Source organism: Pinus tabuliformis, chromosome Q (genome assembly GCF_031772625.1).
Source record: "Pinus tabuliformis cultivar Carrire ecotype Pingquan chromosome Q, CPIR1, whole genome shotgun sequence".
NCBI classification, from domain to species: Eukaryota; Viridiplantae; Streptophyta; class Pinopsida; order Pinales; family Pinaceae; genus Pinus; species Pinus tabuliformis.
In genome coordinates this window covers 4,735,516-4,879,694 of record NC_142296.1, presented here as the reverse complement: position 1 = coordinate 4,879,694, position 144,179 = coordinate 4,735,516, and the positions used below count along the sequence as shown (strand labels likewise).

General features: G+C 38.8%; 3 protein-coding genes across 3 annotated transcripts; 1 reads left to right on the top strand and 2 right to left on the bottom strand.

Annotated features, from left to right (window-relative positions):
- Nucleotides 1-19,695: 19,695 nt before the first annotated feature.
- On the top strand, nucleotides 19,696-21,745 carry LOC149217994 (uncharacterized). The gene is made up of 4 exons (XM_089386455.1): nucleotides 19,696-19,994; nucleotides 20,280-20,388; nucleotides 21,052-21,366; nucleotides 21,677-21,745. Exons 1-4 carry the CDS (start codon nucleotides 19,696-19,698, stop codon nucleotides 21,743-21,745), a joined length of 792 nt encoding a protein of 263 aa, XP_089242581.1.
- A 14,657-nt stretch (nucleotides 21,746-36,402) lies between these two features.
- Nucleotides 36,403-36,888, bottom strand: LOC149217993 (NDR1/HIN1-like protein 1). The gene has a single exon (XM_089386454.1). The coding sequence runs from the start codon at nucleotides 36,886-36,888 to the stop codon at nucleotides 36,403-36,405; it is 486 nt and encodes a 161-aa protein (XP_089242580.1).
- Nucleotides 36,889-53,552: 16,664 nt separating this feature from the next.
- On the bottom strand, nucleotides 53,553-141,047 carry LOC149217992 (uncharacterized). The gene is made up of 9 exons (XM_089383710.1): nucleotides 140,989-141,047; nucleotides 140,561-140,772; nucleotides 97,428-97,548; nucleotides 97,143-97,246; nucleotides 96,925-97,038; nucleotides 96,661-96,831; nucleotides 96,410-96,556; nucleotides 96,111-96,256; nucleotides 53,553-53,862 (listed from the first exon to the last, which is right to left on the bottom strand). Exons 2-9 carry the CDS (start codon nucleotides 140,614-140,616, stop codon nucleotides 53,711-53,713), a joined length of 1,011 nt encoding a protein of 336 aa, XP_089239836.1. The 5' UTR covers nucleotides 140,617-140,772; nucleotides 140,989-141,047; the 3' UTR covers nucleotides 53,553-53,710.
- Nucleotides 141,048-144,179: the final 3,132 nt, after the last annotated feature.

Genomic DNA, 144,179 nt, shown 5'->3' with positions numbered 1-144,179 from the left:
GCCCATCAGATTGAGGATGATAAGATGAGCTATGAGCTAACTGAGTACCATGACAAGAAAATAATTTTGTCCAAAAGTTTCCAGTGAAAATGGGATCTCTGTCGCTTACAATAATCTTTGGGTTTCCATGTAGCTTTTGAATTGTTTCCATAAATGCAATAGAAACTGTACTAGCTTTAAATGGATGAGATAATGCACAAAAGTGTGCATACTTGGTAAGTCTGTCAACTACCACCATGATGACACTCTTTCCTTCGGACTTGGGTAAACCTATGATAAAATCCATTGAAACCTCCTCCCAATGTTGACTTGGAATGGATAAAGGTTGTAATAGACCTGGGGTCTTAATTGTTTCAACTTTATTTTGTTGGCAAACCAAAAATTCCGCCACAAACTTTTGAATATCAAATTTAAGGCCATCCCAAAAAAATTCCTTCTTAACCCTATGGTAAGTTTTTAAAAATCTTGAGTGCCCTCCTAAGGGAGAGGTGTGCAATTTCATAAGAATATTTTGTTTGAGTTGGGAATTCTTACATAGGTATAAGCGATATTTGTACCATAACGAATCATTTTTCTAGCTAAATGTATCAAATGTACTGGGATCTTGTTGTAACTTTTGAATGAGTGCCCACACTTCTTCGACATTCTTCCATTCATCCCTTGCTTCATTTATCCAATCTGGTTGGAGAATAGAAATGGCGCAAAGCAATGCTTCGACATCCTCATACTTTCTTGAGAGTGCATCTGCCACAACATTTTGCTTCCCTTTTTTGTAGATGATTTCAAAGTCATAACCCAACATCTTTGTGACCCATTTTTGCTTCTCTTCTGAAGATAATCTTTATTCTAAAAATTATTTAAGACTATCATGATCCATTTTTACCTTGAAGTGTCTTCCCATTAGGTAGGGTTGCCATTTCTTAAGTGCCTGTAGTATTGCCAACATTTCCTTCTCATAAATAGCTTTGTGTAAATACTTTCCTTTGATTAGAAGACTTTCGAAAGCAATGGGTCTTTCTTCTTGCATTAAAACAACACCAATTCCATTTCCTGAGGCATCACATTCCACAATAGATATTTTTGTGAAGTCCGACATAGCTAAGACCGATGCTTGGCACATTTCCTCTTTAAGATGTTCAAAGGCCTTCGTTGCTTCTCGAGTCCATGAAAATGCATCTTTCTTCAATAATGTTGTTAGAGGTGTTGCTATTCTCCCATAATTCTTAACCAACTTGTGATAATACCCTGTCAACTTGAGAAATCCTTGCAGATGCTTTATGGATGTGGGGATTTTCCATTCCTTAATGGCTTTAATTTTTCTAGGGTCTACCTTAACACCTTCATGAGATACAATATGACCCAGATATTCCACCTCTTGTACTCCTAAGAAACATTTGGAGCTTTTTGCATATAATTGTTTTTCCTCCAATATTTTGAGCACCCTGGAAACATGTTGAACATGATCCTTCCAAGACTCGCTGTAGATTAGTATATCATCAAAAAATACTAACACAAATTTTTTAAGGAAGGGTGTGAAAATGGAATTCATCAAACCTTCAAATGTAGAAGGCACATTGGTAAGGCCAAAAGGCATGACCAAAAATTCATAATGACCCTCATGAGTTCTAAATGCTGTTTTTGGAATGTCTTCAGTCTTCATTATGATTTGATGATATCCTAAACGAAGATCCAACTTGGTGAAGTAAATTGATCCATGCAATTCATCCAATAATTCATCAATGACAGGAATGGGAAATTTATCTTTAATAGTGAGCTTGTTGAGCTCCCTATAATCCGAACACATGCACCATGATCCATCCTTCTTGTGCACCAATACTACTAGAGTAGAGAAAGAACTTTGTCTAGGTTGAATTATACCAACCTCTAGCATTTCTGCAACCCTACATTCAATTTCACTCTTTTGGGAATAGGGATATCTGTAAGGCCTAATGTTTCGAGGAACACTTCCTGGAATCAAATGAATAGCATGATCATGATCACGAATAGGTGGGAGGCCTTTAGGAGTCTCAAATACCTTGGAATGATTGTCCAATACTTTTTTGAGATCTGGAGAAATAAATGATTTCGATGTGGGAACCTCTAGTGAAAATAACAGTGCAGTTACGATTCGTTGTTCTTTCTTTAGAAGCTTTTTCTTTTCGTCAGAGCTGATTATTCAACTTCCCTGCGATACCCCTTAATTCAACTTCCTTTCCTTTCGAAGAAAATTTCATGAAAAGTTCTTGAAAATTAAAAGTTGTCGTACCCAAAGATTGTAGCCTTTGGACTCTTAGTACAACATCAACACTACCCATTGGAATGGAAAGCGTTGGGCTATTCAATACATATTCTCCCATGGATAGCTTGATATTATGGCACTTTCGAGAGAAATTTATGGTTCCTCCACTTGCAACCATCACTTGGCACTCTGGTGCCAGATACAGGAAGCAATTCAATTCCTTGGCTATCTTACAATGAATAAAATTATGGGTACTACCCGAATCAATCAACACTATTACCTTTTTCTTTTTGATATGTCCTTCTATCTTGATAATTTGAGGAGTGGTAATTCCGACCAATGCATTACAATATATGGTCGGATTTATTTCTTCTTTATCTAGGGCTTGTTCCTGGTGTATATCCTCTTCTTTTGATGTTTCTTTTTCCTTTTCTTCCTTCTCTTCACAATCTATGTAAAATAATTTATTCTCAGCACACTTATGACCTTTAGTGTATTTTCTATCACAACTGTAACAAATCCCTTTTGCTCTTTTTTATTCCAATTGTTGTGGTGTCAATCTTGTAGGTTGTTGAAGGCTAGGGGCAACTGAGTGGTAGGCTTCCTTGTTTCCATAATTTTTCTTTCCAACCTGAATGCCTTCTCCAATGAATTAGGTTCCCAAAGGTGAACCTCATGTTGAATGTTATCCTTTAAAGTCCCTATGAACACATCAATCCTATGCTCCTCTGGAATATATTTTACCCTTATATTCAATTTTTGGAAGTCCTCAATGTGCTCCATCATTGAACCCTTTTGTTTGAGATTTATCAATTGGCTAAAAAGGTGTTTCTTTTTGTATCCTCATAATGTGCTATCATTTCTTCCGTAAAAATTTCCCAAGTGACAATTTGTTTACAGGAGAAAAGCCATCAATACCATACAAACTAATTTGGTTCCAAATATAAAGTTTCAATGCATACCTTTTGTGTGTTTTGCACATTATGGAGATCGAAATATTGCTCCATCTATAGTATCCATGTTACGGGATCCTTGCCATCAAAATTCCTCATATCGATCTTTGGAACATGGTGGCTCTTCAATCCAATGTTAGAGTCTATGAAATCATGATTAACATTTCTTTTGTTCTCATCATGAGTTTCCTTTACTACCCTTTCGCCATTAGTAAGCATTTATTGTAGCAACTTTGTCAAATCTGTCTTCAAATCTTCCATGTTGCCTTTAAGTTTTTCTTCTATACCATCCATCTTAGCTTCCACGTATTTCTTTAAACCATCCATATGAGCTTCCACGTCTTTATTTAAACCATCCATATTAGCTTCCATGCCTTTCTTTAAACCATCCATCTTAGCTTTTGTTACTTTTTGTGAGAGTGAATTTTGTTGCACTTGGTCTCATAATTTTGATATATCATGTTGCATTTCTTCCTCTTATTCATGAGTCATGCTAGAGCTTTCAGGTTGTTTACTAGGTGTTTCCATTTTCTTTCTTCGGGGCATCAATTAATGATAATTATGCTTCACTATGCCCTTTGAATTCCTTCAAACTATTTTTTCAAACCAAACTTATACAAAAAAAAAAAACTACACACCTTTTTTTCACTTTGTAGGAGATCAATATTGAATTCATATCTCTATAATTTCAGATATCAAAGGTTTGAAATTTCATCCCGCGGTAGCCCTCTAAGTCCTCTTTCCAACCCCGCAAGTCTGATCAAGTTTGGATTCTCCAAGGAAGAGTTATGTCAAATCTCCCACAATGACCGGATTATAGACTAGTTCAGTAGAGAAAACTTGTATGAAGTTACACGTGTCACTGTTTTGACCTTCGAAAGTGAAACTGATACACATAAAACTAAAGGCCATCCTCTTTTTGTAATGTTTTATGAAATTTCAATCTGATTCTCAGAGAGAAAGTTATGACGATTTTCCCTGGGTCACCTGTTTGAGATATAATTCGGGAGCCTGTAAAAACCCTAACTTCCTTGGATCATATCTCCAAAAATATAGCGAGACAAAATATTAAATTCGTATCTGAGGTTCATCAAGATTTCAGGTCAAATGAGTTTTAATTTTAGCTTCTGAAACACCGTAGAGAAAAAGTTGTAGCGAAAATGCCACGATGACCTGTTTGAAGCAACGAAACCCTAGAATCCAAAGCTCTCATACCAATTGTTATGCAACCAGCTCAAAAAATAGAAGAAACGATAGAGCAATGACTTCAAATTCAGACTCTTCAGGGGTTGGGGTAACCTCCTTTACATTACACAAATAAACAATTCTTGTATGATACAAATGACAAAACCTCATTTCTATATATAGGAGTCTAAGAGGTCACAATATAATCAAAGCCGACATAAGAATAATAATATAAAGGCACAACAATAACAATAGTGGGCTTCTATGGGGCACAATAATAACAATATGGGGAAAATAGGGGCACAACAATAACAATAAGGGCTACAATGACAATAGTAATGGGGAATAACTAGTATTATAGGGACCTAACATCCATCCAAGGGTATCCCAAAACAACATCTAGATCATCCATATCTAAAGAATACAAATCAAAATGCAACACATAATTATCCATAGAAATATTCAAATCTTTATAAATTTGAACATCACCATCATCAACTTGTGTGGGCTCAATATGTTTGACCGAGACTTGCAATTTTTTTGCCAAATTAATATTGATAAAATTATGCTTGCAACTAGGATTGATGGACATAATAATCTTCTCTTTTTGAATACATCCGTGAACCTGTAATAAGGAGATACCAATAGAAAACAATCCCTTATATTTCTCATTATCCTGTTTTCTAGCATGAGACCATTTTTCTAAAAGGAAAATTTCAAATTCTTCATCGGAAAGTGTCTGCATCTAGCCATAGTTAAGTGAGTACACCCATTTGACAACCTCATCTCTGAAATAAAGCCATGGTCCAAATCACGAAGATTTTGGGCATAGTGGCTTGTTATATTTTAGGAAATTTTCAATAGTAGGACCATCATCTTTCCATGTGAAAAAAAACACAGTAGAACCCATGAAGTAGAATGAGGGTTTTGAAAAAAATTACCTAATGTGTGCGACAAATTTAAAATTGCCACAACTTAGACACTATGGATTAGAATCCTTATTATAGTCTGTTTTCAGAAATTGAACAATCATTCTGCATCTTCCCATGTTACTGGACTCATGAGCTTGACACTATGCGAACTCAAATACGTGCTGCAAATTTCCGGGTGACATAAAAATTTCTGAAAAAAGAGCTGAGTTTAAATCAACAATATCTCCCTCATCTGAACTCCGATTTGACCGATTGTTTTTTTAAAATTGGGTTATTTTTCATGGGGATCTCAGATACTGATTTTTTTTGTTTTGAATTTGGTTATTTTTTGCAAGGAATTCAGATATGTAATTTGTTTTGAAAATTGTACACCAAAATTTTCATATCTTATCTGTAAACTTGTCGCCTAAAAAATTTCTGGAAAAAATGAAAAAGAAAAATTCCCCGCTTTGCCCAAGAAAAAGATATGATACCACTTGTAATAGATCTGCAAAAATATTAAAATTATTATCAACGAAATTCCAAGAGCGATCCAAGAATATAAAATAGAAATGTTTTTTTATTAATATCAAAACCATTGAGGTAGAGTAACACCATACAACTACTCCTTAAGGAAGAAGAACACTCCACAAGCCATATGTTTGTCAATAAAACAATCCTTGACATATCTCAATGGGGAGTCTCTAGCCTCTATATAGGCTACATACATACAATACCATAGTTAATTACCATGGGTCTCTAAATATCATACATCCAATACCATGGGCTTATCACATTATTTCCTAACTACTTGTGGTCCCTTGCATAATGCAGATTAACCACTTTATTTATTAGTTATTGATGCAGGAGGTTGATCAAAATAAGGTGGTAGTCTTAAAAATAGACTATTGGTTAATGTGTAACCAATCATATGTGTTCAAGCGACTTCTATACGTGGCTTACTTTATCCCGAGGGTTCCACTTTTCCCCTAAACACGTTGGTCCCGCATTGACTTTCCCTTTTTAAATAGGTGCTTCACTCTACACTGTTGATCTACTCTCTCCAGATCTAATGGTCATCACTCAACCCGATCACTAACTAGCCTGTTGATTTTTTACCATCGATCTGTCCGTCCAATCCAACGGTCGTCACGTGATTTCGCATGGATTTAAGCACGGTCTTTATCACTTTGGAGGCACGCGAAAAAGAGGTTTTTCTCTCTCCTTCGGTTGCGACGTGTTGAGCACTCAAGCTAATCGCGCGGACTCAGAATATTACCGCTTACCACTTGAAAGGCATGCGATATACCGCTTCCCGCTTTTCCAATACAACCCATGTGCATTAAATCAAAGTTTAATAAATCGCTTAATAAATGTTTTAGCCCTTAATTCCAAGATTACCCATTAACACTAAATGACTGCGATTAACGATAAACACATAAACGCTGAGATTTACAATTAAAGCGTGAAAATAGAGGAAATACTCAGTTAAGTTTCAGAACACAAATACATAGATGTAACCGAGATTCTGCACGAGGATGAACACACAGTTGCACACTAAATCAATTTATTCAATATAATAGAAGTTATAGAGTCTTGGCCCTCTTGGCTCAATTACAACAATTTATTTGACCTCTGTCTCAATCTCAAAACCCTATATATCACTCAAACTCTCGCCTCTCACCCAATTCTCAATCATCTCAGCTAATCCTTTTCCATTACATTTTCTTCTCTTTTATGAGTCAAATCCTATTCTAACTGCACTAACAACTCGACCTCTATTTTAATCAATCTAACAATCAAATCTCTATTGTTAAGCTCTATTACACACCCATGCTAACAACTTATCCCTTAGTTTAAAATAACAATTTTCTAATTATTACAATAATGAAGTAAAGATCATTTTCGAAAGATCCAACCCTCTCTACCAAAACTGACTTTTGACCACTCAGGTCAGTGAAATTTAACTCATTTAGCCACAACATGTGAACAAACAATCACGTTGCTGGCTAAGTCTAGATGCTCCTGCATCAGTTATGGACCATTTATTTATCATCCTTACATTATTCATTACATTATTCCCTTGGTTATGTCCCTCTGTACCCCATATTAGCCCCCTTAGGTATACTACAACGACATTGTGTGAACCTACTCAGATACTACATAATAGTCTCATTCTTCTGCATCTTGATACTTCGAAGTTTATCCTTGAGTGCCAACTTCTTGTGGTCATTATTATTCTTGAACAATTCTGTCAGTGCTTTTCACACTACGAACAAAGTTTCTTCCCCGTGGAGATTTGAGACAATGTGATCCCGTACTCCCTCAAAGATTATTCTCCTCGCCTTGGCTACATCTTTCTTCCACTGAGCAAGGTTCTAGGCATCAAATTCCATTGGTTTTGCAACATTTGTCTTGATGTATTCTAGCAATCCATTGTCATCCAATAACACCTCCATGTGATCAAATTAGAGCTGCCTTCCAAGGCATACTCTAGCCTCAGTCTAGTGAAAGCCATCTTCTCAACTCTGAAGAGATCCTGCTGCATTGAACTCCAAATTCAAACCTCCTAAGAAACAACTTTGAATTTTCTGATCTAATGTTAATCCTGCTCTGATACCATGTAGAAATTATGGTGTAGATTTGGAACTTCTCATGAAGTTTTAATCAAAATCACAAGACACAAACCTACTTTACTGCTCTACTGAAAGTAATTCACAATCTAGAAAAAAATATTTCAGACATGCAATAAGAAATAACACACATTCACACAATAATTTTCTCAGGGAAAGAAATTTGCTAAAAACCCCAATGCCTGATTTCATTAATCAGATGAATAGCGATGTATTACAATTTCTTTTCTCAACTAAGCACAACCTGCAAGTGAATAACCTATCTCTCTACTCACTGAGAAACTCTGACCTAGACTTGGTCAATTTCTGCCTCTACTTGAGCCCCTATTTCCTTACTCAATTCCTTGTGAAATTAGGCCCATATTATTTAGGAATTTCTCCAAAATCGATTGCACAATTCCCAAGGTTGATCATCAGACTGCATGCAATACCTGTACACTCAAGAATAGTCTACAACTGATGTTGCACTGCCTTGGAATCTCCACCATAGCTAGGGAACTTGAATTCTCTACATGCATTAGCTATTTTGGGCCGATTGATCAGTTAACTAGATGATCATTGAGTTTGAATGAAGTCCCACTGCACAACTAACCTTCCACTAGTTCCTTCAACACTTGGAACTAATTTAATTGAAAAAAACTTGAGACAACTGACTTTCATTGCTACTAATTAACAATCACACATGCTTAGCTGAACTCTAACTCCTCCAACTTGAATATATTGAGTAAAATGGGTGACATAAGCCATGCCACACAAGTTAAATACATCCAAGTTGTCTGCTGATGTGGAAATTCAAATTTTCTCAATTTAATCAAAGCAAAATCAAATTGAGAATTTCTTGCTGCATTTTTCAACAATTAGGAGATTATGGTTGAGAGAATATCTGAAAAATCTCTAACAACCCAATCCAAACTAATAAACCAATTCTAATAATGTAAGCATTCATTTTAACACCCTACCTTAATGCTTACATTCCAAAGTTTACATTACAAAGAACAACATTGAAGTCACATTAACATATTTCAAATTGATCTTTTTGTTTGGACTGGTCTTCATTAGCACTTCCATCCATTCACGAATCTCATAGACTTCGCTCTTTCTTTAACCACCAACTTCAAGATACCACTTGATTCATTGAAGACACAACTTCTTTTGATCATCATTGGCATAGAAATGAACTAAACTGCATCACGATTATATACAAAGCAAGGGTGCATAGGGACACTTTGTTGTTAAGGTTTCTGTTGATCACTCACTGCAAAGATTTGAGAGAGGAAACGAATTGGAGCTTGTCCAACCCAAAAAACAACAACAAATGCACTTTATCATTTCCATCGTTGAAAACAAAAACATCCTACCAAACGTTGGAAGGAGAGGCTCTTCATGTACTCCAAGCTTGACCAAACTTTGCACAATCCTCGTAATACACATTCCATAGTAATTAGTCATTCTTTTTTCTTTTTTCATAACCCCTACCTAAGCTCAACCTTATATATATATTTTACAAATAAATAAATAAATTAAAAAATTTACATCTCATAATTACATAATTACTAATTTCCCAAATTAATTTTTGAAAACATATTCAATATCATAATTATTAGTTTCTAGAAAATCATATTTTATAAATATTTTTGTAAATTTCACATATAATTTTTAATTGAATTTGAGATTGTGAATTTTTTATTTTTTATTATTATTATTATTATTATTATTATTTTTTTATTTATTTATTATTTATTTTTTTATTTATTTTTATTTATTTATTTTTTTTTCAGGGGGGGTGGGGCCCCGCTGAAGAAGCTATATATGTCATAATACAACTGTACATAGTACATATGGCCATGGCCCAAATATGCTGCTGGTGCAGCCTCCGCAGGACTCGATACCGGCCGGGGGCATGTAAACCGACCGCCCCGACCGTTCCAACATACACTCGCGTGTAAGATTGTGAATTTATATTACATGAAAGGGGATGTTTTTAAATTGTCTAGACATGCTAATAGAAATATTTTATTTTTTTAATATTAAAATTTTCCATTGATTTTAATTTAGTAATTTAACATCTATTGAAAATTGATCTCTACTGATGGATGAAGACTTTTGTGGGACATGTGATGTTAGACCAGAACAACACGAAGAATGAGAGTTTTCCAGAATCATTGACCGCCAGTGAGATGAGGGTGAGCTTACATAGGCTTCAAGATTTCATTCTTTGCGGTAGGTCCCAATCGCAGAATGCTAGCCTTTCGTTGAAAATTTCAAGGCAAGTTGCAGTCCCATTGAGGTGGACCCTTCCACCGCCACTTAGTTTCTAATTGTTGTTACGTTGGGTTGGTGTTTTTGTCTTTTGGGTTGAGTTGTCCTGGTCAGAACCTGAATTTTTTTTTGCAAGATTTTCACCCCATTTAAATAAAAGAGAAATATAACTAATAATAATATTATTAAATAAAATTTAATTAATAATAATAATGTTATTTATTATTTAATGTTATATTTTGATTATAATATTATTTATTTTTGGTTTTTTAGAATTAATTATTGCATTTCTACAATATTTATTCTGGCTTTAATTCTAGCTATCTTTTTTTGTCTTGAAGATGAATCATAATAAGTAGTTCAAAATGGGTCGACCAAAAAACTATATATAATTAATTAGGAAGAAACTCAACATACAATAATATTATTAATGAAAAAATGAAATCTCTTTTTTATAAATACTAATTTGAATAATAAATTTTTAATAGTTTTTAAAAATTTTAATATAAATTTTTTATTTTTAAAATTAAATAAATAATTTTTTATAAGAAATTGGAGCTTTAACCAAACAACATAAAACTAAAAATTATATATTATTTCCATTAAAAAGATAATATCTTTTAATTATATATAATTCTTGAATAGAGAAATCTCCACAGATTTAGGTATTATATTCAATGTTTTGGAACCTCTTGTTGAGTTCATTTTCAAGACTCCATGAAGTGTGAAAAACATGATTAATAATAAATATACGAAGAATATGTCATTAAAACCCTGAATGGACATACTAATAATATATATATTACATGTAAAGTAGATTTATAGAATTTAATAAATGATCATTTTAAAAGTGTAAATTTTGGTTATTCTAGAGTAGTTATTAATATTAATATTTTTAAAATAAAATGATGATGATGATGGTTAACGTCCGCTGAGACCAAACATTGGTCTATCGGACCTAAAGAAACAAATTATTTATTTTGATTTAAGATTTTATTCCTATGCTCAAAAAGCTTGGAGAGAAGCCTCCCGAGCTCACTATAATTTTGACATTGTAAACGGCTAGGAAGGTCAATATTGTAACAAAGATTGTGAAACTGAGATCTAATGTGGTTGTACGCGGGGCACTCTAAGAGGAAGTGGTTTTCATACTCGATGTTCCTATTCTCACATATATGGCAAATCCTTTCCATCCATGGCGTTTTAGGAACTGCCCAACAACCTATTTCACTATGGAGCTCATGAGAATTCGTTCTAATCTTTGCTATATTAATTTTCTTCTTTGAGCTAGTTAAAATAGAGAGATACTTTTGATCTTCTAGGGTGGGGTTGATGACCTTCTTATAATAACTTAATTTTCTTTTAGCTGCTAAATCTGTCTCACACCACATTTTTTATTTGAACTTAGAAGTAACAATATCTTTAATGTTATTTATGTTTTGCAATGCATCATTCTCGTTGATCTCCCAATAGTTTAACCAGGCCCTTGTGTCTTTATGCCACCCCCGATTGAGCCTTAAGTGGTTTTGGCTGGAATTTAAAGCTAGCTTAGGAAGTCTATGTTCGTCTATGTTCTTGAGTTTGTGCTTGTACAACAGAAACCTAATCATAGATAGGCTCTCAATAGGGGAAATACCTGCTTCTATAAGGAGAACATGATAGGGTGTGTTACTTTTAATTTTCAGGTTATAAGTTATAAAACGCTTCCGGATTTGCTCAATATTTCTCCATGATTCTCTGGAGATGTTGCAACCCCAAACCTCACAGCGATATAAGATAACAGGAGTGACTAAAGTTTCAAAGAGGACCTTCTTTTTATCCCACTATAAATAAGAATTTAAATTATATTAATAATCTTATAATTTAATTATATATTAAATTATAATATTATGTTTTATATATATTATATATGAGAATTTTTATATAGATTAATAATGTATTGATGATGATGATAATGATGGTTAATGTCCATTGAGACTAAACTTTGGTCTATCAGACCTAAAGAAATGAATTATTTAGTTTGATTTAAGATTTTATTCCTATGCTCAAAAAGCTTGGAGAGAAGCCTCTTGAGCTCACTGTAATTTTGACAACGTAAAAGGCTAGGAAGGTCAGTATTGCAAAAAGATTTTGAAACTGAAATCTAATGTGGTTGTACGCAAGGCACTCTAAGAGGAAGTGATTTTCATCCTCGATGTTTGTATTCTCACAGAGATGGCAGAACCTTTCCATCCATGGCGTTTTAGGAACTGCCCAACGACCCGTTTCACTAAGGAACTCATGAGAGTTCGTTCTAATCTTGGCTATATAGTACAAAAAATAACTATATATATTAATTATATTTATAATATATTAAAAATATTAATTATTATTATTATTTCTTATATTTATAATATATTAGAAAATATTATTTCTATTATTATTTCTGTTTAGGAGGCACCACTAATTTTTATTTATTCAATGCCATTGTTTCTATTAATATTATTATGATTCTTTTTAACCTCAAAATCTTCCTTTTTCTTGTGTCTGTAATAGAAGTTTTCTTTAACAAGGATTTTTGCATTCTTCATGCAGACATGATGTTTGGAATTCTTAGTATGTTCTGCAATAGATGAGTTTTTTGTCCTTTTGTGTCTTATGTCTGCATTATGCTCCTTGTTTCTTTCTTTAAAGGTACACCGAGTTTCTCTGATATAACATTTATCACATGAACATTCTATCTTGTAAACACCTTTAAATTGGAAGTGGTTAATGTCATCCTTTACAGATCTTCTCATTTATCTGATGGTGGTTTGGGGTTTAAAATATGTTTTAATCTCATTCTTCTTAAAGGTTTTGGCAATATTGTCATTGGTTCCCTTAAGGTAAGGTAGGTATGCAGTGTTCTTAGGGTTATGAAAGGTTAGATTTAGGAAGATTGTTGTCACGAGTTAGAGCTTTTTGGAAGGCTTTCTTAATATCTTTCATGATGTATCCAAGGTTGCTAAAGAATTTTATTAAATGCTTTTTTCATCAACTTTATGATCAACTTCAAAGATTTTGAAGGCTCTAGAAGCCAAGGTTTTAATGACCCCAATATTTTGTGAGGGATGATGATGAGAGTCTGTGTGAAGGTAATTTTTTGTGTGTGTTTTCTTCCGATAGACCTTGTAATCTAGTTTCCCAGAAGGTTTCCTTATGATAAGAATATCAAGGAAGGGAATGCAACCATTTTCTTCTTCCTCCGTGGCGAATTGAATGTATTTTGAGATGCTATTGAGGTGGTGTAGAAATTTAGTTAGTTCCTCTTTTCCATGTGGCCAGATGAATTGGTATCATCAACAAATCTTTTCTAAATCTTAGGTTTGAGATGATAAGTATTAAGGGCCTTTCTTTCAAAATTTTACATGTAAAGGTTGGCCAGTACTAGAGAAAGACAAGATATCATTGCCACCCATATTAGGGAAAACCCAACACCCCTCCATTTTTGACTTATTTACTTCAAATGATGGGCACCATTTCCATAAATTTTTGGCTAAATCACTTTTATTATTTTCTTTTGGTTAAGTGTCCTCCAATTTTGCCATTTTTTCACTTTTGTCAGATTTCTATTTTGATTGTTTCATTGAGTTCAAATTTTCTTTAGCTTTCCATCAGTACCCGTTTCATCTCATTTGGTTACATGGTTTGCAAATGGTGATCATCTGAAGTTCGATAATTTTTACCGCCCGAGTTAAACAATGTACAAAATGTATATTATTTTAATTTTTGTAAATAAATTAGTAATTTATTGTAAATATTAATTCCTATTCAATTTTTGCTAATTTTCATTTTTCACCAATGATCCTATAAAATCGCCCAACCAAAGTATAGAACAGTTAAAAAAATGCATTTTTGAGATCTTAGTAATTTATTCATTTCCTAATTTTAAAAGAAATTATGAGATCCGAAATCTCAAAATTACAAAGTGACGGTAGTTCATTTTGTAGAATTTTTAATTCCACTCCAAGTGGACCCCACTTCCCTTGACCTCCTCCCTTCCTATAAAAAAAGAGACCCCCGATACAATTTTTCCAAAATTTAAAAGTCATGATATAATTCTTCTGTTATTCAAAACCCTCGATTTAATTCTTCTGATATTCAAAAGTTTTGATATCGGAATATCAATGTGTCGGCGTTTTTGTTTATGCGCACATTTTTAAAAATTCTGATATTACAAGACCTCCGAACTCCGATATGGTTTTATGTGGTGACTATTTCATTTTAACCTAAGGTTTTCACTCGCCTCCTTATGACTCCTGACCTCCGCTCCTACATCATGCTTACATCCTCCCTCATCTCCTTATCACTCCACCTCACATGCCTCATCCTCCTCCTCCATACGTAAACTCACCTCCTCCTTTTTCAATACACTCCAAAGCATCCACATTTATTGTTTTTCAATGGAATTTTGGTATTTGAAATTATAATAACATATTATATTAATATTATAATATTTTATATTTTAATTATAATTTTTATATAATATAATTACAATATTAATATAATATAATTTAATGTTAATTAACTTTTAATTTATTTTAATTTTTAATTAATTAAATTTTGTTGATAATTAATTTGTAATTCATTAATTTAAATCTGTAATTGCAATTAAATTAGTACTAATTAAGAAATAATCATAATTTAATTAAAAATTCTTATTTCTGGCCTAGTCAACAAATTCTCCAGAATTCTGGTAGTTTTGACACTTCAATGTTGGAAGCTCATAAGTTGAGCTTTACTTGGCCAAATGAGGTCCATGAGAGATCGTTGGATAGATAAAATCATGGATAATGTTTCTGAAGTGACTGCATAATAAGATTTGAACATTTAATGATTATACAATTTAGCAGAAGATCACACTACAAATTTTTAAACAAAATTAATTTTCCGAGTTTAATTTTCTGCATTTTCATTTGCTCATAGCCACTGTTGAATACAAATCCATTCATCTATGTTCTCACTGACCAATTTTACAGGAATCAATGAAAAACTCAGATTTCCTTTTATTTATTTATTTAATTAAATTTTGATTGGAAGATATTTTGTATTCTCGATTTTGTATTTTGATTTTCATTTGTATTTTAACTGAATTTTGATTGGTTTTGACAGGAAAACAGTTGAAGAGATGAGAAAAAGAAGATTTCAATCAATGTGATTTCTCTAGCAATAGAAGAATATGATTTTGGACTAATGAAAATTGTTGGAGCATAATTACTCTTCAACAACTCTCCTATTTGGAATTCTTTTGTAAATTATAAATAAGGGTTTGTAGTATAAGCAAAAGGCCTATCTTCTATGCAATTATGGAATTCTTAAAAGAACTATTGTAATGGAGATTTAGAGATGTAGGTGAGAGGAGAGTAAATCTCAGATCTAGAATATTATTGAGGATTTTTCTTCTGCATTCTGAACTATGTATGGAGAGCAGAGCTTGAACTATTGCAGCCCTCGTTTTAACAACATAAATTCAAGCATTGTAAATGACTATTTGAGATCAGACCTAGAGAAAAAGTTTCAAGGAATCAGTATTTAAAATACTTTTATTTTTTATTTTTTTATATACTGATTTCATTTTATAATGGCAGAAATATGTCATTTCGTTCATATTTGTGCATTATTGTCAATATGAGTGATTTGCCTCAATAATCTATTATTATTTATCTCTACTCTTGTGAGCTAAACTTTGACTTCAGAGTAACTATTTACTCAGAAATCACTCTTTTAATTCTGATTTAACAAACAATAATATTTTGTGAACTATTTCCTTATATTATTGTTTAATCATTCGAGTTACTGATTTAATAATCATCATCATTTTGTGACCTACTTCCTAAATGTTGTTGATTAATTATTCATGTTAATAGATGATGCAGAAGCATCCAACCAGGGGTGAACAAGAGGGAGTGTTTGTCTTACAAGTTAACAGGTTCACAGGTCATTGTACCTGAGTTGTTTTTATTTATTTATTTTATTTTCTTAGTTATTAGTAATTGGGACACGACATCAAGTTCTGTTTTAGTTTTCCGTTAAGATTTTTTTTTTAAAGAAAAAAAAAACTCTTTTTTTAATTAATTCCAGAATTTAGGAAAGTAGGAAATTAACAGTGTAACCGTTGACAATTTTTAAAACTGTTCAACAAATCATACAAAAAGAGAAGAACAAAACATTGTAAAGGTTGATTTCCATCATAGCAGAAGAGTAATAGAAAATATACAAGCAACTTTCGAAATCACCTGAATCCAATTTGCAACTAGATAAATTCTTTTCTGTTCCAAGATGGATTGAGTGCATTTCCAAACAAAAACAAGTATTGGCAAATTAAAATCTTTTAGCAGGCATCAAGAATATGAAAGACAACGAGACCGAGAGCGTGGAAGTGTTGTTACAGTCAAACGGAGAGAACTACCATTGAAGAGCCAACAAACCTCACAAACAACTACCTACAGTTCTGAAGAGCATCGAGCATACAACAAAGTAAACAAGCAGAGGGTTTCATAATTAGCATCACCAGATTATCAGCACGAAGACAACATCAAAGACCAGGTACCACATGAATTAACACGCCATTCTTTTCATTGCAAATATAGGTTGAAGGATAAATTATAGAAGTCCTTGAAATTCATTTACAGTCTAAATTAAGACCAGTTCATATTACAAATAGACAGAGAAACTTGGGTTCAAAACTCTCAAAATACATTGACTTTAAAAACCCCAAGTTACAAACTAACTAAGTGACCTTCCTATATTCTACAAGACCAAAATATGGACTAAGTGACTGACAGAGAGGCCGAAGCCTGAGACTAAGACTCAGCAGTATCAACATATGACAAGCACGAGAAGCATGGAAAGACCCTACCTAGTCTAGAGAGTCGCAAGAGGAGTCAAAGCCACAGTTGCTCGCTCGCCATTCACCTGCAACCACTGCATACAGAGAATTAATAGTGGGAAGAAAGAAAATCTCAACTGAACGAAGAAAACAGGGTAAGGGTTTATCACTTACCAGAGAAAGGGTCGACAAATTGCAGGAGGAGAGGCCTCAACAGGCTGGGAATCGATAAGGAACCCCGCTCACAAGGAGCACCGACTGTCAGAACCGGCAGGAAAAGCATAGCAGACATTAAATCAACGAAAGAAAGCATACCTGAGTTAGTCACGCGCCAAATACGAGTACTGGGTCACCTCGTGGCCGCAACCTGGATGCACTGTGACCAGTGATGAGTTAAACAACGAAACCACCAAACTAGTAATCAAACAAAATACAATAACAGTGTTTCCAGATACATTCAAGGGGAAGCAACCCTTCACTGTGCCATAGAAACCTCCGAGTAGAGTTGCAAAACGCCAAGAGACAAGCCCAGAACCCTCAGGCAGACTAGCAAATAAAGCAACAAGCCATTGATAGTGACCAAACACTAGCGGAGCTCTGCCACTGATCAAATTCGTGGTCGAAGAAGCCAAGTAGAGCGCCACAGGAACAAAACCAACGAATCCGACAAGTGAAAACTAGAGAGCAGGCCCCTCAGCGCAAAATGGAATGAAATTCGAAATGACAGACCAAGTGAGAAGTTAGGGTTTCAAGCACAGCGTAAGGTGGGAGGACGAAACCTGAGGTAGAGACAGGTGTCTCCCTCACAGTTGAACAGTATCAAGACATTAACCACAACAAAATATCCAAACACTGTCGAAATCCACAAAATCATTTTATTAATAATTCTATTTAATCAAATCTTGTATCCGGACAAAGGACGAGGGCTAGTCCCATCAATTTTGGTATCAGAGCCGGTACAGTTGACTGATTTTCTTATAAAATGGAAGTTGGGAGAAGAGGTCGTGGCAGAGCTATTCGAAGAGTAGTAGATGAGGGATTGAGGGAAGAGATTAGGATCCTGAATGCCCGTTTGGAGGCAGTAGAAGCGGGAAGGAGAAGGGATCCGGAAGTAGGAGATGACAATGAGGAAGAGGCTGTAGTTACAACATATGGATCAGATGAAGAAGGACCTGAGATTAAATTGTTAAGGTCATTTTTGTTGGCTAGCAGTAAGCCAAAACTTGAAATTCCAAACTATGATGGAATTTTGTCCACAGAAGTGCTGTTGGACTGGATTAGTGAGTTGGATAAGTATTTTGAATGTGAGGAGGTCAATGAAGATAGGAGAGTTAAATTCACTGCTACTAAGCTGAAAGGACATGGAGCCTTATGGTGGGACAGTGTCTAAGAAGAGAGGAGAAGATTGAATAAGTTACCAATTAAAAAGTGGACCAAAATTGTCGCCAAGATAAAGGGAAAATTTCTGCCCAAAGATTACTAGATTGCTTTACATTGACAGGTACAGAATTTGAAGCAGAGAGGAATGACGGTGAAAGAATATACTGAAGAATTCTATAGGGTGAATTTGAGAGCTGGTTATACTGAAGACACCCTAGACAAGACAACAAGGTTTGTGAATGGCCTAAAGCTGGAGATATTGGACGAGATAAGTATTCTTTCTCCAAAAACCATAGAGGAAGCATACCAGAGTGCCTTAAAGGTAGAAGAAAAAATCACAAGGAAATAGAATGCCAGGAGGGGATGAGGAACTAGCAGAGGGAAAGGACAATCCTATGGCAGAGGAAGAACTGTCAACAACAGTGAAGAGGGCAGCAGTTCCAAAACTTCAGGGATAGCAAAAAAGGAAGGCAACACTAGGGGAGGAAGGCCATACCAGAGAGGCAGGGGAAATGGCAGAGGCAGAGGAGCTGCCTACCAGTGCTACAAGTGCCACAAGTGGGGGCACAGATCCTTTGAGTGTCTTGAAGGAGAATAGGCTGGTCAAAGAGGAGCATATGTTGCTCAGATAGAAGAAGCAGAAGCACCACCTCAGGAGGTAAAAAATGCACCAGAGACAGGAGAGGCCTTAGTCTTGAATAAGGTATTGTTGAAACTAGCGAAAGAAACAGTTGAACAAACCCAAAGAAAGGCATTATTCCGGACTGTGTGCAAGTCACATGGCAAATGCTGCAAGCTGATTATAGACAGTGGAAGCACTGATAATCTGGTTGCAACAGAGATGGTGGAGAAATTGGGTCTAAAACAACTAAAGCATCCAACCCCCTATAAGGTATCGTGGTTATATAAGGGTCACCAACTGCTAGTTGATGAGTAGTGTGAGGTGGAATTCCATATTGGCAAATATAGGGACACAGTTATTTGTGACATCATGCCCATGGATGTGTGTCATATTCTGATATGTAGACCATGGCAGTATGACCAGAAAGTTGTTCATGATGGGAAGACAAACTATTACAAGTTTTTTAAGGATGGGATTAAGCATATGCTAGTGTCCATCAAGGAGGAGGAAACAACATAAACTAGTGGAACAAAAGTACTATTGGTGGGTGGAAAACAATTTTTAAAGTAGATTGAAGATGACGAAGTGAAATATGCTGTTGTGAGGAGACCAAGAACAGTGCTGTTGCACACTGAAATTTATGATTTACCTGTAGCAATCCACAAAATGTTGCAGGAATTCAGCAACATTGTTGTGGACGATCTACTAGATAAATTTCCACCAAAGCGGAGTATCAGTCATCACATAGATTTCATCCCTGGAGCTAGTTTATCGAATAAAGATGCCTACCGGATAAGCCCCAAAGACAACGAGGACATTAGAAAACAAGTACAGGAGTTGCTGGATAAGGGACTGATTGGAGAGAGCTTAAGCCCATGTGCAGTTCCGACAGTTCTTACTCCCAAGAAAGGAGGCGAATGGCGGATGTGCACGGATTTGCGAGAAATAAACAAGATTACGATCAGGTACAGGTTTCCATTGCCACGAATGGACGATATGATGGACTGTTTGAGCGGGGTAGCATATTTTTCGAAGATATATCTGAAGAGTGGATACCACCAGATTAGAATCTGGAAAGGGGATGAATGTAAAACTGCTTTCAAGACTAATGAAGGGCTATATGAATGGCTGGTGATGCCATTTGGGTTAAGTAACGCACCTAGTACTTTTATGCGCCTGATGAACGAAATGTTGAAGGAGTTCATTGGGAAATTTGTGATTGTGTATCTTGATGATATACTGATTTTCAGCAAAACCAGGGAGGAGCATTTTCGCCATGTTCGATATGTTTCGGAGAAATTGCAGCAAAACAAGTTGCAGATAAATCTGAAGAAATGCACTTTCTTTCAAAAGGAGTTGGTATATTTTGGTTTCGTGATTGCAGAGAATGAGCTAAAAATGGACCCAGAAAAAGTTGCAGCTATACTTAGTTGGCCATCCCCTAAGAGTCTGTTCGAAGTTTGAAGTTTTCATGGGTTGGCAAGTTTTTATCGTAAGTTTATAAGGGACTTTAGTGGAATTTGCAGAACTATGTTGGATACAATCAAGAAGGCAAGTCAACCTTTTCAGTGGACTGAAGCTGCGGAAAAGAGCTTCCAAATATTGAAAAAGAAGATCATTGAGAGGCCAATTTTGAGGCTACTTGACTTCAACAAACTTTTTCAAGTTCATTGTGATGCCATTGGTACAGCCATTGGGGCCATACTTAGCCAGGAAGACAAACCTGTTGCTTATTTCAGTGAAAATTTGAATGAAAGCAGGCAGAAGTACTCGTCTTATGACAAGGAGTTCTATGCTGTCGTCCAAGCATTGAAGCATTGGAGACACTATTTGCTGGGTAATGAGTTTGTTTTATTTTCTGATAATTTTGCCTTGCAGTACGTTATGCAGCAGCACAAGCTGAACCACAAGCATGCAAAGTGGGTTGAATACTTGCAGAGTTACACATTTGTGTTGAAACATATTAGTGGACAGGCCAACAAGGTAGCAGATGCATTGAGTAGGAGGGTTTTTCTCTTGCAGGAGAGCATGATACAAGTGTTGGGTTTTGAACACCTGAAAGACTTGTATCAGACGGATGCGGATTTTAAGGAGGCTTATGAAGCCTGCCAAAACCCTTTGATGAGGAATAATAGTCCATGGTTGGACTATAACCTACAGGAGAAGCTGCTGTTTAAGGGAGGACAGCTGTGTATTCTCGATTGTTCGATGAGGGAGAACATCATCCGAGAGAAACACAATGGAGGTCTTGCCGGACATTTTGGCATTCATAAGACCTTAGATCAGCTCAGTCACTTTTATTATTGGCCGAGGATGCGAAGGGATGTGCAGCGATTTGTAACCAGGTGTAAAGTGTGTCAGTTAGCAAAAGGACACAGTCAGAATATGGGACTCTACACACCACTGCCTATTCTAGGTAGACCGTGGGACTCAGTCAGCTTGGACTTTGTCTTGGGTTTGCCAAGAACACAACATGGTCATGACTTTGTGATGGTGGTAGTGGACCGGTTCTAAAAAATGGCACATTTCATTCCTTGCAGGAAAACCAGTGATGCCACTCACGTAGCACACTTGTTTTTCACAGAGATTGTCAAGTTGCACGGCTTGCCTAAGTCCATTGTCTCTGATAGGGATGTGAAATTCACAGGACATTTCTGGATCACCCTGTGGAAGAAGCTGGACACAGTTGAACTTCAGCTCCGCTTATCACCCATAGACAGATGGACAAACAGAGGTGGTGAACAGAAGTTTAGGAAACCTGCTAAGGAGTCTAGTGGGAGAAAATTCACGTATGTGGGATCATGTGCTTGCTCAAGCAGAATTCGCTTACAACAATTCACCAAACCGAAGCACAGGAAGTAGTCCTTTTCAGATTGTGTACGGAATGCATCCCCGAGGAGTGCATGAACTGTGGGATTTGGGACAGCTAGAGAAAAGAAGTGCTAACGGGGAAGACTTTGCAAGAGCAATTAACGACCTACATGAGTAGGTAAAGATGAAATTACAGGACAATAGTCAGAGGTACAAACAGAAAGCTGATTTGAAACGACGTGAGGTACAATTTAATGTGGGGGATCAGGTCCTAGCGCATCTACACAAGGAACGATTTCCTAGGGGCGAATACAATAAGCTGAAATTCAAAAAAATTGGACCTTGTAAGATTCTGCGTAAGTTTTCTGCAAATGCCTATGAACTGCAATTGCCTCCAGGTATAGGAATATTGCCCATTTTTAATGTGGCAGATTTATTCCCATACACTGCCAATCTAGAAGAGGATAGTTTGGCATAGCCAAAGCAGGACACCCAGGAGGAGAGTAGTTCGTGGATGAGACAAATGCCTTCAGCTTAGCCGCTCGAAATCGAGGGAATCCTCGACACACAAGTGGCTAGGCGGACACGGAAGAAGGAGTACCTACAATACCTTGTCAAGTGGAAGAACTGCCCTATAGAGGACAGTTCGTGGCTTGATGCGGGGCAGATACAACGTGTAGTGTATTCTATTGAGGAGATCATGGACCGGAGCCATGACTTTTTGTTACCCTAGGAGCTTGATGCAAGAGCATCCAACCAGGGGCGAACAAGAGAGAGTGTTTGTCTCACAAGTTAACAAGTTCACAGGTCATTGTACTTGAGTTGTTTTTATTTATTTATTTTATTTTCTTAGTTATCAGCAGTTGGGACACGACAACAAGTTTTGTTTTAGTTTTGTGTTAAGATGTTTTTTTTTAAAGAAAAAAAAAACTCTTTTTTTTAATTAATTCCAGAATTTATGAAAATAGGAAATTAACAGTTACTCATGTTAACTACCTATAATCGTTGACAGTTCTTAAAACTGTTCAATAAATCATACAAAAAGAGAAGAACAAAACATTGTAAAGGTTAGATATCATTTTGGGATTCAACTGCGTTAAGTAAGTCATTCACGTATGACCATTGTAAAGGTTGATTTCCATCATAGCAGAAGAGTAATAGAAAATATACAAGCAACTTTCGAACTCATCTGAATCCAATTTGCAACTAGATAATTTCTTTTCTGTTCTAAGATGTATTGAGTGCATTTCCAAACAAAAACAAGTATTGGCAAATTAAAATCTTTTAGCAGGCATCGAGAATATCAAAGACAACGAGACCGAGAGCGTGGAAGTGTTGTTACAGTCACACGAAGAGAACTATTGTCAAAGAGCCAAAAAACCTCACAAACAACTACCTACAGTTATGAAGAGCATCGAGCGTACAACAAAGTAAACAAGCAAAGGGTTTCATAATCAGCATCACCAGATTACCTGCACGAAGACAACATCAAAGACCAGGTACCACATGAATTAACACACCATTCTTTTCATTGCAAATATAGGTTGAAGGATAAATTACAGAAGTCCTTGAAATTCATTTACAGTCTAAATTAAGACCAATTCGTATTACAAATAGACAGAGAAACTTCGGTTCAAAACCCTGAAAATACATTGACTTTAAAAACCCCAAGTTACAAGAAAACTAAGCGACCTGCCTATATTCTACAAGACCAAAATATGGACTAAGTGACTGACAGAGAGGCCAAAGCCTGAGACCAAGACTCAGCAGTATCAACAGATGACAAGCACGAGAAGCATGGAAAGACCCTACCCAGTCTAGTGAGTCGCAAGAGGAGCCGAAGCCACAATTTCTCGCTCGTCATTCACCTGCAACCACTGCATACAAAGAATTAATAGCGGGAAGAAAGAAAATCTTAGCCGAACGAAGAAAACAGGGTAAGGGTATCACTTACCAGAGAAAAGGTTGATGAATTACAAGAGGAGAGGCCTCAATAGGCCGTGAACCGACAAGGAACCCTACTCACAAGGAGCACCGACTGTCAGAACCGGCAGGAAAAGCACAATAGACATTAAATCAACGAAAGAAAGCATACCTGAGTTAGTCGCGTGTCGAAGACGAGTACTGGGTCACCTCGTGGCCGCAACCTGGATGCACCATGACCAGTGACAAGTTAAACAATGAAACCACCGAACCAGTAATCAAACAAAATACAATAACAGTGTTGCCAGATACATTCAAGGGGAACCAACCCTTCACCGTGCCATAGAAACCTCTTAGTAGAGTTGCAAAACGCCAAGAGACAAGCCCAGAACCCTCAGGCAGACCAGCAAATAAAACAACAAGCCATTGACAGTGACCAAACACTAGCAGAGCTCCGCCACTGAGCAAAGTCATGGCCGAAGAAACCAAGTAGAGTGCCACAGGAACAAAACCAACGAATCCCGCAAGTGAAAACCAGAGAGCAGACCCCTCAGCGCAAAATGGAATGAAAGTCGAAATGATAGACCAAGTGAGAAGTTAGGGTTTCAAGCGCAGCGTAAGGCGAGAGGACGGAACCCGAGGTAGAGACAGGTGTCTCCCTCATCGCTGAACCGTATCAACACATTAACCACAACAAAATATCCAAAAACCGTCGAAATCCACAAAATCATTTTATTAATAATTCTATTTAATCAAATCCTGTATCTAGACAAAGGACGAGGGCTGGTCCCATCAATAGCTCTCTGAACATGATGTGCTTCAGTATTCATAATATCAGTTAATTGAACTACTTTGTTAGCTTTATATTCATTATAATCCAGACATATTTAAATCTCATACATTTTAATACTTTGCTCTCGGTTGGGTTAGATCTACATCTTCCTAATTGAGATAGGCTTAGGATTTCTTTCTTTTTCCTTGCATTTAGATTTAATTCTACATTCCTAGAGGTCCACTTATCAAAGAGGCAAAATTTAGTTGTGGCTTGGCTGAGCCCCAGATCAACTTAAGGATCACTTTCTTACCGGATCAGCAAGAGGGCTGATCTGATGTCTCTTCTCTATTGGTAAGTGAAAGTCATACTTTAAGCTAGTGGAGATAGGGAGAAGGTAACTGGACCTAGTTTAACTAGTCGAAACTGCCATTTCAGCAGAAAAAAGCTGCTCTAATTTCCCGAATGGGTGGTCCCCTTTATAATGTTGTAGGCAGAGAATTTCGAACCTTCAACATTTTTGGGCTTGAAGACTTGTTGCCTTTTGAAGTTTTTGTATATTAAAGTTTTATTTAATCACAAGGAATCCTCTTAAACTTCCCATTTGAAGTTGTATCTTTGGACGTGCATTTGCCAATACTCCACAAGTCAAATGAAGTGGAAATGAGGTGGAAAATGCAAGTCAAAGTAAGAGGCAACCAAAGGGTAGTTTGAAGGTGATTTGGCAAACACCTCGTCACATGAGTTATTACACTCAAGGAGATCGAATTTGTGGCTTATTTTGGGGGTCAATTTGCTTCCATGATAGGTCAAATATCCTTAAGGGCATCAACTAAAGATTTATGGACAGTTAGGAGGATTTGGTTGAGATATTAGTGCAATGTGTCTCCACTAACACGTACTCCACTCTATGCTTGTACACCAAACACTTTACTTCAACCCACATGCAGGCTTAGCTGGCAGCGACACACAAAGGTAATATGCAACATTTGAGGAGCAGTCGTTGACACGTTTGCATCCCCTTTCACCCACTCTCATTCACACTTGGTAGCTCATGGGAACTCATATTGCTTGAGATAGTGATACATTATCCATTGAGGGAGTACGCATTTCCCACTTGGAGAGCACCTACCAACAGTTCGATCCACTTGGAAATTCGTTGGCCATTGAGATCTTCACCACATTTACACTTGGGATTGGTCATTCTCATTATGATATTCTCCCATTTTTTTATAAAGAGACCTAATAGGCTCTATTGTAGCTATGGTTGGAAGCTAGATGTCTTTTGTTACTCTACCAAAATTTTCATTAAAGTAATAAAAGAAGTCTTTGGGGGCACATACTTGGTCTTATGTTGTTATGCCTTTAAGCATGAGGTAATTTGTATCTTACATTGAGCTTTTTATCATATTATGATTATATCTTGTTGAATTTTCTTGCATAGCTAATGATTTTGTGTATAATTGAATGGCATTTCTGTCTAGGGAAAGAAGATTGCAATTTCTTGTAATCTCCCTTGAGCTTGTGCATATCCTGAGAAATAGTTGTGATTTGTTTGTTCTTGATTGAACAACAAATCCAACTTTGCCATCATATGGCAAGTCTCCATTTGCAGTAATATTTGGCATTGCAAGTTTTGGTTGTGTTTAAGCAAGTTACCTAGTGCTTTTGGAGATTGGGGACATCTTTGGTTGGACTAGCCATCTCCAATGATCTTAAGGAACTCATAATCCATTCAAGCTAAGGACTCTCCAAATAAATCAAAAAAGAGGATCAAAAGGGGGTTCCATAAACCCTACTTACTCCTTCCAACTCATTAAAATTAAATTATTTATTTCTTTATTGCACAAGTATTGATTAATCAAGCATAAAAGGCTAAAGTTTTGGGTTTAGTCCCAATTTTCATTCTTTAAATCAGCTGAGGCGAGTTGGTTTAGTGGATGAATTTGTTGTATTATAATTGTATTTGAATTAACATTTGATCCATACGTTTTTTTCATGACATGCACTCAAATTCTCTTGCATATTTCAGGCTTGGTTTCTCTTGTATCCTCACTTATTCTTGTTGAAAAATGTAACTAGTGTCAGTCTTCATAATTGTATTTGAGTCATGATGTAATGTATTTGTCAAAAGAGAGAAAAATAAATTGTATTATAAAATAAATTGACTTATTAAAGCATGGGTTTCATGCTTGGGTCAATGGTTAATAGGTGAAAGCCTCCATTGCAGACTTCTACGGTTTGTGTCAAGAGTCCTTGTCATTGTCATTATGTAGCAAACCCTTCTTGGGCTTTATTAGTCAAGAAATAATTTATTTTTATGTAAAATAGGTCTTCTAAGCCTCCTCCACCAAGTTGGCCTCAAAGAAAGACAAGTCGACCTCATCAAAAGAATTCGACCTCATGGAAGCAATATAAATAGAAGCAACTTAACCTCATTTGGAACATGGACACTCAAGTTCGATTTGCAATAGCCAGAAGCATAAAAAGGGTGTGAAATTCAAGAAAGGAAGAAGTAAAACTAGCAAAGGAGAAGGAAGTCTTTCTCAAGCAATAGAAGTCGAAAATTCTCTCTCTACTACCACACATGCAAAGTTTCTGGGTTGCTAGAAGGACCAAAATTGTAGCACTGTAATTGGGTTGAAATTTTGAACTAGCTGGGCCGAAATTTTGGATTGTTGTTGGGTTGTAGCTGTTGGACAAGAAGAGACTATTGAATTTTGTTGAATCATATTGGAAGGCTGACTTAGTGGAGGAGGAAGGTATTTTGGTCAAGTTTAAGGTCTTTGGTCTATCTCAATTTGATTAGTGGAAGAGTTTGATTGGGTTTTCCTCTATTTTGATTTTCTGATTGTTTGATGATAAGAAGATAAAAGAAGAATATAAATAAAGTTAATAAGACTGCAAGAATAACACAAGTAATTATCAACATAAGAAAATCTTTTTTCCTTTATGAATTTATAACAATTCTCTCACTGTTTTATTGGGACAGAAGTTGAGCACTAATTTAGGGACTGATTTTGGATATTCCTCCTCCTCATGGATTTGGGAGGGAATTGCAATAAAGACTACATGGTCTTGGAGTGGTTGATAAGCGTCCTCACATCCAATTTTTTCTCAAGACTACTACCTTCTCTTCGTTGCCCATTTTTTTCCAAAGCCTCACAAGTTTGAGCAGTTGTAACTTTCACTTTTCATTCTTCATTCAAGGCTTTCACTTCTCTCAAATAGAATTTTCTTGTAACGTTTCTCACAAGTAGAACTTGATCATTTATTATAACTCTTAGGGAAAATTATTTTTTCTTTCCAAGAAATATTATAAAACTTTTCCCAAAGTATTACCTCATTTCTATAAGAGGGCACTCACATTACTAACAATAAAGAATTTATTTTCCTTTCGGAGCTTATGGATACTCCCATGGGCATCCCATCCTTCTCTATTTTGAGGGGAGGAAATCTTGAATGTCTTTGTTGAGATTTCCTTTTTTTATTTCCTTACAATTCTTTTTGTTTCATGCTAAAGTTCATGATTTAGTTGCATGTCATCTCTCCATTCACTAATGCACATTTTATCTTGATCTAGTTGGTCATTTTATGCTTCATCTCATTTGATTATCTTTACATGTTAATTTTCACTTGATCATTTACATTTTAGTGCTCTCAACAATTTGATCTCATTTCCATGCAAGTGTCTTCTTACATGTTAATTTAGTTTCATGCAATAATATCTAATTTCCAATGACATGCTGATTTGACCAAGATTGCTTACACAACTCACTACAATTTGTCTCATTTCATTTGCAAATTTTGTTTTAAACACTTTTCACGTCTTAAGTAATTGGAATTGATCATTTTATGTTTCACTAAAATCAACCTCCAATGGTTCGGATATTGTGGGGGGAGCCAAGATCTGAGTAATTATCACAAACGAAAAGAACAAAAGTAAACCAAACTAGAAAATAAATCAGGAACTAACTTTTATTAGATCAAAAATTGACAGTTGCAACTACATTTTGTTAGACAATCTACCCTCTTACAAAAAGAGGCTTGTTATTTATAGCATTTTTTTTAGTTACATTACCATGGGTGAGAAAATACCATGGATGAGTTATTTATAGCCTTTAGTTAGATTACCATGGTTAAACACCATGGGTGAATTTCCATTCAGATAATTCCTCTCCCCTTAGGAAGCAATGTTCCCCATTGTGTGAAGTTCCCTCTGGAGAATCCTTTGTCAAAGATGAGTTGTGGATGACCAAGTGTTATTGAATACAAGGCTTTTGCATGGTTGACTCATAACTGAGGGTTTGTGGATGACTCATAACCATGATGCATGAAGATTCGAGGATAGAGATACCTTGTAATGCTTGTGAGCCAACTGTGATGTTGACAGTGTGTGGCTAAGCAAATGGAATTCGATGGCAAGGGTTTTGCATGGTTGATCCATAACCATGGTGAACGAAGAGTCAAGGATAGAGATACCCTGTAATGTTGGTGGGCCAACTATGAGGTGGACAGTGTGTGACTGAGCAAATGGACTTAGATGGAAAAGGGTTTTTTGTGGTTGACCCATAACCATGATGAATGAGGGTTCGAGGATAGAGATACCATGTAATGAACCTCGAGATCGCTTGTCGATCTATCTGATGGAGATCTGGTGGCTTATCTTTGTAGATTCTCACCATCCAATGAGATGTTGCAAAGACTTCCCCCAAGTAATCAAGTTTCACATTTTTTAGTCCCATGGTTGTGAGTTGATAGGCCCACCATGACATTGCCTTGGCATTAGGAGGGGTACTTTGTCACAACCAAAAATATGCTTCAAGATAGTAAGCAAAGATAACCTTATCACCATAAACACCCCTAGCTGCTAGAAAATCATAATAAAAAGTTTTGACATACACTATTGTTCTAGAAATAATGAGCCGTGAACCACAATTTTCTCCATCTTGTGCAAAAGCTTCTCCCTCCTCTTCAACCAATTTGCCAAGAATGCATAAGAAAATAATTTGTCGGAAAGGTGGCTCCATTTAACATGACAAAAAGCAGTTTAATGAGATGGTACCATTTAAGAAAGTCGTGATAAGGATAGAGACATCTAATTGGCAAACTTTGTAACCAATTATGCACCATATAGATTGCAATGTTGAGAAGTAGAAGCCAAAATATCGCTCTGACATATCTTTGTCTTTTTGGAGGAAATGTCGATTTATCATTTTCCAACTGAGGTATTATATCTGAATTTATTCGGTGGGGATTGGAGTTTGTTTGTTTTCGAAGCCGAGGCATCTTGTTTGACTACAAATCTTTGGGAATTCCATGTACCTAAAAGACCTACAATAATGACTTGGGTGTAAGCCAACCCTTGGTCATATAGTTCTTGTATGATAGGCTGCTCCATAGGCATGGAGTAGTTGAGCAATTTGTCACTAGTGTGGTGTGATAACTTGGTGCATTTAAAGTATGGGGACTGCATTATTATCACTTTGATGAACTCCATGCCAGTTACAATCATGTCAAGCACAATATCCCTAGTGATTCGAACAATGGCAGACTCGACCATATTCATGTCGAGCGCCTTCATGTCGGGCACCTTGTCGATCATGCCAATGCCCTTGAGCCTCTTGGCACTGGTGGTGTTGAAGGGTCCATCATCACCACAAGTGCTGACCACGACCTTAGACTCCATAACGTTGGGGTCATCATCGCCACAAGTGTTGACCATGACCTTAGACTCCATAACGTTGGGGTCCATGCACAACTATTTATCGTGGTTTAAGGACATGAAGGCCCAGTTGGTCACTATGCCAGACACCTGCCCCTCTTTTATGATGAGATCCTCAGTGACCACCATGTTGAATAGCTTTATGAAGGGCCTTGTCAACACCTTGTTTATGATGGTTGAGGCAAATAACATTGTGTGCTTGATGGCCATGTATTCCTTTGCCTTTTTGTAGGGGGCACCAATCTCGTCAAAGGAGAGGTGTGCAGGTTTCATCGACAACAAAAGATCATATTTTTCAGTTAAGTAATAGTGACTCGATCTCCATAAGCCCATGGTCCACTAGATTTGAACCCTTATCTTCGGCCTCACCTCGATCAAACTATAGTTATGATCCGTGAGCAGGCCTCTGGCAACTGTTGGTTGGAGTAGTTGATAAAGCAAGAAATAAATGAAAAACTAAATGGAAACCAAAAATAAATTTCACAAGTAAAACACAATGTTTACGTGGTAAAACCTTGACAGGGTGTCAAGGAAACATCCACGGGGCAAGGGATTGGATTTTCTATTAAATCAACAATGATTCTCCTTAATTACAATAGTTCGAGCATTCATGATTTTATAAGAGCCTCATCTGTTACATAACTGTTGTTTCAGTATAAAACCAACTTGGCAGTAAATACAATTTTTACACATATTTACACAATTAGTTGTCAAATTCCAACAAACTCCACCTTGACAACAATTTTCGTAATCCTTTGCCCATGCCCATTCATCATCTCTTCTGCAAACCAAGAGAAGCTAAACACCATTGCATCTTCTCTACTGTAACTGGCTTCGTGAATATGTCTGCACAATTCTCCCGTGTATGGACCTTCTTGAGAGCTACTTTTCCGCCATTGATCACATGTCTCATAAAAATGATACCTTACATCAATGTGCTTGGTCTTGCTATGATATGATGGATTTGTAGCCAAGTGAATAGCACTCTCATTGTCACAGAGTACATTCACTCTCTCCTGCATCCTTCCAATCTCATCAAGTAGACCCTTTAACCAGATTGCTTCTTTACTAGCATCTGAAGTAGCTATATATTATTCTTCGGTAGTGGACGACGCAATGGTTTCTTGAAGCTTTGACATCCAACTAATTGCTCCACCTGCAAGAGTAAAGACATAACCGGTAGTATATCTCCTTTTGTCCAAATCACCTGCATAATCAACATCTACATATCGCAGACTGATCCTTCATTACCATTAAAGATGATGCAATGGTCACTTATGCCTCTTAGATATCAAAGCACCCATTTCACTACTCGCCAATGTTCTTCACCTGGGTTTTCCATGAACCTTCTGACAACTCCAACTCATGTGAAATGTCAGGTCTTGTAGATACCATAACATACATTAAGTTGCCTACAACATTTGCATATGGTACATGAGACATATACTACTTTTCTTCATCAGTTCTAGGACTCAAAACTGAAGAAAGCTTAAAATGGAAAGCCAATGGAACATTAACAGGTTTCACATTGTTCATATAGAACTTTTCAAGTACTCTTTCCACATACTTCTGTTGTGATAACCAAAACTTACCATTTTTCCTGTCTCTGTGTATCTCCATGCCCAAGATATGTTTTGCTGCTCCAAGATCCTTCATATCAAACGTCCTAGAGAGTTGAGCCTTTAACTTGTTGATCTCTTCCATACTTTTGCTTGCAATAAGCATATCGTCAACATACAAAACTAAGATAATGAATATGCCACTGAAACTCTTGAAGTATACACAATTATCATACTCACTTCTAATAAAGTTTTGGCTCACCATTAAGGATTCAAACTTCTTGTACCATTGCCTGGGAGACTGCCTCAGGCCATACAATGATTTCCTGAGCTTGCAAACTAATCTTCTGTTGCGACCTTGTACAAAACCTTCGGGTTGTTCCATATATATCTCTTCATCCAAATCACCATGTAGAAAAACTATTTTAACATCTAACTGTACTAACTCAAGGTTAAGTAAAGCAGTTAGTGCCAACACAATACGAATAGAAACAAGTTTTACAACCGGTGAAAAGATCTCATGAAAGTCAATACCTTCAACCTAAGAATACCCTTTTGCTACTAGTCTCGCCTTATACCTTTCGATACTTCTATCAACTTTCCATTTCAATTTGAAGACCCATTTGCATTCAACAACACTTCTCCCTTCAGGAAGCTCTACAAGATCCCAGGTATTGTTCTTGGCTAAGGAATTCATTTCTTCTTCCATAGTCATTTTCCATTTTTCGCTATTTGTATCATCTACTGCTTCCTGATAACAAGAAGGTTCCCCATCTTCAGTAATCAAAGCAAAAGATGAAGCAGAATCTTCATACCTTTTGGGAGTTTTTATTTCCCTTGTAAACCTTCTTAGAGTGACTGGTTGCTGAACTGGTTCAGAAAATTCAACAACTTCCTTTGTATCTTTAACACCTTTTCCTCCAAAAGTCTCTCCTTCCTTTCGACTTTCAAGAAAAGGTATAGCCTCCAACTGAATTTTTTGATTTGGCGATACCTGTTCCTGTTCAATTCTTTCACCATTTGATTTTAAAAGAGAAGATTCATCAAATGTTACATCTCTACTAATGACTATCTTCTGTGATGTAGGATCCCTCAACCTGTATCCTTTCACCGCATAGTCATACCCAATAAAGACATAACATTTCAATTTTGGATCTAATTTTGAATGCTGATTTTTAGGAATAAGAGCATAGGCATCACAACCAAATATCCTTAAATGTGAATAATCACAAGACTAACCTAACCAAACTTCTTCTGGAAATTTACAATTAATTGCTACTGAAGGTGATCTGTTAACTAAATAACAAGTAGTGGATATTGCTTCTACCCACAACTCCTTTTGCAGGTTAGCATAGCTAATCATGCTTCTGGCTCTTTCCATAAGAGTTTGATTCGTACGTTCAACAACACCATTTTGCTGAGGAGTATAAACAATAGTCTTGTGTCTAACAATTCCTTCATCCTTACAGTATTGTTCAAATTCTAGAGAAGTAAATTCACCACCATTGTAAGTTCTTGAACATTTAATTGATTTGCCTGTTCTTTTTTCTACCATTGCTTTAAATTGTTTAAAGACATTGAATACATCAACTTTCTTTTTCAGCACAAAGACCCAAACTTTCTGGGAGAAATAATCAATAAACGTTAAAAAATATAAAGCACCTCCATATGATACAATAGGAGATGGTCCCCACAGATCAGAATGAAAATAGTCCAAAATTTCTTTACTATTATTACTTCCAGTTTTAAACCTCTGTTTACACTGTTTTCCATACACACAATGTTTACAGAAATCCAACTTCAAGGATTTCAAAACAGGAAGTAATTTATGTTTCATCAGTACCTAAAGACCTTTTTGAAGACCTTTCTCACTCATGTGACCCAATTGTTGATGCCATAGGTGAGTACATTCTTCTTCTTTCTCTAACACAATCGCTGCTTCACTGACCTGAGTACTTCCTTTGAGTCTGTAAATATTTCCGACCTTTTCTACTTTCATAACAACTAGGGTGCCTTTAGAGACTTTCAGCACTCCATTCTGACCTGTAAACTTATAACCATCCGAATCCAACACTCTCAAAGAAATCAAAATTTTCTTTAATTCAGGTACATGTCTAACACTAGTTAATGTTCTAACTGTGTTATCATACATTTTAATCCTGATATTTCCCATCCCAACAGTTTGGCATGATACATTATTACCCATAAACACAAAACTACCATTTACATCTTCATATGAAGTAAACCAATTTTTGTGTGGACACATGTGATGAGAAGCACCAGAGTCTAACAGCCAACTTTCAAAACCTTGAGAGACATTACATACAGGTAAAGTTTCATTTATCATACATAATTCTTCAACAGATAAAACATCGTCTATCATACCTGAATCAACCTGATTTGCTTCCTTCTTCAGGTTATCAGACTCTTTTCGTGTCCAACAGTATTTCTTAAGGTGTCCAATTTTATTGCAGTGCCAACATTTTTCCTTACACTTCTTTCCCTTTGATTTTGATCTAGAAGATCCCCTTGTTTTTTCTCCTCTTTCCTTTGACCGTCCTCTGGCTATCATGGCTTTTGGTGCAGCTGTTTCAATATTGGATTTCCTTCGTACTTCTTCAGACAAGAGAGCTCCCACAACTGATTCAAATTTCAAAGAATCAACAGTGCTCAAACTGATTGAAGTTATGAAGTGGTCCCACGACTCGGGAAGAGAACACAACAAGGTTATAGCTTTGTCTTCTTCCTGAATTTTAACTTCCATATCTGATAATTGGCATATAAGTGTATTAAAAATATTTAAATGTTCTGCAAATTTTATACCCTCCTTCATCCGTAGACTGTACAATTGTCTTTTCAAATAAATTCTATTGGTTAACGATTTTGTCATATATAGTTTTTCCAGTTTTTCCCATAAACCTACCACTGTACTCTCTTCAACAATGTTGAAGAGAACTTCATCCGCCAGGCATAACCTGATGGTACTGAGAGCTCGGGCATCCAAGTCCTCCCAGTCTGAATCTGTCATGCTAGCAGGTTTCTTATTTGCCCCATCTAATGCTTTGTGCAACCCTTGTTGCACTAGCAAATCCCTAACTTTCAATTTCCATAGAGCAAAGTTGTTCTTGCCGGTGAATTTCTCCACCTCGAACTTTGCATTCGTCATCTTGGCCATTTCTTTCCTCCTAGGGTTTCAGTCTTTCAACTAAAATATTCTAATTTTCCTTCTTCCAGCTAGGGTTTTCAAAATTTCTTTCTGATTTTGATTTTCTACACAAATCAAAATTTCTTTCTGATTTGATTTTCTACACAAAATCTAATTCTGTTGCCCTTTTTTTTTAAACTCTTAAGAAATTTCCAAAATTCTCTTAATTGATTTCCAGAATTTCTTTTCAAGCTTCCTCCATAGTTTCTTTAAACAATTGATTGAAATTGCCCCAAAAAACAAAGGAAAATTTTTCCAAAAAATTTAAACCCTATTTCCATAATTTTTTCAAGCTTCCTCCGCAGATTCTTTAAAAAATTTCTTGAAATTTCCCCAAAAACTTTAAACCCTATATATCTATATATATATATATATATATATATATATATATATATATATATATATATATATATATATATATAGATAGATAGATAGATAGATAGATAGATAGATAGATAGATAGATAATTTCTTGAAATTGCCCCAAAAACCATATATATATATATATATCTTCTCAAATTCACCAACGCTCAATAGAAATCATATTTCTGGTGAAAAAAAAGAATTACTTGGGTTTTTTTTTTTTTTTGCTGTCCAAAGGCATCTTTATGAAACAACGACTCTTTTTTCCTTCATTAAACGCAACGAGTTCCCTTCCTCTAACAACAGCGTCAGACTTCTCTTCGGCTGCGGGTTTCTCTTCCTCCAACAGCGGCGCTTTCTCTCTTGGCAAAGCGGTTCACAACGGAAATTGTCCTCCGTTACAAACTTTGAACAATGAAAGCGGCAACCTTTCAACTCACCTCCAGCAGTCAAAAAATGACGGTTCTACTGCGTTTAACTTCAAATAGAGAAAGTGAAAACCATTCAACTCACCTCCAGAAGTCAGAAAATGATGGTTCTGTTGCGTTTAACTTCAAATAGAGAAAGCGACAACCTTTCAACTCACCTCCAGCAGTCAGAAAATGACAGTTCTGCTGTGTTTAACTCCCGTAATCTTCTGCTGCTCCCTTAATTTGAACTGGTGTCTCCTTTTCCCCTTCACAACTGCGGACAAGGTAATATGATGGCTCTAATACCAATTGTTTGTTGGAGCAGTTGATAAAGTAATAAAGAAATGAAAAACTGAATGGAAACCAAAAATAAATTTCACAAGTAAAACACAATGCTTACATGGTAAAACCTTGATAGGGTGTCAAGGAAACATCCACGGGGCAAGGGATTGGATTTTCTATTAAATCAACAATGATTCTCCTTAATTACAATAGTTCATGCATTTATGATTTTATAAGAGCCTCCTCCGTTACATAAATGTTGTTTCGGTATAAAACCAACTTGGCAGTAAATGCAATTTTTACACATATTTACACAATTAGTTATCAAATTCCAACAACCACATCGGGGAATATTGGAATGAAGTTCCCACCAACCATGGGGGACAACACCACGAAGCTTCGGTGGCCCTCGTACATGTTGAGCATCAGAGTCACCAACATGATCACATCGCTCCGGTAATGCATGAAGACCATAAGCCTATCGTAGTGTAGGGTGAGTTGCTTGTTGGGATTCGTGGTAATGACGGTGAACTGCATGTTGTTGTTCACAGAGCCATTGGTGACAATGAGCTGGTAGATGACGACACCTTCTACGTATAAGTATGTCTTGTCAGGATAGTATATGAGCCTAAACACCAGCGTAACGATGCTGAGTATTATGACTAGCATAATAAAGGAACCCTGATAGGAGGCTTGTGAAGCCCGTCGATGGTACTCAGATGAATGGATTTCAACGCCCTGTTTTGGCTTGGGCATGGGCATTGCTTCCTGTATCTTTGGTGAACCCTCTCGTTGTTCTTTATCTTCCATTAAAACCACAATGTTCTCCTCCTCTACTCAGATCTAAGTATCACAACTTTCTCTGTGGATGGACATGTGAAGAAAGAGTTGTAAGAGAAGCAGTTATGGGGATGGGATTTGAACTTGGAGAAATGGGAGTAACAGACATGCCCAATGTTAGAGTGAGAGGGACATCGATCCCTGAGCACTGGGTTACAAGAGACGGAGTGGTGACATTATAGGCCATGAGAAAGGCGAAAACGTGTGTTTGGATGATAGATAAATTTGGTAGATTATGAGTGCTGAGGAACTGGCAATGGCATGTCACTACATTGTTTATGATGACGGTCGCAAAGACATTACAACAAGCTTGGGTGTCGGCATATAGTGACACATTCGTGATGGCATTTGTACATACTATGATCTTAGGCATGGATCAAAGTGGAGGCACGACTGTCAGTGGGGCCCAAGTCACACTCAGTTCTTGGGATTTGACGAACTAGGCCATGAGTGCAGCTATGACCACGCTGGCGATTAAGGAAATATTCCATTCCAATAACGCCTTCACCACCATGGTATTTATGACGGTACTATAACAAGGTCGTGTGATGAAGCCAAAACATGTGAAAGAAAGAAAGAAATTATTTTTAACGTCCACAAGGCTAAAGATAGCATATGGGATAGATTGCTTCTTCATTTGCTTGATGTATTCGACCTTTTTCTATGAAGTTTCAAAATAAATGCCCCGAGTTTCTCGACAAACTCCTCACCAAATATATTATCCCAAGAGCTAGTTGTCAGAATATCTGCATAACTTTCCCTATTGTCTTTCAAGGCCTCACATTCTACACCTAATATGGGCTATAGTTTCGCTGCCTTGAGACTATCTTGTAGGTGAAAGTCTTTAGGGAAGCCGTCTATCAAACAATTCAAGAAATGAATATTAAAATCAAGTAACGACGGTGCATTTTGAAACAACAACAAGAAACCTTAACATAATTTCCGAAGTAAGTTTTGTACTTGGGATTATTGACATCTGCTCAGAAGTAAAAGATATATACATTAATACATGTGTCTATAGAATTAAGATGACTGTCTTGAGTAGAGATTGCAATTTTTAACATATAATTCATAAAGTTGAGAATCTTCGTCCAACTCAATTGGTAATTCCTAAGCACTAAGTCCGGGCCTCTCTTGAGAAATAATGGCTATACCTTGAAGAAATCACTAAATTCCTAGAATTATAAGACTATTCTAAGCCTAGCCTCGATCCTCCATCAAAGCATAACTTATGCACAAGAAAGTGGTGACTAAATGATTGTTGAAGTGCGGATTTGTTAGGCATTAAATAAAGACAAGAGTAGAATAATCATATAGTATATCTTAAAGCAATTAGAGACCCCAAAACAATCACTTATAGGACTGTCTTACTGCAGTGATATCCATAAATGTAGCATTGATTATTCATTGATGAGAAAGTGATACAAGTATGACACAAGTACCACGATTTGAATAAGTGATATGTATATGTACAAAAGTGAATATATTTGTAAATGATTAGGGGTTTCATCATTAACTACAACATTCTTGACAAAATGGGTTTGTGATAGTATTTTTGGACAAGCAGTAATGTAACAACAATGACATTTAGGCCAACAAATGAAGTCTATCTTGAAGCAGTGTATAGGAAGTTTGACCACCTACAATTTTCAATATATGACAACAATTCTCACTGTAATATCATCATGAATCGGTGAGTAGATTTAGGAATCAAATGCACTAAGCCAATGATTGATTTAGCACCTTTTTGACAAACCTCTCATTGCAATTCTAAACCAAAGTACAATAACAAATAATCATTACGCCATAAAACTTACCTTGCAATAATACAAAATAGTGATATTGTTTATATGATGTAACAATGGTACAATAAGAGTAACTCAACAGTGCCACACAGACTTAACTCAAGTAATACATTGACCTGATATGTTGACTATGTATATCCTAAGATTGAACACCCGTTGTATAAGAAAATTGAGCGATGGATCTATGCCTTGAGAGTCGTGATAATATATTGGCTAGGTAATATGACTAGGATTGCTATGTATAATAAGATTAATACACCAGGTCGAAGTGAAATGTTAGCTGACCATACTACAATATTTCTAAGGATAGAAGTGCCTTGAATGATCATTGACATAGTGTCTCGTCATACAAACTCATATGACCTATTAGCTCGATACCTAGGCATGACTTAATGAAGAATTGACACTTAGATTGGATTGTGCGGTACATTGATGTACTTTCTATATCAGTTACATTAATTAACAACAAATATTGTATCCATTGGCATGATGGCATTTATGTAACAATATCATAGTGGGCTTGTGACAACATTAATGAACAATGATATACATGACTACAATGGTGATGATGGCTCCAGGGCAATAACTATCAAGGCAACAATGTTTACACATATGCTGGTAGCCCTCCTTGGGCCGAGTTTGAGAGCATTTGTAGCAAGTCATAGGGATGACCTGAGGTGATCCAGGTGGCTCCAGAGACACACACATGACAAAAGAGGGCTTATGGGAGCTTGAAAATCAAAATGATCAGAATGCTTTCGAACTAGGACCAGAGTGTAGATCTCGCCGTCCTGATCATGGCAGTGCAAACGGTTCGTCAATCCGAGCTCGTATGAGGGAGAACGCACCAGTCAAAGTTTTGGTTGACTTTTGCTGACTAGGCAGGCTTAATGGAGAAACAATTTGGAAGTTTTCTGGCAGACAGAATCAGGCCAACTTCGGCCAGATTCTAGAAGAATTTGTGGCTTGTTTAATTTGTCTCCTTCGATCATTTTTCGAATTTTTAAACATGACTACTAATATATATATATATATATATATATATATATATATATATATATATATATATATATATATATATATATATATAATGGTGGCGGGCCATGAGCCCCGCCACCGCCGTCGAACCCCAAAATCCCTCACGCACACAACCAACATGTATCAAACCACGCCAACAAATATTAATGCATCCCCCCATTTAATACTTAAAATAAATAACAGTGCCCATTTCAAATTTTGTTGCGGAGGTTATGGGGGCGAGCCGCCCAATGTGGACCCGACCCCCCAAAAACAACACACATGCAGAATTTTAAAAACAATAAAGGTTTTAACATGGAGGAGGTGGGGTTTGACCACCTGACCTCCTCCAACAAATTCAAAGATTTTAACCGTTACACCAAACGGTCCTTTTGTGGACAAATCCACCCATGAAGCTTTATAAACCCGTCCTTTTGTCAGTGTGCGTAGGCGGCATGGAGGAACTAGGAGCATGCATGGAAACCAAGGCAGAGTTTTTAAATTAATTTATTGCAGGTGGAACCATGAACCTGAGAAAAACACAGGCAAAACCATTATTGGGCGAAATTCTCAGGAGGGTGAAAATTTTGCAATGTCCAAATTGGATAAATTTTATGTCTATCTTACACCTTTCAGCGACCCAAACCTGGTGGCGCAGTTAGAGTTTCCATCTGAGAAGCAGATTTGCAGAGGACTCGGAGGAGGGAATCTTTGAGGAATCTAGGGGGAATCTAAAAGATTCCTTAAGCCCCAGATTTCCACTTTCTCAGAATTCAGAAATTTGACAGTTGATTTTGCACTATTCGACGCCACAAATCTAATGGTGTATTCAAATTTTCCATTTGCTCATTTCATTTTTTGGCCACTTTTCAAAGTGGAGTGCAAGTGTCAACATTCATGTGCGAGCAGCCATTCCATGAGATTCGACGCCGCGAGATTGATGGTACAGCCAACTTCAACAGTTTGACATCCTTTTCTTCAGATGGCCCCAGGATGTGAGGTATATGCAGTGTGTTCATGTACTTCTTTTGCTATGCATTGTGCTGCACAGATCCCTGTTTGATGTTTGATGTGGGATCGTGTTTCTTACTCGTTTTCATGATTCCTCCTTGAGGTGATGCGAAATCATTTGTGTGATGTACTTGTTGTCATGATTCATCATGTTTTGTTTGAGATCCCTTTGTTGTATGTTGATGGGATACTCATGTGTCGCCATGTATGTTTGCATTGAGATCCCTTTATGCCATGTTGGCGGGATGGTCATTATCATCATGCATGAGTTTAGGTCATACTGATAGGAGTCCTTTTTGACTAAGAGTTCTTGTAGTGGAACATCTCTTGGAGCCACTCCTGCGTGAGGGTATTTTCCTTGTATGATAGCGACGTCACCTCTTATGTACATCATCACTATTGACAATGCTTAATGCAGCGGCCTACACCATCTTGACAACGGGGCCCGGAGACGCAGTCCCTCCAGGACGAACTCCGTCATCAACGGCTTATGTTTTCATGTGTTGATGAATGTCATGTTCCTCTTCTTTACAACATGCAAATGTATTCATTTATGTTCCTTTAAAAATGCAATTTAAAACATCACGAAAATAAAAGGTCTTGGAAGGGTCCTTTGTCACACCCGGACCTGGATCAAGTGGTATCAGAGTGATCTTTGCATGGATGTGAATTGCAAGCATGAACAATGGAACGTGCAGCGAGAGAGGATGAAAAAGCGATGTACAAGACCATGCTCAAAATTTCCAGAAGGGTGGAAATAATGTATGAAACTCTACAAAAAGAGACAGAGGAAAAGGAGCGATTGTAGCTTCAGTTGCAGGCCATAGAAGAGGCCCAGGAAGAATTGAAGCACAACAACCAGAATCTTCAAACATATAACACTGAATTGAAGATGCGTCTACATGAAGAGAAAGAGGAGAAACATAGTTTGCTACGACAACTGCAAGCAAAGGACGAGGCCTTGGAAAAGCTGCAGCGTGACCCATGTGAGGTAAAAAGTAATTCTCTGAATTCATGTATGTGTCCTGATGATGATTTCGCTATTTTTGAAAATCAGACCATAGGAATTGGCTCCAAACTGTTGAAGAAGATGGGTTATGAAGGAAAAGGCTTGGGCATTAATTTCCAAGGCATTGTCAACCCCATCAAAGTAGAGGAATTACCCCGTCAGGCAGGACTTGGGTATGTCGGAAAGGAAGTTGGGAAATCTGCCGAGACAGTTGGTGAACCACCAACAACAGATGATGAGAAGCCCTCATCAGATCTTTACAAATCAACAGAGGAGGTAAAATATGTTGATCTCCTTTCGGTTTCATCTTCACATAGTATGATTTTTGTTGGAGATGTGGAGATCCTAATTACATGGACAAACATGAGGCTCCTTACCAGGACGAGGCACGAGGAGGGAAAAAAACTTGGTGTTAATAACCAAGGCATAACTCAACCATTGAAGGTTATGCAGAGACCTCAATTTGCAGGCTTGAGATACACCACGGGAGAATGCTCGAAGGAGTCATATGCTTCCGAGACATCGTCGAAATCATCGAGGAAAGAGAATGATGGGAACACATCCCCATCATCCCATTGCAGTTTCCATTGCAAGGAAAGAGTTGAGGCAAGCTCTCATTGCCATACTTACACCAGAGACAATAAGGAAAGGTATAACCAGTTTCGATATTCAAATGTTCATTTTGATTATAATCATGTTTTTAATGATAGACATAAATCAAGACATCGAAAAACATGTACCTTTTGTGGATTACATAACCATACATTTTCTAAGTGTTGGAAAAGAATAGTAGCACACTAAAGGAGAAGGCAGGAAAGACCCCCTCAACAACAGGTAAAGAAACATGTTAAGCAAATTTGGAGGAAGAAGATGTATTGCAGTCATTGCGATAGAACTAGCCATCGAAGAGCCACATGTTGGAGGCTCCATCTAGAACAACGCCTTAGAGACAAAGTGTCGGTGCATGAATTAGGTGAAGCAATTATTCGACAAGCAAAACCACCACATGGGAATGACCCATTCACATTGATAAGTGAAAAATGGTTTCTAGATATGTTAGCTTATCATGGTCGTGCTTTTGTAAATAATTTGTTGCATTTTAAAATGTAAAAGTGATGATGTTTTCCATCACTTGTTAAGCAACAATGATGTCTGGTCTTATTTTGAGTTGCATGATAATCTGTGAAAGTGATGTCGTGTTTCCATCACTTGTTAAAAAAACAATAGTGTTTGGCCTTATTTTTGTAAATCATGTGTTGTATTAATGATGTGTTTTCCATCACTTGTTGGAGCAACAATGATATGTGGCCTTGTTTTCGTCGCTGGGGTATTGTTTCCATCTTGATGTAAACTTGACCACTGAGTTTGTGTTATAAACTTGTGGCAAGTATGGAATGCTTGGGTCATTAATTGGTCATAAAAGTCAAGCATGTAATTTGCAAAACAATGTACTATAGGTTGCATAGGTTGCAGGTGTCAACTCATCGCTTAAGGCTCCAAAAAACAAAGGTGGAGGAGATGGAAGCGAGGCCTTTTCAAGACACTTGAGATGTAGACAAGGTACGAAGAAGTTGCAGATTATTTTTCATGCTTTTTGAGGACCAAAAGCTCCTCAGTGGGGAGGATTGATCTAGCTGGCTCCAGAGACACACATAGGACAAAGAAGGCTTATGGGAGCTCGAAAATCAAAATGATCAGAATGTTTTCGAACAAGGACCAGAGCGTAGATCTCGTCGTCCTAATCGCGGCGGTGTGAACAGTTCGTCAATCCGAGCTCGTTTGAGGGAGAACGAGCCAATCAAAGTTTTGGTTGACTTTTGCTGACTGGGCAAGCTTAATGGAGACATAATTTGGAAGTTTTTCGGCAGACGGAATCCAACCAACTCTGGCCGGATTCCGGGCAAATTTGTGGCTTGTTTAATTTGTCTCCTTCGGTCATTTTTCAAATTTTTAAAAATGACTATTAATTTAAAAATAGAAATAATAATAAAAATATATATAAAAAAATGGTGGCGGGCCATGATGCTCGCCACCGCCGTGGGACCCCAAAATTATATTAACAAAATGTTATTGGCCGACGAGCCATGACCCTCGTCGGCCCCCCAACCCTCAACCGCACGTTATATATAAACATTAATGGGCAATGGGTAGGCCACCTCCGGTGGACCCGACCCACGCCCCACCCCATTATACATTACCATAAGCCAAGGGTGGTAGGGTTTGGACGGTGCGGCCGGCCCACCTCCCGGGCACCATCACACACGCAACCAACATGTATTAAACCACGACAACAAATATTAATGCGCCCCCCCATTTAATACTTAAAATAAATAATAGCACCCATTTCAAATTTTGTTGTGGAGGTTATGGGGGCGGGTTGCCCAATGCGGACCCGACCCCCCAAAAACAACACACATGCTAAATTTTAAAAACAATAAAGGTTTTAACATGGATGAGGCGGGGTTTGACCACCCGACCTCCTCCACCAAATTCAGAGATTTTAACTGTTACACCAAATGGTCCTTTTGTGGACAAATCCGCCCATGAAGCTTTATAAACCCGTCCTTTTGTCAGTGCACCCAGGCGGCATGGAGGAACCAGGAGCACACACAAAAATCAAGGCAAAGTTTTTAAATTAATTTATTGCAAGTGGAACCATGAACCTGAGAAAAACACAGGCAGAACCATGATTAGGCGAAATTCTTAGGAGGGTGAAAATTTTGCAGTGTCCAAATCGGACAAATTTTATGTCGATCTTACACCTCTTAGCGACACGAACCCGATGGCATAGTCAGAGTTTCGATCTAAGCAGAATATTTGCAAAGGACTCAGAGGAGGGAATCTTTGAGAAATCTAGGGGGAATCTAAAAGATTCCTTAAGCCCCATATTTCCACTTTCTCAGAATTCAGAAATTTGACAGTCGATTTTTCACTATTCCACGCCACAAACCTGATGGTGTATTCAGATTTTCCATTTGCTCATTTCATTTTTCAGCCACTTTTCAAAGTGGAGTGCAGGTGTCAACATTCATGTGCGAGCAACAAGTCCATGAGATTTGACGCCACAAGATTGATGATACAACTAGCTTCAGCAGTTTGACATCCTTTTCTTCAGATGGACCCAGGATGTGAGGTATATGCAGTGTGTTCATGTACTTCTTTTTGTTATGCATTATGCTGAACAAAACCTTGTTTGATGTTTGATGTGGGATCTTGTTTCTTACTCATTTTCATGATTCCTGCTTGAGGTGATGCAGAATCCTCTGTGTGATGTACTTGTTGTCATGATTCGTCATGTTTTGTTTGAGATCCCTTTGTTGTATGTTGATGGGATACTCATGTGTCGCCATGTATGTTTGCATTGAGATCGCTTTATGCCATGTTGGCGGGATGGTCATTATCATCATGCATGAGTTTAGGTCATACTGATAGGAGTCTGTTTTGACTGAGAGTTCCTGTAGCGAAACATCTCTTGGAGCCACCCCTGCGTGAGGGAATTTTCCTTGTATGATAGTGATGTCACCTCTTATGTACATCATCACTATTGACAACACTTAATGCAGCGGCCTACACCATCTTGACATCGAGGCCCGGAGACGTAGTCCCTCCTAGACGAATTCCGTTATCAACGGCTTATGTTTTTATGTGTTGATGAATGTCATGTTCCTCTTCTTTACAGCATGCAGATATATTCATTTATGTTCTTTTAAAAATGCAATTTAACACATCACGAAAGTAAAAGGTCTTGGGAGAGTCCTTTCTCACACCCGGACCCGGATCATGAGGCACCTTGGATTATACCATCATTTGATACGAGTGCCAGATGGTTGCAACATCGTGTGCAACTTGATACAATGTGGCATCATGATATATTGAGTCTTGATGCTTATTCATTTATGAGCTACTCAGTGCAGTGGCAATGAGCAGATGTGCAGTGATCTATGTGTGTAGTGACAGTGGTTGTGCATCGATGACTATTCATTCATGACCAGTGACATGCAATAATAGCTAGCAGTTGTGCAGTGATTTGTAGTGACAATGATATATAGTGTGTAGTGACAATGATGTGCAACTAAACAATGATAACTTGATGCATAACATTGTGCAATGATTAGTTTGTGGGAACAATGATCAACACCTATCAAGATTCGACATCTATTCTACATATTTCTTACAACTATTCTACATAGTACATGGGATCCAGTCTGAAAATTATGGAACATGGTCTTCTAGCTCGTCAAGGCAGGTGATTGGAGATACCTTCAGGTTGTGGCCTCAGAACACTTCAGGGTGGCAGGGTGGTGCTAGGGCAAGTTGTGGCTACACAGGGCGTTGTGGTGTCCATTCTGTTTTGGTTGATAAACTAATAGGGCAACGAAGTATCTTTTCCTACAACAGTTGGTAAACAGAGTGTTGGGGCACTCATCAGGTTTTGGCTTGATCTACAAGGAGTTGGGGCATCCCTCTTATTGCAACAAGATATTAGGGTCTAGTAATGTCCTACAGGTCGTAGCCTGTGAATTAGAGGGTTGACACCTCCCTCAGTTGTAATCGAAATCTTGATGTAATCAATTTTCTTTTAACAGGGAGAAGACAATTACTAAAGAAGCGTTCAGTGGTTTTTGACCCGGAGGGGGTTTTCCACCTAAAAATATTTGTGTCCTTTGTTTTATCTTTCTGCATTGTTGTATGGTGTTTTCTATTGTTGATTATTGACTATGATCATTTGAAGAAGAACAATAATAATAACTGAAGATTAACTAGGCTATGAAAAAAGATTAAAAAGTCATAATTGCTAAGAAACACTGATTCACCCCCCCCAGTATTTCCAACAATTATTGGATGATGTTGTCATTGATGTCAACCCATGGAGTTGACTAGGTTTGAATTTGACCAAAAAGACCAGTGATTGATGTCAAAATGTTAATGAATGATTCTTAGTAATTGTTGGATTACATCAAGTTGGCAGCTATATTGTTGGATGGTTGAAAACCCATGTCCTATGGTTTGGGTTACCTGAACTCAGGATGTACCCGACTTTGTCAAGGGTTTTTGAAGAGTCAAAATATTGAGTTTGACTTGGAGATCCACGCCATTAGATTCTCCTCAAAAATGTGTTTCCGATGGTATGTGGCATGCCACGTAAGTCCTCCCGTTTGAGAGAAAATTGAATTTGAAGTCAAAGACCCCACTTTCTGGGCTAAAACCCCATGGGGTGGTAACTTGACACATTCTCATTGATTGTGGGCATCTAAAATTAAGTAATTGGGGTTACTTGTCCTAGTTTGCATGAGAATCACTTTAAGAAAAGGTATCACACATATTTCACACCCATGGACTCAAGTAAGGACTAATTCCTCATTATAAAGGTTAAGTGGGTTTCACTTAAAGTTCAAGATAGTAATTGAAAATTCCATCTAAAAAGAAGTTAATAATTAATAATGTTTTAAAATCCTAAATTCTCCTCCAATGTTTGCATTAGGGAGCCCTTCCTAATCTATAGAAACAATTCCTATACTCATTAAATCCTAATGCCCAATCTACTCATAATAAGGGCAATGGGTCTCTTACTTAGTTCACAAGATGCAAATTAATTAAACTTTCATATTTTAGCTCTCATGGAGCCCCTATATTCCTCAAACAGTTATCTTTTAGGAAGCCCTTACATTGGTCTATAAAAGGAGACCTTACCTTACCTCAACGTATCCAATTTCACATGAATTATTCTTATGATTACACTCTGAAATTTCCATCTACCTAAGGTAGATAGCGATTAAGCCTAAGGAAGGAACTATATATATATATATATATATATATATATATATATATATATATTGGGGTTTGGGAGGTTCGTTGGGATATATATATCTTGCATGATTCAAGTTCCTTCTTATGACTATCCGAAGCATTCAAATACATGGAGAATCTACCCCTAATATGGGCTATAGTTTCACTGTCTTGAAAATCTCTTGCAGGTGAATGTATTTTGGGAGGTCGTCTATCAGATAGTTCAAGACATGAATATTCAAATCAAGTAAAGAAGGTGCGTTTTGAAACAACAATAAGAAACCTTAACAAAGTTTTCGAAGTAAGTTTTGTACTTGGCATTATTGACATGTGTTTAGAAGTAAAATATATATACATTAATACACGTGTTTATAGAATTAATATGACTTTCTTGAGAACCGATTGCAATTTTTAGCATATAATTCATAAAGTTGAGAATCTTCGTCCAACTCAATTGGTAATTCCTGAGCACTAAGTCCGGGCCTCTCTTGAGCAATAATGGCTATACCTTGAAGAAATCACTAAATTCCTAGAATTATAAGACTATTCTAAGCCTAGCCTTGATCCTCCATCAAAGCATAACTTATGCACAAGAAAACGGTGACTAAATGATTGTTGAAGTGTGGATCTGTTAGGCATTAAATAGAGACAAGAGTAGCATAATCATATAGTATATCTTAAAGCAATTAGATACCCCAAAACAATCATTTACAGGACTGTCTTACTGCAGTGATATATATAAATGTAGCATTGATTGTTCATTGATGAGAAAGTGATACAACTATGACACAAGTACCACGATTTGAATAAGTGATATTTATATATACAAAAGTGAATATATTTGTAAGTTATCATGGTTTTCATCATTAACTACAACATTCTTGACAAAATGGGTTTGTCACAGTATTTTTGGACAAGCAATAAATGAAACAACAGTGACATTTAGGCCAACAAATGAAGTCTATCTTGAAGTAGTGTATAGGAAATTTGATCACCTACAATTGTCAATATATGACAACAATTCTCACAATAATCTCATCATGTATTGGTGAGTAACTTCAAGAATCAAATGCACTGAGCAAATGATTGATTTAACACCTTGTTGACAAATCTCTCATTGCAATTCTGAACCAAAGTACAGTAACAAATAATCATTATGCCATAAAACTTACCTTACATTAATACAAAATAGTGATATTGTTTATATGATGTAAAATGGTACATTAAGAGTAACTCAACAGTGCCACACAAACTTAACTCAAGTAATACATTGACTTGATATGTTGACTATGTATATCCTAAGATTGAACACCCGTTGTGTAAGAAAATTGAGCAATGGATCTATGTCTTGAGAGTCGTGATAATATATTGGCTAGGTAATATGACTAGGATTGCTATGTATAATAAGATTAATACACCAGGCCAAAGTGAAATGTTAACTGACCATATTACAATATTTCTAAGGATAGAAGTGTCTTGAATGATCATTGACATAATGTCTCGTCATACAAACTCATATGACCTATTAGCTCGATACCTAGGCATGACTTAATGAAGAATTGACACTTAGATTGAATTGTGCGTACATTGATGTACTTTCTATATCAGTGACATTAATTAACAACACATGTTGTATCCATTGGCATGATGGCATTTATGTAACAATATCATAGTGGGTTTGTGACAACATTATTGAACAGTGATATACATGACTACAGTGGTGATGATGGCTCTAGGGCATTAACTATCAAAGCAACAATGTTTACACATATGCTGGTAGCCCTCCTTGGGCCGAGTTTGAGAGCATTGGTAGCAGGTCATAGGGATGACCTGAGGCACCTTTGATTGTGCCATCATTTGATACCAGTGCTAGATAGTTGCATCATCGTGTGTAGCCTGATGATGACAGTGGTTGTGCATTGATGACTATTCATTCATGAGCAATGACATTGAGTGGTAGCCAACAGTTTTGTAATGTGTAGTGACAATGATGTGCAATTGATCAATGGCAACTTAATGTGTAGCTTTGTGCAATGATCAGTTTGTGGGGACAATGATCAATGTCTATCAAGATTCAACATTTATTCTACATCTTTCTTACGACTATTCTACATTGATTTAGAGTACAGGGGATCCAGTGTGAAAATTGTGAAATGTGGTCTTTTGGCTCGTCAAGGTTGTGGCCCGAGAACACTTAAGGGTGGCAAGGTGGTGCTAGGGTAAGTTGTGGCTTGCACAGGGCATTGTGGCTGATAAACTAACAGGGTAGCAAAGCATCGTTTCCCACAACAACTAGTAAACAAAGTGTTGGGGAACTCATGAAGTTGTGGCTTGATCTACAGGGAGTTGGGGCGTTCTTTTGGTCTAGTAGCGTCCTACAGGTTGTAGCCTGTGAATTAGGGGGTTGACGCCTCCCTCAGTTATAGTTAAAATCTTGATATAATTAATTTTCTTTAAACATTGAGAAGACAATTACTAAAGAAGCGTTCAATGGTTTTTGACCTGGAGGGGGTTTTCCACCTAAAAATCTGTGTACTATGTTTTATCTTTCTACATTGTTGTATGGTGTTGCCTATTGTTGATTATTGTTTATGATCATCTGAAGAAGAACAATAATAATAACTGAAGATTAACTAATGCTCTGAAAAAGATTAAAAAGTGCTAATTGCTAAGAAATATTGATTCACCCCCCTCTTAGTGTTTCCAACATTCTATTATAAGACATTCAATTATAAAATATTCTTTGATTGGAATCTGAGCATTCTATTATAACATATTCAATTTGTAAAATCTGTGTTCTTCTTAGGGAAAACCTTAAAACTTCATTTTGGACAATTTGTTTTTTGAAATTGTGTTTTCAAGAGGAATTCATATTTTAGATTAGATTCTCTAAAATTATACAAAGGATTTTTTAGAAATTGACCTAAATGTCGACATCCTATATCTTTCCATAAAAAATTAGCAAAGAGAAAACATTTCTCCCACTTTGTGCTAAATTTTTTTCTCACTTCTTATCTAAGAAAGAGCTTTGATGTCACTTTTAATATTCCTAACCCGAAAACTTTAGATCTATCACATAAAATATAGTACAAAACCCAAGAATGCAAGAGAAAATTGATAAACCCAACAAAAGATCTTTTTGATAATACAAAATAGAGGGCTATGTTCAACCCTTCAAAGAAGAAACCTCATAAAACAATATTCCAAATACAATAACAATTCTTGACAAAACATTACATAACTTTCTACTCAATATAAAAACAATTTTAACTATATATTTGCCCACATATCATAAGAACCTAGTAATTGATCTTCTGGAAACAAAGGTTGACAAGCTCTAACTTGCAATCGACGGGTTAACATCACATGTGGCAAGAGTAGCATCAACAACTCTCAGAACAACTGTGGACGTCCAGACCGTCGGGATAGAGGAGAATGTGTAGAACCTTCAAAACCCAAGAGTGCAGAATGGGATCCCCTTCACTGGGAGTACCAATTTGGACGAGCCTCCTCTACTCCAGCTGGCAAATGAATAGGAAGAAGCCCACATCAATGATGACAATGGGAATATGTAGTTTTTTTCATTAATTTCAATACTAAAGTATGTGTTGCAAGTACATAAAGATCTTAGGTGTTTTTTGGAAATGATATGAGTAGGATTTATATAGAATAGGTGTACTAGGAACAGGGTTAAGATGTAATAGTTGCCAAAATAATTTTTTGAAAATAGTGGATGAAGCATAGATAGAATATGTAACAGGTTCTAGCCTACACTCAAGAGTTTGCTTAATAGAAAATGATACCCATTCTTTAAAAAACAAAGCAAGAACCTAGTAATTAATTAGGGTCTTATTGATAAAGTTGATTTATTTTAATAATAAGTGGTTTGAATGGGTCTTATTCAATGAAGATGGCCTATACATTAATGAAGCATCTAAATAAGAGGGTTATGGTAAGACCCTAATAGAATGAGTAGCACTCTAATCCATATTTACACTAGGAAAGGAACCCCTTTATAAAATAACACAATTTCATTTCTTATGTTAATGCAATTTGTAATATGATAGTTAATTTTGATAACCTTCTTATAGATTCATTTTTTATGTGTTATATATATATATTTCATAATGTTATTTTTTTGAATCATACTTTGAATGCATTTTTTTTAGTTCATGTCATGCGTCTAATTTAATTATGCCTTGTGCTTTGTAATGCTATAATGTTGTAGCTCTTAATGTAATTGAAAGAAAAAGCTTCCATTTCCATTGTATCACTTCATGCATATTGCAACTGTCTAACAAAATCATCATATTTTTCCAAAAGAAATAATGATAGTTACTAGTTGTTTGAGTTGAGATTTTGACTTCCGAGTTACTCTTTTTATGGTCAAGGTTCTTGCTCATTTTGTACTTTATATCAAAGGATTTCTAGAATGGTGTTCATGTTGTTTTTTGCTCTCTATCCCCATTGACCACATCCTTTACTTCATCTAATTCCTAAAATTCTACAAGCCTTGAAGTTCTTCTGAATCACTATTTCCTTCTTTTTTTTTCTAGTCTACATATGGCATTTATATATATCCAACACACACACACACATTCAGTTACGGATGTTAATGTTTTTTTCATCTTGCCTTTATCTTCTTACTTACTACCACAAGGTTCTAATTTATCTAGATTTGGTAACTTAAATGACATCTATGTTGTTACTCTTTTAATTTACTTAACACCAAATGTCTACTATTCAAGCTAGGGTTGGAATCAACTAGAAGAATACATAGAAGATAAATTAATAACAAAGAGCATAAGATATGCATATTTAACTTCAATAGCATTGCATTTAAAATGATAATAATAATGTCTTAATTATGGATTTATTTATTTTTGTGTCACTGGTGTCTTCTTGCTTACCCTCCAAAGATTTTAATAAGTTTGGATTTGGTAAACCAAATAACATCCATGTTGGTACTCTCTTATACCAAATTTTTATTATTGAAACTATGGTTCAAATGAACTAGAAAAATACATGGAAGATAATCTAATAACACAGAGCATAAGATATACATAAGCAACTTCAGTAGCATTTTCAATCATGATGATGTTATAAAATTGAAGTATATGTATACATCTTTAAAGGTTGCATAGAAAAATATTTAAATTACTTGCACCCTTTCATAGGGCATAAACAAGTGTGTATAACATGAACAACAAAATACTTTAAAATATTAGAAGATTGTTACACCATTATGTCCAATAGTTTACTCCATGTTGCTATGGTTTGTTTTGTGTGTATAAGTAACCTTGCTTGCATGCAATCTCTCTTTAAACCATGTGTTAATGGGCCTAGGAGGCATTACATAAGGCTCACAAACATTCTTGAGTTCATAGACAGATGTGTAATCACTTTAACTTGAAACCATTTTATTGTTTTCCTACTTGGTTGAAACTCAGAAATTCTCTTGTTTTCTTTGTCAAATTAGACTTGTCTTTAGTAAACACATTTTTCAAGATAAATAGACTATTTTATAAATATGAACTATCTTCCAAAATATTGAACACCATACAAACTATGTCATGATCTAAAGAACATTTCCTTGTCAAATTCAAATTATAACAATATTTAGATACTTTATTCACAAGACATGAATTACATTTAAGCATAAATAACATCCTATCATGACTATGTATTTCCATTTTGCTATTTCTTAATTTCCAATATACGAAACTACAAATGAGCATAGTGATAATAACCAAACTAGTTTAAGGTATTGATCATATAAAGACTCAAACTCTCTTCTTTAAATCATCATTGACATAAAATTACTATAAACTCATACAAAATAAATTCCAAATAATATAAATGTTTGAGCATTCATATTAAAACCTACCTAATAGGCATTTATTTGAGATGGACCTTTTACGTGGAAAGATAAATAATGCATTTATAACACGTTGCACACGATATAGTGAACGAGATCTTAAGTTTACAACTCAACTATTAAAGTCAAACTAATGAATTATTAGCATATGAATTGTAAACAAACTTTACAACCTTAACGATTATTTCAAATAAATTATTCATTAGCCATGATAACCAAAGGTACAGTTCCTTATGGTGCTCTACAAGATTGAAAGCGTATTGAAGATAATATTATCCGTCATTACTAAGGATCATCATCATGCACATTATGAATAATGACAGATGATGGAAGAATTACAATAGGTTTTCCATCTAAATGGAATTCATCAAAAATACCATCTAGCTTCGCAGGGTAGGCATCGCGATTCCCTCTTAAGTCCACACATTTTATTTGACCTGCATCAGCAAACAAATCATAGAACACATGAAAGTTCTTCACAACGAGAGTATTTATGTAAGCATGTTCCATTTGTGTAACAAGTCATGGCTTACTGTAAATGCAATTTGATTCGTGAAAATGTTCATTGCTAAATCAAACGTAAACTTGATTCGTGAAAATGTTCATTGCTAAATCAAAGTTTTACATGCAATTTTATAATAATATATAATTTACCAATTTCTAAAGAAAAATATATTTTAATAAAATAATTAATATAATAAAGTTCCCAAGATCACCAAGAACATGTAAACATATGCTATTTTACATGGAAAAGCTAAAGAGAAGAAACTCAAATTATGGAAATTGTTAATACAAAGAGGTACGAAGCACGGTATTTATAGATTTTTCAAATTATAAAACATTTTCTACCATCACAACATGAATCCATGAATCGCTAAATTTTGACAAAATAAAACTTTGATATTTTAAAAACGATAGAAACAAAGGGTTATATATTATTACACTTATTGTTATTACTAGGTAGTGTACATTGCAATTGATTCATGATTGATTGCCTATTAGTAGGGGCATTGACTATAAATTTCAGCCTCCTTCCGCAGAGTTTTACATTAGTCACACCATATTCTGATTTTTTATTTTATTTTTGAAGTATTAATTTGCATTTGTTTATCTTCTCATTGACTGAGCGACTTTATCTCTTGTTCAAAAGCTAGTGGCACTATACTAATTGCTTTCCCTATTTCAATTACTCCAGTGGCTTTTTCAATGACCTTATCCGTTACTTCGATGGCTTCTTTAATGGCCTCCTATGTGAGGTAAGCATGCATGCTTTCACGTTTTCAAATTTCATTTGGCTGTTACAAGTGGCAATTCGAGTATCAACAACTCTGCATGCTGATAGACACCTCTCATGATATGTGACTGCCTTTTCTCTTGATCAATAACTCAAGATATATTATACATTCATGTTCGATCCAACCGTTTACAAAGAGGTACAATAATCAGAACCTCAAACATTAAGATACCAAATCAAATAGTGGACATAATTCCTTGTCGTTGACTGTTCGTGGTGGAAGAAGGATCATATTCTTGTTCCAACAATTTACAATCAATTTTTCAACAAAATTATTTCTCAAAATTTATTGTATTTTTTGTAAATTTCTAGTTACTGTTAAATATAAAAACCCTGAAATTTTTTATATTTCAAAACTACAATTTAAATATTATAAAAAATCCAAAAGATATATTATAGTGGATTTTTTCACTAGTGGTTTAAATGCATTTATTAACTATTTTATTGGAAAAATCATCACATAATTGCATTTCAGGGAATCCCTAAAGTCCTAAGTTGTACAACCCCTTGTATTGTGCTCTATATCATGTGATAACATTGTTTCCAAGTGTTCTAATGCTGATCACAGGTTTTGGAAATAATATACAACGATTGGAAGTGATTGGAGGCAAACCCTCGTCTTCAGATTCATGAAATCCAAGATAAATTATCTTTTATACATAATGTTGAATGGTGTTGTCATTGATGTCAACATTTGTTGTTGAACACTCTTAATATTTGCCTGGATTGCATTATTTGCAAGTTCCAATGGAAAGATGGATGGAAAACCTAATAGCCCCACATTTGTTGAGGATTTTGCAGATGAAAGTCAGCGAATTGGATCTCAAGATCATCGTCTTTGGATTCTCCTCGTCAAGCCGATTCTGGCAGTATGTGGTAAGCCGTGAAAACCCTCAAGGATTGGGAGATATCCTTTTTTGAAGATGAAACCCCAAACTTGTGGTCCAAAGCCCCAAAGTCGATGATGTGGCAGATTCTCTTTGGCTCCAAGCATGGATGATATGGCAATCTAATATTGGCCAAGTCCTTGGCTAATTCTATGATGAAGGAAATCTATTTAATAAAACCCAAATTCAATTTGGTGGAAAAGTGAAAAATTCAAATATCAAATAAAGGAAAAGATTTGTTTGAAAATAAATTACAAAGGTAAGATTGATTGTTGGAGGGGTTTGGACTCCTAAAATAAAATATGGAATTCAAATCTCCAAGTCAACTTCCATAATTTAATCAAGTCGTCCATCCTTAAGAAGCCCATTTTATATCTATATAAAGGCACCCTACTTTCATAAAATGCACAGGTTTAATGCACATCTCTTTGTCTGCGGTTATAACTATTTGAAGTAGGACGAATTACAAAAAAAGTTTTGTGATTCTTTTAATTCGTTTGCAATTATTGAGGATGTTTTTCAATGGGCCTCTGAGCATTGTAACTACTGTACGAATTTCAGAAAGGATTTGGAATATTTTTTGTTGGAAGCCAGATCAGTGTTATGCTCTGGAGATCTCAGATCAGTGGCAAAGGAAGAGACAAATTCATTATGGTTATAGGTAGCCTTGAACATTCGACCTATATTATGAACCAAGCCTGAGGACCTGCGGCCTTTGCTTTGGTGGAACAATGGCACCTCTTTCAACGTTTTGTTGTTAAACTTGGTCTCTATCCAATCTTCTGCGATAGATTTCTAGTCTCAATACTTTGACACCAGAATGAGATGAATATGGTATGTTGATGAAGCTTTGCAGGTCATTGCATTCTTGACTAATCATTCACGGGCCATACAATTGACGAATACTTCAATCTGATCTATGCTCTGTACTCAACCTTTGAGCAAAGTCCTGATGCAAGACGTGAGAAACGGACTGTTTTGACATTGATCTGGAATTTGCCTTAATAAGTGGAAGTGCAAAAGGTTTCCTAGACAACATATATATATATATATGCCTAAAGCTCAAATTAAGCCAAGATCTAACTTAGTTAGTCAGACTTTCAAAGGCTCAAGACCAGAGGCAAAACTTATTTGTTGTAGCTGTGTCCACAATAGAAAATGTAGTTGAGGGATTTGTTGGCCATTGTGGCTTAATCCCGAGGCAGAATTCATTGAACATTTGTGAGAGGCCAGCGCCAGTAAACCTAAGAAGAGCTGAGTTGAGGCAAGTTCTGACTTTAGTGGTACAAACCTAAGCATAAGTGTCAGCCCTGTAGCATCTCTGATAGAGCAGTCTACTTTGAAGAAATTTGTGAGTAGTATGACAACGTTTCATGACATCAATAATTGAATACAACGATTAATCGCATGCCTTCATCTCTAGCAACCAAGCAATGAAGAGAGGGTCCCATCTATAACAGTGAACAAGGTATTAGTGTTTAAGTAGCATAATGTATGAACGCTGATTGCAGGTCCGTTGATTTGATTGATCAGTGCAACATTGGTATGTTGTATGAACAAATTGTGTATTGGTCAAGCTGGAATGGTTGATGTTTATATAGTGCACAACCTTGGCAATTACACATGGTTTGATGCGGGTAATTTGATGAACCGAGTGTTGTTTTGGACGCTGACAAATGCACATAAAGTGAAGTCGTGGATAAAAAATTGCTGGACCTTGTGCAGACATTCACATATATTGTAGCCCTTATGCAGTGATGCTTGGATTGTGATATGGCAGTGACCATGATGTGACAACATTTGCAACAATGGTGTATGGTGACTTAACAAGTTATAACTGTGATATGTGTTAGACTTGTTGCATGACAGTGCCTTCATGACAATTGTGATGGTATGTCTGAGATGTTCCTATTGCCTTTTGACAAGTATTCATGAAAGTGCTCTTAGTATAGGACAAAGAACCTTATATGAAAATAACCCTTGATATGGCAGTTTGCTATGACAACAATACATTGTAGAGTGACAAAGATTGTTTTTATAAGGCAATGATCTTCAATGTATGGGACATTGGTGTATGGCAGTGTATCTGTGACGAACAATGTTATGACTGATTTGCAAACTAGAGTGGCTGGTTACTAGATGAATATAATTATTTTAAGCCTTTTGTTCGCCAGAAATATGTTATGAATTAAAAATTCATCAACTAAAAAAATATATATATATATATATTATTTAAATAATTAATTAATAAATTAAGTTAATAACACTTAATTAATATTGAAGAGACATCGGTTCCAAAGGACATGTCTTTTATTTTGGCATGGCCAGTCAACTCCTATATAAGGAGAACCGCCATAGCCATGTAATCATCCAATTCATTCAATTAATAAAATATTATAACTGATTATGTTTTAATGTCAATGTCTATGAGCACTGATAGCGTGAGTGACCAGGCTTATCATACCAGTGGTATCAGAGCTATTCAAGTTCCTCAGCTGGTAACCGCACAGTTCGCTGCCCGACTTCTCCTAACACCCCTGTTTTCCTGTGTTCCATTGTCCTTTGTTTTGGGTGGCCCTCCATCCTGCAGCTTTCCAACTGTGCCACTGTCCACACACACGTCTTGCAGTGGGAAAATTGTCCGACAGACCGAGACACAGTTTAACAGCACTGCCATACCTGCCGTCAAGCATCACATCTTAGTCGAAGGGTCAACGGGTGTGAGGTGGCTACCTTGCGTCATTTCATCTGTGGGTATTAGTATCGAATATATATATATATATATATATATATATAGAGAGAGAGAGATATATATGTATATGTATATGTATATGTATATGTATATATATATTAGTGTGATACACCGGGTTGCCATCGCTGGTACACCGTAGTCGTGACACATTGTGGTCGTTGACAGCGGGGTGAGATTGCACAGTCGGATCAATATATATATTACGTAGGTCAAGCAGGCAGTCAGATACATTTGAGTCGAATATTATAACTAAATAAAATTTAATTAATTAAATTATTTAAAATATATATATATATATATATATATATATATTAATTACTAATTAATTAAAAAATAAATAAATTAAAATTATTTAATTAAAAAAATCGGGTCTACTAGGAAAAAAAAAGAACAAAATGGGCAGTAATAGTGACAATGTAAAAAAAATCCAAGAAGAACTCAATAAGATAAATAAGCGTCTTGACAATATCGAGAAGATAGTTAATAAACAAGACAAAATGGTCGATGATATCATAGACTTAAAAAGCCTGATGAGCCAGTTTATGGGAAAGACCAATCCACCCTCAGTCACACAAAGTCCCAAGACTCCGGAAGACGAAAATTCTCCAGGTCATGATTCCCTGATGCACGAGAAGCCACGAATACCACAACTACACTTCGAAAGAAGCCAGTACTATACGAAATCTCCCGAAATAGACTACCTTAAAATTAAAAAAGAATTACCAAAATACGATGGTAAGCACCATAAAGGTGCCATTGTATGGGTAAATAAGATGGACGCCATTTTTGGAGCAAATACACCAATAGGTGACCAAGAGAAGATCATGACCGCATCCAACTACCTAGAAGCGGAAACGTATGATTGGTCCCTGTGGTGGTCTACTAAATGTGCAGCTTGCTCATTAAATTGGCAAAATTTTAAAAACGCCCTGCTAAAAAGGTTTCATGACGAAGAAGAGGATGATGTATACGAGAGATTTGTTCACCTCAAACAGAAAGGATCGATGAGTGAATATACCCATGAATGGGAAGTATAAGCAGTAAGGCAAAGGGGATTCTTAGATGAAGAGCTATTAAAAATGTATTGTTGTGGCCTTAAAGATTACATTCGGGAAGAATTAAAATTATATAAAACCCAAACCATTGAAGAGGCCAGACACGCAGCCATAATTATTGAACGGAAATATAAACTCCATAAAGCACCATATGCCAGTAATGAAAAATCAAACAATTACTCCAAGGCGAAGTCAAGTAAACCGTCTTTAGAGAGCACTGGTAAATAAGTTCCACCACCAATGCGCAATGGAGGAAAACAACAATCTAGTGTTGAAAGGAAAAGGGATGGCAAGTGTTGGACATGTGGAGATAAGTATTCCCCAGGGCACAAATGCACGACACAAAAACTTTACAATTGCGAAGCCGAGCAAGAAGAAGAATCTTCAGAAGATAGCTCCGACGAAGAAAACAATGAAGAAAATGACAACTCTAATCCAGATTCACAAGAAGATATGCTGCGAATTTTTTTGGCAGCCATCACACGGATAGCTCAACCACAGACACTAAAGCTTAAAGGCCATATCAAGAAACAAAACATTATCGTTATAATAGACTCAAGAAGTACGCACAACTTTGTAGATGTCAATGTTGCAAAAAGATTGAACATTTTCGCTTATCTTGTAGCAGATTTAAAAGTTATGGTGGCAGATGGGAAACAAATAGATGGAGTAGGAAAGTGCCATAAAGTCAAAATGCAACTGAATGAATACGAAATGGAGTCCATTTTTTATGTTGTCCCCCTAGGAGGAGTAGACGTCATTTTAGGAATACAATGGTTGCAAACACTAGGCACGTATTCGGCAAATCACCAAAAGCAGTTCACTAAATTCAAAATCGATGGAAGTATAAGTTGTTTGGGTTCCAAACTCCACCTACTCAAGTCATCTCTGCTCAATAGCTGAAAAAACTTATTCGCAAGGGAGCCCTAGCATTTGTTGCACACTTATTCGCAAGGGAGCCCTAGCATTTGTTGCACAATGTCAGCAGTTGGAGTTAATATTGGCAGAAGTTATTCACCAACCATCAGAAATTTCATCCTTAATACAGAAGTTGAGAAGGTTTTTCAATATTTGCCAATGAAATTACCCCCTGAAAGGAAAATTGAACAAATCATTGAAGTCAAAACAGAGTCGACACCAGTAAATGTAAAACCATATCGTTACCCCCATCATCATAAAACAAAAATAGAACGATTGATACAAGACCTGTTAAAACATGGAATCATTACGAAAAGTAGAAGTCCATATGCAACACCCGTAGTATTGGTCAGAAAGAAAGATGGATCCTTCTGATTGTGTATAGATTACAGAAGACTAACCAAAATTACTATTAAACATAAGTTTTTGATCCCATTCATTGACGAGATGCTAGACGAACTCCACGACGCAGAATATTTCTCAAAATTAGATTTGAGATCAGGTTATTACCAAATACGGGTAAGATTAGAGGACATCGAAAAGACAACATTTAGAATTCATGAGGGGCACTATGAGTTTAAAGTTATACCATTTGGATTAACAAATGTGCCAACCACCATGAATGAACTTTTCCACCCATACTTGCGGAAATTTGTATTAGTTTTTTTTCGATGATATTCTCGTTTACAGTAAGACATGGAAGGAGCACCTCAAACATCTGGAGGAAGTACTATCTGTATTAGAAAAGAATCAATTCTACGCCAAGTTATCAAAATGTACCTTTGGGCAAAAGGAAGTTGAATACCTAGGACATGTTATATCCAGAGAGGGATTCAAAGTGGACCCCAACAAAATCAAAGCAATCAAAGAATGGCCAAAACCCATGAACATATCCAAGCTAAGACGATTTCTAGGTCTAATTGGGTATTAAAAAAGATTCATAAAATACTATGCACACTTGACACCACCCTTGACCAACTTGTTAAAAAAGAACGCTTTTCAGTGGAATAACCAAGCATATGAATGCTTCGAGAATCTAAAAGAAGTAATGTCAACCACACTGGTACTAGAAACGCTAGACTTCTCCAAACCATTTGTAGTAGAATGTGATGCTTCAGGATTCGGAATTGGGGCCGTATTAATGCAAGACAACCACCCTATAGCATTAGAGAGCAAGAAACTTAACAAACAGGAGAGTTTGAAATCAACTTACCAAAAGGAGATGCTTGCCATCATACATGCCTTAACGAAATGGCAATAGTACTGCTCAAAAGTAAATTTTCAATCCGAACCGACCATAATAGTCTCCAATTCCTACTTCAACAAAAGACATTGTCAACAGAACAACAAAAGTGGATGGAGAAGCTGTCAAATTTTGACCTAGAAATATTGCACAAGAAAGCGAAGGAAAATGTTGTAGCTGATGCACTCTCACGTAACGATGATGACAACATAACATGCGCCACCATGGTAGTCATTCCCGAATGGTTAGACTAAATACGAGTTGAATATGCCAAGGATGAGGATTGTGATTCTATGATTGAAAATATCAATCAATATACCAATTTTGAATGGAAGAATGACATAATATGGTACAAGGGTAGAATTTACCTAACACCAACATCCAAATTTAAGATGTAAATTCTAAAAGAATCTCACAGTTCTCCTGCAACTGGACATGTAGGATTTTTCAAAACTTACTACAACATTCGATAATCATTCTATTGGAAGGGTATGAGCAAGGAAATCCAAAAATATGTTGCGGAACGTGATGTTTGTCAAAGGAATAAGAGTGAAAAAGTCCCAATCCTTGGTTTACTACACCCACTACACATTCCAAATTAGAAATGGGAGGATATTTCGATGGACTTCATTGAAGGAATACCTGTATTTGATGGTAAGAACAAGATATTTGTCATAGTCGACAAACTCATTAAATATGCCCATTTTAAGGCTATAAAAAAAACTGGCACAACTAAGCAAATTGCGGATATGTTTTGTAAAAACGTATACAAACTACAAGGGTTTCCCAAGGTCATAGTAATTGATAGAGACGCAAAGTTTAAAGGCAATTTTTGGAAGGATTTCTGCCACCAAGCAGGAATATCGCTCAACATGAGTTTGACCTATCACCCCCAGATAGATGGTCAAACTGAAGTCATAAATAAATGCTTGGAAACATATCTTTGTTGCTTCATCATTGACAAACAAAACAGATGGACCCAGTGGCTACACCTAGTGGAATGGTGGTATAATCATAGTTTTTAAAATCGGCCTAGCTAATCGGTTACCGATCTAACCGACCGGTCAGTAGGGCCACTGGTTGGAACCGGCTGAAAAACCCGGTTAAGGAGGCACTATGGCGAGAATTTGGCCCTAACCAGCCGGTTCCGTCCTAAACCGCCCGATTGCCTGCCATGCCCATCGAGGACCTACAATGTGGCTTTTCCAAGGTAGTTTAGGGGTTTTGGAGGGAAATTAAGGAGTCAAACTTGCAGTGGTTCAGATTGTGAGCGCAATTGGTCTGTTTTTGAGTGCATACACACGAAGAAGAGAAACTGTTTGAAACAAAAACGGTTACATGATCTTGTTTTCGTGCAATACAACCTTCGACTGAGGAGGAACCAAATGATGAACAAAGCACCTGATCTAGATCCCATTGTGTTGGATGATATTGATCCAACATCAGAATGGGTGGAGGAGACTGAAGATCCTGTGTTTGAGGTTGATTTTGATATCGACATGGCTTTAGCGGGGGATGAAGCAGATTTTGTGGCGGCATCAAAACCAAGATCAGTGGCAATATCAAGGAAAGGCAAAGAACCAATGGAAGGCACTGATCGTGCAGGTCGACAAACTCGTGCTTCCATTAGGTCCACTTCTATTGTTATTGGTGGCATTGCTACTGAGGTTGTCGATCAGGCTGAGGCATCCTTAGACTCTGAACCAGATGATGTTTATGTAGCTTCTGATGATGATCCTGTGGCTAGTAGTGGTGATGAACTTGATGATTGATCATGTGTACACTGTAGACTTGTAGTAGGCCAATGGCCTCATAGCTTGCAACATTGTTTTTGGACTTTATAGGCCATTTAGAGCCTCATTGCTTATGTATTTTGCTATTTTGTTGATGATATGTATTGCACTCGGTGCCATTTTGATATATTCACCTTTACATGGTATATAAATGAACAAACTTTGCATATTTTGTCTCTATTGGCTTGGAATCGTGGTTTAAATCTTAAAAATAGTTTTGTTTCATTAAAAATTAATTATTTAATGTATTTTTCTAAAACCGGTTCGTTTAGACCAAACCAGTCCCGGTTAGACCGGTTCCAGTCGGTAAACCAGTTCATTAGGTGGACCGGTCCGGTCACCGATTCCAGTTTTAAAAACATTGGGTATAATACCACCTTTCCAGGCCTTATATGGTTATGAGCCGCCCAGTTGGAAGGACTTTGCACTACTTGATTCTAAGGTTCCAACAGTAAAAGACCACTTAGAAGAAAGCCAAAAAGTCATTAACTTATTAAAAGAAAATCTAACCATGGCACGTAATAGAATGAAACAACAAGTCGACCAATATCGCACTGAAAGAGAGTTCGAGGAAGGAGATTGGGTCTTTGTTAGGCTCCAACCTTATAAGAAATTGTTATTAAAACAACACGGGAAAAATAAGCTATCACCTAAATATTATGGCCCATATCAAATAATCAAAAAAATAAGTAGCGTGGTATATGGACTGAAGATACCAGACAATTGTCGAATCCATAACACCTTCCATGTATCTAGTCTCAAAAAAGTACTAGGGCAAAATCAAATAGCTCAAACAGAGATACCGAAGACCGATGAAGGAGGAAGAATTGTACTAGAACCTGAAGGTATACTTGCTACTAGAGAGAAGGTATTACGGTCCAAGACAATTAAGAAGTACCTCGTCAAATGGAAGAAACTACCGAAGGAAGACTCATCTTGGGAGTCAGAACATTTTCTTCAACAACACCCAACATTACCTATGCTTTGAGGACACAACATTTTTAAGGGAGAGACAATGTTATGAATTAAAAATTCATAAACTAAATATATATATATAATTAATAAATTATTAAGTAAATTAAGATAATAACACTTAATTAATATTGAAGAGACATCGATTCCAAAGGACATGTCTTTTATTTTGGCATGGCTAGTCAACTTCTATATAAGGAAAACCGCCATAGCCATGTAATCATCCAATTCATTCAATTAATAAAATATTATAACTGATTATGTTTAATACCAATGTCTTTGAGCACTAATAGCATGAGTGACCAGGTTTATCGTACCAAAATATAAGTTGCTTTCCAGAGATATTTAACAAGCTAGGGTTTCATTTCATGGTTGTTGATGTGTTGTTGAGATCAATTCAATTTTGAAGTAGAGGCAAGATATTATGTACTTGACCTGCGAGAATAACAAAATGCCAGAAATACGAAACAATATTGCCAAAAACACAAAAATATCACATGAATTGAGACAATTTGTAAAGATATTTTATTATTCAGAAGCAGAATACAATGTTCACTTGCCTCTTCGAGGGGGAACCTCCAACAAAGCAGAGCTCAATTACAATAAAACTTGATGATTCTTCCCTTGCTATCTAAGACTATTTATAGCTTTATGACATCCAAAACCCTAACTACTAGTGGTCCCTTGCATAATACGGGTTAACCACTTTATTTATTAACTATGGCCTGTTTATAACTAATTGTGGTCCCTTTTCTATAATGCAGGTCAACCACTTACAATTATTATTAATGTGGATAACCACTTACAGGCTTTATTGACTCAACTAACTAACTAATTATGACTCTAACTAGGCCCCTTGGGCTTATTACATAAATAAAGGGGTTAGGGTTGGACCCTAACATGCCCCCCCCTCCCCATCAAAAGCAGCCTTGTCCTCAAGGCTGAAGCTGTGGAAACTACTGAATGAAGAAATTTCAACCCCCACTCCGGTTATCAGTTTTCCTTATCACTCCATGCATTTAGTTTTAAATCCAAGCATGATAAAAATTCTAAAATCTGAAAATGACAATATTTTTCTGAAAACACAAATTTAGAGATTTTACAACTGCTGAAATTGTAGAAATAAAACACAACAAAATTATGACAGCCACACACAAAAAATAACACAGTGATTTTTGGTCAATGTGACCCTGGAAAAACCCCCTACAACTCTTAGGGAAAACCAGTTTGAGAGCTCTTCTTTATTTCTGAAAATGCTTTTACAAAGAAACTGAAATACACAGTAAAAATTCCAGCAACCACAAATTACAACTTATCTCGATTTCCGTGCTTGAACTCCGCCTCGAAAATCGTGCCAATCAACAAACAACCAAAACAGAAATTTTTACAGCAATAAAACAACATTAAATGCTGTACGACCAGCCTCGAAAAATGTGCCCAAAACTTGCTATCCCTCTTCCTCGATTTTTGTGCCTTTCTCCTGTTGTACGGTTTTTCCTTGGGATGCGTGCCAATAAACGTTGCTGCCCAGATTCGCTGAAATGTCTTCTTGCTGCTCTCCTTCACTTCCTCACTGCTAAGAAATTTTCTCCTTGCTCTCTCTTCTCTTTCTCTCAAATGCTCATGAAAGAATGAACGATATTTTCCTCTTCTCTTTTCCTTTTATTGTCTAAATGACCTTTTGGGTTACCCTAAGATCTAATGGTTGAGATTCATTTAGATCTAGGGATGAGAATAAATGTGCATTTAATTCTCACTTTCTATTTTTTAACTCACCCACTTAAATAAAGACCCACTTAGCCTTTTATTTCCATAGTCACTTTTTCACTTTCTAATTCTTCATTCACTTTAATAAAGTCACCTTTAAATTAGAATGTAACTTTACCACTTATAAAGTCACTTTTAAATTAGAATGTAACTTTACCACTTATAAAGTCACTTTTAAATTAAATTGACTTTACCGCTTATAAAGTCACTTTAGGAGAAAAGTAAAAAATAAATTTGGACACTTTTCCCTAGGCTAAAGATCAAAGCCTTAGGGAACCACTTGTCCTCTGGTACCCAAATTTTAACACTCCCCCTTACCGAGGAAAGTGTTCCTCACCACTCCCATCTTGTCTCTGAAGTATACATGCTTGCCACGTGGTAAGGCTTTGGTGAAAATGTCCGTTGTCTGCTCATTTGTGGAAATGTACTCAAGCTTGACAACTCCCTTTTGGACATAGTCCCTAATGAAGTGACACTTGATCTCAATATGCTTTGACCTGTCGTGAAAAACTAGATTCTTCGTGAGTTTTATGCAACTCTGATTATCACAGTAAATTATTGAAGGTCTCAATGCCTGACCAAATAGACCAAACAACATCTTGCAAAGCCATATGGACTCACAATTAGCCAAACTAGCAGCCATATACTCTGCCTCAACTGAACTCAATGCAACTGACTGTTGTTTCCGGCTGATCCACGACACAACTGCCAAACCCAACCCAAAACAACACTCGGAAGTACTCTTCCTATCTGAAGCACAACTTACCCAATCTGAATCCGTGTACCCTGCCAGTCTCACTCCATCACCCTGTCTATAATCCAGACCAAAATCCACTGTCCCCTACAAGTAACGAAGAATGTGTTTTGCAGCTACACAGTGCACTCTCCTAGGCTCACACATGAACTGACTCATAGTGTTAACTGCAAAACATATATCTGGTCGAGTGTTGACCAAATACATCAAACAACCAATCAACTGTCTGTATAGAGTAGGATCCACCAACTCGGAATCAGAAGCATGAAGCTTCTTCCAGTTAGTGATCATAGGTGTAGACATGGGTTTGTAGTCCTCCATGTGAAATTTGCTAAGAATATCCATAATGTACTTCCCTTGTCCCAGGAAGAAATGCCCCTCCTCCTGCCACACCTCCAATCCCAAAAAATAATGCATCAAGCCGATATCCTTCATCTCAAACTCTAAAGCAAGATCTCTCTTGCAGCCCTCAATGAGTCTCTCTGCACTAGTGATAATCAAGTCATCAACATACAACACCAGAATGAGAAGCTCCTCACCCACCACAATGAAGTATAGGTTCGGATCAGCCTCACTCTTTGTGAAACCCAACTGCTGCAAGTATGTATCAATCCTCGAGTACCAAGCTCTAGGAGCTTGCTTCAAGCCATAAAGTGCCTTTTTCAATCTGCATACATGGGACTCCTTCCCATGCACCTCAAAGCCCTGCGACTGCTCAATATAAACCTCCTCTTGAATGAAGCCATTGAGAAATGCAGTGTTCACATCCATCTGGTGGATCTTCCAACACATCTCTGTTGCAATCGATATAATGGAGCGAATAGATGTATATTGAGCTATGGGAGCGAAGGTCTCCTCATAGTCAACTCCCTCTACCTGTGAGAACCCTCTTGCCACAAATCAAGCCTTGAACTTCTCAACACTGCCATCTGCAGCATGCTTTATCTTGTAGAGCCATCTGGAAGTAACAACTGATTTACCTTCAGGCCTCGGCACTACCTCCCAAACATCGTTCTTCATAATAGAAGAATACTCCTCCATCATGGCCTCTCTCTAGACCTGCTGGCTGGCTGCCTCCTCATAACTAGAAGGCTCGGAGTCAACAATGCTTGTTACCAATGCCATGTAACTACAGAACCGCTCAGGTGGTTTACTCTCTCTAACCTATCTCTTTGGCCCAGCAACTGATGTGGCCTCGCGCAAGGTATCTTGAAGCCACTTGGGCTTCCTCTTCCCTGAGCATGCTTCTCCCACCGGAGTGAAAGAATCCTCATCATCATCAGAAGCTTGAACTCCTGAAGGCCTGTCAATTGACCTCATGCCTGAACCTGTGCCTGTAGATGCTAAAGTACCGTGCAAACTGTCCATTAGTGGACTACCCTGTGAACTGCTCTGCGGACTACCCTGCATGCTGCCCGAAGAACCACCCACGTGACTCTAAGAACCACTGCTCACTGATGGCCCTGACACTGTAATCGACGTACCTCCTAATCCTTGCGACTGACTCAGCTACTCCTGAGGGTCTGGTGACTCTGGATACTCTAACTCCCGTGACCTCCTGAAAGCTCTCTCCTCCTCGAACTTCACATCCCGCTTGACAACCACTTTCCTCTGCGCAGGAATATAAATCCGATAAGCTTTCAAGGTCTCGCTATAACCCACAAAGATGCCCTTGTCTGCAGTGGGCTCTAGCTTGGTCCTGTTCTCCTTGGGGACATAGGAATATGTAAGGCACCCAAAGATACGAAAGTGCCCAACATCAGGCTTCTTCCCAGAAAAAGCCTCCTCCGGAGTCACATTCCCCAAGGCACAATGTGGACTCTTGTTCTGCAAGTACACAACAGTGTTGCAGGCCTCTGCCCACAAAAATAAAGGTAACCCCTGATCATGAAGCATGGCTTTGGCAGCCCCTGCAATGGATTTGTTCTTCCTCTCTGCAACCCCATTCTGTTGGGGGTAGTAAGGAACTGTGAACTCCCTCCTAATGCCTGCCTCAGCACAAAAATCAACAAACTCACCAAGGGTATACTCCCCTCCATTGTCCGACCTAAGGACCTTGTTCTTCCTACCTGTCTGGATCTCCACAAGAGCTTTGAATTCTTGAAACCGCTTGAAGACCTCACTCTTGGTCTTTAAGAAATAAATCTAGGTCTTCCTAGAGTGGTCATCAATGAATAAAACATAGTACTCATAGCCACTCAAGGATACATGAGACATTCGACCACTCACATCGGTATGAATCAAGTCAAGGATCCCGGTCGCTCTGCTGTCACTGCTGGGAAAAGGGGATCTGGCAAACTTCCCCATAGCACATCCTCTGCATACATCAAGGTGATCAGAACTAAAATCTGGCACACTAGTGGTGATCTCCCGCAATGTACTCAAGGCCCCATGATACATGTGCCCCATCCTGCGGTGCCAAATCTCACACAACTCTGAACTGCTAGATCTGCTATCGGTCCTGTCTGGGGTGCTGCTACTCAATGCAATTAGGGGCTGGAATGAGAACTTGTACACCTTGGCATGGCGCACACCAATCTCTCTAGCTGAAGAAGCTGGAGTTTCCCTAGGATATATAAGCACCTGCCCTCTCCTGAACAACACATCATACCCTCTATCCTCAAGTGCTAAGACAGATATTAGGTTCTTCTTCATTCCAGGCACATATAGAACATCTGACACTTTCAAGGGAGGTTTGGGTCCCTTATCAAATGTCAATGTCCCCACACCGACTGCTCCAACAATGCTGTCATCACCAAGTACTACCTCCATATCAGTATCACCCTCTGAAAGCTCTAAGAAGTACTTTTTGACTCCTGTCATATGGCGAGAAGCGCCATTGTCAACATACCAAATGCTAGAAGATGCTCTGCTAGTAGCGGGGAAGGCACACTCCCTCTGAACTTGTATGGTAGGTGATCCTGCACTAGTGGCCTCACAAGCTATGAACCCAATCTCCCGATCAAATCTCTCTGAGAAGCTCTCTATCTCTGCAAAAGCTGCCATGGGTTTGTCTTTCCCTTTCTTGTTCTTCTTCTCTGGACACACAACAGCATAGTTTCCCAACTTTTGACAATTCCAACATTTGACTTTGGAATAGTCTTTCTCCTTGTTCTGCTGCTTGCCTTTACCTTTGCTTTTGCCTCCACTGTTGGAAGCTTGCTTCTTTGCTCTGCCCTTCTTGCCTCTTGCTAACAATGCCACATTGTCATCCTCCTCCACTTGTTTGGCTGCCCCAAGATGGTTCTTTCTTATCTCATTTTGAATGCAATCATCCCACAACCTCTTCCAATCGGGAAGGTTTTCCCGTGCAACAATGCCATTCACAAAATTCTCCCAATTCTTGGGAAGACCATTCAAAGCAATTCTCACCAACTCAATGGGTGCAATGATCTCACCTACGACTACCAACTCATCTCTCACTGAAGTGATCTTTGTGAGGTATGCTGTAACACTGTCAGTCTTAGCCATTTTAATGGCCTTCAGTTTCTCCTTTAGGACCATTTTTATGTTTTCATTTGAGCTCTAGTAAAGACTGGTCAAGGCTGTCCACATCTCATGTACATAAGTCTTTCCTCTCACATGAGGAATGACATGGTCTTTGATTCCTTCCAGAATCAATCTTTTTGCCTTAGCATTATTTTTGTTAAACTCTACCAACTGTACAGGGTCAGCAGGCACTGCTACTGGGTTCTGTGTGGCATTTACCATAATGCCCCAGACTTCTGCTTCTTCAAAGATGCTTTGGATTCTCTCCTTCCATGCACTGTAGTTGTTCTGCCCATCCAACCTATCTTCAACTCTCAAACCCAAAGACATGTTTCACTGTCCTATCAAACTAAAATTTTCAAATTTGTGGTAAAGGTTTCTGTTTTCTGTGTAAAAATCAGCTTGCTGTAATTTTCACTTCGCTGTCCCAAACTGCACTTTTCAGCCAACCAAGCTCTGATACCATGAAGAAATTTCAACCCCCACTCCGGTTATCAGTTTTCCTTATCACTCCATGCATTTAGTTTTAAATCCAAACATGATAAAAATTCTAAAATCTGGAAATGATAATATTTTTCTGAAAACACAAATTTAGAGATTTTACAACTGCTGAAATTGCATAAATAAAACACAACAAAATTATGACAGCCACACAGAAAATAACACAGTGATTTTTGGTCAATGTGACTCTGGAAAACCCCCCTACAACTCTTGGAGAAAACCAGTTTGAGAGCTCTTCTTTATTTCTGAAAATGCTTTTACAAAGAAATTGAAATACATAGTTAAAATTCCAGCAACCACAAATTACAACTTATCTCGATTTCCATGCTTGAACTCCGCCTCGAAAATCGTGCCAATCAACAAACAGCCAAAACAGAAATTTTTATAGCAATAAAACAACATTAAATGTTGTACGACCAGCCTCGAAAAATGTGCCCAAAACTTGTTGTCCCTCTTCCTCGATTTCTGTGCCTTTCTCTTGCTACACGGTTTTTCCTTGGGTTGTGTGCCAATAAATGCTGCTGCCCAAATTCGCTGAAATGTCTTCTTGCTGCTCTCCTTCACTTCCTCACTATTCAGAAATTTTCTCCTTGCTCTCTTTTCTCTTTCTCTCAAATGCTCATGAAAGAATGAATGATCTTTTCCTCTTCTCTTCTCTTTTTATTCTCTAAATGACCTTTTGGGTTACCCTAAGATCTAATGGCTAAGATTCATTTAGATCAAGGGATGAGAATAAATGTGCATTTAATTCTCACTTTCTATTTTTTAACTCACCCACTTAAATAAAGACCCACTTAGCCTTTTATTTCCATAGTCACTTTTTCACTTTCTAATTCTTCATTCACTTTAATAAAGTCACTTTTAAATTAGAATGTAACTTTACCACTTATAAAGTCACTTTTAAATTAGAATGTAACTTTACCACTTATAAAGTCACTTTTAAATTAGAATGTAACTTTACCACTTATAAAGTCACTTTTAAATTAAATTGACTTTACCACTTATAAAGTCACTTTAAGAGAAAAGTAAAAAATAAATTTGGACACTTTTCCTTAGGCCAAAGATCAAAGCCTTAGGGAACCACTTGTTCTCTGGTACCCAAATTTTAACACTGAAGAATAGTGGTTGGTTCCCATGTCACATTTTCTGGAGAGGTATCTTTCCACTTGATGAGGGCTTCCTTAATTGTGCGACCGCGAAGATGTCTTTCACGAGTATCGAGGACCTGTTCAGGTCGAAGCCAAAGTGAACCTTCGTCATCCAATTATGGCCGACTTGTTTGAACCTTGCAATTGCTCCCCTTGCAATTGTGATAAACGCTGCAAAAGTTTTTTTATGTACCTTTGCTGAGATGCAAGGTAATAGTTGGCTCCAATTGCAAGAGGCATGCTCTACCTGAGAGGATATGAGAACCTCATAATCTTCCACCCATCACCTGGAAAGCTCAACCAATACAATGTAAAATATAGGAAAAGAACTAGACCAAAGTCCTATCTCTTCCTAACATGAAAATAAATCAATATGAAATGACAACTAATATAGAAAATGAAATCACTGACAGAAATGAAAATGACAAGATGAGATAAGATAAGATATTTTTATTAATGCCCATGAATGACCACAAACGTGGGTCAATGGGACTAAAGGATACAGCTAGGACAAGTACAATGTGGGAGTGCAAATGCAACTCCTAGAAAATGCCAAAGCTAAATCTATGATAAAACGAACTGAAGGAAGATACAACAAGGCAAAATAGGTAACTACACTAAAGCATGTAAATAACATCACATCAATGAAATAAAACCACATGAGCAAAATGAAAACTAAACAAAGTTTAGGAAAACGCCCTTGATAGCATCAATTTATACATTTGTAGTACAGTTTAAGGACTTGCCTGTTGACAAGCAGTGGGAGTTTCTCACCATCTAAATCATGAATGTAGAAGGAGTTCTCACTTGCAATCTCAACAATAATGTAAGGACCTAACCATAAAATTTCAAACTTACCCGGGTTACTTGGTTTTTCACCCTTTTTATTCAATAATAGTACCAAGTCATCGCTACGGAGTTCTCGTTTGCGAGGTTTTTGTCAAATTTCTTCATTGTAACTTCTTGAATCTTGATGAAATGGTCCTAGGCTTTTCGTCTATTCTTGTCCAACTTGATCAACCGTGAGATCCTTTCTTGCATAGCATCAAAATTAGTAGAAACATGTTGTAAAATATGATATATGGGAAGTTTTAGATGAGTAGGCAAGGTGACCTCAGTCTTATATACGAGCTCAAATGGGATTTTTCAAGTTGACTCTTTCTTGGTGATTCCATTGGCCCATAGAGCGTACTTGATTTGAATATCTTATCTTCTCCTGTTTTCGTCCATGGTCTTCTTTATGATATTCATTAAATTCTTATTACTAGACTCAACAAGATCGTTTCCTTGGGGATAGTAGTTCGAAGAATGAGACAGTATAATGTCATATTCAAAGAAAAAAGATGAAAATCTAGAATAATTGAATGCCTTAGCATTATCTCTTGCAATCTTTAAAGGAACAGTGAAATCAACGATAATCCTATCTTCGAGAAAATTAACAATTACCTCATCAGTTGGCTTTTTGGTAAGTATGGCCTCTACCCACAAAGTGAAATAATTAGTAGTGGTCAATATCCATTTATGATCATTACTTGAGTTTTCTTTAAATGTTAGGGTTCGACCCTAACCCCTTTATTAATGTAATAAGCCCAAGGGGCCTCGTAAGAGTCATGATTAGTTAGTCTAATAAATAAAGCCCATAAGCATTGTAAGTGGTTGACCGGCATTATAAAAAAGGGACCAGAATTAGTTATAAGTTATAACAGACCATAGTTAATAAATAAAGTGGCTAACCCACAATATGTAAGGGACCACGAGTAGTTAGGGTTTTGGGTATCAAGAAACTATATAATGTCAAAGATAGTAAGGAAAAGTTTGTCTTGTGTTGTGTAATTGAGCTCTGCTCTACTAGTGATCAGAAAATGATCCTAGATGACTTTTCGCTCAAAAATGAAAGTCAAAGGATGCTTCTAAAAATAGTCCCATTGCATAGATATTTTCAATCTGAATCTAATGCAATTTGAATGGGCTAAAATGGACTTCGGATGAAGAAGTTATCGCAAAAAGAAGATTGCCCATTATCCTTAGAAAAGGAGGCAATTTCTTATAAATGGGACTTAAGGGAAAATGTGTTTTTAAACATAAAAACCCTTAGAGTCCATCGCATCGCAATGAATTAAGGCCGAAGGACTTAAAACAGGCGCAAAGGCTTTCAGCGGACCTGATGGATTTATGAATAAAACAGGCGAACCTTTTGAGTTCCGGAAGGAGGGCAGTAAGCGGTATTTCGGGCAGGCTTCAAGCAGTAAGCGGTATTGGACGGGCTCCGCCTGATTCCATACATTGGCCGACACGTAGCACATAGGAGGAGAGAGGAAACCGCTTTTTCAGGCCGTTAATCCCAGTGCAAATTGTGCGCCCGAAATGACTGTCAGTCGTCGGATTAGAGGTCACGAATCAACGGTCAAGATGCGATCGCTGATCGCTGATCGGGGGGTGCAAAGGGAAGACCCCCCGGGCCATAGCACTACGATATGCCAATATGCGATAACGTCGATGCGAGGGGGCCGATAGCGATACGCCGATGTTTTGATGGGCCGATCGGCGATCGGCGAACCCCCGATACCAGGGCCAATGCACACTGCGACTTGCGATTGCGATATGCCGATAAAGGGCGGACCCGATGGGAATTATAAGCGCGAATGCATAAAATTTGAAATCCGGTTTATTCAGATTTTCTTTGTATTTCCCGTATATTGAGGTTTTGACCTCCCGCTTAAGCAATTACGATATGCCGATAGAAGACGGACCCGATGGGTTTATAGATGCAATTCTATATTATTTGAAGTCTGAGCTAAAGGCCCATGAAGTGTTTTGTGTGCGTTTTCCTGTGTATTTCCGTTATTTGGCTATTTCGGCCAGAGGAAGGCAAAACGATCGGGTTTCCCACGCCGACGGTTCCTTTCCATTGTAAATGGATTCTTGTGGTGAAACAGTCGGGTTTTCCATGATGGAGGGCTGTAACCGATGTGTTACAAATACACAGAGAGCACCATTGACCAATGGTTGCCGAGGGTCGCTTAAGAGAGGTCGCTGGAAGGTTGCCGAGAGTCGCTTGGAGGTCGAGCGAACTACAGAGGCACGCAGAGGCCGAGAGAAGCTCAGAGAGAGCCAGAGCCAGAGCCAACAGCGAGAGCGAGAGCCAGAGAGCTCACAACAGACTTCTAAGAGCCATGGAGCGGTAGTGAAGCTGCAGAACAGCAAAGAGATCAAATGATCACGCTGTTGCTGATGTCCAGAGTGTGCTAAAGACAGAAGAAGGCATTCTAGAGACAGTTAAGAGAATTCTGAGGGAGTCAGAGAAGCCAAAAGCTCAAGAAGCTCAGAGCACTGACTGAAGGAGTCAAGTCCAGAGAAGCCTAGATCTGTCTGCAGAGTGAGGACAGCCAGCGGGATAAGATGGTATTCTAAACCCATAGGTTCAGTGTAAACCAATGGAGATGAGCGTGGAGCTTGTAAAAGAATTTATGCCATAATCCCAGAGAGCCTAGTTGAGTTGACTAGAGATCAAGGAGCTGTAGCCCAAGAGGTTTGGGTGAACTCCATATTAATATTGATGTTATGTGTGTTTGTTTATTTGCTGCATTATTTACTGTCACATGTATTTAAATATCAACATAAGCAACATAACTTAAAGCACTTAACAATTAAAGGCAAACATAAGCATACACCCATTTCAAGCATTAGTAATTCCGCAATTAGTTAATCATAAGGTCTTGGGAATATTTAAGCTTTGGAAGTGGGAGAGGTTCTTGTAAGCTTGACAAGAAGCCTTTAGTGCCCCATTTTCAGATCAGGTGGTATCAGAGCTTAAGTTTGATTAACCCCACTTTCAAAGAAGGTGATATCAAAGCTGGTTATACCAGAGCAAGTGGTATCAGATCAGAATGCTTGATTGACAGAGCAAAGATTTCCTGTCTGAAAGGCGTTTAAATAGTCAGAGGTTGATTGTATGCTTGTTTGCGGACTGACTATTGTTTGAGTTTGCAGAGGTGAAGGGAAAGCTATCAATAGCTCAGTCCAGGAGAGGACAAAAAGGAAGAAGCGCTGAAGGCATTCTTCTTATCCCAAAGGACCTCAAAGCAATCTTTGAAGCACAAGAGGTTTGTTGCAAAAAGTTGTTGAATAAGCTCTTTATTAATCTTGTTTGAAGTTCTTTTGTTCATTTTGATAATGACAACTTCTACAAGTGAGTCCTCAAATTCTGCTTTCTTCACAAGATTCTTTGATGAAAACAAGAAGCAAGACTTGTTCACCATGATGGATATGGTGAGAGAAATGTATGAGGATGGAAGGAAGAGCAGCATACTTAGAGAGTAGTTGAATTCCGTGGAGGAAGAGAAGCAGTTGCTTTCTGACAAATTGCAGGAAATGGAGGGGCAACTTCATATTGCAAATATGAACCTGAAAATGATGCATGAGTTGGAGACAGAGCTCTTTGTTGCCAAAGAAGCCTTGGTCAAGTATCAACTTGAAGAAGAGGTAAACAATTCCTGTTTGTCTTCAAATTCTTCTAAGAGTACTTATATTGGTTCTTTTGAAAAACATACCAGAGGCATAGGTTCCAAGTTAATGTCCAAGATGGGCTATGAAGGAAAAGGCTTGGGCAAACATGCACAAGGTATTGTTGAGCCAATAATAGTTGAAGAAAGGCCTAAGTATTTGGGTCTTGGTTATGGACAGTCTTATGGAGAAAGTTCCAAAGCTGCCATGAAGACAATTGAAACAGTTCCAAGAAGGAGTTTCATTTCAGGTCTTCTACCTCAAGAGTGTGAAGATTGTATTTGTGGAGAATGCAATAGCGTGAAACATCATTTGCAAGATGCAGGTGTTCATAAGCATGCACTTGAACCAGAGAGTTGTGGAAACTCTGAAAGCCTTGAAGAGATTGATGGTGTTCCAAAGGGAGCCACTTCTTCATTCAATTCACCTCCTCACGAAGGCAATAAAGGTGAAAATGAAAGGTATAAATCTAGTTCTTATCATATTCCTTTTGATTATGTTCAGCATGATAAATTTCCATATAAGTATGGGAAAATAATTGCATGTTCCTTTTGTGATTTGGATAACCATAATGTTTCTAGATGTTGGAAGAGGATGACCACATACAGGAAACTTTTGAAGGACAGAAAGTAAGAAGCCAAAGGTCCATTGGACAAGGCAAATCATGCTGTCAAGAGGATGCACATGTGTTGCACTTACTGCCATAAGCAAGGACACATTGCTGAAAAGTGTTGGACTCTGAATCCAACAATGCTTCCACGAAACTTGAAGAAGGTGGAAAGAGAAAATGGCAGGAATGGAAAGGAAGTTTCCATGAATGATGTGTTTCAGGATGATTCACATGTTGATGCTGATGTGCAGACAAAGGTAGCACCTTTGAAATGGATTGGTAAGAAATGGTTAGAGTTCTTATCCAATTAAGATTGCATGTCTATTGATGCATCTATTTGCATTTCTTTGTTAATGGAATGCAAGTTGCAGGTTTTTACCAAGAAGGTGAATGGAAAAGTTGAGTAGGAGACTCACTTTGTTGCTGCAACATTATGTTCATTTCAGCTTCGAAAGTACAGTGTGCTTAAGCGAAAGTTGAAGGATGAAATGCATGCATGAGAATGATATGCATGAACACAGGGATGCTGATGATTGTCCTTGTATTTAAACATGTATGTGTGATTAACTTGAAGGGTTGATTGCTTTGACATGCATGTAATATTAACTTGGGAAAAGTCGATTTGGTCTCCAAGATGGAGATAATGATGAAGTGTTTCATCTTTTGAAAGGAATCCTTGAGATCTTTTCTACATGCTTGATTTCAAGGGTCATTTGTTTTAAAGTTTTGTGGGCTTGGTATCTAGTCCATCATTTGTATGCAGATGTAAGACATGGAGGTAATTCACAAGATGTGAAAACCTGTTTCTTTTGTTGAAGCAGGAGTTTAGGCCATCCAGTTGTTGTCTGTATTTCTATTGTTGTTAATAGTTGTAAAAAAAAAATAGTTGTTGTTGACAGTTTGTCAAACAGGTACAATGAAAATTTTGTGAAGCAAATGTAACTTCACATTTGTTTGAGCCACCTTGGATCAATGATCAAGGAAGAGAAGTTCAAACTACCTTCTGTAACCTTCTCAGCAGGAGTTCTGCGTGAAGTCAAGGAGGAAGACAGTTCTTCCTAGGGGGACCAGCACATCCAGGAAGGAAAGTGGTCAGAGACTTTGGTTCAGAGGCACTATGCAAGGCAAGTGTATGGAGGCTAAAAGAAGAGGGTGAGGTACTCTCATTTTTAGTTCAGATCAGTATGTCAATCTTTTGGAGACCAAAAGTTCTTTTTAGTGGAAAGGCGTGATCAAAAAATGATCCTAGATGACTTTTCACTCAAAAATGAAAGTCAAAGTATGCTTTTGAAAATAGTCCTATTGCATAGATCTTTTCAATCTGAATCTAATGCAATTTGAATGGGCTAAAATGGACTTTGAATGAAGAAGTTATCGCAAAAAAAAGATTGCCCATTATCCTTAGAAAATGAGGCAATTTCTTATAAATGGGACTTAAGGGAAAATGTGTTTTTAAACATAAAAACCCTTAGAGTCCATCGCATCGCAATGAACTAAGGCTGAAGGACTTAAAACAGGCGCAAAGGCTTTCAGCGGACCCGACGGATTTATGAATAAAACAGGCGAACCTTTTGAGTTCCAGAAGGAGGGCAATAAGCGGTATTTCGAGCAGGCTTCAAGTAGTAAGCGGTATTGGACGGGCTCCGTTCAATTCCATACATTGGCCGACACGTAGCACACAGGAGGAGAGAGGAAACCGCTTTTTCGGGCCATTAATCCTCGTGCAAATTGTGCACCCGAAATGACTGTTAGCCGTCAGATTAGAGGTCGCAAATCAACGGTCGAGATGCAATCACTGATCGCTGATCGGGGGATGCAAAGGGAAGACCCCCGGGCCGTAGCACTACGATATGACGATATGCGATCAGCGATAGCGCAAATGCGAGGGGGCCGATAGCGATACGTCAATGTTTCGATGGGCGATCGACGATCCCCCGATACCAGGGCCAATGCACAATGCGACTTGCGATTGCAATATGCCGATAAAGGGCGGACCCGATGGGAATTATAAGCGCGAATGCATAAAATTTGAAATCGGTTTATTCGAATTTTCTTTGTATTTCCCGTATATTGAGGTTTTGACCTCCCGCCTAAGCGATTGCGATATGCCGATAGAAGACGGACCCGATGGGTTTATAGATGTGATTCTATATTATTTGAAGTCCGGGCTAAAGATCCATGATGTGTTTTGTGTGCGTTTTACTGTGTATTTCCGTTATTTGGCTATTTCGGCCAGAGGAAGGCAAAACAATCGGGTTTCCCACGCCGACGGTTCCTTTCCATTGTAAACGGATTCTTGTGGTGAAACAGTCGGGTCTTCCATGATGGAGAGCTGTAATCGATGTGTTACGAATACACAAAGAGCACCATTGACCAAAGGTTGCCAAGGGTCGCTTAAGAGAGGTCGCTGGAAGGTTGCCGAGAGTCGCTTGGAGGTCGAGCGAACTACAGAGGCACGCAAAGGCCAAGAGAAGCTCAGAGAGAGCCAGAGCCAGAGAGCTCACAACAGACTTCTAAGAGCCATGGAGCCGTAGTGAAGCTGCAGAACAACAAAGAGATCAAATGATCAAGCTGTTGCTGGTGTCCAGAGTGTGCTGAAGACAGAAGAAGGCATTCCAGAGACAGTTAAGAGAATTCTGAGGGAGTCAGAGAAGCCAAAAGCTCAAGAAGCTCAGAGCACTGACTAAAGGAGTCAAGTCCAGAGAAGCCTAGATCTGTCTGCAGAGTGAGGACAGCCAGCGGGATAAGATGGTATTCTAAACCCATAGGTTCAGTGTAAACCAATGGAGTTGAGCGTGGAGCTTGTAAAAGAATTTATGCCATAATCCCAGAGAGCCTAGTTGAGTTGACTAGAGCTCAAGGAGACGTAGCCCAAGAGGTTTGGGTGAACTCCATATTAATATTGTTGTTATGTGTGTTTGTTTATTTGCTGCATTATTTACTGTCACATGTATTTAAATATCAGCGTAAGCAACAGAACTTAAAGCACTTAACAGTTAAAGGCAAACATAAGCATACACCCATTTCAAGCATTAGTAATTCCGCAATTGGTTAATCATAAGTTCTTGGGAATATTTAAGCTTTGGAAGTGGGAGAGGTTCTTGTAAGCTTGACAAGAAGCCTATAGTGCCCCATTTTCAGATCAACTAGAGGTTGCCCCCTGGAAGAGGCAAGTGAATAGTATTTTTGTAGATCTTAATAAAATATTTCTATTGTTGGCATCTCATCGTGTTATTTTTTGTGGTACATCTAGCATATTTTGCACTTTTGATATTTTTTGTAGGTCAAGCATACTACAAGTGGTATCAGAGCACTTTCTCGGGCCAGCCGCACCACCAATTTTAGCAAATTTTTTTAAGGCTAGAGACATGTTCCAACGTCTTTAAACTATAGAGATCTGTCAATACGTGAATCAACCTGCGGTTGGGGAAGTATACATGCATGAACTACACGAGGTGGTCACGTCTATTAGACTCCCTTGTAACCCCTATTGGTATCCCTTCGAGTAGTAGCGCATTAGACAACACCTGTACATAGATTGCACTCCCATGTACCTTTGGTATATCAGAAGCCCCCAAGGTTACCCTGAAACCAACCTTAGATAAGTCGTCAACCACCTTGCTGCTACAGTGCACCGAGAACAACACTTAGGGAGATTACTCACACATACCTAGGGTAATCGGGTAGTACGACTAAGGGCATGGTCGATCCTCCTTAGCGCCCTGAACGATTGGGCCAAGTACTATTGTTCGACCCCTGGTATATATTGCGATTTGTAGAACCTGACACTCCCTTACTGCCCTAGTCCCCTCTCTCCTACTGATTGGCTATCACATCTTGCAGTATCCAGAAGTTGGGGTTTTTGCAGCAACAATATAGATCCGATCTTACTATATCCGATTTTAAGGCTAGAGACGTGCTTTGATGTCTTTAAACTATAGCGATCTGTCAATACGTGAATCAACCTGCGGTTAGGGAAGTATACATGCATGAACTACAAGAGGTGGTCACGTCTATTAGACTCCCTTGTAACCCCTATTGGTATCCCTTCGAGTAGTAGCGCATCAGACAACCTCTGTACATAGACTGCACTTCCATGCACCTTTGGTATATCAGAAGCCCCCAAGGTTACCCTAAAACCGACCTTAGATAAGCCGTCGACCATCTTGCTGCTACAGTGCACCGAGAACAACACTTAGGGAGATTACTTACACATACCTGGGGTAATCGGGTAGTACGACTAAGGGCATGGTCGATCCTCCTTAGCGCCCTGAACGATTGGGCCAAGCACTATTGTTGGACCCCTGGTATATATTGCGATTTGAAGAACCTGACACTCCTTTATTGCCCTAGTTCCCTCTTTCCTATTGATTGGCTATCACAACTCGCAGTATCCAGAAGTTGGGGTTTTTGCAGCAATAATATAGATCCGATCTTACTATATCCTGCCGTTGGGGTTTCTGCTGCCACAGTTCAGATCAGATCTTGTCATATCTTGCAGTTGGGGTTTCTGCCATTGCAATTTTTACAATATCCAGAAGTTGGGGTTTCCATCGTCGCAATACAAACCAGTGGAACCGTCAAATTCCTACACATTTTGCATTATCGATATTTCTGGATTTCAACCACCATAATATTGATCAATTGGGAGTAATACTCCTACCGGAGTAAAAGAAGTCTAGTGGTCCCAAAATTCAGCTTGCAAGAGACCTAACCCTATGGATTCAGGATGACGATTTGATCACAATGATACCATTCATTGACAACCATCCATTTTTCCTGCGCTCCCATTTTTTTAAGTGCTTTCAAGTGACCTACATCAACGGACTCTGGGTCTCACACCCATCACAACCATACTAATTTTAAGTAACCCAAAATTTTAACCCGGGCTATTGTATGGTATCTACAAGGGCTCAAACTATAGACAACCTTGAGAAAAGAATACAAGATCTAGAAGACAACATCCCCACCAAAATCCAAGATGTAATGGAAAAGGCTCTAAGACCTATACGAGTCCCCATATGGGAGGGGAACCATGTTGATGGCAACCTAGAAGGGGAATGTAGCCATCATCGATATGAGGGCTATCATCCTTTCCAACAGGGTCACCAATATACTAACAATAGGACACCTAGGATTGACATGCACAAATTTCATGGTTCTAACCTGACAGTGTGGGTGGCATAAGTGGAACAATATTTTAACTTCAACCATATCTGGGATGGTGAAACCCAATTACATGTGGGAGCTCTTTATTTGGACCAAGAATGTTGGCAGTGGTGGCAATGGCATCAGAAATGTTATGCAGGGAAGACTACTTAGAATGTGTTCTCTAAAACCATTTGTGCCCGTTTTGACAGGGACTCTCACTTTCTGGGTCGCCTCACAAAGCTCAAACAAATTGGTATAGTCTGAGACTACATCATAGCATTTGAACAGATGGCCATCAGGACATTGGGCCTCAGGGACGCCTTCTTTATGGAATGCTTCAACAATGGCCTCAAGGAAGCCATCCAGGCACATGTTAGTGTTGATTTGGGGTAGCATCGGATGTGCTCTAAACACGAAAATTGGTGGAGAGGCTAAAGCACATGAGATCTCCAATACCCAGAAATAGTTTGGGCAGATTCTAAACAGTTTGGGAGATATTAAAATAATTAATATTTTTAATGGAGTCCCTAAGTCTAAACTTAGGGAAAATAAAATATTAAAGTGAATTAATATAACACTATGTTAGAAGGGTCCAAAAGTCATGGATCAAGCCAGAGTTAATCTTAGCCGTTGATTAGGGACTTAATCTTGGCCATTGAATTGTCAATGAGAAAAGTATAAGAGGAGGCTTGAGGGTCACTTGGAAAATACACCGAGTTGATCAAGAATTCGATTTTTTGGGGCAGGGCTTGCTGAGGAAATCGAAGGAGTGATCAGAGTTGCAGCTGAGGGGTAGTGAATACAGAAGCAGAGAGGCAGAGAGGGTACTGAGAGCATTAGCACAGAATTCGGTAGAGAGGGACGCAGAGCGAGCTAGAGGCCACGCAGAGCCAGTCAGGGCCCACGCAGAGGCAACCAGGAGCTGCGCAGTGCCAGAGAGAGCCAACGTGGGTGACGCAGAGGCTCTAGAGGCTGACACAGTGCCTCTAGAGGCTAACGCAAGGCGAGTTGGGGTGACGCTGAGCCAGAGAGGCTGACGCAGTCCCTAGAGGCAAACGCTGGAGATTTCATGGGGCAGATTGGAGCTGAGAGTTGTGGGATTGTTAATCCGGGGTTTTAGTCGGAATATTTGTCTCCGACTGAGAGGTACTACTGCTAAAATCATTCTTTGTTGGGTGAGCCGGTTTGGTACCCAGATTGTATTATGAAACTGCTTAATAATAAAACCCTCAGATAACTGCACTGGTTTTTCCGCATTGGGTTTTTCTGGGGCATTAGTCCTGTTGTCGCGCAGATTGTCATGACAACGCTCAGACCGGGGGCTGTCACTCTGATCCCCGATCTCTCCGTTTAAGCCTGTCTCCCGCGGCTAAGGGGGGTAGACCCTATGATATGACGAAGACCAACTGTCGACCAGTTGGTTGGGAGACACGATATGATAAGCACTAAATGGATTTAGAAGTTAAAAGACCAGTGCCTTGTGGAGTTAATGTTTAATCGATTAATTATCAGATGCTGCAGGAATATAAACCATGTAGAGCAATCATCAAAGTTTAACTTGAACGATGCAAGATATCCAATAAAACCACAATGATTACCAAAATGAGAGAAGATGCTTAAACGATGATCCAGCGATTAAAGCTTCAAAAGATAAAATTCGATTTTAAACGCTAACCAGATATCACATTTATGCAGCTAAAATTTTTTTAAATGATCATTCAAGCACATTTAACCACATGCAAATGATAAACATTAATCCCACATCAAAAAATTAGCCTCAGCAGAAAAGATATTTCGCAAACATGGCAAATCCCCGAGCCAAGACTTAAACTAGCTAAAAAGAAAAAAAAGCCTGTGGATCTAGCAAGGTAATCGAAGGCGTAGAGCGGATAAAAATAGGCTAAGAACTTTCAGCGTGAATCATTCCATCTCAAGTAAATGCCAGCCATTTGTTTTTCGATACGGGCGTGGGCATTGACGGCACGCGACTGCTGGGAGCCTCAACCTGCGGTATAATACGAGCCAGTCAACGAAAGATTCATTCATTTAGCTGATCTGAAGCTGCAGGGCATTGGCTGGGCGAATCGTTTACTCATTACGTCCAGCGTTCAAGTGATTCAGCAGTGGGTATATCACGCGGAGGCTCCAGTTTCATCAGGTAATCGTAAATCCGTCCGCCGTCCTCAGTCCCGGGCCAGGTAAATTCCCTTTGCAAACGTCTGCGTGTCGTTTCATTTTCTCCAGCGTGAGTTTCCTTCAATTTTTCTTTTGTTAGGGTCAGCATTTAATCGATTTCTTTTTTTTGATTTCCTTAGTTTTATTGACGTATGCATTTTCGTATTTATTCTTTAGGTTTAGCATAGTCTCATCTATAGTTTTAGACATAGGATTATTTCGCTTTTAGATTTAGTTTTAAAATCGTTTTGTTATTTAGGATTAAAATTTTAATATTTTGATAGTTCAGTTCTTTTAAATTTTTAAGCTTTAGTTTAAATTTCTTTTAAAAATCACAATATTAAAAAAAAAAAAATAGTTTGATTTTAGAATACGTTTTAATTTAGCTTTTAACTTAGAAATAATTTTTTTTTTTTTATATATATATATATATATGTAGTTTAAATCTTTTTTTTTAGGTTTTTTTGGTGTAGTTTAGATTTTAAGTTTCTTTTAAATTTTGTTAAAAAAAAAATTTTAATTTTTTTTTTTTTTTTAAGCGTAGAACTGGATATTTTTTTTTTTTGCCATAATTTGAAAAAGCATAAAAATATTGTGGAGGTTTCTTTTGCCAGATTCAGTTATTCTCGGGAAATTATCTCGTCATATTTTTACGCTGAGATTTAAATTTATGTGGAATGAATGTTTATCATTTTAGATAAATCTGCGCATGAATGATCATCTTAAAGATTCGCTGCATATGGTATCTGGTTAATGATTCATGATTTATAATTGCGTTGTTGTTTAAAGCTTTGATCGAAATTTCCTTAATTGCTGGATATCGTTATTGAGATTTGGTCATTACAAGAACTTTGCGGTTTAGCAGATAATCTTGCGTTGTTTCGAGTTATTTGATGACAAATGATTGTTGTTCATGGTCTATATTTCTATATCATCTAACAAGTAATCGTTTAAATATTAATCTTTTAAGGCACTGGTCTTTTAACTTCTAAATCCTTTTAGTGCTTATCATATCGTGTCTCCCAACCAACTGGTCGACAATTGGTCTTTGTCATTTCATAGGGTCTACCCCCCTTAGCCGCGGGAGACAGGGTTAAACGGAGAGATCGGGGATCAGAGTGACAGCGCTCGGTATGAGCGTTGTCGTGTCAATCTGTGGGACAACAAGTCCAAAAATAACGGTTTCACTTGTGTTCTTGTTTTTCCTTCAGTTGATGATCTGTAATGTGTTGAGCATGCACTTGTATTTATTTTCAGTATTTACATGGTAAATAACTTGTTAATTAAACATAACATGTAGGCAAAAATAAATTAGAAAGTACATGAGGGATTTCTAACAGTTAGAATTAGAAATTCCAATAGTTAGAATGCATCAACCGACTACTTGGTTGGAAGCTTGCCACAACTTTAGATGTAGAAACTGTTATTATTGCCTAGTCCAGTCGTCCTTCATTCACATCAAAGACATGTCCCACCCCTGCTAGTGGCCCCACCCAAACCCTTAAGGTGCAGGTGTTGCCTGTGGAAATGGCCGAAAGAAGAAGACAAGGATTGTGCTACTATTGTGAAGACAAATATTTACCAGGCCACAAATGCAAGGAACCAAAGTTCTTTCAAATTGACGAAATTGAAAATGGCTCAGATGATGAGGCCCAACCTAGTGAAGTGTATGGGGAGGAAGCAATGGAATCCCTAAATACTACAACACCACCTGACGAACAAACTATATCTCTACATGCATTTGCAAGTATTTCTTCTCCGCAAACGCTTAAAATCAAAGGCTTTATTAAGCATCACCTGATGGTGGTCTTGATTGATTGGCAGTGCATTGTTTTGTGAGATCAATGGCCATTTTTCAGGTCCTTATAGTAGATGGGGGGACCATGAAATGCAAAGGCCGTTGTGAGAACATAAAGCTCCAGATGGGGGACTACCACCTTAAAACACACATGTTTTCCATTAAAATGGGAGGATGTGACATTGTCCTCAGAGCTGAATGGTTGTGCATACTAGGCCCCATTACCATGGACTTCCAAGAGCTATATGAGCTTCAAACATAATGGGAACACATAAACGCTCTGTGGGCTCTAGACAGGCGCTCCCACTATCATTAGCTCACATAGAATGGAGAAGCTTCTAAAAAAGGGACACCATGGGGTAGTTGCTCAATTCAATGCAATTCAGGCCATTGAATCAAACCCTGCCAATATTCATCCAGATCTACAAAATGTGTTGAGTCACCATCAACAAGTGTTTGAAAAACCCAAGGAACTACCCCCCTCTCGAGGTGAGCATGATCATAGCATCCCTTTGATTCCGGGTAGCCAATCGCCTAATGTACAACTCCATAGGTACACATTTGCACAAAAGAATGAAATTGAAAAGATTATTAAGGAGCTACTAGAAGCAGGCGTGATTCATCCCAACACCAACCCTTATTCGTCCCCAATGGTCATGGTCTTAAAGAAGGATGGGGAATGGTGCATGTGTCCCGATTTCAGGGCCCTTAATAAGCTCACCATCAAGGACAAGTTTCCTATTCCAGTCATCAATGATCTCCTAGATGAACTCTCTGGCGCCCAATTCTTTACCAAGTTGGATCTTCATTCAGGCTATCACCAAATCAGAATGAAAGTACCAAACGTCCCCAAGATCATAGCATCCCTTTGATTTCGGGTAGCCAGCCGCCCAATGTATGACCCTATAGCTACACATTTGCACAAAAGAATGAAATTGAAAAGATAATTAAGGAGCTACTAGAGCAGGTGTGATTCGTCCCAACACCAACCCTTATTTATCCCCACTGGTCATGGTCTTAAAGAAGGATGGGTGATAGTGCATGTGTCCCAATTTCAGGGCCCTTAATAAGCTCACCATTGATCTGAAACCACCCTAATATTGCATCGGGTCCGCCTTTGGCCGCTATCGCGCTCTCCACCGTTGATCTATGGGATCTCTGATCCAACGATCACCATGCATTTTCGGGTGGCTTAGGAGTACGGGGGTTACTCGCCCGAAAAGGCGGTTTCCTTGTTCCTCCGCCAAGCCACGCGTCATTCATTGTGTGGGATCGGGCGAAGCCAACCCAAAACTATTTATCGCTTGAGGCCTTTACAGAACTCAAATTATATAGATCATACCTAAATTCCCCTTCAGGTTTGGTTTTATCGCTTTCGGGCATTTTCCTTTGTATTTGTAAGAATACATTAAAACACTAAAATACCGTCGAATGGCTTTATGGCGGACTTCAAACAATATACATTTGCATTTATAAACTCTTTCGGGTCTGGATTCATCGCTTATTGCATCACATATGTGTTTTGGGTAAAATCCCAAATACACGGGAAATACGTGAAAATCCGAATTCCCGGACCTGAAATTTTATACAATCGGGCTTTGAAAACTTATTGGGTCCGGCCTTTTTATCGGCATTGCTCATCAAATCGGCCCTATGTATCGGGGACGGCTGATCTCTCGATCTGCCAATTTCGGCGATCACAATCTTGCTTGGCCCGGAGTCCCGCCTTAAGTCCCATGCCATCGCCGATGCCGATCTGCCGATTTCGGTGATCGGCATATTGCATCGGCCTGGGGGGTCCTTACCTTATGTTATATACGCAAGCTTGCCTGTGACCCGATATGTCGGGGATCGGCAATCGGGGGTGGCTTCGCTCTCCGCTTAAGTCCGCCTTTGGCCCTCCTCCGATGCGATTTCCCTTTATAAGGGTTTTTTCTCATTTTAGAGGATTTTTCCTCTTTTTCTAAAGAACATAGGGCATCTTCTTTTGGTGATAACTTTTGCATCCTAAGTCCATTTTTGCCCATTCAAGTTGCAATAGATTCAGAATGAAAAGATCTCTGCAATGGGGCTATGTCCAGGAACTTCCTTGGACTTTCATTTTCCTCTGTGAGGAACACTTAGACTTAGGAGTCTATCCAAAATCCATTTTGGATCACGCCTTCCCACTAAAAGAACTTTTGGTCTCCAAAAGACTGATATACTGATCTGAACAGTACCTGAGAGTAACAACACCCTCTTCTTTCAGCCTCCACACACTTGCCTTGCATAGTGCCCCTAAACCAAAGTCTCTGACCACTTCCCTTCTTGGATGGGTTGGTCTTCCTGGGAAGAACTGTCTTCCTCCTTGCCTTCCTGCAAAACTTCTGCTGAAATGGTCATAGAAGGTGGTTTGAACTTCTTTGCCTTGATCATTGATCCAAGGTGGCTCAAACAAATGTGAAGTTCATCTACTCCACAAAACTTTCATTTGTATTTGTTTGAAAAGCTGTCAACAACAACTGTTAACAACCACAGAAACACAGCCAACAACTGGATGGCCTAAACTCCTGCTTCAACAAAATAAACATATTTCACATCTCGTGAACACCTCCATGTCTTACATCTGCATACAAATGATGGACTAGATAACAAACCCACAAAACATGCCTTTAAACAAATGACCCTTCAGTCAAGCATGTAGAAAACGACCATTAGGACTCTTTTTCAAAAGATGAAACACTTCATCATTATCTCCATTTGGAGACCAAGTTAACTTCTCCCAAGTCAACATGCCATCACATGCATGTCAAAACAATCAACCCTGCAAGTTAATTACACATACATGTTCAAAAACAAGGAAATATCAACATTCCTGTGTTCACGCATCTCCTGCTCATGCATGCATTTCATCCTTCAACTTTCACTTAAGCACGCTGTACTTTCGAAGCTGAAATGAAATATAATGTAGATGCATCAATAGACATGCAATCTTAATCAAATAAGAACTCTAACCATTTCTTACCAATCCTTTTCAAAGGTACTACCTTTGTCTGCACATCAGCATCATCATGTGAATCATCCTGAGACACATCATTCATGGAATCTTCCTTTCCATTTCTACCATCTTCTCTTTCCACTTTCTTCAGCTTTTGTGGAAGCATTGCTAGATTCAGAGTCCAACATTTTGCAGCAAGATGTCCTTGCTTATGGCAGTAAGTGCACTGCATGTGCATCCTCTTGACAACATGATTTGCCTTGTCCAATGGACCCTTGGCTTCTTGCTTCTTTTCCTTCTTCTGCTTCCTGTATGTGGCCATTCTCTTCCAACATCTAGAAACATTATGGTTATCCAAACCACAAAAGGAACAAGCAATTCTTTCCCCATCTCTATGTGGAAATTTATCATGCTTTGCAAAATCAAAAGGAATATGTTTAGAACCAGATTTATACCTTTCTCTTTCACCTTTATTGCCTTCATGAGGAGGTGAAGCAAATGAAGAAGTGGCTCCCTTTGGAACCCCATCAATCTCTTCAAGGTTGTTAGAGTCTCCCCAACTCTCTGGTTCAAGTGTGTGCTTCTGAACACCTGCATCCTGCAAATGATGTTTCAAGCTATTGCATTCCTCCTGAATACAACCTTCACACTCTTGAAGACCTGCAATGCAACTCCTTCTTGGAGTTGTTTTAATGGTCTTTATGGCAACTTTGGAACTTTCTCCATAAGCTTGTCCATAGCCAAGACCCAAATACTTAGGCCTTTCCTCAATTATTATTGGCTCAACAATACCTTGTGCATGTCTACCCAAGCCTTTTCCTTCATAGCCCATCTTGGACATTAGCTTGGAACCTATGCCTTTAGTATGTTTTTCAAAAGAACCAATATAAGCATTCTTAGAGGAATTTGAAGACAAACTGGAATGGTTTACCTCTTCTTCAAGCTGATACTTGACCAAGGCTTCTTTGGCAACAATGAGTTGTGACTCCAACTCGTGCACCCTCTTCAGGTTCATATTTGCAATATGAAGTTGCCTCTCCATTTCCCGTAGTCTGTCAGAAAGCAACTGCTTCTTTTCCTTCATGGAATTCAACTGCTCTCTAAGTATGCTGCTCTTCCTTCCATCCTCATACATTTCTCTCACCTTGTCCATCATGATGAGAAAGTCTTGCTTCAAGTCTCCATTATAGAGTCTTGTGATGAAGGAGGAATTTGAGGATTCACTTGTAGAAGTTGTCATTATACCAATGAACAAAAGAACTTCAAACAAGATTAATAAAGAGCTTATTTAAGCAACCTTTTGCAACAAACCTCTTGTGCTTCAAGGATTGCTTTGGGGTCCTTTGGGGTAGAAAAATGCCTTCAACCCTTCTTCCTTCTTGTCCTTCCTGGACTGAGTTATCAACAGCTTTCCCTTCACCTCTGCAAACTCAAACAATAGTCAGTCTGCAACAAGCATACAATCAACCTTTGACTGTTTAAACACCTTTTAGACAAGCAATCTTTGCTCTGTCAATCAAGCATTCTGATATAACCTTCTTTGAAGGTGGAGTTAATCAATCTCAGGCTCTGATACCACCCGATCTGAAACCACCCTAATATTGCACTGGGTCCGCCTTTGGCTGCTATCGCGCTCTCCACCGTCGATCTACGGGATCTCTGATCCAACGGTCACCATGCATTTTCGGGCGGCTTAGGAGTACGGGGTTACCCACTCGAAAAGGTGTTTTCCCTGTTCCTCCGCCAAGCCATGCGTCGTTCATTGTGTGGGATTGGGCACAGCTAGCCCAAAACCATTTACCGCTTGAGGCCCGCCTGAAATCCGCCTTTACGGAACTCAAATTATATAGATCGCGCCTAAATTCCCCTTCGGGTCCGGTTTTATCACTTTCGGACGTTTTCCTTTGTATTTGTAAGAATACATTAAAACAATAAAATACCGTTGATTGGCTTTATGGCGGACTTCAAACAATATACATTTGCATTTATAAACCCTTTCGGGTCCGGATTCATCGCTTATCGCATTGCATATGTGTTTTGGGTAAAATCCCAAATACATGGGAAATACGTGAAAATTCGAATTCCCGGACCTGAAATTTTATACAATTGGGCTTTGAAAACTTATCGGGTCTGGCTTTTTTATTGGCATCGCTCATCGCATCGGCCCTGTGTATCGGGGACGGTCGATCTCTCGATCTACCAATTTCGGCGATCGCAATGTCGCTCGCCCTAGGGTCCCGCCTTAAGTCCCATGCCATCGCCGACACCGATCTGCCGATTTCGGCGATCGGCATATCGCATCGGCCTGGGGGGTCCTTACCTTATGTTATATGTGTAGGCCTGCCTCCGACCCGATATGTCGGGGATCGGCAATCGGGGGTGGCTTTGCTCTCCGCTTAAGTCTGCCTTTGGCCCTCCTCCGATGCGATTTCCCTTTATAAGGGTTTTTGCTCATTTTAGAGGATTTTTCCTCTTTTTCTAAAGAACATAGGGCATCTTCTTTTGGTGATAACTTCTGCATCCTAAGTCCATTTTTGCCCATTCAAGTTGCAGTAGATTCAGAATGAAAAGATCTCTGCAATGGGGCTATGTCCAAGAACTTCCTTAGACTTTCATTTTCCTCTGTGAGGAACACTTAGACTTAAGAGTCTATCCAAAATCCATTTTGGATCAACCATCAAGGACAAGTTTCCTATTCCAGTCGTCGATGATCTCCTAGATGAACGCTTTGGCGCCCAATTCTTTACCAAGCTGGATCTTCGTTCAGGCTATCACCAAATCAGAATGAAAGTACCAGACATCCCCAAGACAACTTTTAATACCCATGAAGGTCACTATGAATTTTTGGCTATGCCCTTTGGTCTTTGTAATGCACCATCCACCTTTCAAAGTCTCATGAATCAATTTCTAAAGGATAATAAATTATTTGTCAAATTGTTCAAGTGTTCTTTTGGAATGAAAGAGGTGGAGTACATGGGACACATTTTAATTCGTGTAGGAGTACGAGTGGACCCAAAAAAGATTCAGACAATGCAAGATTAGCCACAACCTCAGACCTTGAAAAGTCTACAAGGATTTTTGGGTCTCACAGGATACTATCACAAATTTGTCAAAAATTATGGACGCATTGCCAAACCCTTGATGAGTCTTCTCAAGAAAAATGCATTCATTTGGACAGAAGCAGCTCAACAGAGCTTCTTGGATCTCAAATAGGCCATGTGTTCCACCTCGGTTTTGGCCCTTCTAGATTTTACAAAATCCTTTGTGATCAAATGTGATGCCTTAGGGATAGGTATTGGAGCAATCTTAACGCAAGACCAATCACCTTCACAAGCCAACAATTAAGTGGCATAAATTTGGGTCAATCCACTTATGAGAAAGAAATGATGGCCATATTACATGCAATAGACATTTGGCGAGCATACTTGCTTGGATGTCGTTTCCAAATATGAACTGACCACCATAGTCTGAAGTATTTCTTGGAGCAGTGCTTATCCTCACCGCAACAAAACAAATGGCTTACCAAAATGTTTGGCTATGACTATGACATGCCTACCTCTATTGTGTCTGATTGAGATACCACCTTCACCCGCAATTTCTAGCAGGAGCTTTTCAAGCTACACAACACACAACTCCAAATGAGTACAACTTATCATTGCCAAACAAATGGTCAAACTGAAGCGGTAAACAAATGCTTGGAAACCTACCTACAATGCTTTTCTTTGGATAGACAACATCAATGGGTGCAGTGGTTACCTTTAGCGGAATGGTGGTATAATACTAATTATCATGAAGCAACCAAGATGACATTGTATGAGGTGTTGTATGGCCAACTCCCACCTTCTTATCTTCTAGGATCTTCCAAAGTATAGGCAGTGCATAAGCTACTTCAAAACCGCGCTGCCACTCTTGCTCTTTTAAAAGATAATCTCAACCAAACACAAAATAGGATGAAGCAACAGGCTAACCAAAATCGCTCAGAAAGGTCTTTTCAAGTTGTTGACTAAGTATTCCTTTAACCCCAACCTTATAAGCAAACATCTCTCAAAGAAAAGGGCTTCCAAAAGTTAGCTCCAAAATTTTATGGGCCTTATCAAGTGGTTCAACGTATTAGCTCTGTCGCCTACAAACTAGCATTGTCAGCCACTTCCAAAATCCACCCCGTCTTCCATGTCTCTTGTCTCAAGAAAGTCGTGGGGCGCAATTGTAAGGTTCAGACCATCCTGCCTGAATTGGACGAGGAAGGATCTATTTGGCTCCAACCGGAACAGGTCTTGGATTCCAGAGAATCACATCTTCGTGGTCGCACTATCAACAAAGTCCTCATCCAGTGGAAAGACACCTTACCAGAAGATGTGACATGGGAACCAATAACTATTCTTCATAAATTTCTGCAGCTTTAGCCTTAAGGACAAGTTTGTTTTTGAAGGGGGATGTCATGTCCCCTTTTTATTTTCCTCTATAGTACAACCAGGGTGGATTTCCAGGGCACGAGACGACTAGGTCATGGGAGCAGGTTTATGTCATCATGGGTTTCGGGGAGTTTTGAGGAGTTTTTATGGGGTTCGATGGCATTCGCTTGGCATATTCATCATCATGAGTAGTTCCACACATCTTGTTTTTGGTTCTGTGGCATTCCGATAATTCCCATAAAACAGGGTTATTATTGGGCATAACTTAATTAATTATGCTTAAGGTGGCATTCCGAGAGAAATATTTAACAGAACACCTTAGTGTAATAGCTCATTGGAACCATAATGAAAAGATCTACAGGATGGGATGCTGAGAAGTGATTTCCAGTGGTTGGAGAGAGTATGGTGGGTGATTTACCATTTTCCCAACTTAAAAATGACTTTAATTAGTCATTTAATTAAAAAAGGAAAATATTAATTAATGGGAAAGGGCCAAAAGTGACTTAAATAAATTTAAAAGTCATTTAAGACAAAGTCAAGGAGGAGCTTCTAGAATAATAATAAAATAAGATACTTCTAGAAGTTTGGATCTCTATCTATGGAGTCTTTAAAAGGAGGAGGAAGAGATCATTTGGGACATCTTAAAGTTGTGTATTTGTTTCTTGTGGAGAGGTTTGGAGAACCGGGAGTTCCCAACTTTAGTTGTAGCCCAAGGACGGAAACCCTCAGGTGATTCAGTGAGAGTGAGCGAGCACCCATCTCTTCCCTTGGTGGATCCATTAAGGATTCACAGGTTGCAACTTATTGATTTTTAGTTTGTTTTGGAGGTCAGTTGCGGCATTATTGTAGATCTATTTGGGGCCAACATCTCAGCTGTATTCCTACTCTTGTACTAGCTTATTTGCATATTAATAAAATAACATTGAGATCTTCTGCATGTTTATATTGTCTATTATTTAGTTGCAGATTTTATTTCCCATTTTTGCCATAAATTTTGTGGTTCAATTTGAGCAAACTATTTATAGAGCAGATGGCTAAATTATTTTGAAGCAATTTGCTGCTAAATTTATTTTTGGAATACTACAGGGGAGGGCATGTTAGGGTTTGACCCTAACCCCTTTATTAATGTAATAAGCACAAGGGGCCTTGTAAGAGTCATGATTAGTTAGTTTAATAAATATAGCCCGTAAGCATTGTAAGTAGTTGACCTGCATTGTAAAAAAGGGACCACAATTAGTTATAGCGAGCCATAATTAATAAATAAAGTGGTTAACTTACAATATGTAAGGGACCACGAGTAGTAATGGTTTTGGGTCTCAAGAAACTATATAATGTTGAAGATAGTAAGGAAAGGTTTGTCTTGTGTTGTGTAATTGAGCTCTACTCTTCTGGAGGTTGCCCCCTCGAAGAGGCAAGTGAACAATATTTCTGCAGATCTTAATAAAATATTTCTATTGTTGACATCTCATTGTGTTATTTTCTGTGGTATATCTGGCATATTTCGCACTTCTGATATTTTCTGCAGGTCAAGCATGCTACATTAAATTCGTTGATGAAGTCAAGGCCCCATTGCTGAAATGGTCCCTGTACAACCACCAGTTGTAGAGGTAATGCAGCCAAATTTTTTCTACTGAAGAACTGACATGGCTAAGATTCTCTGACAAACTTATGGACATCAGTAAAGATGGATGGTCAATAGAAGCCACCCATAAGGATTTTGTGCATGATCGTTCTAGCTGCATGATGGCCACCACACAATCCTTGGTGAAACCCTTTGATCAAAGTTTGGGCTTCCTCAAAATTCACACATCTCAATATTAGCCCATCAGGGCTTCGCCATCCTAACCCTTCATCTATTTGTGGAGTACTATGCTTACCTCTGGACTATAGAGGCCATTTAGAGCCCCTTTGTTGATGTATTTTGGTTCAGATATCGATTGCACTTTTTGCTATTTTGGTTATATTCTTGCTATATACATGAGAAACTTTGCATATTTATGTATCATGATTTGGATTCACAGGGATGTACATAACTATATGTGTGACAATATATATATATATATATATATATATATATATATATATATTGAATATTTTATGTATTTTTTGGTTGACTGGGTTTGTTTCCAGTTTTTGTCTGGTTCCAGTTTCTGGGGTTGACTGGTTCAATGACTGTTCTGGTTCTGATAACATTGCATTGACCTACCTTTCTGGTCATTTGCCAGACATTAATATGATTATCTAATGTGTCTTATCTTATCTCTAGGTTCTGTCTCTCTTTCAAGCGTATCATGTCTGGGGCTGGACATAATATGACCCTCTAATTGATGCCTGAAAAGAGTATCTACAAGGATAGGATTGATGATCATGAGAACTGGAAATTGGTGATTAACCGAAATACTGAACCATGTAGATCAACAAGCATCAAAGATGCATTATTAAAGAGGGAAGAATATATTCAGTTCACTGATAGTTGGAGCTGATACCTTTTGATTGCTTCAAAGCAGTGGCAATTAGCTCCAGTGACTTGAGACACAATAAGTTATAACTTGCATCAATTACACTTATTTTGTTTGAATGTGAGATGAGCTTGGATAACATAGTTGCAGCAGCCAAGCCACCATGATTTTTTCTGCAGAACTCCAGCATGTGCAAACATTAGCATTGGAATTTAAACCAAAAGTTGATAATTCTTTTTCTATTATAATACCCACTGCAAAGGTGTCTAAAAGTCACCACTTCAAAAGTTAGTCACATCATAAACAAAATGTTGAAGAATAGTTACCTCATGTTCAGATAAACAAGATCTTGGCTATAGGAAATTGCTTCCTGAAGTTGGTTGTAGCCAGTAGGACCAAGTCCAATGCCTCCAATGTCAAGCCTTTCAACATGACTTCTTTTCAGAAAGTTTGCTAGAGACGTTGCTATAGAACTGCATTTGATGGTAATCTTACATATAAGTGATGGATTTTTGTGGGACATTACAATTTAATATAGTATTCTCATGTCTTGGCGACTTTATTATCATATACTTACCTGCCAAGGCCATTATGTGCAATTGCCAGTGAATACAGTGGCCTTTTAAAAGTTGATAGACTGTCAAAAAGTGAAGATGCCCCTGCAAAAGAAATGTTGCAATTCGCAATCTCGACATCTACCAATTGTTTATCCCTTTCAGAAATCTCTTGGAAATAGGGAATGAGAGTTCTGCAATGAGTTCAGTCCAAAGTTATACCATCTCTCATGTATGAAAAATCAATCCTATTTGCTGATGTTAAAATACAGATTCAAATTCCTAACCTTACACCACTGTCTCCTATAGGATTATCACTCAAGTACAGATTTTGCAACTGAGGCATACACTGCAGGAACATTTTTAATATTTCCACATCCTTGCTTTCTAGAAAGTTTCCCCTGAGATCAAACAACTAATTTTCATAAATTCCAAATGTCTCATGGACTTGTAATGAGAAAAACAATAACCCAATGTTTAATGGAAGTGTTAAGGAGGCTTAAACCTTAGATTAAGAGTAGTTAGTGATCGCAAGAAATGTAGTTCATTTGGCAGTAATGAACTGAAATGGGGAGAAATCTCACGTTGCCAGGAAAGCCAGCCAGAAAGCTGCAACTTCAACAAAGAGATCACTGATGAAATGGCAATCATGGAAAGAACTGATATATGATCTAATGTCAATACTAACCAAATAAAAAAGATTGTAATAAAAATTTGTTCATATTCAAGATTAGCTACAAGTTTGATTAAACAAATAAAGGGATCATAATACAATGTAAAGAATGCTCACCTTATTGTCACAGAGTTCGAGAACAGATAGATCAGAATCACACTGACAAAGAGCATTGAATATCAATCCACCAGTTTTGGGTTCAAAGCCATTGTCACAAAGTTTCAGTGAATGAAGATATCTGGCAAGACATATTTTCCAGTCACATAAGTGTTTTCCAGTATCATACGTTCTCTATAGAAGATTCAAGGGTCAAAATATAAAAATAGGTTGAAGACCATAAGAAAATTTACTTAATTATGCAATGTAAAAGATTATAAAGACAATGACAAAAAACATTGCATGAATATAAATAACTAGTCAGCAATGGCTTTCTCTAATGTTTTCCTAGAGACTATTTGGACTTGGACACAAAAGTTACAGAAATTGGGGAAAATGCTACGCATTTGCCAAAGGGAAGGGCAGGAATGACATAATAGAATAAAGACAAGGAATGCAATGATACACATAAAAGGTGTAACGAACAAGGTTCGTATACGCAGCGGAGTAATCTTCATGATACTTGGAACATGTAAACATCCATAGTAGGACAAGTAATTGTATATTGAATAGTATATAAAGAATTGATATGAGATGATTACAATGAGGGTGAGAGCCTGCTTATATACCCTAGGCAAATACCTCTTCACCAACGATTATGTCCTTAGGGACATACCTTTTCATTAACTAGTTACTAATTAATCATTATTTATTATTATTATTGTCTTACATTATTTGGATTATTTTATACATATTTTTATTCATAACATTGCCTTCCTTTTCAAAAAGCTTTGTCCTCAAAGCTTACTGACAAAAGGGCTTGATCTTTTTTCTCGTTTTGAATATTTTCTCGTCTCAAAACTTTCATCTTTGTCGATACAAGACGATATGATGCGAGTGATAAACAAAATTATCGAACTGAGAATGGATCAGACCATCCTAGATTAACCTTCTATGGAATCTTCCGATCACTGGAATTTTCTAATGAATTGTTATCATAGCACTGGATCTTGCAAACTTCAGTATTCCTTGGAACATAAATCTGTTGCTTCCGTTCTGAATGGTTCAAATATGTAGACTGACTTAGTTGTCTGCTCTTGTGATTTAGATGTCGATAAGGAGTTCTTGCAGTTTGATCTTGCCCTAATCTGTTTGTGGTGATTTCCCGATTTACTTCAGGTACTATTGTTGTTGAGTTGGTTACTGAATCATCACTTGGAATTTCCATTGTTTGAATTGCAATATCTGAATTGGTTTTAACTTCTATAGGTTTCTCTTCTTCTTGAGTTGTGATATTGACTGGGTCGGAGTTCGTATCTTTTTCTTCAACTTGGACTGAAGACTTCGACACTTCTTTCGTGATAAATTCTTCTAATTTGTTGTTCAATGATTTCTTATCATTTTTAAGTTTCTTAATTTGAGTGAGTAGACTCTGATTATGATTTTTGAGACGTAAGAGTTCCTCATTTTCTGAGTCAACTTTATTTTGGCATTCAAGCTTCTCATCTTTTAAACACTTGATTTGTTCTAATAATTTTTTATTAAGGTCCTTTAAGCATAAATTTTCCTCTTCTTTCTCTAATAGACTTTTGTTGAATTTCTTGTCGAAACTTTCTTTTTCTTGTTCTAACTTGTGCTTCTTAGTTTTACACTTTTTGACTTGTGCAAGTAGTTTCTGGATATGATCTTTTAAACGAGAATTTTCTTCGTTTTTATTGGATATGGCTTCCTCAAGCTCTTTTTGCTTCTCTGATATTGAGTTTTGATTCATTTGAGGTATCAATTTCATAACATCTTTAAAGTCTTCTGATGAGGACATTATCGATTTTGACTTCATTGTCATGTCTTGAAATGTGATCATCTTTCCCTTATAAGAAAACATCATTTTTTTCTCTATGTTTAACATGAACGCACCCAATTCTCTAAACCAAGGTTGACCAAGAATTATGTCAACCTCTATGTCATACATTTTTACAACACGAAATTGAGATCTGTACTCATAATGATCTACTGTTACTTGTAAATCATTAATTCATTTTTTTTTCCAAAAAAATCTGTTGTTTTGCCTACACTGGCTTCTGAAATTAATAGTCGATTCGCCAGATTAATATTTATGTAATTTTTGTCGTTGCTTGTACTAATAGCGATATTAATTTTTTTCCTTTGGATAGTCCCTCTTAATGTAATTAACTCATGATGTGTGATTAAAATACCCTTATAGGAAAATCATCCTAACTTCATTTCTAAATTAGACTCCATTTTGTGTTTGTCGTGATAAACATAGGGTTTTTAAAGTAACCCCATATTTTTATAAACCTTCAAAATTTAAATACTTTTTCTCTTTTTAATATAATTTGATCCCCTTTTTGTACTTTATACTTTATGTTGACCTTTTTCCTCAATGTATTTTTTTTTAAATACCCCTTTCCCTTTTTATTTTATAATCTCCTTAATATATATTTTAATATTGACTTTGTGATTCTTAATATGCTAACTTTGAATTAATAAGAGTAAAACCATCATGATTTATGGCGGTCGTTGTTGGGAATCACGATTGTCGTTAGACCAAAACTCGAAAGTGTTAGTCAATGATCGCATCGCCAGAGATAAGAATCCACTAGAGGCAGTTAGTCCATGTCGCGAAACACATGGGGAGCATTGGTTTATCCAATGTCCAACAATCTCCCCCCCCCCAACGTGAGTTGGGTGTGTATCGAACTCGTGACCTACGCTTTGATTCCACTTGTTGGGAATCGCGATTGCTGTTAGACTAAAACGCGCAAGTGTTAGTCAACGATCGCATCACCAACGATAAGTATCCACAAGAAGCGGTTAGTCCATGTCGCGAAACACACAGGGAGCGTTGGTTTATCCAATGTCCAACAGTCATACAATGGCAACGATTTCAAGCTACTATCAGGTAGAATTATCTGAAGATGTGGACAGATTGATGGTGGGTAAATCGTATGGACAGTTGACAAATAACTATTACAGGTTGAGGTGGGTGGCTTTGAAACAGATGGATAGACGAGTAGGGGCTTATTGTAGTGGCTACAACCACCCTCCAAAATTTTGTCTTAGCTTCGTTTTGGAGCCTCCCTGCCAACCATTCTTAGCACCATATCTTGCACTGTCCAAGTACATATGCTTCAATTGAGTTTTAGTGGCTTATCAGCTTGTGTTTGCTAGCTTAGTTGCCTTCCACCCGCAAGTTGACCTCCCAGAACTTGGTCATTTTCTAGATGTTGTGCTCACTTGGAAAATTGCGCAGAACTGGAGGGGAACCAACCTTCCTCTCCAAAATTGCATAGATCATCTAGGCAACCTACTGCTCTCCAGAAATGTGCAGAGCAGCCCATCACTGGGCTTGCTCTCAAATTTTGCGCAATTATGGCTGACAGCCAGGGCTTCAGTCCAGAAATTGCGCAGAGCTTGAGGGGCAGCCAGACCGACTCAATCCAGAACTGCACAAAGTCACTCCAGGGCTTGCAGTCCGTTGCATGCGCTCCCAAGTTGACCGGTTCCCTTCAGGACTAACCAATCTTGATTTGCATTCATGGGTTGCTTTTACTAAAAAAGCGAAAAGCATCCCTAGATTTTAGGGATCCATTTTTAGCAGCTGGAGGTTACATGCAAAAGTCGTTTTAGAAACCTCCCGCCAAGTGTCACTTTTTCCTATATTTGTGGCATGCACGTCATAAGCCTCGATCTTATCAAACTTATTTATTTGACGCTTCAGAGCTCATTCCTCACTTCGATCTTGGAGCTCTGGCATCCCACATCACATCTAGGAGCATTCGACACACTCAGCTCAGCTTTTTCTGGGTAAGTCCGCTTTTCATGTCTTTTGTTGCTTTTCTGTCGCTTTTTGTATTTCGGTTTGTGTGAGTGTTGTTTGCTTGGTTTCATTGAATGCTTGTTGTCATTTTAATGCATGTTAGCTTGTAGAAGCATTGTTTCAGTTTTTCATTTGCATCTCACTGTTGTCGCATGCATGACACTGTTTCTGCACTGACAGTCGCCGTTGCGGCGACTCGCTTCACACACTTACTTGTTTTCCTGTTTTCCGAATCTTGCACTCACTGTTTGCATGCATGATCATTCACTCTTGTTTACACTCAGCGTCGCCATGCATTCAACGCTATTATGTTTTTTGTCAGTGGGTCTGGGCTACATTGGCCCAGACCTTGCCTTGCCCGGCTTGCACTGCGCATTTCTGAGAGTGAAGGCTCTGCCTTCCTCTACGCAATTCTGAGAGGCAGTGTCCGCTGGCCCCTGGAATTGCGCTGATGCATTTGACCGGGTTGTAGTGCGCAATTTCAGTCCTCAGCAAGCCAAGTTGGACTGTGCTTTGCGCAGTTTCAACAGTCAATTAGCCCACTGACAATCCAGGTTGTGTTCTGCACAGTTTTGGCAGTCAGTCTCCCAACCTCCCAGTGAAAATTGTGCAATCTTTCTAGTCAGTCACCTAGGTGTGTTGCATGTCAGTTCTCAAGTTGTTTTTGGTTTTCAACTGACGAATTGCTTTCCATGAGTGTTGCTTTGTCTCCAAGTATCACAAGTGTTCGTCCGTCTCTCAATAGTACAAGTACAATGGCTTCCAAGAGAGAAGGGTCAAAGGATATCGTTGAGAGTGCAACTGGAGATGTAGTTGAGCAAATGTCTATGAGCTTGCCCATCTATGAAGACACTAAGTTGTTCATAGACAAGGAGATCAAGATGAAATGGCAGGACATCAATGACACCTTTTCAAGCACATTTGAGGAGAATCTGGAAGACCGCAGGGTCTATGTCAACATACACAAGTCTGGCTTGTACCGGATTGCATGCAGGTATCCCGCGTTTCCATACGCAGACATGATCCGCTGGACTCGCATATTGATCCAGAGACAATGGTGTTGAGCATTGTCAGTGGAACACAACTTGCTACCTTTAGGGCAAAGGACTTTCAGGAGATGTATCACTTGCCGCAACCAGTGATCACGATGGATACACCCTTCACCAGACCCAACAGTAGTGCAAACTCAAGGGACATCTTGAAGAGCTGGGTGAAAGAGTCGTCTAAGTTCAGGACGACACCCAACCAGGTTTACAAGACAAGGATACTGCGGAAGGCATATCAGCTCTTGGTCATCTTTGCATGTCGCTTATACGGCCAAGAGAGCATAGAGACCTTCCCACAGAGTTGGGTGATTGTGTTGGATCAGTTGGTGAGCGAAGGAAGGATTTTTAACTGGTCTGACATGTTGGCTCTCAAGTTGAAGGAATAGGTAACAGAAGCCCAACATCCGCCCAAGGGTGAGCAAGCAAATCTTTTCATGTCCGCTTACATACTTGATGCAATCTGTGCCCGTCAGCAGTTCCTAGGCTTGGGTTGGGCATGGACACCTTCGGAAACCTCCGTGCACACTTATCGTAAGTTATTCTCTAAATGTAGCTTCTGTTGAAATTTCTAAGTCTGACACGTCAGAAATTCCTACTGCATTATCTAGTTTATTTCACCTACTTGTTTATCCTTAGCAAGTTATTTATTCATATAAATACTGAAAATAAACACAAATGCAGCCTCAACTCAGATATAGATCATCAACTGAAATAGTAGACAAACACACAAGGACACCGTTATTTTTGACCAATCATCCTCGAAAAACCCAATGCGGGAAAACCGGTGCAGTAGTTCTGAGGGTTTTATTATTATGCAGATTTCTTGAGTACAACTAGGGTGTCGAACTGCCTCACCCAACAGAGATTGTTACACGACAGTAATATCTCTCCTCGGAAGCAAATATTCAGCTTCTTAGCACTAGTTTGCCCCACGAAAATTCTTCCGGCGCTTCTCCAAGGCTCTGCGTCAGCCCTGCTAACCTCTGCGTAGCTCTGGAACCCTCTGTGTCAGCTCTCCGGCCTTTTGCGTCACCCACGCAGGCCCCTCAGCCCTTGCGCAGTTTCTAGTTGCCTCGCGTGGATCCCGTTGCCTTTGGGTAGCCTCTTCAATCACTGCGCTGACCCTCTGGCACTATCTCTGCCTCTCTGCTATGTACTCACTGCCCCTCGCTACAACTCAGATCACTTGTTCGAATTTTCTCAGCAAACCCCACTCCAGAAAATTGAACTGACTGATCAATCTTGATGTATCTCCAACTGACCCTCAAGCCTCCTCTTATACTTTTCATGTTGAGTCTTCAACAACCGAGATTAAGTATCTAATCAATGGCTAAGATTAGATTTGGCTTGATCCATGTCATTTAGAACATTCTCACCCAGTTTTATGTTAATACCCATTAATATTTTAATTTTCCTAAGTTTAGACTTAGGAACTCTATTAAAAATATAAATTATTTTAATATCTCTCTAGCCGGGTGGAATTTTCCCAAACCATTTCTGGGTCTTGGAGATCTCATGTGCTTTAGCCTCTCCACCAATTTTCATGGCTAGAGCACATCTGATGCTACCACAAATCAACAGCTTCCGTGGAGTTATGATACAGCTATCAGACTACTTCGTCACCCTGGTATACAGGATGATCTTTGAGTAGGATCCACCATGCATGTCGCAGGCAATGATGGAGGCACTGATCGACATAGCAGATTCGTATGCCTCACCCCTTGGCACCTTCATATGATTGTACAGCGGGGAGAAGGCTCTGCATGTTTTACCGAAGTTTGCCATAGATAAGCTAGGCATGCAAGAAGTGTCATATCACATCTCGATAGGGTTGTCAGCTAGACTGCATAGGAAGAAGAAGGCACCTTGGGCCGCTCTTCCTTTGTGCATCGGTTTGTATGAGATCCGAAATCTCAAGCATGTTGAAGCCGAGACAAAGGAGTTCAAGAGATTCACTTTCGGTAGCAAAAGTTTCAATCTGTATGACCCGCACTGCTTAGTAAAGGACCACTATGTGAGAGTATATCATTCTTGGATCCACGGGGCGTGTCATTGCCCTGAGTAAGACCCATGGAGATACTGCTATCACTTCTCAAGGCTCAATGAACCGGTCAACATAGTTGTAGAGTGGTTAGCAAAGCAAAAGGCATCAGCATCTTAGAGAGCAGCAGCAGAGGGCAGTGAACCTACGCTTGACAAAGGCAAGAGGAACATTGCAGATAGCGCAGAGGCGGAGCAAAGATACAAGTTCAAAGCAGACCCACTTGTGTTGAGAGTAGCTTTGGAGATTGAGGCTAAGAGGCGACAGGAGGATCGCGCAAAGGCAGAGGGAGAAATAGAAGCTGCAGGAAGCAAAAAAGAAGTTGCAGGAGTTGAAGCAGCGACTCGGGGAAGAACAAGAGTTGCACAGAAGAGAGAAGGAAGCACAGCAAGAATAGGAATAGCAGGAGGCGTAGCATGCACATATTGATGAAACTGCACCCATACAGGTTATTGACTCATCCGAGCAGTTGGCACAGAGTAGATAGGGTGAGTAGTCGCAAGAGCAGGACTTTGCTCAAGAGATTGAACAGATGCTAAAGCAGATGGACATGGACATGGTGCAGCCCGAGTTAGATCAGGATATTGACCTCATGCCTCAGGACCAAGAGGTCACCCCACCGGCTTCACCAGATCTGGAAGTAGAGCAAGTCCCGAGGTATCAAGGAGACACTGAAATCCTTGAAAACAATCCGGAAGCAGAAATGCACAACATATCTTTCGACGAGTCGCAACACAGAGTTGTGCAGTCGCATAGAATGCCCACTCTGGATGTCCATGTATCTCCTGCGCAGTTTGAAGAATGAGTGATCGTGTCCGATGTGCAGTTTGGCCGATGCTACCAAAGCATATGCAGAAGCCACCAGCGCAAGTGTTAGATTCTTGATAGCTGAGAAAGAGCACATGGCTAAGGAGTTACAAGCGGCCGAGCAGGGAGGAAAGCAAGTTATAGCATCCGCCAGAGCAGAGTTGAGGAGAGCAATACTAGATGAAGTATTGTCTTTCGAGACAGTCATTCAAAAGTTGTACTTTAGATTCGTCATAGTGCATAAGTTAGTGGTCCATCTCAACAGTTGGCAGCAGCGTTGTGCTAGGAGAGCACACATCTTGTCAAATCTACACACTGTTATCGATCACATACAGGTATGGGCAATGAGGTACAAGGGAGCCCCATTGCACTTGCCAAAGATGATGAAGCCAATGTTGATTTTGGGTAGCATTGAATGTGCACTAGCTCCGAAATTTTGTGGAGGGGCAAGAATACATGAGATCTCTAGAACCGAAAAATCGTTTGGAGAAATTCCACCCAGATGAGGAGTTATTAAAAGAATTAACATTTTTTAATGAGTTCCTAAGTCTAAACTTAGGAAAATAAAAACATTAATGGGTATTAATAAGAATATGGGTGAGAAACTTCTAAGTGACGAGGATCAAGTCTCTTTTAATCTTCGCCATTGATTAGGGACTTAACCTCGGTCATTGATTCATAAACAGGAAAAGTATAAGAGGAGGCTTGAGGGTCAGTTGGAGATACACTTGAGAGATCAGTCAATTCGATTTTTCTAGGGCGAGGTTTGCTGAGAAAATCGAACAAGTGATCTGTTGCAATAGAGGGGCAGAGATAGTTGAGGTTTGAGGATCTTCTCCGGGCCCTCAAATACACAGCAGAGAGAGGCAGAGAGACGCCAGAGGACGCAGCGTAGACCCAGGGAGACTAACGCTGGGCCAGGAAGGGCCCACGCATTTACAGCACTGGGGTAGAGCCACCCTCCAGCAGAAATCTGAATTCAGGCAAGGAGTAGTAGGATCAGTCAAGAAGGCTGACGTAGAGCTCCAGGAGGCAAAGGAGGCAGCACAGTGCTGATGCAGTGTCCCAGTTTCCTCCACGCAAGCCCACGCAACTACTGCGAAGGGGCAGCGCAGTCGCAGCAGGGGACAGTCAGTCCCGTTGTCGGAACGGAGAGATTTTGCCGGGTGAAGTGAGGTAATCTCACTTAACTTTCTGCCAGTATATTTTTATCTCTGTAATTGGATCGCTGAGAGGGCATCCAGAGTTGTATTCAGAACTACTACTTAATAATAAAAAACCCTTAGAGTTGTTGCACCGGTTTTCCCACATTGGGTTTTTTTGGGGATGTTTGTCCAACAATAACAGTGTCCCTTGTGTATTTGTCTTGTTTTATTTTAGTTCATGATCTGTATGTATGTGTAGTCTGCAATATAGTGTTTTCATCGCTATTTAAATAATTAAATAACTTGTTGAAGGTAAAAACATGTAGGAGATGGTAAACTAGTGATTGCAATAGGATTTCTAATGTGTAGATTCATAAATTTTCACATGGTATCAGAGCATTGCAGATCATAAGAGACTGAAGACACTAGCCAGGAGATCCAGAGAATTTGTTGCAGAAGAGGCAGCTGTCCCGAGTGACAGCATTGTTCCAGAGCCAGAGACGCAGAGGGAGAGTGATGCAGTGCAGAAGAGGTGACACAGAGGCTCACGCAGTGCCTGCGTCAGCATTCTGAGCCAAGTGAGTGTTGGGCAATTCAATTTCTTAAATCGCTTTCATTAAATTATCAACTAGGGATACTCGTAAGCTTGTGATGATGCCAACAAAATATATAAAGGAGTAGGCAATTGTCTCTAAGCTAAACAAACTTGGTCGTAATGAAATAATATGCTTCATTGATCCATTTGGAGTGAGCTCAATTCTCCTGAGATCAAAGTGACAAACTATTCCGTAAATCCATAAAAACTTGATCTACATGCATAAATAAGCAAATAATGATTTTAACTGAATCAGAATCAACACAGAAGAGGCTCTATATCTAGAGATCTTGGTTGTCCTTCCTTTTATTTCTTTTTCAACGAAAACCAAACACACCATGAAGCATAACAACTGATTTAATAAAGCAATTGATTTGAGAAAACAAGAGGAGATGAAAAGAGATTTCAGTCCAAGTCCACAAAGAAGAGTCTCCAACTTGGAGGCCTGGTTTGTCCTTCTTTATCCAAACTTAATCACTAAAATAAGATCAAGTCCAAAATCTAAATGGTTAGAGAAATTTACATCTAAATCTATAGAATGGAAATTTATGTAAAATGAAGTTTTATTCTATTCCATCATAAGTTGGATACATGCTCCAAGAGTCCTCCTCTTGGAATGGAAGAGGCACTCCTATTTATACATAAAATTGAGATAACTAACAAAGATTTGAGATCCACAAATGTCTCATGTGGTTACAACCATGTGCTAACACTTAGCAAGTAACATCTCTAAAAATCCTCTCACAAATATCTAATATCTTTGATAAGAAATCTTATCAAAAGTTCCATGATTCTTCTCCATAAAGTATGCTTGAAGGAATCTCCCAAATCTTCATCAAATCTTCAAGGGGTTGAAGAAGAAATTCGAATTTGAGGCTTGGTGGTCAAATATGACTTTGTTGAAGTCTTCAAATACACCTACAAACATCATGAAACTTATCCCACTTCCATATATAAGTGAAAACATGTTATTTTTCCAAAATTTAATCATAAATTCACTCAAAAACACTAAAACATATGCATTGGAAAATAATAGGTCTAAACCCGATGTAATCATGAAAATAGTTTAATGTAAGGGTATGGGAAAGAGAAATATGGTTTAAAAGTGAAGTGAAAGTGAAGTGAAAGGTTGGTAAAAAGATGGTATTTGGGCAACCCAACAATGAGGGTGACACGGTAGTTGGGAGGAGCCCACGCAGTAACTATGTTAACTGTCTAGGCCAACGCAGAAGCAGAGAGGGGCAAATCAAGCTCACACAGAGCCACATCATCTTTCCAGACCAGGAAGGAGTGACGCAGTGGCCAGGAGGAGCTGATCTTGCTCACACAGTGATTGTGCAGAGCCTAAGGAGCTAAGATTCTTCAGTTGCTGGGGCTGGGGGAGCATAGCAGATTCGATCTAAGGAGCTGGTGGGACGTTGTTGTTGTTGGTGCAGAACAATGTCTGTGGAGACAGAGCCGAGGTAAAGGGAGTCACTGCCTTGATAGATTTCTAGCCAAAGAAATCTAGATCCGGGTTGCAGCAGCAAAGGAGGATTGGAGAGGAGTGATTTAACATTTGGCCGAAGGAGTCTTGTTGGATTAGCAGCAGGAGAGGGAGAAGAGAACTAGTCCTATATTTTTTGAGCAGAGATGGCGATCAGTGGACTGAGGGATCAGGGCAGATTGGATGGAGCATCCAATTTCGTCATCTGGAAGGCCATGATCCTAGCAATCCTAGACAAACATCACATCAAGGACTATGCCTTGAAAGTAGTTGTTGTTCCGGTCGACGTTGATCTGCTGCAAAAGTACGAGGAGGCTCAGGCGAAGGCTAAATGCATGATTTTAGACGGGGTCAAAGATCATGTGGTCCCACACATTGCTGAGAAGGACACAGCAAGGGAGATGTGGGAAATGCTAACCACCTTGTATCAGGGCACTTCTGTCCAACGGAAGATGCCATTAGAAAATCAACTGAGACAATACCAGATGCAGAAGAGAGAAGAGATCGATCCCTTCCTCCTCAGGTTGCAAGGAATTCGCGACCAGTTGACTTCCGTGGGGTCTACACCAAATCCTGAATTCATGGTTAGGACTGCCCTGAAAGCAGTCACCGAGGGCTGGGAGACATTTGTCCAAAGTATGTTGGGCAGAGCGACTCTCCTCAGTTGGGAGGAGATGTGGGCAACTCTTCGACAAGAAGAGATTAGGAGGTTGACCAAGGCAGGGAGTAGTGACAAAGGAGCCCGGGTCAAGGAAGAGGAGGATGCAACTCTCCCTTCATCGGGGCAACAAGGACAACAGAAGAGAAAGAAGAATGATATTTATAAGGTCAGATGCTTCAAGTGTGGGGAACTTGGACATTTCGCCACTCAGTGCCCTCGGAAGAAGGGTAAGGAGGAGGCTTTTGACTCGAAGGCTGCTCCAGCGAAAGCTGATAAGGAAGGCGAGGATGACGATTTTGCCATGAGTGCCCATGTGCCTCTGGAGAGAGGTGGGGCGACATGGAGTTGTAGTCGAGAGGACTACATGTGGGGCAGGATCCTTGAGGTGCCCAAACTCTTGGATCACATACAGCTACGGGAGCCCTTAATGATAGTAGCAAAATGACGGGTGTCGGTTGGAGCGAGGTGTGATGGAGCGACAGTGGTAGAGCTAGAGTGCCAAAGTCTGAGGCAACACAGTGGAAACAGATTAGCAGCAGAGGTAGCTTCAGCATCACGAGGCATCCAGACTAACTGACAGTCATTTTTTTGGTGTTTTTCAGTTGCTTACTTCTCAAAAACTAAGTTGCAGTGCAACAGTTAGCAGTGACAGTGCTATGGGCAGCATGAGACAACATTTTTGAGAGGGAGTTGTAGTACAGATGTCTCAGTAACAGTGGCAGAGTCATGGGTAGCAATACAGGAAGCAACAACGCAGTGGATGAAGGGCATCAGGCCAAGCATCAACAACACAGAGGACCAATGCAGTGGATCAGTGTATTACTTCTGTTGAGAATTGTTACTAGAGCACATTCCTTGCTAAGAGGGAGTGTTGATTTTGGGTAGCATTGGATGTGCTCTAGCTCCGAAATTTTGTGGAGGGGCTAGAATACATGAGATCTCCAGAACCTAGAAATCGTTTGGAGAAATTCCACCCGGATGAGGAGTTATTAAAATAATTAATATTTTTTAATGACTTCCTAAGTCTAAACTTAGGAAAATAAAAAAATTAATGGGTATTAATAAGAATATGGGTGAGAAACTTCTAAGTGACGAGGATCAAGTCTGTTTTAATCTTAGCCGTTGATTAGGGACTTAATCTTGGTCGTTGATTCATCAATAGGAAGAGTATAAGAAGAGGCTTGAGGGTCAATTGGAGATACACTTGAGAGATCAGTCAGTTTGATTTTTCTAGGGCGAAGTTTGCTGAGAAACTCGAACAAGCGATCTGTTGGAGCAGAGGGGCAGGGATAGTTGAGGTTGGAGGATTTTCTCCAGGACCTCAAATACACAACAGAGAGAGGCAGAGAGACGCCAGAGGAGGCAACGCAGACCCAAGGAGACTGACGTTGGGCCAGAAAAGGTCCACACATTTCCAGCGCTGGGGTAGAGCCACCCTCCAGTAGAAATCCGAATTTAGGCGGGGAGCAACATGATCAGTCAAGAAGGCTGACGTCAGACCTGTAGGAGGCAGAGGAGGCAGCGCAGTGCTGACGTAGTGTCCCAATGTGCTCCACGCAGCTACTATGAAGCGGCACCGCAGATGTAGCCGGGGACAGTCAGTCCAGTTGCCGGAACAAATAGATTTTTCGAGAGAAGTGAGGTAATCTCACTTAGGTTTCTGCCAGTATATTTTTATCTCTATAACTGGATTGCTAAGAGGGCATCTAGAGTTGTATTCAGAACTATTGTTTAATGATAGAAAACCCTCAAAGTTGTTGCGTCGGTTTTCTCGCATTGGGTTTTTTTGGGGACGTTTGTCCAAAACTAACGATGTCCCTTGTGTATTTGTCCCGTTCTATTTCAGTTCATGATCTATTGTGTAGTCTGCAATAGTGTTTTCATCACTATTTAAATAGTTAAATAACTTGTTGAGTGTAAAAACAAATAGGAGATGGTAAACCAATGATTGCAGTAGGATTTTTAATGTGTAGATTCAGAAATTTTCATAGCCAAAAGCAGTAGAGTTGAAGGCACGCATCTGGAGTCAGATCCGGAACTATGAGGAACTCCCGCAGCTCATCACCAGCTTGCAGAGTTCACATGCACAGGTGTTCAGGAGCATGGATGTCACTGTGCGCAAGCATTCGATCCCATCCATTGGCACACTCACCAAGGCAAAGTCAACGAACCAAGTCCAACTGGAGTTGGACATGTACTTTGATCAGTTGAAGCAGGTAGCCACCAGCGAAGACTTGTAGATGAGCATAGACACTATGCACCAGTATGTTGTTGGTCTGGCTGCACTCAAGACTATGATGCGCATGTTATTTGACGAGTTGGACAGAGGTGCCAAATCAATGTACCCAGATGCAATGGAGGCAAGAGTTCGCTTTCAGAAGGATGTCACCACAGAGTACACAAACACCATAACAAACTACCAAGCTTGGCATCAGTTCGCCACCGTCGATCATTACGAGGATGTCGAAGAGTTAGTCTTCCCACAGTCGTCCAAGTCTTAATGATGTCTTGCATGGCTTTCTCAAGCCTATTTTGTCTCACATGGGTACATGTGCAGATTGTAATGTAAACATGTTGTAAAAGTGAATGACTAAGTGTTGATAGTAGAATGTAATAGTCATGTAGTAGTTGAAGAGTCATGAGGGTAGGTGAAGAGTCAAAAAGGGGAATGTCAAGAGTCATCCCACCCTTTGCTATTTATAAAACCTCATAACTCATTGTACAGGCTTTTGGGAGCCATGCTTCCTAGTAGTTATAGCTTACAGAAAGCTTGGAGTGTGTTGTAACGAGCCTTGGCTTCTCCACAATGCAGAGCTAGTACATCTCTTTGGAGGAGCAAGCGACAGTGACTGTAATGTTCTGCTATCGGGGCTAGTGGAAGTCACGGTTGTATGTATGATTGGATCTTTCACTCTTTTAATATAACAGAGCCAACACGTTTCATGCATATGTTGTTATTGTAGTTCGGCTATCCTGGTTACTCTAATGATATATGTAGTTGTTATTTACGCATGTATGTATGGACTATTCCGTATGTGTTTGTATGAATATTATCGAAGTGTGTTGTTGGTATAACCCATCACTTTGGATTGTTGACTATCCTACTTTCCATCTCGTGATGTCTTTCTACTCATGTGTTCCCTTTCAAGCTGCGTGCTATCACAGGTTCCTAAGGGGCGCACTCTTCCCCCCCTTACATGTGTTAGAGCCTTTCACACACCTTCCTTGACTTGCTGCGAGGTCACACCCTTGCTACCAACAAGGACATCCTACTTACCTCTGCGCACAACCATAGTCAAGGTGATACCGTACCACCCACTACTGTGACTCCTACTCCAAACTGTCTGAGGTCTAGTTGGGACTTCTTACAGGGAGATCCCCTGACATGTTGGCGGGTCCAACACCGACAATATCTCTGGCACTAGAAGGAGGGCCAAATGACAACCTAATTCCTCACATCCTGTTTTGAATCTTCGCACATCTATCATGGATATCATTGTAGTCCACCCTCCGCGATGTCTGTCCAATGCACATTCCTTTGAAATCACGAAGGAGTTTTTTGATCACTTGTCTGAAATCACGTATGATGGTGAAGGCGAAGTGGCCTGGCCTGAGCACTTACATGACTTCCTTGCATTCTTGGAGGATGCGGAAGAGTTTGATGAAGTAGAGGTCAACATGCTGCTTGCAACCACACTTCGCGAATCCCCACAACGATGGTGCCGCAACCTGCCTCACAATTGTGTGCACTCATTTAAGCACTTTTGTGATCTAATTGAATCTGTTTTCCATCATTTTGATCTTGAAGCTCTTGACAAGAAAATGTTAAAACCATAGAAGGCCCTGCATGAATTGCCTATGGATTTTTGGCAGCACTTCCATTTACTCCAGTTTGAAGCTCTGAAAAGTCAAATGAAATTCCAATATCTCATGGACAAATTTGAATATTGCCTTAACAAATCACTCAGCCCCAAAATGAAGTTAAAGATCAAACCCCGCTCAGCATACTTCTGTGATAGAGCTGCGCAATCACAAGTCATACAGTCGCTGTCACAAGTGACTGTCCGCCTTCCCCTCATCAAATAGCTCCACCCCCGCAAAGTGATGTGGGAGAGCATGCACACACTTCTGTTCAACTATCACATCCTCCCACCATCACCACTCTTAATTTCTGCGCAGATTTGGTTGGGAAGCCCATGGGTTGTCACATGCACTTGTTACCTCAACCTCCGTCTTCGCGTTTTGCTGATTCTACGGATTGCACTGTCTTGTGTTCTTCCATTTCAGACTCTACACTTGTTGTGAACGAGGATCAAGCCATTGACGAAGTTGATGTTACACAACCAACCTGCACTGTCATTTACGATGAGTATGACTGGGGATCTGAACATCAACCCGCGGTGAAGGATGACCTCCTTCTATCCACGCCTCCTCCGCTTTTTCCTGACATATTTGGTGATTCTGTTATCTCTGATTTTCCTTGTGTAAATCCATCCACGGATGCATCTATTTCCGATCATTCGCAGAACACACCCGATGTCAGTACATCGTTCGACAACAGAGAAAACAAATTCTTCATTGAAAATCCACTTGATTTTTCATCTTCTTTTTCTGGAAAAGCAGAGGGTGAACATTCTTGCTTCTCATCTACCCCTCTGTTTGATTCATCAGATCATGAGGATGCCTATGAACTCATTGATTTTTATGATCGTAGCTGTCATGATCTATTTACTCCCGTATTCGATCACGATGTTGATCTTTCAAAGCCACCTATTTATGATGATCTATCTGTCGATGAATTTGAAACCACGCAGGCTATCGAGGCACTTCATCCTGAGCTGATGGTTATGTCAGGCCCTCACTGCCCTGAGGTTAGTTGTTGGAAATATTGAGAGGGGGGGTGAATCAGTATTCCTTAGCAATTAGCACTTTTAAATCTTTTCAGAGCATTAGTTAATCTTCAATTATTATTAATGTTTATGCAATAATAATAGTAAATAAAAGAACACAGTAGACACAAGAATTTTAGGTGGAAAACCCCCTCTGGGTCAAAAACCACCGAACGCTTTTCTAATAAATTCTTTAATCTTCAGCCCCAACTGAAATGAAAGCAACAACTTCCTAGAATTCTAGAAAAACATTCTTCTCCAGCTCCCACTGGAAGGACGCCCCAATGCCCTGGTTTCTTCAGTAGTCAACTGAATGGATGCCCCAACATCCTAGACCAACCTACCACCCTGAAGTGTTCACAGGCTCCAACCTATAGGCGACTTCATGCACCAGCCTAGCACCTCCCTGCCACCCTATAATGATTGAAATGAGACAAGAGTGTGGATTCCCGTACCAAGGACAACGATCCACGATACAATATGATTTACAATGATTTTGACCGAACACCTAATCACACTATGACCTGCAACCCAACCATGACATCATCCCAACAGAGACTCTTATACCTCCCAATAATGCCTTTTCGACTCTAGGCAGATTGACTCTTTTACAATAATGACTCTTCCAATGATGACACTTTTACAAATGACTCTTTTACAACTTTACAATGATGACTCTTGGCCTTGACACTTCTTCACAATATACAGATGGTTGTCATGTCTTCAAAGGATGTCCCGCTGCAATGCTTCCTTTGATTTGATACTTCTGCTCTTGAATTCTTGCTTGAAGTTGTACTTGAATCTTCTTCTACCTGCATGCAAAATTTGCCCAGTGAAACCAATCCCAAAACAAAACAAAATACCTTTCAACTTACCTCTGCCTACGAAACACATGTAAGTGCATAATAATGAATAAATACAAATTAAAATTACAATGCATACCTGAAGTATGCTTGTCACTTTTGTTGTTGACTTGTTGCAGCAATAGACAAAGACTCCCACTCTTGATATAGGCCTGGACTCTATGCAAGATTATATCCAAAACTGACCTAAAGATATATAAAATGAAAACTGATGACAAACCCTAGACTAGTGATGGACCAAGTTCTAAGTACAACAACAGAGACCATTCTATCAACTATGAAAAGACAAGTAACATGAACTTACAACATCATATAGATTTAGCAGACTTGGTGTAGCATCAAATGTGTAGTATCAAGAATAGGACATCCGAAATGTGGTATCAAAACTAACTGTGACATATAGAGACATAGAGATATAACCGAGATCCTGTATATACTTATGTTGTCCTGCAAAAACATATGTCAAAGATGATACTCATATTTCAAATGTAAACACTAATCATACATACCTTGTTGTAGGAGACTTACCCTTGACTATTGATGTCTGGTCCTTATTGCAGTGATCCTTGAATGCATGTTTTTTCTTGCCTTCTAGGAGCTCGATATTGAATCTGTTGTATCTATATAATTTCGGATCTCCAAGGTCTGAAATTTCGTCCTGTGGTAGCCCTTTGAGTCCTCTTTCCAACCCCATAGGTTTGATCAAGATTAGATTCTTCAAGAAAGAGTTATGCCCAATCTCCCACAATGACCTGATTATAGACTAGTTCAGTAGAGCGAACTTGTACGAAGTGCCACGTGTCACTATTACGACCTTCGGCCCTGAAAATGCTACTCAACAAACTACAATCCGTCCTCTTTCTGTGACTATTTACGAAATTTGAATCCAATGCTCAGAGAGAAAGTTATGACGATTTTCCCAACGTCACATGTTTGACATGGAATTCGGGAGCCTGCAAAAACCCTAACTTCCTCAGATCATATCTTCGAAAATATAGCGAACGAAGATCTGAAATTCGGTCACGACGTTCATCAAGATTTTAGCTCAAATGGGTTTTAATTTCAGCTTCTGAAGCTTCGCAGAAAAAAATTTATAGCGAAAATGCCATGATGACCTGTTTGAAGCCACAAAATCCCTACTAGAGGAGGATATGAGGGTCATTATTTATATGAATGTCTTGAGTTGAGAGGGTCCTCAACAAGTGAACGTTGGAGGGATTTTAGAAGCATTTTTTTTTTTTAAATTATTGACTATTCAATGACCAGAACCAATTATGAGGGCCATGCCACAACCCCATAGGGTTTTAGCCTACTAACTGGGGTTACTAACTTCAAACATGAATATCTCTCCAACCATGAAGAATTACTTGGCGTGCCATATATCAACGGAAACATCTCGACGAGTAGAATCCATCTAGAAGATCCTTGACTCAAAATAGAGTAAGTTGTAAAGTCAAAATGCCCATGCAAGATCAGGGTATCCCCTGGTGTTGTTTGGGTTGACATCAATGACAATCACTGATCAACATTAGTTTCACTTCCGATTAGGTAATTGTTGAACTACCCAAGGCTCTTCATCACTCATCTATATGCATTGAAAATCTATCCAACACAGATTTCGCTTCCTCCGCTCGAATCACATGATCCTATTGCTCATGCATTGGAGGAATCTTACACAGCAAGCACACTTGCACGACGAAAGTTATCTCTTTTTCTTACGTTTGCTTGCATGTCACGGTTAAGAGAGTGCATATGCTTAACATCTGCACGCAGTGTATCACGGCACCACGGTAAGTCCATAGAGTGCTTGTCGTGTGCCTTCACTTTTTTCTTTTCTATGGACGCATTTAAACTCGGAGTGTGTTTGTCTTCATTGTTATATCTTTCATGTTTGCTGGTTCGCTCGACCGTGTTGTTCGCAAACCATGCCTTCACCAACATGGGTTAACCAATGTGTCGGTGGTTGCATTGGAAATATCACTTCACATGAGCAAACCCATGCACCGTTAGCTTAGGAGTAGGAGTAGTATTTGCTTTTTGACATTTGTCTTGTTTTCTTGCATGCATGTTTGCTTTCTTGCTTTGTTTGTCTGTTTTCTTACCTACTTGCTTTGCTTTCGCATTCACTTTTGCTCTTTGCTTTGTTGTTTGTTTACGCCCGTAGGTTAGTTTTGCATGAAACCATGTATAACTCTTGAAATGGGCAAGGTAAAGTACAAGAGGACTTGTGCAGTTAAAAATACTTGGTTATCTGTTGTCGTATCTCTTTATGTAGAACTTGTTGTCTTCAGTCAATGATACGCCCATGGAAAATACGTTCTGTTCGAAGTGAATCTTGATGAAAACACAACGCTTGCACGCTCACTAGTACCACCTACTCTAGTCAATTGTTTTGGGTTAATCCTTGTCAGCTCAGTCAAGTAGAGTAAGGTGAGGGGGAAAACCTTAACAAGTATGTCAAAGGTATACATAACATACTTCTCTGAAAGAACAACCTCTTCTGCTCCAAATAAGTCGGGATCCCTCTTACGCCTCTAAAATAAATAAGTGCTATGCACAATTCATGAAAAAATGAAAAAAAAAATGTGAAAAATTTTGAAAAAATGAGTAAGGCGAAAGAAGAGAAAGGCTTCCTGCGCAGAGAGGTGATGCAAGTAACTCTGCTGGGGTACTGACCAGGCTCGCTGGCAGTAGAGCGATGCTTGTGTTCCTGCGTGACTCCACCGGGGTACTGTCCAGGCCTGCTAGCAGCGGAGCAACACCAGAGATGAAACTTAAACTTCGACAGCGATATTGTTTGTGCACCAATATACCCCTCATCCCCAATCAAAACAACTGTGTTGACTTGGCTTAGAATGTGTGATGACCGATCAAGAGAATGGCAGGTGCTACATCTTTCAATCAAGCTAGTGTGGAAACCATGATGATCAGAGAACCGAACAATACTTCCGGAGGAGTTAGACTTGCTTTTCACGAAACAAGGTCCATTTAGAGAGCTAGAGTTCTACCAGTGTGTCGCCAAGTGTTGTAACGGCTACAACCACCCTCGAAATTTTGCCTTAGCTTCGTTTTGGAGCCTCCCTACCAACCATCCTTAGCACCATGTCTTGCACTGTCCAAGTACATATGCTTCAGTTGAGTTTCAGTGGCTTATCAGCTTGCGTTTGCTAGCTTGGTTGCCTTCCACCCGCAAGCTGACATCCCAGAACTTGGTCATTTTATGGTTGTTGTGCTCACTTGGAAAATTGCGTAGAACTGGAGGGGACCCAGCCTTCCTCTCCAGAATTGCGCAAACCATCTAAGCAGCCTGCTGCTCTCCAGAACTGCGCAGAGTAGCCAGGAAGCCTTCCCTCTATAAATTGCGCAGAGCAGCCAGGCAACCTTCCCTCTATAAATTGCACAGAGCAGCCCATCACTAGGCTTGCTCTCAAATTTTGCGCAATTTTGGCTGAAAGCCAAGGCTTCAGTCCAGAAATTACGTAGAGTTTGAGGGGCAACCAGATCAGCTCAGCCCAGAAACTACGCAAAAGTCACTCCAGGGCTTGTAGTCCATTGCACGTGCTCCCAAGTTGATTGGTTTCCTCCAGGACTAACCAATCTTGATTTGCATGCATGGGTTGCTTTTCACGAAAAAGCAAAAAGCAAAAAAAATCCCTAAATTTTAGGGATCCATTTTTAGTAGCTGGAGGTTACATGCAAAAGTCGTTTTAGAAACCTCCCACCAAGTGTCGCTTTTTCCTAGATTTGTGGCATGCACGTCATAAGCCTCGATCTTATCAAACTTATTTATTCGACGCTTCAAAGCACATTCCTCACTTCAATCTTGAAGCTCTGGCATCCCACATCGCATCTAGGAGCATTCGACATACTCAACTCAACTTTTTCCAGGTAATTCTGATTTTCATGTCTTTTGCTGCTTTTCTGTCACTTTTTGTCTTTCGGTTTGTGTGAGTGTTGTTTGCTTGGTTTCATTGAACGTCTGTTGTCGTTTTAATGCATATTAGATTGTAGAAGCACTGTTTCAGTTTTCATTTGCATCTCACTGTTGTCACATGCGTGACACTGTTTTTGCACTGACGGTCGTCGTTGCGACGACTTGCTTCACACACTTGTTTTTCCGTTTTCTGAATCTTGCACTCACTGTTTGCATGCATGATCATTCACTGTTTGCACTCGCCTGTCGGCGAGTCTGGGCTACCTTGGTCTGGACCTTGCCTTACCTGGCTTGCACTGCGCATTTCTGAGAATGAAGGCTCTTCCTTCCTCCCAGAAATTGTGCAAAACTTGCCCAACACTGCCCTCCAGGCTTCCTCTGCGCAATTCTGAGAGGCAGTACCCATTGGCCCCCAGAATTGCGCAGATGCATTTGACTGGGTTGCAGCCAATGCATAGTTTCAGTCCTTGGCAGACCAAGCTGGACTGTGCTTTGTGCAGTTTCAGCAGTCAGTTAGCCCACTGACAGTCCAGGCTATGTTCTACGCAGTTTTGGCAGTCAGTCTCCTAGCCTCTCGGTGAAAATTGCGCAATCTTTCCAGTCAGTCACCCAGGTGTGTTGCATGTCAATCCTCAAGTTGCTTTTGGTTTTCAACTAACAGATTGTTTTCCATGAGTGTTGCTCTATCTCCAGGTATCACAGGTGTTCGTCCGTCTCTCAGTAGTACAGGTACAATGGCTTCCAAGAGAGCAGGGTCAAAGGACACCGTTGAGAGTGCAACTGGAGATGCAGTTGAGCAAGTGTCTATGAGCTTGCCCATCTATGAAGACACCAAGTTGTTCATAGACAAGGAGATCAAGATGAAATGGCAAGACATCAATGACACCTTTTCAAGCACATTTGAGGAGAATCTAGAAGACCGCAGGGTCTATGTCAACATACACAAGTCTAGCTTGTACTGGATTGCATGCAGGTATCCTGTGTTTCCATGCGCAGACATGATCCACTGGATTGTCTCACATACTGATCCAGAGACAATGATGTTGAGCAGTGCCAGTGGAACACAACTTGCTACCTTCGGGGCAAAGGACTTCAGGAGATCCATCACTTGCCGCAGTTGGTGATCACAATGGATACACCCTTCACCAGACCCAACAGCAGTGCAAACTAAAGGGACATCTTGAAGAGTTGGGTAAAAGAGTCGTCTAAGTTCAGGACGACACCCAACCAGGTTTACAAGACAAGAATACTGCGGAAGGCATATCAGCTCTTGGTCATCGTTGCATGTCGCTTATACGACCAAGAGAGCACAGAGACCTTCCTGCAGAGTTGGGTGATTGTGTTGGATCAGTTGGCGAGAGAATGAAGGCCTTTCAATTGGTCCAACATGTTGGCTCTCAGGTTGGAGGAACAGGTAACAGAAGTCCGCCATCCGCCCAAGGGTCAACAAGCAAAGCTTTTCATGTTCGCTTACATACTTGATGCAATCTATGCCCGTTAGCAGTTCCCAGTCTTGGGTTGGGCATGGACACCTTCGGAAACCTATGTGCACACTTATTGTAAGTTGTTCTCCGAATGCAGCTTCTGTGGAGTTATCATACAGCTATCAAACTACTTCGCCACCCTGGTATATTGGATGATCTTTGAGCAGGATCCACCTTGCATGTCGCAGGCAGTGATGGAGACACTGATTGACATAGCAGATTGGTATGCCTCACCCCTTGGCACCTTTATACGGATGTACAATGCGGAGAAGGCTCTGCATGTTTTACCGAAGTTTTCCGTAGATAAGTTGGTCACGCAATAAGTGTCATATAACATCTCGATAGGGTTGTCAGCTAGACTGCATAGGAAGAAGAAGGCACCTTGGCCCGTTGTTCCTTTGCAGAACGGATTGTATGAGATCTAGAATCTCAAGCATGCTGAGGCCGAGATAGAGCAGTTCAAGAAATTCACCTTCGACACCAAAAATTTCAATCCGTATGACCGGCACTGCATCGTAAAGGACCAGTGTGCAAGAGTGCATCATCCATGGATCCACGGGGCATGTCATTGGCCCGAGGAAGACCCATGGAGATACTACTATCACTTCTCAAGGCTCAATGAACCGGTCAGCATAGCTGTAGAGTGGTTAGCAAAGCAGAAGGTAGCAGCATCTCAAAGAACAGCCTCATCAGCAGTAGTAGAGGGCAACAAGCCTGCGCTTGACAAAGGCAAGAGTAAGGTTGGAGATAGCGCAGAGGCAGAGCAATGCCGCAAGTTCAAAGCATACCCACTTGTGTTGAGAGAAGCTTTGGAAAATGGGGCTAAGAGGCAACAACGCAACAGGAGGATCGGGCAAAGGCAGAGGGAGAAACACAAGCTAGAGGAAGCAAAAAAGGAGTTGCAGGAGTTGAAGCAACACCTCAAGGAAGAATAGGAGTTGCGCAGAAGAGAGAAGGAAGCGCAGTAGGAACAGGAACAACAGGAGGCGCAACATGCACATATTGATGAAACTGCGCCCATACAAGTTATTGACTCATCCGAGCAGCTGGCACAGAGCAGACAGGGTGAGCAGTCGCAGGAGCAGGACTTTGCTCAAGAGATTGAACAAATGCTAGAGCAGATGGACATGGACATGGTGCAGCCCGAGTTAGATCAAGATATTGACCTCATGCCTCAGGACAAAGAGGTCACCACACCAGTTTCACCAGATCCAAAAGCAGAGGAAGTCCCGAGCAATCAAGGAGACGCTGAAATCCTTGAAGACAATCCGGAAGCAGAGATGCACAACATATATTTCGACGAGTCGCAACACAAAGTTGTGTAGTCGCGCAGATTGCCCACTCCGGATGTCCATGTATCTCCTGCGCAGTTTGAAGAATGAGTGATTGTGTCTGATGTGCGCAAACATCCAGCTGCATTGGCCAATGCTACCAAAACATATGTCGAAGCCACCAGCTCGAGTGTTAGATTCTTGATAGCTAAGAATGAGTGCATGGCTAAGGAGTTACAAGCATTCGAGCAGGAATGAGAGCAAGTTATAGCATCCGCTAGAGCAAAGTTGAGGAGAGAGATACAAGATGAAGTATCGTCTCTCCAGACAGTCATGTGGAAGTTGTATTTCAGATTCGCCACCGTGCATAAGTCAGTTGTCCATCTCAACGGTTGGTAGCAGCGCTGTGCTAGGAGAGCACACATCTTGTCAAATCTACACATTGTTGTGTACACAATGACATCCATGCTTATATACCCTAGGAAAGTACCTCTTCACCAACAGTTATGTCATTAGGGACATACCTTTTCATTAACTAGTTACTAATTAATCATTATTTATTATTATTGTTGTTTTACATTATTTGTATTATTTTATATATATTTTTATTCATAACAAAATGAATGACAAACAAAGGAAATCTTATGAGATAAAAATAGCGCTTATTATTGCAGATGATATAAATCAATCTAAATCCCCTAACTATTACATATTTTATGTACCTAATTAGCACTACCTTTGTATGCGTTATTAAAACCATAGCTATATGCTAGTTATGACTCATCATTCATGAGACACTAAAGTTGCAAAATGTATAAATGTGTCAAAAAGATTTCTGAAAGTAGAAAAGATAAATGTAGATGTTAACTGTCGACAAAATGCACAATTTAAAGTTATAATAATTTATGTGCTTGCATGATGTAAAATATATTATCTTTGAGGCAGGTAAGGCAGGCAAGATAAACAAAATATTTGTTCATTTGTTTGCACTAATAAAAGTTCATTAGTTTTGACGAATAGAATGTCCATTCAATAATATCTTTTAAGTTGCGAACAGTTAAAAATATTTTCTTGAAAATTAGTAGCATGGAATAAGAACAAAATGCTTAGAAATGCCTTTGATGCAACTATTGTCAAACTATATATGCATATCAAAGACAGTTGAACAGTTCATCCATATTTATTGCCAAATACAGTTTTGAACAATTTTTCTAGAGCAAATATTTTCAAACAGTGCCTAGAAATGCGGCCTGCCCAAACAAAGATAGTCCTCACAAAAACGCAATCAAAGGAGTCAACGTTGCTAGTCAATGCATGGTCGAATTGTCCCAAAAATTCGGTCAACGCCCAAAACAAAAAATTATCCTTCTTTCCTTCGCACGTGTGGAAAGGGAATGTTGCCCAAAAATGCATACCCAATCAATGAGAGATAGAGATGTGTGAGGATGAGAGTGTCCAAATGACGCTAAGGCATCATGTATTTATAGTGAACGTTGAGGATAAATAGAAGTGACTGTTGGGCTTTTGAACCTACATAAGTTTGTTGGCCAACCTTAACAATTTGTCCATAATCAAAATAAATTGATAACCTCATTTGTACATGTCGGAATCGGATGATCTCTAGATCAATCCTACACCTCCCCGAGAGAGGAATCCAAGAAAAAATATCAGTTGTCATAAATGAGATGACCCATGTGGAGTTTGGCCCTAGTTGCCAATTTTAACAGAAACCATATCAGTCAGACCAGAAAAAAGTGACTTATATTCCAAAGTATATCGATGCCACCATAATCCATTCTTGTGATAAAATTTCATTTTAAGTTTCTAGTAGCCATAAGATTCCACAACAGATTGATTTAGGATGGTCAGATCTCTTCTCAATTTGACAATTTTGTTTATCACTCAGACGATCCTATCATCATGTATCATCAAAGTTGCCAACTTGAAGAATTCTGAAAGATGTGAATCGGTTACAAGACAAAAAAAAAAGATGACATGTCTTATTAGCACTTTTCTGAAAAGGGAGGCAATGTTATGAATATAAATAATAAATAATTAAATAATAATAATGATTAGTATACTAGAGAGGCATGTCTCTAAGGACATGACCATTCATGAAGGGGCACCTGCCTAGGTATATAAGTGGGCCCTCATTTGTAACATTCTCATCATCATATTCTCATTCATTCACATATATATATATATATACTCAATGGGTATCTTCATATCCCAAGTGTTCTAGAGTATTTAACTTGTGACTATGAACTTTGTTCATAACAGAGTTCTCTAGCAATATGGAGGGTGCATTGCCCGAAGTGAGCTTATATCTCATATATCGAAGTAAAGCATGCAAAAGGGGGACTTTGTATTCAGTTTTTAGTATTTGCTAAGTTTGACTCCCCATGCCTTCATTCCTTAGTGCCTTTCTAATTAAAAGATAGAGGAAGGCACACTTCATGTTAGACTTTAGATCTATTTCATCCATGAACAAGGATGAAGTGAACAAAGTTCCTTCTTAAGATTAATTACTCTAGAAGACTTGGAATATAAAGATATCCATGAGGATACAAATATTATATATTAAATATGTGAATAAGAATGAATGATTTACAATGAGAACGAGAGGCTTGCTTATATACCAAGCAAGTGTCTCTTCATGGAGAGTCATGTCTCATTTAGACATGCCTCTTCAACCTAATTACTAATTAACAAATAATTATTACAATTATCCTCGTTACTTATATTATATTATTATTTTATGTCAAATGGTCAACCGGTCAACCAACAAACGGTCAACCGACATCGTGACATTTTAGGTTTGTGGAGTGGATTTGTTAACATGTATATATTTACGAAAATATATAAGATTATAAAATATATAAGCAGGCATCCTTATAATAATCGAGAGGTTGTTTCATGTACGGTTATTCATTTTTTAAAGGCCAGCGTAGCAAAATTTAAGTTAATTAAGGATTTAGGAAAAGAAAAGAGACGTGCCTTCAATATATATACATATATATATGTTTTAGGTTTAATTTAAAAAAAAAAAGTGCTTTTATAAAAAAAAGGGGAAGATTATTAAGATACGAAGTGAAAATATATGTTTATAAAAAATATATAAATAATTAATCAAAATTAAGGAAGTAATTTTCAATAGTAAAAAGAGGAAATTAGTAGAGTTAAGGTTATTTGAAAAAAAAAATTGAAAAGTTATAAAAAGAGTATTTAACAAAAAAAATAAAAATAAAAATAAAAAAATTCCATACAAAGTAAAAAAAAAAATAAAAAAATATGGAATCTCTGAGTAATGAACAAAAACAATTCACAAGAGATATAGAACACTTAATCACAATACTTAAGCAACAACATGCTAAGGAGAGAAAGAGAATGGAATCCCTATTCCAAGTTGAACGCCCATCATCACTCCCACAGAATGATGTAATCCATTGTACCGAGAAAGTGCAGCTAAAAGATCAAGAGAATGGAAAAATAGCCAAAATTCAGCAAAACAAGAAGTCGTTAGAACACGAACATAAAAATCTTGTGGATATGCATTACAAAGAAATAATGGAAAAGGACGAAGAAATTTCTCGTCTCAAGGACCACGTCGAAAAATTATTGGTGCAAGTGAAGAAGACTAAGGTCACAAAGAAAGAACTCAAGAAGCATTTATCAAAACAAGAAGAGGAAACCTTGCGTTTAAAGAACCTTAATAAAAATTTATTAGAACAAATCAGAGATCTAAAAGATGAAAATCTTAAAATTCAAAACACTGAAAATAAGGTTGATAAATCAGAAATCAAAGAACTTTTACATCTGAGAAACCATAATCAAAGTCTACTCACTCAAATTAAGAAACTTAAGGATGATAAGAAAGCATTAAAAGATCAGTTGGAACAATTCACTCAAGAAGAAGTATCAAAATCTTCAGTCGTAACAGTCCAAGTTGAAAATAAGGGAACAAATACCGACCTAGTGAATATGACTACTCAAGAAGACAAGTCAGTGAAAGAAACAACACGCTTGGATGTTGCAATTCAGATGATAAACGCCCCAAGTGAAAGGTTGGTAACGAACTCAACAACATCATTCCCTGAAGTAAATCAAAAAATTTCCACACACTTAATAAGGGAAAGTCAAACCAAAAAAATTCCATATCAACATCCGAATCATGAGAATAGACAAATCAACCACGCTACGTATCGGGACCATTCAGAACCGAAACAACAAACTGATGTTCCAGATAATAGTGATGTAACCTCAATCCAGTTTTATGCTAACAAGTCGTTACAAAATCCCAGTGATCAGAATACTACACAGAAGATTAATCCATGATAGTCCGATTCCTTCTCAGTGCGACAATTTTGTTTGTCACTTAGAAGATCATATCAGCTTGTGTCGACGAAGATGATTGTTCCGAGAGAGAGTCATTTGAAGCCGAAAAAGAGATCAAGCCTTTTTCATCAACAAGCTTTGAGAACAAAGCTTTTTGAGGAAGAAGGCAATGTTACGAATAAAATATATATAAATAATAATATAATATAAGTAACGAGGATAATTGTAATAATTGTTAGTTAATTAGTAATTAGGTTGAAGAGGCATGTCTCTAATGAGACATGCCTCTTCAACCTAATTACTAATTAACTAACAATTATTACAATTATCCTCGTTACTTATATTATATTATTATTTATATATATTTTATTCGTAACAAAGGATGCACTTCAGCTGAAGCTTAAACTCATTCACCTATTCTTGTTACAATAGTTTTCTATCTATTTTGGTAGTGATAAAAATGCAAGGTAATGAATACTGCATGTGGGTTAGTGTTGACCACTGGAGTGGCACTTGATGATTAAATGAAAGACTCCATGCCCAAGGATGATCCAGAGGACACTTGTACCATCATATATCATCAGTGAACAAAGTTTTTAACTCTACTTTTGTCTTCTCATCATCTTTCTTGTACCCAGATTCCACACCCTGCGGGGAATTGTAATAAGTGATACTAGTAATAATGAGTTTTTGAGTCTGTAACAGGCTTAGGATGTTGGGATCCGATCAACACCTTGGAGTGTTTTTTTTATCTGGTCAATTATCCCTTGATTTTCAGAGGTGGATAATTTTCTGGGTTTTTTCACTCACTTTTTACTCCAAAGCTAGGGTGACGGTTTGAAAGTTGAGCCCCTAACACATCTTACTGTATAGAGTCGATGTATATTACCATACTAGATCACACAAAAAATTTCATGGAATTTGGCTAGGTCTAAATAATATTTTTTAATAATTAAAATTTCCCGCAAAACGGGATTTTTTAATTATTTTCTATGTAACGATGTAAATAAGTGGGCTTAGGAAATGTCTAGGTGGCTACTCAAAATTCATCCTCAGAAGCCCAGCATTATCCGAGGACCCACTTTGATGCTCAAAAAACGACTTATACTCCCTCAAAAGTTGATTTTCCTAATAACAGTGGCAAAAATGAGGAAAAAACTTTTAAAAATGAATAATTGGAAAAAGTTAGAAATTTTTCCAAAAGTCAAATTTTGACAAGGCAAATCTCAGCAAAGGTCAAAGGTGATGTGGCAAGCATGTGGGGCCCACCACATAAGTTACAACAAGCTCAAGTCAAAAATTCAAAAAAAAAAAGTCAAAGGAGCTCATGAAATATACGTGTGGCTAAAGTTCAACTTTGATTTAATTTAAAATCAAATGTGACAAGATTAAGTTATAAGGTAAAGTTAATGGATGGGGGGTAGAGCCCACCTCTTTCCCTTTGCCTACGCATAGTTATGATAGTATATGCACATGTCAATTAAAAAAGCTCCACACACATGCCCAAATTGCACGCAGCAGCGAGAAGTTAACATGCACATGCCAATTAAAATCTCCACGCTAGCCCAATCAAAGTGTCAACTCAGCGACTCCACTCCATCTCCACGCAAATCTGATTTGCTTGTACGCTGATTACACATGACAGCTCAACGAATATGCACATGAGGAAAAGATTGAACGCGCAGTTAACAATAGCTAATACGCAGCACATTTTGGCATATTGTGGGCATGAATTTTATGGATTAGATTGCAGTTATTACTGCAGTTCTGATTGGAGTTTGTCTCCCACTTAAATTCATGCATTGGTGCTCCTTCTCCACTGCCATTCAATCAAAAGTTATATACCAGCAATCAAGGAATGCTCAAAGCAAATTTCAAAATATTCGATGCAATCAAGGCTGCCACCTACAACAGTCAAGCAGCCACATGGAAATTTGTCATGTCCCACAATTTTGCTGCACAATTTTGGCTAAGAAAGAGAACCCATCATTTTCGACTTAGGGACTTGGGAGGCAATTCGACTTTATTTGTTGCTAGTGGAATGTGGGGGCCACCCACATGGGAGTTCGAATTGGCCCATTCGAATAGCTTGGAGGGAAAGTCGAATAGGTGGATGGAGGGGCCCACATAAGGCTAGGGAGGCCCAAGGAGTTATAAGGAGGGAGCAACTCTCATTTTGGATTCATTCTTACACCTTGCAATCAAAATTACTTGACTGTTTGCTCTGTTGTTTAGCTGAGTCAACCAGCTGTTTAGCCACGAATCTCTCAAGCGGGAGATTCAACCTCTACTTCAGGGAACAATCCGTGCCCACCCTAGAGAGGTTCCATAAGTATTTCAGGAGTTTCGAGAGTGTATTATAGCACTACCATTCAGCCACAACAGGGAATGTGTATTTCTGGTTGCCTAGAGAATACGCAGGGGGAGTTTGGAGCTATCAATGATCAAGCATTTGCCGGGAGAGTTAGAGGATTAGGAGAGCAACAAAAGACTAGCCTTTCTTGCGAGTTTGGAGCCAGTAGAGCCAACGTCCCAGCAACTTGATTTACAGTTACCTGGGTCTGTGCAGAGAGCCATCACTAGGCTCACGTGGGAGTTGGGTAGAGCTAGAGCAGGCCGATAGAAGTAAGAGATCACTTGGAGGGCCATTTGAGGAGGATTGTTGGAGTTGGGAGAGCAGAGATTGACAGGATCAGTCACAGCAATAGAATTCGAAATTGGAAGAGGGGCAAGCTGTGAAGGGTCAATTTTTGAAGGTTGGAACCAAGGCAAACCCTTTCTGGGTTTTTTTGGGTTTTGGGCAAGGATCACACTCCTAATTTTATAGAATTTTATGGGCAAATCTAAGGGGCTAAACAGAGGTTCCAACTCAGCCAACAACTAGAGGAGCTAAGGGGAATTTGGGCCAAAATTCTGAGGTCAACATTTGGTCAATTCCTTCGTGGGTTTTTCTGGGTTTAAGCCAAGGAGAAAGGAGCTAAAATCTCATAATTTTCTGAGCACGGGAAGTAGTGATTCCAGCCCTTCGAAATTAGTAGACAAAGCAGTTTTCTAGGGGCAACGCAATTCAGTTTGGTGCGGCAGTTGTAATAGCCTTCAATTCAGCATTTTCTCACCTGGGTTTTGTCCTGCTTGTCCATTGAGACAAGCCTAGGTGCACCATTCTATTTTACTATTGTATTTTCTCCTGAAAAAGTAATAAAATGGCTCAACAATTCTCTATTTCCAGTGTGTCCATGGGTGTTTAATGTATATTTATTTTTTCTGATTGTTGGATTATTTGCACGCTTTGAATATCACTTACATTCCTGTTTAGGAACATTACAAAATTCGTTGGAGCATTGAAATCTTCACCATTGCTACACTTGGCATTTCTCATTCTACATTGGGATCGACTCCCAAAGTTCTATATAATAGAGCCTTGAGCTCTCATTTATTGAAAACGAGCTATTGTGCTTGGGGAATTGCTACTCTTATATACACTTATGTTCTATTGTTATAAAAGATTTTGGGGTTTCACATATGAGATGTTGTTCTTCTTGAGCAAGGTAATATCTTGATTATTGTGTTTCATTTTCCACTTATGCTATTGTGTTCATTAGTTTCCATTATGCTTTTAGAGATGTGTTAATGTGCAGTTATCTCACATTAGCGTTTGGTTTTGAGAGTTTGCCCTAGAAAAAGTTTTAGTTGATTTTCCAATGAATCTCTAAGATCTCGTTATCATTGTATTTCTTTTAACCCATGTGGATCTAATGTTTATTCGAAGTTGTGTAGAAACATCTCTTGAATCAAGCCTCAAGCGCAAGGGGAAATTCTTGGAGGAATCATCCCACTCTTGAGCAAGTTCATTGAAGAACTTGCATTTGTCATCTCCCAAGGCATCATTTCACGATTTTGTGTTGCAGGGATCCTTGGTTTTTAGTTTGTGTTTCAAAATCCAATTTCAATTAAAATCATTTGCTTCAATTTCTTGTGCTAATAGCAATTTTATTTTGCTACTGAAGAGCACGTTGAAAATTAGGCAAGAATTGGAGTTTTGCTCCAATTCCTTAGTCTAAATTTTGTAGACTATTTGTAGATTATATTTTCTAACTTTCCTCTTTGTTTTACACTAAGTTTGAGTGTGGGTTTTGCAGAAAATTCAGATCTATTTATGGACTATGCTCACCTTTTGTGTTGACAGGATTGAGGAAGCTAAAGTTTGAAACTCTAACTATTTGTTGTAGGACCCCAAGAGCACTTGAGGATCAACTTTAGGGAGGCCATGGGCAATCTTGGATAGCAGCAAATTAGCTTGGTCGTGGGCCTTTGTGCACTTGTAATTTTCAGATTTCAAGAGTTGTTTCTTGGCCATTGTGGTTGCCACTTCTTGGAAGGAGATCTTGGTTCCTATAGACTCCTATTTTGTAATTGTCTCTTCCATCTTTTGGGCAGCCCATTAAGGGGCCTTCTACTCATTGTAAAAAGCTAATAAAAGATCTATTTTTCTTGTGGGAGCTTGGGTTTTACCCATGGCATCCCTTCTCTCCATTTAGGGAGAGAAACATGTGGGTGAATTAACTTTTGCATCTTCTCGTTTTCCATTTTAATTGCATGCTTAAAATTTTACACAACCTCACTCATCACATTTTTATTTTGTTCAAATAAGTTTGTTACAATTCAACTTAAGGTTTTGCATTCTCCATTTTATATGTTGATTTGAGCTACAAACACTTTACTTTGAACAAACTACTCTTCACATGTTTATTAACTTAATTTTTTATAAGTCATTTTAATTTCATATTGCAAATTCAAGTCCATTTCTTTTGCAAAATTAATCAATCTTGAGTTCACTTAATCACAAGCATTGTTATTTACTTACATGCAAGACATCTCTCAAGTTTTATTTGCTTTTGGGTAAATCAAAAAACTTTCATAAGGCAAAGCTAATATTTTTCACAAATCCTACATGTGTACGCAATCTTGTGTTTAAGGCAATTTCTATTATTTACTTAACTTTTCCAAATTTACTTGCATGACATGGTAGGCATATTAAATTAGTTGCATTTTACAAGCTTCCAAAGCCTCATTCAAAATTAACCTCCAACTTAGGTTGGTTGTATAGACATTTAGGGACCCTCCACCTCTATTGACTCCTCACTGTCAGGTCCGAAATTTCGAGTGAAGGTTAGGTCTGAGGATTGAAGTTTAATTGAAATCTTGCTTTTAGAGTTTAACTAATAAAATCAACCAAGAGCACATTTACATCATCATTTTACTTTACTTGCAATTTCTCATTTTGTTATCTTGATGTGTTTTGAGTTTCATTTGCAAATATCATTCTTTTCATTTCAAGAAGCATTTATGTTAAGTTATGGTATGTTCTATGCTTATAACAGTTTACTTCTTTTCTTTATTATATTCCACAGATTAGCAATCACATGTACATAAAGTAAAGTGCAGATAGAACATTAAACAATCGACAGAAAACAAGCCAAGACAAAAGACACAAGATGTGGCGGCTAGCCAGGGACAAACCCCACAATGTGTGGGGAAACCCTTTGATCAAATCTTATTTTATCTTCAATAATTCAGCGGAGAGAAATAGTACAATAAATCTTATTCATATCAGCAGTAGCAAACCCTAGATCAGCAGCATCAACATTAGCAGCTTCATCATCAAACTAGGGCAGATGATATCTCACAAACCGACCGTCGGATCAACTTGATTCCACCACCAAAAGTTGTGGCTTCCAGAGGAGGTTCAGATGAACCTACAGCGCAATTCAGATGAGGAGATCTTCTAGTCCACGCAGGTCAAACTTTAATTCTGCAGTTGCAGCTTCAGTTTGGGCAGCTTTCGGCTTCAAACTAGGGCAGTCGATATCTTGCAAACCGTTCGTCGAATTAACTTGATTCCACCACCAAAAGTTGCGGCTTTCAGAGGAGGTTCAGATGAACCTACAGCGCAGTTCAGATGAGGAGATCTTTTAGTCCACGCAGGTCAAACTTTACTTCTGCAGTTGCAGCTTTAGTTTTGGCAGCTTCCGACTTCAAACTAGGGCAGTCGATATCTTGCAAACCGTCCGTCGGATTGACTTGATTCCACCACCAAAAGTTGCAGCTTTCAAAGGAGGTTTAGATGAACCTACAACGCAATTCAGATGAGGAGATCTTCTAGTCCACGTAGGTCAATCTTTACTTCTGCAGTTGCAGCTTCAGTTTCAGCAGCGTCCGGCTTCACATGTGTGAGGGAGAGACCCTTTTCTGCGCAGTAGAGAGAGAGAGATGTGATGAGATGAGTGAGTCTAAATGAGGAAAAATCCTCTTGTATTTATACACAACATTGGTGTTTGAATAGATGCGACTGTTGGGCTTCTGAGCCTACATGAGTTGTAGGTCGGCTTGATAATAATTCCATAATCAAAATAAATTCATATCTCCATGAATACTTATCGGAATCGGATGATCTTTATATCAATTCTACATCTCTCAACGAGAGGAATCTAATAAAAATATTATCAGCCATGAATAAGATGACCCACATGAAGTTTTGCCCTAGTTGCCAATTTTAACACTCCCTTTCAACTAGGGAGAACTTCATTTGCAATTTGTCTATCAGTCGTTACTATTCATCCATCAAATGCACTGCCCTATACAGCCTGACCCTTGCCCTGTTCTGCTCTATTCTGCCTGTTCTGCTTTGTCTTGTTCTACCCTGTACTGATCTGTATTGTTCTGCTCTGCTCTTGCATTGTTCTGTTTTGCTTTGCTTTTGTCCGAATTATGAAGAAGAAGAAATGATCGAGGATGTATCATACTGACTCAAAGTCAGTCTCAGAGTATGTACCACTGGTCCCAGACCAGTCTCAACCAACCCGAAGTCAGCGTCATAGTGAGTACAACTCCACTGGTCCCAGACCAGTATCATCCTCCACTGACTCAAAGTCAGTCTCAGAGTGCGTACCACTGGTCCCAGACCAGTCTCAACCAACTCGAAGTCAGCTTCATAGTAAGTACCACTCCTACCACTAGTCCCAGACCAGTATCGCAGTCTCACAGAGTGTACCACTGGTCCCAAACCAGTCTCAACCGACCCGAAGTCAGCGTCATAGTATGTACCACTCTCAGTGGTCCCAGACCAATACTGCACTGACACGAAGTCAGTCTCACAGTATGTACCACTGGTCCCAAACCAGTCTCTACTAACCCGAAGTCAGTGTCATGGTATGGTACAACTCCTACCACTAGTCCCAGACCAGTATCATTGATCCCAAATCAATGGAGGTCATCCTAGCATAGGGAGTACGGTAGATACAACGATGCGTCCATTGGTACTACTATGGTCCCTAACTTCATTTCCTTGCTCATTGATCAGATAAGAGATACTTCCCATGAGTCCCAGACTGCATGGGTAGGATGCCTCGACAGGAGAACTAATCAATCTTGTCCTCACAGGAGAACACATCAATCCTGCTACAATCGCCATGGAGAACACATCAATCCAGGCCTCACAGGAGAACACATCAATCCTGCTACAATCGCCATGGAGAACACATCAATCCAGGCCTCACAGGAGAACTAATCATCCTGCTACATAGGAGAGCGAATCATCCTGTTCCACAAGAGAGCGAATCATCTTGTCCCACAAGAGAGCGAATCATCTTGTTCCAGTGCACACCACCAGGGGAGGGTGAGTCACCCTGTGGTCGTATGTTGCTCCAGTAAGAACCGCAAGCCCTCAGAGCTCCCAGAGCTCAATGTATGCAACATGCAGGACCCTTGTACAAGGGTTTCTTGACGACTCCAAGTCGTTTGGGAAAATCACAGATTAGATCTTTCCTCGGGCTTTGACAAGGTGTATCGACCTGTACATCATCTTAATGCGATGGAGCCTCCTTGCTCATCGACTTACCATATCCCAGATGATGTCTATCTGTTGGAGCAATCGACGAATATGGGATTCCTCAATAATCGAATCCCACCTCTGGTTGTTACAAAGAATCACAGTGGTATCCAATGTAAATCCAAACAGCTCACTGAAGAGCTTTCGCAACCAGACTACCTCACAGGAGGCCATGCTAGCAGCAATATATTCTGCTTCGGCAGTGCTCAAAGCCACCGACTTCTGCTTCCTGCTCATCCAGGATATCGAAGCAGATCCCAAGGTGAAACAACACCCGGAAGTGCTCTTACGGTCCACCACACTGCCTGCCCAATCAGCATCAGTATATCCAAGTAGTCTCACATCTCCGGCAGTGTATCTTAACCCATTAGTAATTGTGCCACGAAGATATCTCAGAAGATTCTTGGCATCAATCCAGTGAGGCTCAACCAAATATGAGCTCACAATGCTAACTGCAAAACATATGTTCGAATGGAGGTTCACCAAGAACATTAATGCGAATGAGTTTATGAAACTCAAAGGCATTTCCCAAATCTAGTCCGACATCACTACCATATAACTTCTAAAAGTTAAGATCCTCGAGGTAGTCACAGGCTTGCAATCCATCATACCGAATCTTTCCAATATCTTTACCACATATTTTCCTTGAGATAGGAAAATTTCCCTTGGCTTCTGCCACACTTCAAGTCCTTGGTCCTTCATTTCAAATTCAGAAGCCAACTCCCTCTTACATTTGTGAATGAGAGGGTATGCACCTGTTAGAAAGAGGTCATCCACATACAACACTAGTATGAGAGGCTTGTCATCTTCAACCTTAAAGTAAAGGTTAGGATCGGCTTCACTCCTAGTGAATCCCAGCTTCATCAAGTAGCTATTGATCCTCTCATACCATGCTCGAGGTGCTTGCTTCAGCCCATAGAGAGCCTTCTTCAACCTGCATACATGAGATTTTCGATCATAAATCTCAAATCCTTCGGGTTTCTCCACGTAGACCTCTTCTTTGATCGAACCGTGCAAGAACGTGGTCTTGACATCCATCTGATGTAGGTTCCATCCTTGTGAAGCCGCAAGGGCTATGATCAAGCGGATGATCGTATATTTGGCAACAGGTGCAAATATCACATCATAGTCTATACCTTCCTTCTGAGAGAAACCACGAGCAACAAAACGAGCCTTATACTTTTCCGTACTTTCATCTGCTGCATGCTTTATCTTGTAAAGCCATTTAGAAGTGACAATTGTCTTGTCCTGGGGTCTAGGAACTACTTCCCAAACATCATTCTCCATAATAGACTCATATTCTTTGGTCATAGCATCCTTCCATACTTGATGCTTGACGGCATCTGAGAATGATGGAGGCTCATTTTGTATGATCGTGCTCATGATGGTCAAGTATCCCTGATACCTGTTAGGTTTCTTACTTTCACGGAAGGTTCCTCGGGGTGCAGCATGTCCTTTAGCATCATCAAGTATCCCCCTAAGCCATGAAGGCCTCTTCCTAGAAGAGGGAGGCTCAGGTGGATAAATAAGATCCATGGGTTCCTCCACATCAGGCATTGTTACATCATCTACCCATAGAGACAGCTTCCACAATCATACGGTTCTTCCTTTCCGCCACACCATTCTGCTCAGGAGTATGTGGTGTAGTAGTCTCCCTCTTAATGCCAGCCTCAGATATGCCTGAGTGAACCAACTATAATATATCGAAGGTCTTGCTTTGGCTTGAGGGGAATGGTCCCCTTTTGAGCTTTCCTTCGGCACATCCTGGACATACACCTTCTTTCTCTACTCGGAATTCGGGCATCCCTGTCACCATTTGTCTTACATCGGGTAGAGCTTTATAATGAAGGTGGGCAAACCTCCGATGCCAAAGTTTGGACTGAAGAGATGTGTCATAAGATATGACACCTAGCGGACTTCCATCGACTTGATATAATGAATCAACACGAAACCCAAGAGTAAAGGCATCTTTAACATTATTTTTCCATATATGTACCTTGCCATCGCTGAAGGTTACCTTGTAGCCTTTGTCTTCCATTGCCGAGATGGACACCAGGTTCTTTTTGAGGTCAGGTGCATTTAATACATCCTGGAATTTCTAGCCTTCTTGAATGGTTGTCCTCTTCCTTGATTCCCAGCTCTCCTCTTACCTTTGCTATTGAATTTGTCATTCCTTTGATTGCCATCAGAGGGATTTTGATCATCGTCCCGGTGTGAGTCTTTTCTATCAGGGCACTCCCTTGCATAGTGACCTGCTTTATCGCAGATGTAACATCGTCCTTTTCTTCCATCCTTAGGTCCAGCCTTTCCTTTTGATTTAGTCCCGGAATTATTTATTTTCTTAGCATGAGAAGAAAAGGCAGCAGGAGGACCTTTAGGCATGGGCATTTCTTGCTCTTCTACCCTTGTTTCTTCTTGAATGCATCTAGCCATTAATTCCTCAAAACCAGGAATTACATTATTGTTCAGAAGAGTAGTCCTGAACACGTACCATTCGGATGGTAATCCTCCAAGAGTTGTGAGTGTCATTTCTCTATCAATAATAGTCTCCCCAATAGATAGGAGATCGTTCTTGATCTCGATGATTATTAAGAAGTATGCTTGCATACTCTCATCTTTACCCTTCTTAATTTCCCTCAGCTTATTTCTAAGAAACAAAACTTGATTTGCATCATTAACTTTAAATAAACTCACCAGTCTATCGTAGATTTCCTTGGAGGTGTCTAGTTCAGAGATGTAGGCCACCAAGCACTTGTCGATAGAGTCCCGGATGATTTTCTTCACTTTAATTTCTCCGTTCTTCCATTTGTTCCTGGCAGCAGGAGGTGCTTTTGATGAAGGCTCAACAATATTGCCTCTCACATGATTCAACACTCCTTGATCTTCTAGGATAGCCTTGCCAATCTTCTCTTCGGTGATTGCTCTTGCTCTTGCTCGGGCTTTGTCTTCACCTCACCTCTGATACCATGTTAAGTTATGGTATGTTCTATGCTTATAACAGTTTACTTCTTTTCCTTATTATATTCCACAAATTAGCAATCACATGTACATAAAGTAAAATGCAGATAGAACATTAAACGATCGACAGAAAACAAGCCAAGACAAGAGACACAAGATGTGGCGGCTAGCCAAGGACAAACCCCACAATGTGTGGGGAAACCCTTTGACCAAATCTTCTTTTATCTTCAATAATTCAGCAGAGAGAAATAGTACAATAAATCTGATTCATATCAGCAGTAGCAAACCCTAGATCAGTAGCATCAACATTAGCGGCTTCATCATCAAACTAGGGCAAATGATATCTCACAAACCGACCGTCGGATCGACTTGATTCCACCACCAAAAGTTGCGGCTTCCAGAGGAGGTTCAGATGAACCTACAACGCAATTCAGATGAGGAGATCTTCTAGTCCACACAAGTCAAACGTTACTTCTGCAGTTGCAGCTTCAATTTCAGCAGCTTCCAGCTTCAAACTAGGGCAGTGAATATCTTACAAACCGTCCGTCGGATTGACTTGATTCCACCACCAAAAGTTGCAGCTTTCAGAGGAGGTTCAGATGAACCTACAATGCAGTTCAGATGAGGAGATTTTCTAGTTCACGCAGGTCAAACTTTACTTCTACAGTTGCAGCTTCAGTTTCGGCAGCTTCCGGCTTCAAACTAGGGCAGTCGATATCTTGCAAACCATCCATCGGCTTGACTTGATTCCACCACCAAAAGTTGCGCTTTCAAAGGAGGTTCAGATGAACCTACAGTGCAATTCAGATGAGGAGATCTTCTAATCCACGCAGGTCTATCTTTACTTCTGCAGTTGCAGCGTCAGTTTCAGCAGTTTCCGGCTTCACTTGTGTGAAGGAGAGACCCTTTTCTACACCGTAGAAAAGAGACTCTTTTCTGCGCAGTAGAAAGAGAGAGATGTGATGAGATGAGTGAGTCCAAATGAGGAAAAGTCCTCTTGTATCTATACACAATGTTGGTGTTTGAATAGATGCGACTGTTGGGCTTTTGAGCCTATATGAGTTGTAGGTCGACTTGATAATAATTCCATAATCAAAATAAATTCATATCTCAATTAATACTTATCGGAATCGGATGATCTTTATATCAATCCTACACCTCTCAACGAGAGAAATCTAATAAAAATATTATCAGCCATGAATAAGATGACCCACATGAAGTTTTGCCCTAGTTGCCAATTTTAACAATTTATGATACAAGTATTGAGTCATTTACTTTTGCAACAATTTAATTTTCTTGTACTTAGAATATTGATCATTGGTGTAGTTCTATTTCATGTTATTGCTTTGATGATCATTATGCTCATGAGTAATTGATGTATCTTGTTATCTGGGGCATTTTCTTCCAAAGTACTATTTCCTTTATAGTTGCAATTGGTGTTCATATGCTTATTCTGGTCTAACATTTGAATTGTCTATCATTGTATCTTGATTTCATTTTTTGAGCAAGCTATTGTTATTTACTTGAATGCACTGGTCTATACTTTGAATATATCATTGAAATTTGTGCATTTATATGCTTGCTTAATTCTTGGAAACAAGTTATTTTTGACAAGTAATCCAAATTAACTTTCCTCCTAGAACCTCATATCACTTTTAACTTAACTTTTCATTAGGGACCACCCCCCTTAGCTAACCTAGGAGATAGCTTAGACGGAGAGAGTCGGGAACAGTGTGACAGCCCCTTCTCTGAGTTCCCTGCCACTAACCACACCTTGTGGGGTTGAAGGCTTTTCTCACTAACCTGTAGGTAGGTGTAGGTGGAAGGGGTCAACAGGTTAGTATGAAAAGGATGGTGTATTTCCTAGAAGGGTCTTGGTCTTCCTTTCAATCAGTTGAGACATGCAGAATGAGAACTGAAGCTTGGGGCAATTTATGCCTAAGTTTAACCTGCCCACAGATTTTCCCTCAGTTAGAATGCTAAATGAACAAATGGAGAGGCACATCATCTGGTGGTTGTTTCCAATTAGCTTATCCATTTCTGATATGGGAAATGCTAAACTATGATTATGCACACAGCGAGTTTCCAGCAGGTCATGGGGAGCTTGAAGCCAGTTTGGAAGCAGCATGCATCTGTTAGCAGTTCATGTCAGCACTGGATCATCCACACAACAGGTTGGAGCAGATGGCTTATCTATCACTGGCAAGTGTGAGGGCATAGTTTTGACAGTTGCACATTCACCTTGGACTGGCATGCACAGTATAGGCATTTCCATACTTAGCGGGGCATCAGCATGAACCCTTGAAGAGCCGAGTATCTATATAATAATGCAGAATAGAATGTAGAATGATTGGATTCGTTGAGATTGAATCTCAGTTTATTTGTAATTACGAAAAAGTCCAGATAATAAATGAATCTTGACCACTCGGTCTACATGTTTCCTTTCTTGTGTATTAAATCCTGTTGTTGATTGTTGCAGCCTTCTCGTTAAGTGACATTTATAAATTTTGTAGGTTTTCCTTCCCTGGTTTAAATAGAATATATGCAAATCTCACTGGACTTCCATGACCTTGAGGGTTTGTAGAGTAAGAAACTTGTCCCCTAATTAAATTTCAGGCAACCGAGATAGGGTTGCGTTTCCAGCATTGATAATAGGAATTAAGACAGATTGGTCTGGTGAGATTCATCTAGTGTGGATGTGTTACTGGAATTCTCCATCTCCAAACAAGCCACTTGCCTTGATTCTCATTCTAACTCCATGACCCAATGCCAGGTGCTAGTTTCTGGGATCCATCCCAATTTGGTAGTGTTTATTTTGTGAATTTCATCTGCTTTGCAGTCTGATTTGTCTTCTTTGAACCCATGAATAAATTGCAGGTAGGACTTAGGGATACCCCCTAATGTTGGCACAAAACAAATTGAAGCGAGAGGAGCTCAAGAGGTGACAAACCTGTGTTCCTAAACTACTCACCCAGTGACCCAAGGCTCATTCTGCGTAACAAAAAAAAGGCATAGATATACTGCATTTGATTCAATTTCCATGACCTTATAAAACTAGACATTCATAATGCTAGATCAGATGTGTTCAACACTTTTTGGCAAAACATGCATGTGACATAAACCTTTTAAACATAGTGGGGCTTATAAGGAAGCATCCTGCCAACAAAGTAACAAACCCACTTTCCACATGGCAACATGGATGCGAGTGATGCACAGGACTCGATAACCTATTAATGTTATTATTCTCATTATATGTATCTGGTATGATAGATTTCTACATAAAACCTGCTACATCTTAAAGTTAAGTTTCAAACACGTATTTTGCCAAGAATTGTTGAACACAATTTACATAGTATTTTATAGGTAAAATTTTAACATTTGCTGTAATTATGAGTTCATTTAGCACTTCAATTTTGCACTTGCATGGAAAGTTTTCCTCTTAAAGCTGCATCAGAAACATTTGCAGTACATAAGCAGTCCTTCGATGTTATTTTGTTTGAGTCCTTGATTGGACAATTATCAGGGATCAGCAGGATTTGGTATCGCCTTTGAAGTTTGATGTATCATTTCTATTTGACATCATATATATCAATGCCTTCTTCATATTTATGTGCCAATGTGTTTAGTTCATGTTGTTATTGCTTTATATGTTTAGAAATCTGAAAAAAATGAATATATTATGCATTTTTTATGCTTTCCGATATTTGCCGATATTTTCGCCGATATTGCCGATAAGATATTTTCCGGACCCTCGCCGATATTTTCCCGATACCGATATTATCAACACTGATAAGCACACTTAAAGTACTAATATCATTCTTCACAGGAAAAGGTAATCAGGACGGAGATCAACTAAGGCAAATACACACTAGAATAAACCTTAAACTAGCAAAAAGATAAAACTGAAACATACCTGCCAGAAGACAAAAATTGAAGAAAATCATCATTGATAAGAACCCGCGAGGACATCACTGAGAAGTACTGAATATTGTGCGTTGAACTACCCTCACAAATAAGAGAGGCACAAATTTCAGACAAACCAGATGATGAGATTCTGCAATGAAGTAACTCCACAGCTTCAAGAGTTTCCCTATTCCAGTTTAAAATCTTGCACGCCCCCTCAATCTAGAATATCTAACTTTATTAGTGTGAGAAATAATATTGGGTCAAAAACAAGTAACTAATGTTTACAGATGCACTTTTTCCTATAAATTCTGACACTTTTACTATTAGAGGGTTCAATCTACTAGTTGCATGTCATAAATACAAGAAAATGAATGTAACACTTTCATGCGAAGATTCTGAGATGTTCTTTTAATTTAAGAGAACTATTATACTTACATGTTTTTCACTTTTAATGCCCTGAAACAGAATGCCTTGGAGTCTACTATTCCTCAAGATGTCCTATAAGTAATCAGGATCAAAAATCAGTGCCAAGCATCAATGGTCAAAAGTAAGACTTATCTTACTATAATAGTTCATACTACCTGCTCAAATAAACTTCAATTGGTTATATCTAAAAACTTTTTAACAATATGCAAGATTTTGCTAGTATACTGCAAATCATCTACATGAGATCCTGTATTTTGGTCACATTTTTCAGTCATTATTTTTTTTGTAATATTTAAACCTTGATAGCGCCCTGCACCCACCTTGAAAGTCTACCAGATGTTCGTATACTTGAGCCTAGTCAACATCTGTTATGAATATAGTTTATATAAAAAATATATAAATATATATATATATAAAAAGAATATTTAATTAAATAGTAATTAGTTAATGTAGAGGCATGTCCCCAAGGACATGACCGTTCATGAAAGGGCACCTGGCTAGGCATATAAGCGGGTCCTTATTTGTAACAATGAATCATCTCATATCTCATATCAATTATTTTATATATTATTCAATATATATGTTCTCATTCTCAATGGATGTCTTCGTGTACCAAGTATTATGAAGATTATTGCAAAGCAGTGTTGTGGGGGAGCGCTCCCCCCCCCGGCTCCCGCTCCCGCTCCCAATCCGCGCGGGAGCAGGTCGGGAATGCGCTCCCGAATGGGAGCGAGCGTTCGCTCCCGGAGCAAATTTTAACGCTCGGGAGCGATCGGGGAGAGAACGCTCCTGATCGCTCCCGAACATTAAAAAATCGCTCCAGGAGCGAATCGCCCGATGCCGGTAGCGATCCGGGCGGAAAAAAAGCCACAGACGCGAAATTTTTTTCCAATTTAAAAAAAAAAAAAAAAAATGTTTTAAAAGCCCAATGGGGCAAACAAAGAGTTCATTATCACTTGTATGAGAGCCAGAGCAAGGAGAGCAAGAGCAAAGGAGCGAGGAGAAGCGAGGAGCAAGCCTGCAGAGAGGTAAGTAACTTAGTAATTTAGTTAGTTTAGTTAGTTTAATTTAGTTAGGTAGTAATTTAGGTAGTTTAATTTAGTTTATTAACTATATTTAGTAAAAAAATTATGAATCTAAATTAAATTAATAGATTAAAATTATTAAATTAATTAATCTAAATAAATTAAATTAATTTGCAGATTCAAAACCCTACAAATATCAAACATCATGGACCTGGCTATATTTCTTGGGATTTTCCTCTTCTTGGTCCCTTTTATGGTTATTATGGTGCTAGAGAGTAGGAAATGGAGGGGCCAAAATGAAGAAGGGGATGAAGAAGCTGGAGAAAGTGGATTTGATGAAAACCCCGGTGAGGAGGAGCTGGAGGAGGGTAAACATGACTCTCATAAAACTAAACAAGACCAAACCCCATTGTGGAAATATGTTAACAGGCCTGAAGCAGGGAAACGGGGTGGAACCACTAAATTTCATTGCCCCCATTGCAACAATGATTACACAGGTTCATACACCCGTGCCAGAAAACACCTCTGCGGGAAAAGGCCATGGGATGGAGACAAACAAATAGGAATCAAAACTTGTCCAGCGGTGTCAGCAACGGATAGAGCCAAATATATAAGGGAAGAGGAGGAAGCCCAATACAAATCAAAAAAATCAAGGGGTTTCTTTGAACCAAGCTCACAATCACAAGCACAAAGAACTCCTTCAGCATCCTCCCAAGGCAGTGGATATGGAGGCACTGGATCATCAGGTTTAAGGCGTAGAACCATATCAGATTTCCTTGATGAGGGGTGTAGGAATGATGTGGATTCTAAGGTTTACAGGTTTCTCTATGCATGTGGGATACCATTCAATGTTCTTCGCTCACCTTATTGGCACGAAATGGTTTCTGCCATAAATGATGCCCCTAAAGGATACAAGAGCCCTGGGTATGACAAGGCAAGAACCGTTGGACTTGATCATGAAAAAGCAAAAATATCACATTCTTTGAATAGAATGACAAGTTCTTGGACTGACCATGGGGTGTCCATTGTATCTGATGGATGGACAAATGTAAAAGGCAAGCCATTGATAAGTGTTCTTGCTGTGTCTGTTAGTGGTGCCATCTTTCTAACTGCACATGATTACTCAGACAAGTTCAGGACCGGCATCAACATTGCAGAAGCACTACTTGAAACAATTGACCGTATTGGGCCATATAATGTCATCCAAGTCATCACTAATAATGCTCCTAATCGTAAGGCAACGGAAGCAATTATTGAGGATAAATACCCCAACATATTTTGGTCTGGATGTTTGGTTCACGCATTGAACCTTCTGATGCATGATGTTATCAAGAACAAAAATGCACAATACCAATGGATTGGTGATTTGTACAAGAAAGGCAAACAAATGATAAAATTTATTACAAATCATAGCAATACACATGGCCTTTTCCGCAGTCACTCGAGATTGGAGTTGTTGAAGATTGGAAAGACCAGATTTGGTAGCTATTACCTCACCTTTAGGCGCCTTTTGAAGGTAAGAGATTCATTGGCTAGCATGGTATCAAGTCCACATTGGCAGGTATTAAAGGAAAGGGCTACAAATGCAGCTGACAAGGAAGGTTTTGAACTGGTGGAGGAGGCCGCTCTTGATGGTCAGTTTTGGACAAATGTGAGGCAAGTGTTGGATTTCACCAAGCCCATTTATCACATGATTCGGTTTGCAGATACAGACAAACCAGTGATTGGCGAGGTGTATGAGCAGATGGATACCATGTTGGGGCAAATAAAAGATATTGTTCATAACAGAGATCCCGACTTGTACAAAATGATTCACGATTTTGTGTGTGTACAGTGGAATAAACTTAATCTTCCACTACATTGCTTGGCGTATATCCTTATGCCAAAATACTACTCTACATCTTGGTTGGGCCAACTTGCACCAGGGGGTGGGATTAGGACCAAACCCCATTTAGATGCAGAGGTAACTAGTGGATTTTTGCAAGCATTGGAAAAGTTGATACCTAACAGGGAGGAATGTGCAGCTGTGCGCTTTGAAATAGGCAGATACTTTAGTGGCACTGGTTTGTTTGGTACCTTTCATGCAATGGAAGACAGAGACAGATTGGGACAGATTGGATGGAGCATCCAATTTTGTCATCTGGAAGGCCAAGATCCTAACAATCATAGACAAAC

Bases quoted from the DNA above. Each gene is read 5' to 3' on its own strand.
- LOC149217994 (XM_089386455.1), top strand. From the start codon at position 19,696: ATGTTGCAGGAATTCAGCAACATTGTTGTGGACGATCTACTAGATAAA. The intron at 20,389-21,051 runs GTATATTTTGGT...TTTCTCTTGCAG, and splicing joins CTTTCTTTCAAAAGGAGTTG to GAGAGCATGATACAAGTGTT. The intron at 21,367-21,676 runs GTAACCAGGTGT...TGAAATTCACAG, and splicing joins GAAGGGATGTGCAGCGATTT to GACATTTCTGGATCACCCTG.
- LOC149217993 (XM_089386454.1), bottom strand. From the start codon at position 36,888: ATGGAAGATAAAGAACAACGAGAGGGTTCACCAAAGATACAGGAAGCA.
- LOC149217992 (XM_089383710.1), bottom strand. From the start codon at position 140,616: ATGTCCTCGCGGGTTCTTATCAATGATGATTTTCTTCAATTTTTGTCT. The intron at 96,832-96,924 runs GTTAGGAATTTG...AACTCATTGCAG, and splicing joins ATAGGAGACAGTGGTGTAAG to AACTCTCATTCCCTATTTCC. The intron at 53,863-96,110 runs GTATCAGCTCCA...TTGCTGATGCAG, and splicing joins TGCTTTGAAGCAATCAAAAG to GTCAAATAAAATGTGTGGAC.